We start from the raw sequence: 127,197 nt of genomic DNA, 5'->3' as shown, positions 1-127,197 counted from the left end.
GTGGTTCCCAAACTTTTTCTTTCGCGGACCACTTGAAAATTGCTGAGGGTCTCAGCGGACCACTTAGTGATCTTTCAAAATGTTGTTTGTACCATTAGCTAACTATTGTAAAGTGTGTTGGATAAAAGCACGATATTAAAAAAACTTAATTAATTTTTCTTGTTCTACAAATAGAAGAACACAACTCATATTTTAATATCAGTAGTCTTGCCTTTCTAATGTGACGGATGTAAACAATTTGTGTATTAATTTGAAAAGCTTCCACAGTCATGTTATCCAGGGAGGATGGCCAGGAAGCCTGTAACTTTAACTGTTTTCACATTCACTTTAGTGTTTGTTTTGGGGAGATAATGAATTAGCAGCTGTGTGTCTTTGCATTGTTTTAGAACTAGAATTAGACCAGCTGGGTGCACTTGTCCTATTGAGGGTGGAAAACAGGCTACTTATTTGGGGTGTGACTCTGGGTGTCCTCATCATCTAGAACTCTGGTTGATTGAAGTTTTGAGAGCATCAGCCCCTCACTATCACCACTGCAGTGCTTAAAAGCAATGTTATGGGGTAAGTTTCTAAACTCTTTGGAGTTTCCTACTGTCTGAGGGTAAATAGAAAAGTGCCTGTTAACTGTATCTGAGAGGAAACTAGAAAGATGGTCTTGTATAGGCCTTGACTGCATGAGACAGTAGCACCAGTTACAGATATTATTTTAAACCAGGCAAGCCCTTGTGTGGATCCTCTTATTCTGATTTAAAAGTGGCTTATTTAGGTTTAGCTAAAATTGATTAGGAATTGGCTTTTGTTTTCCTCCAGGTGGAATGGAATTGTATTTTAACATGAGTTTGAATTGCATTTGGAGTTGGAAAAACACCAAATCTCAAAGTGAAGCTCAGTTGAGTATGTTGGATTTCACCTGGCATCATGACCAAACTTTGAGAAACTCCCTTGTGTATGATTTCAATGCAACACCAATAATCATACCCGGCTCACTTGAAAAAGGACCCTGCTTCACTCAGGTTTAAGACACTTACCTGCTCTCTTGATGAATCCAGGCCAAGTTCTGAGTCTCTGATGTAACATGCAAGTTGAGAAGCACAGTTTTAACATAGGAATCATATCACCTTTACAGTGAAATATGGCAGCTGCTTAACAGCCACAGCAATACTATGCAGTAGTTTAAGACATGAAATTATACAGATTATTGCATCTAGTAGGCACAGGAAGTACTCTGGAGAGGGAGAATGTGGCTGGGATATGGGGGTTAAACTTCTAAAGCATTTGGGGTCACTGGATGAAAGGGGCTGTGTATATGTGAGATACTCTTAGTAACATTCCCCCTTTGCGCACTCTCTGTTTTAAAAATTTATTTTCACAGACGAAATTTGGCATGGATTTTCTCACAGAGGTGGGAGAGTGGCTCCTTCTCAGGCCATGGACCATTATTGTTAGTTCCAGGGAACAATTCTTCTATTTGTGTTCAACTCTGTGAAGTTCTAGATAGCACCAGCTGCTGAAACACCCAATGTGCCATTGGTGATCCACTTGCATGAACTGACACATGGCAGCTTCTTTATATTGAAGTTTGGGAAGGGGACTCCACAGCACATTAAGGAAACAAGCAATCAGAAATAGTGAACGTGAAAGGATGCAGGCATGAGCTAGAGCCATTCGTCATCTGCTGGGTTTAACCAGCAAACTGCTTCAACTTGCTAATGACTCTCCTCGTGCTGCAGTGCTCTTTCTCTTCCCTCTCGCCATGGAAGTGGCGCTGCTGGCTTAGGAGACAACACTTAACGCAACCCCACAACAGCTATTTTTCCCATATGCTTGCTAGGCCTGAAATAAATGCCCAGGAGAAGTGAGGCAGCATCCCTGCCATTCACCTTTGCGCTTGCCCTGCCCTCATCTCCTGGCCCTCTTGCTGGTAGAATGCAAAGTGTGTAGCCCTGCCAGGATTGTCCGCCCCGATGTATGTTCTCTCCACAATGTGCAGCCAGTGTTGGCCCAGAGGGGCTGGCCTGGGGCTGCATAGCCAAGCAGCTGCAGGAGCCCCTCACCCTTCTTAGTCACATCAGACCCACTTCCATGTATGACAGGACAAGGAGTAATGGTCTCAAGTTGCAGTGGGGGAGGTTTACGTTGGATATTAGGAAAAACTTTTTCACTAGGAGGGTGGTGAAACAATGGAATGCGTTACCTAGGGAGGTGGTAAAATCTCCTTCCTTAGAAGTTTTTAAGGTCAGGCTTGACAAAGCCCTGGCTGGGATGATTTAATTGGGGATTGGCCCTGCTTTGAGCAGGGGGTTGGACTAGATGACCTCCCGAGGTCCCTTCCAACCCTGATATTCTATGAAAGGAGCTTTTGGATTAAAAAAAAAATGTGCATTTGTAGCTATTCGGAGGGCAAATGACAGGAATGGTAAATGAAATGCTATTTTCCCTGAGCTACTTAGCTGTTTGCTTGCTGAGTAGTCTACCTGATTTAAGACCAAATGTTCCTCCAGTGCACCTAATGCACACAATTTGGTATGTCTGCTTTGAAATGCTACGTTCCACTGTTGCACAGCCTGCAGCAGTGAAAGGGTTAATCTTAGAACTATGACTAAAGGGTCTATTTTGCTGCCAGTGCAGGGGTGGGGCAGAGGGTTTGCAAGAGTAATTCCTATTAGCATTAACAGGAGTTATGCACAGAAAATCCCCCATGTTTTGAGAGAGGCATGTAAATTTATTCTCATGTCAGTCTCACCCACCTGCCTTTAGATTGTGATCAGTGAAAACATACATTAATTAATACCTACCCCCTTGGTCCTTTTTCCCCTGATAAGTGGGAATATTGTGCCATGGATCTTATAAAATCCTGGGTACAGTGCTTGTATGAGCAAGTGCAGCATGATAATTTATTAGATCCAAGATAATGTTCTCTTGTATAAGAGATGGTAGCCCTTAAAGGTATATGAACCAGAAGAGTGACATTCCAGAGGTCAGAGACCAAAAAAACATTTGCCTAGTGTATTGCCATAGTTATTGCTTAACTATGGTATTCATGTTTTGCTAGCAGGTAGACTTCCCAGACAACAAAGCAGTCTCCTTCTAGCCAACAAGTTTCTCTCATGCATTGATGCTAATCTCGAAGGGAGATGATCTCACCACTTCATGAAATTATTAGATCTATGCTCCACTAACAAGAGAAAATGTATAACAGACTTGTGCCATCCAAACATATCAGATGTTAAAACAGAGCAATTTAAAGATACATTTCAGTGGCTCCAGGATCTGCTGACTGACTACACCTGTGGCATATTAAGTGTAAATAGTTTGTGGGACAAAAATGTAAGTGCATCTGTTCATCAGGGCAGTCATCATCAATTTGCTTTTGTTTGGCTTTTCATTGTGAAGCCAGATGTTTTCCTAGCTATAATCAACTCTTGTTTGACCTAAAAAAACACTCTCTTTTGCTGTAATTTAACTCTATTTAGTTATTAATATTAAAAGTCAGATTTATCGCAGAAAACTTTTTTCTGTTTTTTTTTTTTTTTGTTTTGTTTTTTATGGACGGGAAGGGGAATTTTCATATTTATAGCCCAGAATCATTGGACCTGATTCAGACCTCGCATTCACAGGCTTTGTGCTGGTATAATTCCTATACCTCAGTTCTTCCGTCTATAAACAGAAGTGATTATGCTAAACCCCCTTTGTAAAGCTGCTTTGAGATCCATACATGAAAAATACTAGGAATTAATCATAGAATATCAGGGTTGGAAGGGACCTCAGGAGGTCATCTAGTCAACCCCCTGCTCAAAGCAGGACCAATCCCCAATTTTTGCCCCAGATCCCAAATGGCCCCCTCAAGGATTGAGCTCACAACCCTGGGTTTAGCAGGCCCATGCTCAAACCACTAAGCTATCCCTTTCCCCAATATTTTTCTTCAGATTATTTAAGGGAGATGGGAAAAAACAAACTCTAGAATGGTTTTTGTACTAATCAACTGGCACTGAAGATTATCTTGACGCTATCTTTTCAACTTTTTCTAATCCTGTACATTTTAAAGTGAATTTTTAAAATAAGTTTAGAATATTAGCACTAAAGCTGATATTTTTCTCTTGCTTCCTGTTATGGAGAAAAATATCCCAGCCGATAGAGCAGAAGTGTCTGTCTCTCATCAAACTTGGATTTAATTTGTTTCCTCTTCTGTAATTGCACTTCTAATGTTAATTGACAGACTCTGTCCACCCTACCTCCTCTTTCCCCAGTCAGTGCCTCAGAGGCCTTAGAACAGTTGGCTGGATGCTTTCAGCCCACTACCCATTCCCTGTTGAGCTGTAGCAGCAAAGGTTTCGTGTGTTTTGTTTTGTTCTTCATCTTCACACCCAGCTTGCGAGTGGGGTCACTAGGATATGCTACTACCACTTTTTTTTCTTCTTCTTTACAGTCAGGACCATCAGCACTCACATTATGGTCTCACATTATGCAGACTCTGGGACCTATTCCTTAGCTTTGGGGATGAGGCAAGTATATTGTACCTAAAACTACAGCATCCCCCATCTAGCTTGAATTCCTCTATTCTAACCATTGAAAGCATGGATTAAAAACCCCTCTCAGAGCTACGGTTTGGCCTTTGTTGCCAGAGCAATGCTATGGCTGGCGCAGAGCTGCAGTAGGTGTCCTCAGCATTTGTGCCTGTGCAGCACTCTGAGCCGTTCTGCCTGTATGGTGGGCAACACATTCCATCGTACCTCTTATTGGTGATCTAACAAGCAGCAGTGTGCGCTACACCCAGTGCTTGCCCACAGACACACAGGTGGGAGCTGGGCTGGACATACGTCGGGCCACAAGATGTGTTAGCCAAGGCCCCTGACAGCACGGAGTTCAGCTCTGATTTCCTTTAGGCCTGGCACCCAAGTGGGAGAAGGCCGCAGAAGAGGCTCCCTCTGCACCTTCCTTTCCCACGTGTTGAACCCACACAGTCTGAGGCAGCAATGTGAGAATATTAGAGCAGCTACAGTAAAACACACACATATCCTGCGTCTCTTGAATGTGCTGGATTTCAGTTGCTTAACTACAGTACAGGCCTGAGAATTGTTATGAATGTCATAGGCATGCCAACCTATATAATGTAAAGGAAGTCTGAATGAATTTAACAGATGATGTTAAAACTTACCAAGCAGCAATAAATCCAATCATAATAAACGTACTTAGTTTATACTTTCCTGGGGAAGTGCTTTTGATACCAACATGGAACTGTGGATCCTTAGTATTATTTGCCAAGCAATATTTGCATCACTAAAAAGCTACGGGACTGTCAGTGACCTATTATTCTAACGTTAGAAATATTAAACAATTCCTTAATAGCAGAAATGGCAACTAAATTTAAAATTACCTTTCCCTGATCATTCGAATTCATAGCCAAGAATTTTCCTCTCACACATGCCCCATGTATAAATTCAGGTCTCAGTCCTGTGTGGTGCTCAACACCCTCAAATCCCATTGGCTTCTGAAGGAGTAGAGGATGATCAGCACCTTGCAGATGCAGCTCCTTCATGATTCAAAATTACTTCTAATTTCTCTTGAAAATCACTGGTAGGTGGAAGTACAGCTAATCTGTAACCCTAACCTTTGTTCCCTATACATCCTTAAATTGCTCCAAATTTAGAAGAACTGTAGACTTGCATCTAGATGTGGATAACTCCACTTTCCAGTCACGTTAGTAGCTCAGGTACCTAATGTCTCCACTAGAGCCCTTTATGCACCCAGATATTTGGCAAACAGCCTTCTAGGGCATGATGTTTTCAAATCAGAAACAGCCCCCTTGGGAAGGTTGGTTTTGGGCAGTTCCACAAGGGTCTCCCAAAGAGAACTAAAAAGGGTGGTGGTGGTCTGAATTTTAATATGATTTCTCATCCTGCTTCCCATATGTAATGACCTGATTCATGCTGACCCCAAACTACCTTTGCAATTATAAGAGCTTTTTTTGCTCAGATTGCAACGGCCAGATAGTGCGTCCCCAAAACTACTGGCAGTTCAGATACACAGTAGTTGGCTCTTCAGAGGCTGGGAGTTATGGCCTTACAAACAACTCTTGATGAACATACATAGTATCTTGGATGTCTACACTCAGGGCCATCTGCTAGGATGCCTACTCACGGGCTGGTAAGACACTTGCCTTAGGGTATGGGAGCCAGGCAATAAGGGGTTTAGGTGGGCAGCCCATAGTGCAGAATAATGCAAATGACAATTCTGCCACACAAGGTTCCTCCTCGACGCCAGCATGCTCCTGCCACACACAAAGGACCAGATAGATTTTTGCCATTACATACTATTAAAAGAACACGTAAATAGGGGTTTTTTAAAAAAGTAATCATAGGAACTTGGGACTTGATTCTTGAAAGGCCTTGAGCACCTTCAACTCTTATTGTGGTCGATGGGAGTTCTGGGTGCTCAGCACCTTTGTAGGAGAAACCCGACATCTCACAAGACTGGGTTGTTCTATGGCAGTTGTTCAAAGATTAGATTGTATTACAGACCACATGGGTATCAATATCTATAAGAATGCATGGCATCAGAGGCACCTGAGAGCAAAATAATCTACGCCAGGGAGGAAGGAGATAAAATGATGCTATTTGCCTCCGCCCAACTGAACACCAGCTCTTCTTTGAGGCTGTTCAGCTGAGACAGATGTTCATCAGCAGAGTGATTCACTTTTCATAGGTAACCTATGTAGAGGCATGACATGGCTTCTTGTTCACGGGAAGGCAAGGTGATGCAGCCAGTTCTGGGGTGTGTTCAGCAGGAGCAGTGCAGGAGAGGGTATGGCGTATGAATTGGTTAAAGCAGATTAAAAAATTAACTACTAAATTCTTTGAAATTATTCAATGACATTTTAGATTGTGACTAAAAAAAGGGATGGTGTTTAACAGCCATAAAACATCTTGGTTTTTCAATGGTCTATAGAGCTGATTTAAAACAAAAAAATCAAAATTTTGATTTTTAAAAAGGGACACATTTTGTGGAAAATTCACAAAAATTTTTTTGGCCAGCTCAATAATTGATTCTAAAAAGGCTCAGCCGAAACTAATTCTTCTTCCTCCCAATTACTGGTACTCTCATGTGGCAAAAATAGCTTGTATTTTCCCACATTTATATCCTTCTGTAAAGAAAATATAGAAAGCAGACGAATAAAGTCTCTGATCTTTCTTTTCCTGGCTTGATAAGCTTTACCTACTTGCACCAGGCTTCTGTGGGGCTTTAGTACAGCTTTGCATGAGGCTTTGTTATCAGCCTACAGAGATTTCTCCTATACTGTAACTGTGTGTCTGAGTCATTCTCTAAAAATAGCAAGGGAAGTGTCTGCTTAGCTAAAGTCACAGGCTGATTAGTAATGAAGTTTCATGATTCCAAACGGCACTACACATTTATGACATTAACTGAGTAATTCATTTGCAAAAAAACCTTGAATGATAATGGGTAGTAACTCTGTTTTTAAAAGAGGTTATGTTAAAGACAATAGCAGTAGCTTCCTATCCATCATGAAGTAATATTAATCATCACTAACACTTCTGACTCCTTCCATTGGAGGATTTTATGGACTTTGTGAACAAATTAATGAAGCCTCACACCACCTGTGTGAGGCAGGTATTACTATCTCCATGTTACAGATAGGGAAACGGAGGCACAGAGGCTAAGTAACTTGCGCAAGTCACAGAATGTGTCAGAGGTAGATATTTCAGGTAAACTGTACCTGTATTCCTCCTCTGTAGTCCACCACAGGGTCCCCCCTCAGGCTTCTGGCGCCACAGTAGTCACCTGTCTAGGGTGGAGACTCAAGTCCCTCTCCCCCCTGACTAGGGTTTTTCCAGGGTGCACAGTTCCCTGCCTACAGTAAGTTCCCCAACAAGTCAGGCTGCTTAAGCAGGCCTGCTTTGCCTTTTTCTCAGTCTATAAACAGTGTAACTGACCACAAGTAGAAATTACCACATAGCTCTTTCTAAGCAGGCATATTTATTCTTAAAATGAAAGCATTATAGAGAAAACATACACGCATATTAATAAACTTACTGGAGATCACCCCAACTCCAACCAGGGCTCTGGTCAGTGAACAGTTGTTCAAACTCCACCATGGGGTTTTTCCTGTAGTCACAAGTTGACAGCAGCTGTTAGCTCAGAACAAGCATGCCCATGAATCTGTGAGTCACTCCTTTAGACAGTCTGGGCTGTTGATCTGCAGAGACCATGAACAGGTAGTCAGCCAGATAATGATGCCCCCTCTTCAGAATGAAGCCTCAAAAGTTTGTGTCTCTGCACAAGGAGAGGTGGTAATTTGCATTCACTTCCCCCAGGTATTTCCCAGGAACCCTTCTTAATTTTGTCTAGCACATTGTTTAAAATAGCTTGTGACACTTCCCAATGTTTACATTGGCCCCCTCTTACACCTGGAGAGGTTACATACAATCCCACAATAATGCATAATTTCATTTTTAATACAATGAACTCCTAAAATATGTCCCCTTAATTTGATAAGGTTTGTCCAGGATATTGCAGGAAATTGCCATATCTGTCACAGCAGCTTTGCAGACTCCTAGTGCCACGAGCTAAATGGTAGGCTATGCTATCAATAATATAGTTGCGTCCCTCCGATGCCACTGGAATTAATGCTTCCAGGGTGGTTATCCTGCAACATCTGACTTGGCATGTAAAATTGTGCACAATTGTGCTGTTCAGGAATAATACTGTATGACTTCTGTATGGCACAAAATTAACTGGGATTATTTCTTGTTCCCAGCCTCAAAGATGCACCATTAAGTCAACAGCTAGGTGGAAAATTGTGAAAGGAACTCTCAAGCAATGAGTATGGTAACTTGCCTTTTAGAAGAGTTTAGTTTGTGAGGCTGGATTTCAAACTAGACAAGGATTAGAAACCCTCCAAAAGATGGACATAAGAGATTTCTCTGTGGTAGCTTCACTGAGGCAACACAGTAGAGTGTTCCTAGGAACACTCGACACCCCAATGAGGACATGAAGTATAACAAGGGAAACCCCAGGAATTACTCAGTGGGAAGTTTGAATTTGAGGGATGGCTCTAGAAAGTTGTAGGCAGGAGTGCAAGCATCTCTGAGAGGGTGGGCTGGAGGTGGCCTTCAATTCAGGAAGGCTGGCACTGGAACAGGGGCTTCAACCAACTTGCAGCCATATATGGCTCAGCCAAAGAAGTCCTGTGTAGAGAGGAGAGTCTGTCAAACAACTGTTTGACAACTATGATGATGATGAACTTAGCACCCCTCTCAAACAAATCTGTGCATTACAATATATAACTTCAGAAATTATGCACTGAGTAATGTGAAATTTACTGGGCATCCCAGACAAATAACTGGAGGGACAAACTAAATATCTAGAGGAGGATGAAACTAAATTCCAAGCTGATGGGAAATGCAAGAAAGGGCTACTGCACTGGTAAAGTATATGAGAGCTCCTCTTTTAAGGGCCTTAATGGTTTTACAAAAATTTAAATCCATACAAAAGTTAATGTGGAGCTAGTGAAAGGTTTGCAAAATTGGTGTAGTATGTTGTGACCTTCATGTCTCTAGAATATGTGCTGCTGCATTCAGAATGACTTGACGCCTAAATATGATACCGGCTGAGGCTCCGGGGAGCAAGAGATTAAGATATCCAATCTGGATAAGAGACCATTAATCAATAGCCACAGATTGTGCATACAGAGCACGATTGCAGCCGATTTGTCAAATAATAAAATGTTCAGTGACCTGGTTACTAATCTTCCTGCTATCTACATTTGTTCTGAAAAGATCTTCACTGTTAGTTCCTATCCTCACTGCTAAGAAACTGTGTTTTCTGGGCAGTGCTTCAGTGCAGTCACTATCCATGCTGACAGGAGGGGCTCTCCTGTCGATGTAGGTGGTAGCTAGATCAATGGAAGAATTCTTCCATCTACATAGTGCCATCTACATCGGGGGTTTGGTTGGCTTGTCTGTGTTGCTCAGGGATGTGGATTTTTTTTTTCTATGCCCCTGAGCAGTGTAGCTGGATTGATCTAACTATTTCGTTTAAACCATGCCCATGTCATTTCTTTTCACATTTGGCACTTATGTCATGCTGCTATGTAAACAGACTTCATTGCAGTTTGAATGTGTGTGTTGCTTTACATTTAAAGTAACAATAAGAGTGGTGTTACCAGAGTTTGAATTTGGGGGACAGAGGAGATTTTATGGTATTTCTCCAAGGTCCATACATGCGCTTGAGTCATCAAAATGAATAGATGATGTAGCTGTTCAAAATATGATCACTCATGTGCTCCACCGGGTATCTTGAGTTAGTGCGCTCTCAGGCTGTCTGCACTGCACTGTTAGCCCAGGTGATTTGCACCTGGGTCTGAGCACCCAGGTTAACCTATCCTGGGTGTGAACATCCACACTACAAACCCATAGCCTTATTACTGAGTCCTCACTGTTTCTGCACTCTCCTGTGTGTTTGGGGGGATGGGGAGTAGAGGGCACATATCCCATGGCTCTTTGTCTGAGATGTTCTAGGCAATTATAGGTGAACTTGTCTGCCCTGTGTGGGTGGGAGGAGAGGAATTGTAGGACGAGCATTAGAGAACAATCAGCATCTAAGTGATATTTTTGCCTAGTGACCTCAATGCAAAGTGGGTGGGTTCCAGTCCCACATTTAAAGCAGAACCTAGATTCTAAGCCTGAGCTAGCCCTGGTTTAAAGCACCTCAAAACCCAGGTCACAGGTTTTTCTGTGTAGAAGGCAAAGTGGGATTGACCTAAAATCCAGAGATGAGCCTACATTAGCTGTGCAGAGTAGACATACCCTGAGTGAGATATGAATACACCATTGACTCTGCTGGCCTCAGCTTCCCCTCAATCTGACTTAGATGCCCTACAGGGTTCCTTGGGCTTAAGTCCCACTGGATTGAGGGAATCTCCCAAGTCCATCCACTCATGGCACAAAAATGAGATCTCACTTGGAGCAGATTGTGAAGCTCTTTTTTTCTCCTTTCTTCCAGGCTTTGATAAATAGTGAAATACTTAACTATTTTGACATTTAAATATCATCACTGGCATCTGAGTTAGCACCCCATTGAGATGAATGGGCTGCTTATCCTTCTGAGGCACTGTTATAGGCTTTCTGCAGTTTCAGACTTATCATTCTGCTTGACTACAAAGTAAGATAATGTGCTCTACAGAGGTGTGACTTATAAAGCACATTAGTATGTTGCACATTAATTGGTCTGTGTAGACTCCGTTAATGTGCACTGAAGGTTCCATAGTAATGTGGTACTGTTTCAGATACCATGGTAGAGTGCATTACCCCACTATACAGACAAGGCTTCAGTTTACATTTCAAAGCTTTTCTTTGCAACTGTGGGTTAGGGCTTTCTTTGTTTAATGGAAGCTGAGATTCTGGAACACTGCTTAGGAGAGGTGCCAGTATGCCCCGCCACCATGCCCAAGTCCAGTTTGAATCCTATATGTTATAAGTGGCTATCACTGCTGTGTATCCTACTTAGTCATTAAACCAAATTGGCACTGATGGTAATAGAACAAAGAGACAAGCTTTTCTTAATTTAAAAGGTACTTTTAACCAAAACATTATAAGGTCTCATGCCAGAATTCAGTGATGCACATTCTGTTGACTCAACTTTCCAAGTCTCAAAGTTGCATTGCAGTGCAATATGTTCTTCAGATAACTGAAGTGACTATTTTGGTTTTATAGTGATGTTTAAGTTTCTGTTAGGGCCTAACAGTCGTTAAGACGAGGAGACGCAACCAGCTACATGGCATAAAGTGGCTATGGGGGGAAAGCCCCTCTTGTGGAAAGAATAGGATTAGAAAGCCTATACTGCACCAGAGCATGTAGGAACACACCAGCATATTGGTACCTGGCCTGTATTGTTACAAGGCTTAAACTTTAACGCATTGTGAAAAATCACATAGTTGTATTTTCCAATGCTTACCATTTGAATATGATGTGAGAAGTAAAATATTTCTGGTCAGAGAGTAGAAAAGTAAATATTCTTCAGTGGTCTTAGGGTCATGGTTATTCCATTTATAAAATGGATCTAATACAAATAATAATGAATGGCTGCCAGACAAGGCAAACATTTCTCATGGAGGGCAACAAAGGTGTAGCAAATAACTAAAAGTACATATGTATGCCAGGAGAGGCCTGTTCCTCTCAGCAATCAAATAATTTAGCATGTTGTCTTGGTGTGGCAATATTCTTTCATCTTCTATCAGTTTTCCTCTCAACAGCAAACCATCCAGAGGCCCCTTGTAAATAATTTTGAACATTAAGATGTGATTGGTTAAGCAGCCACTATTGTATTACCAAATGACAGCTTTCAGAACCTCAGATAACAAAAAGGGGGGGAAGGGTATAAAGGGAAGAGGGGTGGGGGGAACCACAACTTAGGCCTTAGTATTCTGTATGCAGTGTTGCTGTAGCCCAAGCATATTCGAGAGACAAGGTGAGTGACATAATATGAGGGTGGGTGAGCTCTTCTTCAGGCCTAAAGAAGAGCTCAGTGTGCTCAGAAGCTTCTCTCTCTCTCACCAACAGAAGTTGGTCCAGTAAAAGATCTTACTTCACCCGCCTTGTCTCGCCTTAGAATTCTGACAGTTCCCAGATTGCCTGCTCACTTAACACTTAGATGAACGTGCAGTAAAAATGAGCCAAATTTTCAAACTCTGGAGGCTGACTTGTACCCTCAAAAAATGTATGCATTGATTTGCTGATATACCAGCTGAGGACCTAATTTGGTATGTTGTGGGGAACCGAATAAACGATTCATTGCTCCAGTTTTACTCCATTTACTTCAATGGGCAACTCCATTGAAACTAATAACTACTTGAAATTAATGGAGTTGTACGAGTATAAAATTAAAGTATTGCATTGGTGAATCAGAGTCTCCAAAGAATTAGTCCTACAAAGGCATACCGTAAGAGATAGCAACTATCGTATCATTAAAAAGTGACAGTAATTTTCATGTGGTCCATGCTGCTGAAGTGATTTAACATGTCATTTCATACATGTATAATATTAGGCCAGATTTCGGTCTCAGGAGCAGATTTCACACGTCCCTGTGACAAGGTTTGATTATACCATACACCCCTGGGCCCCCAATTTTTGTGTATTAACCCAAGAGCTAAGGAGCTCCCAAGAAAAGCAAATGAGTGAGTGACTGACTGACTAAAATATGCCAATCAGTTTACCAGAAGCTGATCAGCTGTAAGCAATTCTTCCTCAGAACTTTATTTTTGTTGATCTTGTCCTGAAGCACCTATTAGTACCGCACAAAGCAAGAGATACAGAGATTCATGACTAAAGCTGGGCAAATAACTGATTTTTTTTTTTTGTTTGGTCCCTAGAAATTCTGAAACACAAGGAAAAAAATTCTGTTCAGTTCGAACTGAATCAGAAAATTCAGCAAACCAAAACGTCTGTTTTGGGTTGAACAAAATGTGGTAGGACCTCAACCATTTTGTTTATTAAGTAACTATTCATTACAGCAGACACTTTTATGTGGGTTGTGGAAGACCCTAGTTTGAGTGGCCTAACCACAGGGCTAAAACTAATAAGGGGGCACCATCATCACCTCTTCCTCCTCCTCCACCCATTTTGTTAATCTAGCTTGAATATTTTTTTCTGACCAAAAGTAGAGTATTTGGCAAATTTGTGTCAAACTCAAATAGTTTCAGGCTGACTGAACCTGCATTTTTTTGGTGACTAAGCCATTTGTCCAAAAAAATTTGCCCAGCTCTATTTGTGACACCCGGAACGTCCAGCTGATGAAGCAGATAACCGGAGGGGGTTGTCTTGTTTTATTTTGGTTTGGTTGGTTTTTGTTTTTTTGTAAACTGCCTCTAATTGGAATAGTCAGAAAGAAAACTGGTTGGATTTTGTTTTTTTTATAACCAGAGGGATAGACATTTATAAGCATAATGAGACAGCACAGGTAGTGCTCTCTTCTGTATTTCTGTGCTGGAATCAAAATTTGATTATCATTTTAAAGGATTAGCATGTCTTCAGAAAACAGGTTTATTTTGTTTACACTGACTATTATGTAAACAAATTATAAATGCATCAACATCTTTATTTTAGCTACTTCAATTTTGAATGGGCAGTACTTTGAATGGGCAGCAGGGGGATCTTCAGTTACTCAAAACTGTTGTCCTTTTATTCTTGTACAGCTATTTGCTTCACTGTCCAGGGCTTCTCCCTCATTTTCCACCCCTCCCCACCCCCAATTCATTCTTTTAAAGGAAGTAAAAATGACTGAACAAAATCCAACAGATTGCAGTTCAACCTCCTCTCTTGTCTCAAGAAGAACTGTATTTCATTCCCTCAGAGCCACGAATGGAATCCAGTAACAAGGCCTGGTTCTCAAAGACAATGAACAATGAAGCCATAAGGAGAGTGCAGAGTATTGGCTGCATCCCCATTCTTGCATTTTAAACAGTGATTTCTGCTTTACTCCTTGAAACACATACATTTAAAAAAATAAATCAGACCAATCTACCCATTTCAATGAACATTTTAGCTGTACTGAAAGTTCTTCTTTAGTGAGACTTGTTTTTCAAAGTGGCCTCTACATTTAGGAGTCCAAACTGTATGATCAACTCTTTGGAATTAAAATATTATGCCCACAAAAGTCTCACTTTTGTGCACACAAACTGCCAATCTGTATGCAAATCTGAGTTTGAGTATGAAAACGTGATTCCCCAAAACTTGGGGGGGTGATTTTTTTGGAGGGCATGCAAACATGAGGGGCTCAGTTCAGGAATTCTGATTGTTTGTTTTTTGTTTTGTTTTGAAGTCGTCCTGAGAAGCCTAAACTGTTCTATGTGAACTAAAAGATGTGCAATGCTTAATTATGATATGAAATACATATTTCAATTTTTTTTGTAATAGATCTACACAATCTACTCAGGTTTGCTCCTGCAATAGAGCTCTGTTCATCACAGCACCGAGCTGCAGAAGGGGCATCAGGTAACTTCTGATTCTTTGTCAAGTTCCAATCACAGACATGTAGGGGTGGAAGGGATCTCGATAGGTCATTTAGTGACCTGAGGCAGGATTAAGTATTATCTAGACAATCCCTGACAGGCACTTGTCTAACCTGTTTATTAAAAGCATCCAGTGACAGAGATTCCACAACCTCCTAAGGTGACTTGTTCCAGTGCTTAACTACCCTTACAGTTAAAGTTTTCCACTAATGTCTAACCTAAATCTCCCTTGCTGCCATTTAAGCCCATTACTATTTGTCCTGTCCTCAGTGGATAAGGAGAACAATTTTTCACCCTCTTTATAACAACCTTTTACGTACTTGAAGACTTATGTCTCTCCACAGTCTTCTCTTCTCCAAACAAAACAAATCCATTTTTTTTTCATACTTTCCTCATAGGTTATGGTTTCTAGACCTTTAATCACTTTTATTGCTCTCCTCTGGACTTTCTCCAATTTGTCAAGAGCTTTCCCAAAGTGTGGTACCTGGAACTGGACACAGTTTTCCAGCTGAGGCCTTATCAGTCCTGAGTAAAGTGGAAGAATTCTTGTTTTGCTCACAACCCTCCTGCTAATACATCTGTAACAGCAGGAGGGTTGTGAGCAAAACAAGAATTCTTTCACTCCCCATAAGGGCATGGCATGGCACCATTCTTCCTGTATGGAGCTCCCTGCCAAAGGTCTGTCATTCTCCCCGTAATTCACCATGCTCCCTCTTTGCGGCTTGGCCTTCCTGCCAAATCACTAGGATTTTCCCCCTTCCAGGGTACCAGAGTCCCACTGGATAAACGGTCTCCAGTAGTCTTCCAATCCACTTCCCCAGTGGCTGGTAGGGGAGCCTGGAATAGTGAATGGGCCCGGGTTCTAGTGTAGGGACCCTATGACTGGTACCCTTGGCCTAAGCATTCCCAGAACCTACTGCTATTTCCTTGGGCTCTTTCCTTCCTTTCTCTGTCTTTTGACTTGCTCCTGGGTTATCACTGGAACCTTGTCTGTTCCCTGTGGCTACTTAATCCTCTGTCAGGTTCTTGCAGGAATCTATATTCCCAGGCAGGTCCCAGGATTTATTTCCCCCAGGACTCCTCCTCATCCCATATCCAGAAAGGGGAGTGACTGTAGTGTTGTTTCTTGCATGCTATGAGCCAGCTGAGCTGTATCAGCAGTTAAAGCTTATCAGCCTGAACTCTCCTCTAGGTTCAACACGTCACAGGGTAAATTGACCCTGTCTACCTATTCAGGCCTTGTGTGGGGTGAACACCTCATCACAGAATGATGGTTGCATGTTTGTTGGCAGCAATATTACATTGTTGACTCTCATTTAATTTCTGATCCACTATACCCCCAGATTCTTTTGTGCAGTACTCCTTCCTAGGCAGTCCTTTCCTATTTTTGTATGTGTGCAAATTGATTGTTCCTTCCTAAGTGGAGTACTTTGCATGTGTCCTTATTGAATTTCATCCTATTATTTGAGTATGTCAAGATCATTTTGAATTCTAATCCCACCCCAAAACACTTGCAACCCCTCCCAGTTTGGTATTGTCTGTCTGCAAACTTTTATAAGTATACTCTCCATGCTATTATCCAAATCCTTTTATGAAGATATTGAGAATAGAACTGTATGTTAGAGTAACCTGCTGTAATCTGTGCCAGCTGGCAACAGCCTTCATGAGACTGTCTACCCCTTGGGCATAGCTGGAGTCCAGCATTCTCCAACCATGCCTCCTCCCAGTCCCATCCCCCTGTCCTAAGTTCTGTGAAGGAGGGTGGCATGGGAACTAGCTTTTCCCTCTTGGAACCTTCTGCGTGCCCAGGGAATCCTCAGTAGGGGAGATTGGACTGGATCCCATCCCTTTTATGCCTCTAGTGAGGCGCAAAGGGTATGGAGCAGGGGCAAGAATCTGACTTTCGGGGTATTGTAATCATTCAAGTGACTAGAGGACACATGCACAGAAAACTGCACAGACCTACAAAAAAATCTGATTTCTCTGCCATCTGTTTTCTCAAAATATCCATACACAGAAGCCCGTTTTAGGTAGCAGTGACTCTCTGATCAGGGAATGTGGCTGGTGCAGCTGGTGAGGAGGCAAAGCTTTCAGTTTACCTTCCCACCATTCTAGGGTTTTTAAATGAAAATAGAAGCTTTGGCAGATTCTGCAAGCTGCTCGTGCCCTCAGCACCTTGCAGAACAGGACCCCACTGGCTAAAGAAAAAGAACTTTGGGTTCCCTCCAGAGAGTGCTCAGGGTGGCAGCCAGTCAAAACTGTTCTAAACATTAGGTTCTCTCTCCCTTAGAAACACCCTGGTATGGAATAAGAAAAGAGCCTTGGGAGCTCTGGGAATTCGGTATCTAGGCCCTAGTCCGCAAAGGCCGAGAAACTGAGTTTCCCTAATCTGCTTTTAAACTCATTCATTACTGTTATATGTTGGCTAACTCAATCCAATCCTGGTTTGGTCAGCCTGCAAGGATGGAGCTAAAGCATGTTTACACTGAGCTGGGCAATTATGTTCCCTTCCAGGCCCAACTTGCCCTAAAACAGCCCTTTGTTTTAGTTCATGTGGGGGACAGTGGATTTCAGAAGGCAGGACCATCTGACTTAGCATTGTTAATTGGCCTAAACTCTAAGATATAGGATCTGAGCAAAACTGGGGGGAGGGCAGGCATAATACAGGGAGTAAGGAAGGAGATGTGTTCTTTGTGAGAAGCCAGAACTATTGGAAATTATTTTGCATTGCCAAGTCCCTGGTTTTGTCTCTCTCTCTTTCTCTCAATTTGTTGACCTACACATGCTAGTGCTGACAGAAGCCCTTCAGATTCATTTTTAAGTGCTCAAGAGAGGTTGTCATGAAGCAGGGCACTGACTCACAACTAAGTCAATACTTAATTTTAGCAGTACTCAAGCATTGCTGGAGTGGACTGCCAGTTTTTCAGTCCTTGACTCCCTCCCTCCACTAGGAGGCTCTTGGTGATCATTACTCTGCTGCTGCTTCTTGAGCTATCCAAAAAAGCACTGTTTCTTACCTGCAAGATCAGATAGTGCAGATGCTCTGCTGTTAACAGTGTAACTGAATGGATAATGTAGCCCACTAAAAACTAGTCTCTTTTCATAGTGCTATGCACAAGTGGATTTCTCTTCTTTTGATTTGTGTAGGCATCATTCCTACACTGAATACAGGATGTGTGCTGTGACCCAGTTTGTTTGATCTTTATGTGAAAGTCATTTGTGTATCCATAAAAATAAACTACTGTGAAAATATTTTATAAATATTTTCAACCATAATTTACTATTTAACGCTGTCAGTGTTCTCACTGACTTTTTTTTTTTTTTTAATAAACTGTAAGCTGCTGAATTTTGAGACATTCACTGTGTATGTATGGTATAAAGTCTTGAACAGAGGTTTGACTTATGCTCAGAAACCACACCAAGTCCTGGGTGGAAGGAGGACAGGCTGAGGTGGTTACACAAACACAACTAAGCAGTCCCACCTACACCTTAGGAAAAACTATGTTAAAACCAATTGGCAGCCTGACAAGCTACAGCCCTTCTTATAAAGTTGAATGCTGTGATAATGTGTTAACCACACTTAAGATTTTTTGTGTGGTACCCGACACCAGAGTCTCTGAGCACGCAGCTCAGTTCAGCATGGCTTCAACAGAACAGGTGTTAACCAGCCTTGTCAATTCTTAATACTGGAAGGCACACATGCAAGAATCTCATTCTTGCAGGCCAAATTGTGACATTAGTGTGCAAAAAGCAGGGGGAGTCAGCAAGCTGTTTAATCTTCCATGCAGGAAGGTGATGGAGTCACAATTACAGTCCCTGCTTCTTCTTTGTGGTGCTGTCTGACCCTTCACACTAGCACAAGAATGGTGCAGCCGGCACACTAGAAAGTGTGGCAGGGATTGTTCCCTGATAGCACAATGTATCCCTGAATGGTTATGTCATGAAGCTTACAGATTTCAAAGGGGCACTCCCTGAAGGAACAAATATGGACATCATGTAGAATCAAGCACGTGGGTTTATTACGTACAGTGCTGACGGAGTGTCACCTTGCTTATTAGGCTCAGAAACACTGCCAAACAATAGATTGCAATGGATTATATGGATTTTCCATGGGCGGAGGGAAATGATGGGGTAGGCAGTCCCAAACCCCTGGATAGGTCTAGCAGCAAGACAAGATAAGCACAGTAGCCAATGGTCAAAAGGTTACATAATGTCTCCGCCTGTGGTTTCAGGTTAACACATGACACTTAATTAGTACACAGGTGTTTTTCCATTAAACAATATATAAAGTGTGTTAGTATAATATATGTTGAATTCTGATTTGGGATCCATAGATAATGAAGTAGCTCCCTTGATTGTCCAACAGGTACACACCTAGGAGTTAAAGCAAAAGGACAAATGAAAAGTATATAGCAATAAAGGGTTGTCTTTTAATTATTCGTTTGTGTTTCTAAGACAGGTACTGGCAATCGCTTGGAGAAGAGGTGCACATCTGTGAGAGGGAGGATATCATATCTCATACTGATATGTTTGAACCTCTTCCATAAACTCAAGGCTGGTGTGTAGGAGGGCATCTCTTCTACAGAAGAAACAGGGCCCCTTTCATTCCCATGGTCTGTTCTCAACCTTGAGATAAAGCCCCCAATTATAATTTCCACCTGGCTTCTTGCTGACCACGCTTATCTTAGCAAAAAGCAAGGCTGTCCTTTTTTTGTTCTGCTTCTTAGCAAACATTGTTCACTATTTGCTAGGCCTCTGTCTTCTTGACCAAACTCCAAATTTTGGGCCTGTAAAAAGAGCGGACACAGTCTATATATCAGGTTGTAACATAAACAGCATATGGATTTTAGCCCTTCATCCACTAGCTAAGCATTTCTGCAAAACCTAGTTTTACATACACACCCCTCTTTACGTTGTAAAGGAATGGCCACTTATGCCAAGAGAACAAATTAAACTGTCTCTCCACAGGGTCATTTAAATGATTGGTATACGAGCTCTAGTAACATCCGATAAAACAGTATGGCCCATCAGTGGAAGAGTGTTAGCATTAGGAGGACAAACAAAATTATAACTGTGACCAAAAACCACATGCAGTCAGATTTGTTACTAAATTATTACAAAAGTGGGAAAAATCTACAAGGTAGGTAGGCTCTAAACTCCTGGTGGAAGAGAATCTCAGTATCTTGCATCTAAACTGGTAACTTAGCTGCTCTATCAGAGTTAAATTATTAATCCTTTGAAATAGGGGCTTTCTTTTTATGTTTGCACACTTATGGGACTCTGCATATAACAAATAACAATAGATGGGTTTTACGTACCTAATTTTTCTAAAAATATGCTATACTTTCATAAACAAGTTTAACCACTCACTCTAATTAATACAGAACAAACTCAGAAGTACAGTCCCTGCTGTGTTTATATATGGCATATAACTCTATTATAAAACTACTACTTCTGTGGTAGATTATTGGAAGGAGTAAGTGCCCCTTCCCTTGTTTTTACACGGCAAGGTGGTAGAGAGTAAGGAGAACTTGTCTTTCAGGAGCAAATCTCTGGTCTGCACATTGACACATTTATTGGCTCTGACAAAGCCATTTAACTTACTGCGAATCTCTTAAAGATAAATGTTTCCTTCACTACCAGAATCCTAGGGCTTGGCATGTTCTGGTTTTAGTTTTGTTTTATTATTATTAAGTTACAGAACACTTTCTACCACACTTGTTTTTTCTTTTTCCTCCTCCATCCCACTTTCTTTCTACTATGCCTTAGTTTACTTTTCTCTCTCTTATGTGATGATTCTCCTTCACAGTACTTTTCTGTACCTGAAATAATTGTTCCCTTTTCTTTTTCTACCTTGAACCCCATTTTTCCTAGTTTGTGTTCTTTCCTTTCAACACCATCTTCCTCTGTGCTATTAATCTTTTCTTTTTTCTCTCTCTCATTCCTTCCCCATCTGTGTTCTGTTCTTTCTCCTTTATAGGTTTAAACTCTACCCCACCTACCCTTCCACTCTCATTCCCTTAGTTCTCTGTACTCCTGATGCTGCTTCTGCTCACTCTGCCATAATTTTACACACACTCTTCCATGCTTAAACACACTGCCACACTTTCGTTCTCCCTCTCAGAAGTGGGTCTTCTCCATTTTCCCTCTCCCATCTTAACTAAAAGATTTCCATCCCCCCAAGTCAAAGCAGAGTTGTTGGTTGGTTTTTTTTTCTCTCCTTCAGTCTCATGTCTCTTCTTTCACCTTCAGGGGATGGAGGTGGACAGCCCCACGGAAAGTGTGGGGGTGGGGCAGGGACAGGACCTTTTTGTGATCCCAAGAGGAGAGAGGCCAATTTTGACACGGGGAAAGTAACTTTACTCCCCCAGAGGAAGTTATTTTGCCCTAGATAAGGCAATTTTCTCCCTATCCACAACCCCAAAGTCAGGTACAGAAGAGGAGGCCCGCATAAATTGGAGAGGAGCTAGGGCTGGCCAACCAGAGTATGTCTACACTGCAGCTGGGAATGAGCCTCACAGCCCAGGTAGATATGCTTGTGCTAGTAGGGCTTGAACTGCCATATTGAAAATCGCAGTATGGCCGCTGTGGCTTGGGCTCTCAAGCCGAGAGGCCCAGCTGGGCTTCAGAGCCCAAGCTGCCATGTCCACACTGCTATTTTCAGTGCACTAGCTGAAGCCCCACTACCTGAGTCTGTCTACCCAGCTTACAGCTGCTGTGCAGACGTAGCCTGTCTGCTCCTGAGGGCTTGTTCACCTACTCCTAAGACAGAGGGAGGGACTTTGTTTACACGAAGCAGAGAGGAGCTGTCCTAGCAGGATTTAAGGGAGGTGAGGAGCACCGCTGATGAACAGCCAGCTTTGAAGGGATCCCAGTGCTCCCTGCTTGGTACACAGCTTTGTTTGCATTAGGTGGCAGAAGTTCAGTTAATGACCCAGCTACAAGTTAAGATCTAATGGAAGTTCGCTAGGTGTGCACTCACAAAGTCAGTTGACATATGGTTGACCATGTCTGCTGTGACTAGATGAGTGTTATAAATGGTCAGTTGTGGAGTGGAGCTGCCCATATGCTATTAGTACTACAAAGCCAGTATAGGGGTGGCTGTGCTAGGTTCTTCTGCCTTATACCTTGTCAGCTAAGCTTGGTTTGCACTGGTGATGATGTAACAGGCAGAAAAGAACTTGACATAATTTTGAAATCCCAGGCTTCGTTTGTAGAGCCAGCAGCTCGAAAAGTCATCTTTTGATTTGTAAATTGAACAGATAACACATGAAGGTCACCGGCAGTGAATAATATGGAAGCCAATGATACTACTTGTAGTCACTTTCCTGACTGCATCTATTCATGTTCACATGCAGTTTGGAAAGTCCCAGGGAAAATCCAGAGGAGCGTATCTCACAAACACACTCTCACAGAGGCTTTTTTTTAAAATGGATTGTCTTAGCTTACACAACAACAAATCATAAGAAGAAATATCTTGTCCTATGTGGGTTTTTTGTGGTGAGTTTCCATTTTCCTTGTCAATGAGCACTCATCTCTGCATTGCCCCAACTCCCTGTTGACATGGTATTACCAATATATGAAAGGGTGGCACAGAACTATAGTTTGTGACTCTCAGGTGTGTCTACACTGAGATGAAAAACCTGTGGCACCAAGTCTGAGCCCCGGGTCAGCTGTTTCGGGCTCAAAGGGCTCGGACTGCAGGGCTAAAAATAGCAGTGTAGACACCTGGGCTCAAGCTGGATCCACAGCTCTGCAACTCTGTGAGGGAGGAGGGTCTCAGAGCTGAGGCTCCAGCTTGAGCCCAGGTGTCTACACTGCATTTTTGTAGGTCCTCAGCCTGAGTCCCACAAGCACGAGCCAGCTGACCCAGATCAGCTGTGGGTCTTTAACTGCAATGTAGACATACCTCAAACATTTCCATGAAGGAAATCTTAGAATATTCATTCTTATGCTAAAATAACCACCACACTTTTTTAGTTGGCACTAAAGTTTTTAACACTGTCTAGTCTATTTTGTGCAGATGCCAGATAAATTGCTGCTGAATTAATATCACAGTAAAATGTAAAATCTATTTGTCTGGTGCCCAAACCTGTGAGGTGCTGAGAGCCCTGAACTCCCATTGATCACAAATCAATAGGAGTCCAGGACACTCACCACCCTGCAGGTGCAGTTCAGAATCAGGTGCACAAAAGAAAATGGAAAACATAGGCCCTGATTGTGCAGTCAGCTCTGTGTAGGCCCTTAAGGTCCACCTGCCCTGAGCTCATTGCAGGACTGGGGCCTTATTTTTACCTCCTGTCCCTCTCCTCTGCTGGAAGACTTTCACCGCTGTCAACAGTGTTCACAAATTTTGCTTGAGTGAATTGAAGATTGTGGTTAATCAGAACCTATGAATAATTCACACAGACCTTTATTTTTCCTTCATCAAAATACGATGCTCTTTAGGTAAGGTTAAAGCTAGCCTTGCCCCCATCAAAAGTCCCGTTTGTTTGTTTGTTATAATCACTGCACTGCTCCCATCACCACCACTAACTTCCCCCAAAATAAACTAATCTTGCTGAACACTTTTTGCAGGACACTAAAAATGAGCAGATGAAAGTGACTCCAGGAGCAGAGAGAATGATAGAGAGGGGACATGGGATGGAATCAGGGAAAAGAGGGCATGGAATGTTGGTTCAGGGAAATGTAAATTATTGGAGGATCCCTTGAATTGGAAACAGGATTTTATCCTCTAAATGTTATTAGAAGGCAGAGCTAAAGCAGGCTGGCTGGGTGGTGCATGTTTGGGGTGGGGTTAGAGTGAGAGATGAAGGATTCTGTGGCAGTGGGGAGCTGGCTGGATCCTTTAATTGTTCATGTCCAGACATTCTGATATTTGGGGTGTTGGTTTTGGGGTGTCACTGGACTCTGGTGATTCACTTTCAAACTCAATTCTTTTTTAATGAAGATATTTGTTTACAAATTTATTCAAGGTGTTTATTAATCTGTAAAGCCCTAAATGGTTTGAGTCCTAGCTACCTTTTCCCTGTGTACATGAGGCCCTCTGATGTGCTTTCGCTAACAGTCCAGATGTACATGTCTAGGGATTGGAGGTGGGTGTTCTTACTGGAAGATCATTGTCTCTGAGTTGCTAACCTTCAAGGGTTGGTGAAAACCTACCCGCTTATTCAGGCTTTTGCTTGAGATGGATATAGTTGTACTTCTGTCTCTTATGAGGGAAATCTCATTTTCAGTTGTCATTTGATATAGTAACGTCATATTGTTTATATTTATACCTGTGCCCAGAGACAAATGATGCACTTAGTATTAAAAATAGAAAAACAAATGAATTCATTAGTAAAATAGAGTTTCCATGCCTTGTCACATAAACACCCCTCCCCCCTTCCCATTCACATTAATGCACCCACCCACCCATAAAATAACAGAGAGAGAGTGGAGAAGCAGTAGCACTATTTGGCCCCAGTAATAGGTTCTCACAGCAGTGGTCCAATATAGCAACTGCTGGAAGTAACAGGAAGGAGTCCTGCAACTGAGGGCTTGTCTACAGAGTGAGTTAGTGTGTGGCAAGCCAGGGGTGTGAATCTATAGCAGACTAGCTTGCCATGCGCTTGCTGAAAGCCTAAACCAGAATAAAACCACCCTAGAAAAAGACGGTTCCTTGGAGGAAGTGGTAGGAGAGAGAAAAGCTTGTGGCTACAAGCAAACAGAAAGTCAGCTCTGCAAAGAGAAGTAATACACAACCTTGACAGCAGCACGGGCATTGTGCCTAGAGCCCGAGGGCAGAAACTGCTTTGCATGTACATTACAAACTGATGCAAAATTTATGTCAATCCCCCAATGAGAGAGAGACACTAGTATGAACAGAAGATTTAACCAACCTTAAATTTGCTGGATATATTGTCTTGCTGCTTCCTTCTGTCCATTTTTGTTTTCATTTTTCTCTTCTCCACACACACACTTCCATTAAGTTCTATCCTCTTCCTCATCACTTTTTCTCTCTGCTTCCCCATCTCTTCCCTTTATTCCTAGACTCCTCCACATTCTTCTCTCTTCTATTCCACTCTTCCCCCTTCTCCAGTCCTTCCCATTCCTTCTCTTTAATTTCTATTCTCATGAGCCCTGGTTGAAGGAAGAATAGTACCTCCCTCTATCCTAAAGGAAATGGCTGATCCAGCCCCTGAAGGGAAACTAGTATGATGGGTCAAAGACAAAGCTATGATCTGTGCCCTGATGTCAGGAGGCAATGATGAGTGGTTCACTTATCCTACTTCTACACTAGCAAGCATGGTCAGGTAATTGACCATGTACATGCTCACGCACGTTCCACATACCCATGCCAAGTGTCCACATATGCTGCACTGGACACAGGTATTTGCTGTGTCCATATGCATACCTGTGTCCACACTACCTCTTTTTGATATACAACATTAGCACTATCATTTCAGGGGCAGTATCCCAGGATTCTGTGTGTCACAGGAGACAATTTAGGAACCCCCTTGCTCTGTGTTGGTACTATCTGCCATCTTCACACATTTGACAGCAGTTCCTGTTCATCTCTTCCCTCCTGCCATACTGAGTGGAAGACAATGAGCAAGCAAATAGTGATGTGGTTCTGCTTCTGCTCCTTCTCCTTCTTGCATGATAAACATTTCTTGCAATGGAGTATTCGATCCTTGAGATTCAGTACAGAACTTGTTGACATGCTGAAGACTGGTGACCTAGAAGGTGACTGACAATCTACTCCAGTTCCATGGAACAGATATGGTGACTGCCGATATGTATGCCCATGGGTAGACCACTGCTTCTGGTCCAGGAGAGCCAGCACAGTGTGGTGGGATCACATCATTTTGAAAACCTGGGATGATGAGCAGTGGCTTCAGAACTTCCAAATGAGAGAACAGACTTTTTTCACAGAGCTCTGTGAAGAGTTTGCCCCCAACCTTCCTGCGTCAGAGCACTGGGTTTCAGAAAGCCATACCGGTGTAGAAGCAAGTGGCTATTGCCCGGTAGAAGCTAGCAACACCTGAAAGCTACCAGTCAGCTGCAAACCAGTTCAGGGTTGGGAAGTCCACTGTTGTGATTGTACGGGTTGGTGAGGCAATCAATATTGTCATCTACCTAAGGTAATTGCCATAACCTGAGTACCAGAAATTGTAGCTGGATTTCAAAGGACGGGTTTTCTGAATTAAGCAGGGACCAGCAATAGCACCCACATGCCAATATTTTGGCCACTAAAAAGGGCAAGTGAGTATGTGAACCAAAAAGGTTACTATTCAGTCATTCTGCAAGGCTTGGTAGGCCACAGAGACAGGTTCATGATCACATACATTGGAAACATATGAAAGCTTCATGATGCCAGGGTGCTAATGAGATCAGGATTGTACTTCGGGGGAAGGGGGGAAGAAGGAACTTTATTCCACAGACACTACATGGTTCTCTCTGGTATGCCTGCCAACAGTTATTTGGGGGACGCCTGTGACAGATTTGGTCACAGAGACCACCTTGGGACTGTCACCTGATGTGCTGAAGCTACCTCTGAGCCCGTTTCCCCTGTCAGCTTGGGCCTCCAGCACCCTGTCTTCTTGAGCCAGACACATTAGCCTGCTGCAACACAGACCCAGATCTGGTGCACGTCCCCAAAGCTGCAGGCTTTAACTGAAAACCACTCCCCTGACCAACATAAGTTTCGTTGGCAGAAGCACTGGTGAGGACAGCAATATGTCGGCAGGAGAGCATCTCCCGCCAACATAGCTACAGCCGCTCGTTGGGGGTGGTTTAATTTATGCCGATGAGGGGAGCTCTCGCCTGTTGGCCTAGAGCGGCTACACGGGAGACCTTACGTCAGTGCAGCGGTACAGCTGTGCTGCTATAAGGTCTGTGTGTAGATATGACCTCACTCACTGTTCAACGTCTAATGTCTTTAATTGTGCTTCCTTGTTCTGTACATGAACCAAGCCAAAAATAAGCTCCTTTTTCTGTTCTGTGACTTCTGTGGCTGTTAAAACTACCAGTGTGTTCTGCGCGCATTTCACTTTCCCCATCCCTCGGGTGTATGCTTTGGAATCTGGATATTTATGAACCTGGGAGGACGGGGTCAAATGGGCATGGGAGGGACAGAGAATTCTTTGCAGTCTTACAGCACCAGAGAGTTACACAAATCAAAGTCATGTGCTCTGAATCATAGGGCCTTATGCCGCACCTGACAAAAATGTCCTGGAAGTCAGGAAGGGTCACACACAAGTCCAGGAAATGTAATATTTATGAAAAGTGATACATGTAACTTAAAGTGAAGGTTCTTTTATTTTTATTTTTATTTTATTTATTTATTATAAAGGGACTGCAAATGAAAACACAGTGGGTCTGACTCCCTGAGCAACGTGCAAACAATGTCTCTGAGCCCATCTTCTTGCCCTTCCTCTCCCACTCACCCTGACAGGGGACTGCCCAATGGGACAAACGGGGACATCTCCAGTGAAGCATTTGGGGGCCAAACACAGGCTGGGCTTCAGAAACTGCATGGGGCTCATCATTCCCCACCTGCTCAGGAGGGTTCCCGTTGAAGGGGTTTTGAGTCCTAACAGAGGGTGGGTGTTGTCCCAGGAATCCTGCAGGTTCCTCCCAGTCACTTGGGGGTTAGATCCTCTGCCTCAGCAGCACCCATGGTGGCAGCTGGAGGAGAAGTAGCAGGAAAAGGGGGTGGTGCCAGTTCGAGAGGAGCAATGGCCACAGAAGCAGGTCAGACCCAAAATTATTTGGGCAGTCACTCATACTACTGGTGGCCAAAGGGAAGGGGAAGATCCCTTGATGCCATATTTTCTGGCATATGTCCTGCTTCAGGAACTGATTCAGCAGTGCATGCTCCTGCTGAGGAGCCCAATCCTTCTGAGCCCTGAGGGATTCAAACTGCTGCTGGTTTCTCCTATCCATAACAATGGCCAGGACCTCCAGAGTCATCCTCCATCTGTTTCTGCTTTGGTGCTGCTCCTGCCTTCCCATTGGAATGGTTTCCCTCTAGGCAGCCAAAGGTCCTACCACTTCAAAGACAAGGCGAGTTGTATTTTTCCTTTCAAAGAAGCTAAGAAATCCCCCTACATAACATGACTGTGCTGCAGAGGGCCACAATAGTGATACTTTTTAGCATTTCAGGACTGACTACTATACTATCCCTGGTTCTCAGACCACTTTTGCAGCCCTTGAGGAAGGAGCAGAGGCTAATAATGGTAAGACACCTATAGTGATGTTTTATAAAAATATATAATGTTTACAGTGTCTTAAGAGGGCACTTGGTGGGGGGCTCAGTTCCTTCCAGGGGTTACGTTGCCAGTTATCAATTTCTTCTTTAAAAGCTGGCCATCATCTAGAGAACACACAGGTTTTCAACTTACCAGAATGGAAAAGGGAGGCACATCTCCCGTCCTGTGGAGATGAACCAGCAATCTATGCCAGAGAGATGTTTCTGCTAATGGTCACCCCTCTCCATATCCCTGAACCACCTAACCCCTCCCCTTGCATCTCCAGAAAATCCAGACCCTGTGTCCAGCAAACAGTGGTGAAAGGGAAAGAAAGAGAGACAGCAACTTTATTTTGTTCCCCAAACTGTCCGATCAATACCACAAGCTGCTTGCCTCTCCACTGCAAGGGGACACTGCATTTACTCGGGCAACTGCCAGAGTGGATCCTTCAGCCGTTGTGCTTCTCCCAGCTTCTGCATGCAGCATGGCTGAGAGTGGGGAGATGTCAGACACCAGGGACTGGGAATGGTTTAAAAAATAATCTCCAAAGGGCAAAAGGACAATCAAAGGACTCCCTTTCCCTTTGTTCACTCTGCTTCTACCTGCCTTTCTACTTCTACAGCAATGCCACATCTTGAGGTCCCACCACTTAACCCAGCTCTCAGTGATTTCAGCAGTCGGTGGGGTTCTCTCACTAGTTGTGCAGGCTCTGAGGGCTCTTTCAAATGTATATCTTTTATTTCAAAGTGGTTTTGTTTATCCCAAATCAAATTGAATAGACTCTTCTTTCTAATTATAAATTCATCATTCTGTTAGTTCTTTGCCCCCAATTTCTTCCTATATTTTCATATAAAGGTAAATCCACTTCTGTTTGGTGCGTGTTGGACTACATTGTATGGATTAGATTGTGGCTGCCTCTTGCATTGGTGCAACTTTGTTCATGCAAATACACCTCTCTGCACAAGGGCCAGTGACAATCACAGTTTGTATGTGAGTGAAGCAGGGCAGTTACCCTGCTCCTAGAAAAAAGCCTGGGTTGATTGGGGAAGCAGCCACAGCTGGGGCCATGCCCCAATCAGGCCACACCTGGCCCTGTTATAAGGGCCCAGGGAGGAGCTGGGTCAGTCTCTGTTTTGACCTAGCTGCCTGAAGGAACACAGGGTACCTGAGACTGACCACTGCTAGGGAAAGGCCAGACTGGAGCTCCCCAGACTGAGGCCTTGGTTAAGGCCCAAGGCAGGTACTGGGACTAAAGAGGTAGCCTGGGAATAGGCAGAGGTAGCTGGTCCAACCCACTTGCCAGTGATGAGTGGCCATTATGCTGCAGTCTGCCCCAGAGAACAGGGGCTAGATGATGACTGGCAGTAGCCACTGTGGCAAGGTGGGCTTAGAGGGTTGGGGGTTCCCCTGGAAGGGGAGACCCAGACCATGGTGGGGTAGTGTGGCGGCAGAACCCTGAGGAAAAGGGCACCAGGGTCCAGGAGGGACATGAGGCCAGTGACAGGCGAGACACTGGCTAGTAGAAGGTGCTCTGTATGCTGGAGAGCTAATTCCTGAGATGACCAGCAGGAGGCGCTGCAGTGGTGAGTCTTCACTGCACTACAGGGAGTACGGGAGCTGTTCCCTCTTAGTGCCTTACTGTAAAGGATACAAGGAGGAGTTAGGCTACTGGGATTGCAGCTCTGAACAACCCCCTACTCAGGGTCAAGACTCTATGGCACACTTGGACATTGAGCAAACAATTTATTGTTAGCCTTTCAAACAGGACTTTCTTTAAAATCACAGGGTTAAATGTACCCTGGTTGTAACTCTCTTAGCTTCAATGGATTTACATCAAGGATGACTATGATTCAGATTCTCAAATCTCTTTGCTGCTTAGCCCTGACCTTTGACCTTCCTGTTTGCAAAATGATTGGTTCCTAGGAATGTAAAGATTCTTGATTATTTTTTTAAATAAATACAACGGCAAGATATGAGTTTCCCTGAACTGTGTCACAACTTAGTATTGTGCAGCATTTCTTTCATGTGAAAGTATATGCAGTACATTTCTTGCCAACTTCCCTTCAAATCTAAACTGTGAATTGTTCCTCTTTTTATACTGACTGCTGTTAAGTATATTCTTTAGAAACAAATGCTACATTTATTTTTAATTAATGTTTATACTAATTGTTAAATGTTTCTCTCTCTCTCTTCCCCCTACCCCCCTCCATTGGGCCTACACAGACTTACACCAGCTGAGGATTTGGTCCATAATTCTTCAAATAACTGTTCCCAAATTGGAAATTGTGCGCCTAAAATTAAGCATCTAAACCCATATGTAGGGTCCAACATAAATGGCTTGATTTCCAGAGGTTCTGAGGACCCATGGCTCCAGTTGAAGACAATTGCAGCTGTGGGCGCTCAGCGTCTCTGAAAATCAGTCTCTTTGGGGCCTACATATAAATTTAGGTATTTCACTTTAGGTGCTCAAGTTAAAAAGGTTGGCCATAATTCCTAGCATGATAAGATAAAGAATACTTGTATATTAACATTGTGGGGAAAAGGGCCTGTTGTCTCTGTAAAACATAAACCCTATTAAATCCCCCAGGATGCTTCCAGAAGAATCAACTCCAACACAGATTTCCTGTTCAGAATCCACCCAGTTAGGAAGCAGGCACTCCACCCAGACTAGTTCCTCACTGATTCTGCCCTTACTATACTCTCTCCTGGATTGTGATGGTAAAAAGAGATGTCTCTAGAAGGGCTTTGAGGCAAATGTCAGAGAAATCCTGTTCCTTAGAGCGGCTGAAAAATTTTCCAGCAGAACTTCTGTGGGAACATGTTGATTTTTTTGACATAATTTTGTTTCAAAAATGGAACAAAGCCTTTTAATGACGTTTTGATGATGTTCTGTTTCAACATCTTGAGAAGGGGATATTCCAATTTTTTGTCTTGAAATGTGTTCTTTTTGAATTTTTTTAAATTGTATTTATTTTAAAAAGTCAAAATTAAAACAAAACATGCTGATTTGAGCCAAAACAAAAATTCCAGTTACTGGAAAAATGTTTTTAAATTGTTTTCATCCTGATTAGGAACAAAAACAGATGATATCTTAAAATTTTTCAGAGGGGGGATTCTGGTTGCCACACAGCTTTACTGTTCCCCTTCCACAATTGCCACCTATGTTTGTTCTCTCTACTCACTTATCCTGGTGCAGCAGAAGCATATAGCTGGGAGAATTATTTTTTAGTAATTCAACAAATTCTAGAAATGTTGTTGTTGAGTCCAGCCTGAGTTTCCAAGCAAATCAGTCATGGTTCATAGTATAATTATAGAGATAGTGAAAACTGTAGTATAGATCAGGTTGAAAACCAGTTGGCATGGTAACTCCATGTTTTCAGATGTTTATAATGTTCCCAAAACATTTCCTTCTGAGCTGAAACTTATAAGTGGTCTCAACTCACAGAAGGCTTTTTTTCAGGTGGAAGGAAATGTCAAGAAATTCCACTTACCTATTTTTGAGGTCAGCAGGGATGGGAAAATCAAAAACTTCTCATTTGGGGAACAAAATTGTAATTATACTTCTCTAGACAAAGATGGGGGGGGGACTACCAATCAATCTGAAACTTTTTAGATATGGCAAATAGTTCTTAATGTGTAGAGTAGAGGTGCAGCTAGGCTGAGGGAGCGAGGGGGAAGATGGTTATAATGAACTAAGAAATCACTCTGAAGCCCTCTCGGGGGGCCATCTAAGATTTCTACCAGAGCCTTATAAAGTGGAGCTCCCTGTGACATCATTGCACCACCTTCTCCCTGCACAGCCCCACAAGTACAGAGGTTGTTGCTCTCATTAAGGAGGAAACTGGGGCCATCAGGAGCTGCTGGTCTCAAGTTGTTGCTGAGATAATTTACATGAGGCAGATCATCAGGTGTCCCTCTGACCTACCCAGAGCAATAGAATTCTATATCAACAGCGAGAGCAAGAGAAAACTATGGGCACAAAAATAATATTTTTGGTGCATTCTGGAATATTCTGCCAATTCCAGCCTTTCATTAACAAACATGCAATTTCTATATTTATCTGTTGCAAAGCTACATCTATCATAATGTAAACTGGGATGTTGGTAATGTGCTCCCTCTGTGACTTTCAGGCTTGATCTACACCCAGAAATTGCCATGATTTAACTAAATTGAGTTCCACACTGATTTAGTTAAATTGGCCCAACCCCCTTGTGTGGGCACTCTTATGTTGGTTTAAGAATGGCTGATATCAGTTTAGTTTAATTTGTTTTTTGTTACTGAATTAAGCGAATATCAATATCAACCACTCTTCCTGGTAGCTTGGGGACAGCTGAGAATCAGAGGTAAGGGAAAAACAAGTGTCCCAAACTACTAGGAGGCTTAAGGTGAGGTTGATGGTCATGTCTGGAAGGGGAAGAAATCAGAAACACCAACTCACTCTCCATTTTTAGTTAGTGTGGTGTATGGGCTTTTAGTCCTGTACAAAAATGAATGTTCATAAAAGATATCACAACATTCTTCAGTCAAACATTGATAACTTATTTATGGGGCTCATTTGGAAATGAGTACAAACCAATTAATTTATCTGATTTTGTAGATTCCAAGGCTAGAAAGGACCTCTGTGATCGTCGCATTCGATTTCCTATATATCAGAGGCCATAGAACTTCCCCAAAATAATTCTTTTTGAAATAGAATGTTGTAAAACATCCAATCTTGATTTAAAAATTGCCAATGATGGTGAATCCACCATGACCCTTGCTAAATAGTTCCAATGATTCATAAGTGGGGCCCTACCAAATTCAGGACCGTGAAAAATGCATCATGGACCATGAAATCTGGTCTTGTGTGCTTTTACCCTGTACTATACAAACTTCACGGTGGAGACTAGTGTTTCTCAAACTGGGGTTCCCAACCCAAAAGGGAGTCACAGAGGGGTTGCAAAGTTTGTTGGGGGGGGGGGGGGGGGGGGGGGGGGGGGGGGGGGGGGGGGGGGTGTTGTGTCACGGTATTGTCACCCTTACTTTTGTGCTGCCTTCAGCGCTGGATGACTGGAAAATGGCAGCTGCTGGCCAAGGGCCCAGCTCCGCAAGCAGCGGCACAGAATTAAGGGTAGCAATACCATATCGTGCCATCTTTACTTCTGCACTGGTGGTGGTGGTGGCGCTGTCTTCAGCGGCCAGTATGTCCCTCGGCCCACGCTGCTTCCAGCAGCTCCCATTGGCTTGGAGCAGCGAACCGCGGCCACTGGGAGCCGCGATCGGCCGAACCTGCTGACGCGGCAGGTAAACAAACCAGCCTGGCCCGCCAGAGGCTTTCCCTGCACAAGCGGCGGAACAAGTTTGGGAACCACTGATATAGGGGAAGTCGAAATACCCATTGTGATCTTTGGAGACCCCACTTACCCTTTAATGCCATGGCTCATGAAACCCTACACAGGGAGCCTTGACAGCAGCAAGGAGCAATTCAACAACAGGCTGAGCCAGTGCAGAATGACTGTGGAGTGTGCTTTTAGCCATTGAAAGGGCCGCTGGCGCTCTCAATACGGGAAGCTGGACCTGGCCAATAACCGCATCCCCGTGGTTATAGCCGCGTGCTGTACTCTCCATAACATTTGTGAAGTGAAGGGTGAAAGATTCACTCAGGCATGGAACTCAGAGGTTCAACACCTGAAGGCTGAATTTGAACAGCCAGAGGGCAGGGCTATTAAAGGGGCCCAGTGTGGGGCTGCAAGGATTAGGGATGCCTTGAGGGAGCAATTTGGGGCTGAAAGCCACCAGTAAAGACTGGTGCCCTGAACGGGAGTGAAGTGCAGTCGTTCCAATGTTAGTAGGAATCTGTGTTTGCTACGTATGGTACGCTGACTTGCAGTGCCTGTTTCTTTCCTGAACTAAGGTATCTTTTATGTTACGCAATAATAAAAAATGTTTTCAAAGCAAAAAATCCATTTAATGAAAAGAAAATGCATTTATTGAAAAGAAACACAACTGTTTGGGAAACACAAAGGACAAGGGGATGAGGTGGGGAATGGTTCAATCACAGATTTGAGTATGTCCTGTTCTCATACTCAGCCTTTCTGTCTGGAGTGCTGTGCAATGAGTGCTGCACTTCAAGCTGGCTAAAATGCCTGGTGATGGGGTTGAGTGCAGTGGGTAAGGGTCGTAGTTTTCAGGGCTGGGTGGTGAAGCTACAGGTGTTTGAGGCAGCTGGTGGCGATAAGAATCCGGATGTTGGGGAAAGTGGGTTGGAGGTGACATGGGGGCAAGGGAAAGAGTTTTGGGACAAGGCCTCCCCCCCCTCCCCCGCAGTAGTGTTCCACCTGCATGGCTATGAGTACCTGTGTTGAGTCCTCTTGGAGCTCCATAATGCTTAGCAGCCTCTCCGTGCTTTGGTGCAGGCGATCCACATTCTGCTGGCGGATCCTCCTTTCACTCTGCCACTCCTGTGCTTTTTGATTTTCATTAAGGGACTGCTGCATTACTTCATGCAGCATGTCTTCTTTCCTTCTACATGGCCTCTTCCTAATTCTTTGGAGTCTTTCGTCTGGTGATAACACGAATGGCTGAGATCTCAAGGTTGCATCTGTAAAGGCAAAATGCAACACTTAACAGAGGCAGCATTGTTCATACCAGACAGAGCAATGATTCACCCATACTTAAAGACAAGCACAGTCTACATAATAGCTTAATTTGCCTGTCCCAAAGTGAGTGCACATAACCCACAGGAGCCCCAAAATGGTGAGTAAGCACAGGGGCAAGGGGGACTGATTGTTTCATGGCTGTACTGTCCTCTGGGTTTCTGTGCCTAGGGGAGAGCTACAGGGGCAGCGGGCCCCTATACTGAACACTGTCCCCACATTTTCCATAGGAGTTCGTCCTGGAAGATATCTCGCTGCTGAGGATGACCTGGGAAGCAAGGGAGAGTCTTTTACTGTAATATGGCTTCTGCCCTGGCCCATATGCAGCCTGCATGTATGCAGCAATGGTCCCACCGCCCCTCACAGCACAGTGGCATGGACATGTTAGCCTCACTGGGACAAGGAGTACAGTAGCTCTCCCAAGGAACCTACATAAGCGCATTGCCCAGCTTCTGCATGAGACCTTTGAAGAGATTACTGAGGCCGATTACCGTGATGTGAGAGGGCACATCAACATCCTATTCTGCATCTATGCATGCATGCAGCCCTAACCCTCCTCGCCCCAAGAGCCTGCACCGAACAACTTCCTTCCCAAAATAAAAGCCGCTTTCCAGGCACCTTCTCTGGTGTTTGTCCTTCCCCAAGCATTGGCCGCTGTGACTGGCTACCTTTCTTCTGGCTTGAGAACAGCTACTGGCTGCGTGCATCTAGGATGCCGGGGTGTCTCCCTCCTCCTCAGCACCCTCGCTCCTTCTTTCCTCCTCCTGCCTTGTTGAATGGGGCTCTGAAGTGCCCATGGTGGTCCTCGGAGTGGAGGTGGGGTCTCCCCCAGTATTGCGTCCAGCTCTTTGTAGAAACGGCAGGTGGCGGGGGCATCACCGGAGTGGCAGTTTGCCTTGTGGGCTTTGTGGTAGGCATTCCGCAGCTCCTTCACTTTAACCCTGCACTGCTGCGCATCCCAGTCATGGCCCCTTTCCGTCATGGCCCCTTTCCGTCATGTCCTTTGATATCTGCCCGAAGGTATCGTAATTCCTATGGTTGGAGCGCAGCTGGGACTGGACAGCTTCCTCCCCCCAAACACTGATGAGGTCCAGCACCTTGCCATTGCTCCATATTGGGGATCGCCTGGCGTGTGGAGGCATGGTCACCTGGAAAGATTTGCTGAAAGCACTCCATGCCTGGCTAAGCAAACAGGAAGGAGATTTTCAAAATTCCAAGAGAATTTAAAGGGCGGGTCTGATGGTTGGTCACCTGAGGGCAGGGCAGTAGAGGTCAAAGTGATGACCAGAGTGACTGGAACTGGAATTGTGGGACACTTCTGGAGGCCGATGAGAGCGCGTTAACAGACCAGGGCGTCCACACTGGTGCTGCGGCGCTCCAGCCAGGGCACAGCAAGCGTTATGCCTCTCGTCAAGGTGAATTACCAGGAGCACTCCAGTTGCGGAGTCCAGGCACTCCACGTTCCTTGCCAGTGTGAATGCGTCATGAGTTAGGCGCCCGGGGCCGCTTTAATGCACTCTAACTTGCAAGTGTTGCCAAGCCCTATAGTTAAACCACATTAAACCCCAGTGTAGATACACTCATTCAGAATTCAAGTGATCTTAATTTGGTCTAGTTTATTTCACTTTGGAAGTGAATTGAATTAAATTAAATTAAACCAAATTAAGGCTGCTTTAATTCTGAATAAGAGTGTCTACACTTGCAGAGGTTTCAGAGTAGCAGCTGTGTTAGTCTGTATTCGCAAAAAGAAAAGGAGTACTTGTGGCACCTTAGAGACTAACCAATTTATTTGAGCACAAGCTTTCGTGAGCTACAGCTCACTTCATCGGATGCATAAAGTGGAAAATGCAGTGAGGATGTTTTATACACACAGACCATGAAAAAATGCGTGTTTATCACTTCAAAAGGTTTTCTCTCCCCCCACCCCACTCTTCTGCTGGTAATAGCTTATCTAAAGTGATCACTCTCCTTACAATGTGTATGACAATCAAGGTGGGCCATTTCCAGCACAAATCCAGGGTTTAACAAGAACGTCTGAGGAACAGGTAACCTATTTCCCCTTGTTTTTTCCTACCCCATCCCCACCACTGACCAGCCAGACACACAGGCCATTGGGCATATTTACTGCTAATAGTCAAAGATCAATTAATTGCCAAAATTAGGCTATTCCATCATACCAGCCCCTCCGTAAACTTAACAAGCTTAGTCTTGAAGCCAGATATGTCTTTTGCCCCCACTGCTCCCCTTGGAAGGCTGTTCCAGAACTTCACTCCTCTGATGGTTAGAAACCTTTGTCTAATTTCAAGTCTGAACTTCCTGATGGCCAGTTTATATCTATTTGATCTTGTGTCCACATTGGTACTGAGCTTAAATAATTCCTCTCCCTCCCTGTATTTATCCCTCTGATATACCTGTATTCCTCCTCACTAGTCCACCACTGGAACCTACTCTTAGGCTTCCAACTCCCCAGACATTAACTCTCTTGGGCAGAGACACGTGTCTCACTCTCTTCTGACCAAGGTTTTTCTAGGCTGCACAGTTCATACCTACCCTGTGTTATATGCAGCAAGGCAGACTGCATAAGAAGACCTGCATCTGTGGTTTGCTTTCTCTTCAGCAGTATAAACAATGTAATTGCCCACAGTTATAAGTTACCACACAGCCATTTCTAAAAAAGCATATTTTTTCTGAAAGTAAGGTAAGGTAAAAGCATTTGCATTCCCCTCATGCTAAGTATTTCCAAGGAAACCTACTCAATGTTCTTCTCTTAATCCATTGTTTAAAAGAATCCTGTGAAACTGATTACACTTTCTAAGCCCTGGTCTACACTACGGGGTTAGGTCAAATTTAGCCGCGTTAGGTCGATTTTTAAAATGAATGCGTCTACACAACCAACCGCGTTCTGTCGACCTAAAGGGCTCTTAAAATTGACTTCTATACCCCTCGCCGGCGAGGGGAGTAGCGCTAAAATTGACCTTGCTGGTTGATGGTATTGGCCTCTGGAAGCTATCCCAGAATGCTCCCATGTGACCGCTCTGGACAGCACTTTGGACTCTGAAGTACTAGCCAGGTACACAGGAAAAGCTCCAGGAAATTTTGAATTTCATTTCCTGTTTGGTCAGCATGGCGAGCTCAGCAGCACAGGTGACCAAGCAGTCTCCTCAGAATCGCATACGAGCTCCAGTATGGACCAAAAGGGAGACTCAGGATCTGATTGCTGTATGGGGAGAAGAATCTGTGCAGGCCGAACTCCGATCAAAAAGAAGAAATGCGGATATATATGCCAAAATCACACAGGGCATGGTGGAGAGAGGCTACAACAGGGATACACAGCAGTGCCGCGTGAAAGTTAAGGAGCTCAGGCAAGCCTACCAAAAGACAAAGGAGGCAAACGGTTGCTCCGGGTCAGAGCCCCATACATGCCGCTTCTATGATCAGCTGCCTGGCATTCTGGGGGGGGCCCTACTACTACCCCACCACTGTCCATGGACACCTGCAAGGGGGGAATCTCATGCAACAGGGAGGAGGATTTTTGTGCATGAGGAGGAGAATGCGCAGCAGGCAAGCGGTGAATCTGTTCTCCCCGGCAGCTAGGACTTTTTCATCACCCTGGAGTCAATACCCTCCCAAGGCAGGATTTTGGACTCTGAAGCCGGAGAAGGCACCTCCGGTGAGTGCACATTTGTAACTACAGTACAGGGTTTAAAAGCAATAGTGTTTAATGTTTGATTTGTCCTGAAAAATTGGGATGCATTCACGGCCAGTACAGCTACTGGAAAAGTATGTAGCAACACTATATGTAAAGTTGTGAATTCCCCCCCTGTATGATGTTGGTGACTCATGTTCAAAACCATGCAGGCATGTCTAGGCTGGAGTAGTTAACAGAGAAGTGTGTTTACATTTACATATAAGTAGTAAAAAGGGTCCTTGAGACATCAAGAGGGAGACAAGGTAAATCTGCTTTTCAGCACACACAGGAGAAGGCGGAGCCAGTAGCATAGCCGAGGGGGGAGCAGGAGGAGCAGCTGCTCCCCCTCTGAGCACAAGTGGCACTTTTTAAATTTTTACTCACCCGGCAGCGCCCCGGGTCATTGGTGGCGGAGGCCTTCACACGCTCCGGCTCCTCGGGGGTGGGGGCCTTCAGTGCCGCTGAGGACCCAGCGTGCCGCCCAGTGAGTACAAGCGGGTGGCACCTTTTTTTAGGTCTGCTACCCCTGTTTGCTCCACCTACCTACACCACTGGGCGGAGCATGGTGCCACCTTCACCCCCAGACTCCACATCGCCTCCTTTACTGTTTGGATAAACTTTGCTTTGAGGGGTAATCCGCAGAAGAAACCATTTCAAAGGGTGACTGGACTGTAAAAGTGAGGGGCAAAACACCTCAGGTCGGTCAGTCATGCATTAATTCATCTCTCTTTTTCATCCTCATCTAAGAAAACAAAGGAACCAGCCATTTGACTTTGGACAGAGAGATCCTGACCTAAATTTTTTAGTAATATTGCTGGTAATGTGGGGTAAGGATTTTACATTGAACCAAGTCTAGTTTGTTTTTTTTAGTACTAGGAAGTGTTTTATCTTTATTTCTCTGGTAACCATTTCTGACTTTTATGCCTAATATTTGTATTCACTTAAACTCTACCTGTTTGTAGTTAATTGAACTTATTGTATTCTTTAATCAAAATTAATCCGGTGTTGTGTTTAAACTGAATTGTTTGGTAACTTCAATTAAATTAGCAAGCTGTTGTACATTGAGCCCTTGTAAAGCAGCATATCTGAACTGTCCAGGAGAGGGCTGGACAGTGCAGAACACATGTTTTTGGGAAATTTGAGAGTGGGCGTGTGTTGGGGTCACCATGCAAGTAGTAACCATGGCTAGCTGAATCCAGAGTGTAACTGGAGTATGGCTAGCAGGCTACAGCTATACACAGATCATGCTCAGGATGTTACTTGCATATTGGAAGACTGTTTGTGAGAGGCCCTGGTGGGGACTACAGCAGCAAAGCATTGTGAAAAGAAAAGGAGTACTTGTGGCACCTTAGAGACTAACCAATTTATTTGAGCATAAGCTTTCGTGAGCTACAGCTCACTTCATCGGATGCATACTGTGGAAAGTATTGAAGATCTTTTTATACACACAAAGCATGAAAAAATGGGCGTTTACCACTACAAAAGGTTTTCTCTCCCCCCACCCCACTCTCCTGCTGGTAATAGCTTATCTAAAGTGATCACTCTCCTTACAATGTGTATGATAATCAAGTTGGGCCATTTCCAGCACAAATCCAGGGTTTAACAAGAACGTCTGGGGGTGGGGGGGGGGGTCAGCATAGTCTGTGTGGTATGTAGATTGTAATGGATTTGTGCCACACGCTCTCAAAGAAACTGCGGAACCACCTGATCAACATCCTCTCCAGCAAACAGGGAAAGATAAAGAATGAGCTCTCAAAAATGGATACTCTCATAAAAAAACAAACTTCCACACAAACTTCCTCGTGGCTGGACTTTACTAAAACTAGACAAGCCATTTACAACACACACTTTGCTTCTCTACAAAAGAAAAAGGACACTAAACTTTCTAAACTACTACACGCCACAAGGGGCCACAGCAATGGTTCCCTCAACCCACCCAGCAATATTGTTAACCTATCCAACTATACTCTTAGGACAGCTGCTTCTGCTGGGCTATCTTGGGGCCTCTCCTTCTGCCCCTCCACCCCCACGAACATGATACAGTTCTGTGGTGACCTAGAATCCTATTTTCGACGTCTCCGACTCAAGGAATATTTCCAACACACCTCTGAACAACATACTAATCTACAGAGACCTCCCTACCAACACTACAAAAAGAGGGATTCTAAGTGGACTCCTCCTGAAGGTCGAGACAGCAGACTGGACTTCTACATAGAGTGCTTCCGCCGACGTGCACGGGCTGAAATTGTGGAAAAGCAGCATCACTTGCCCCATAACCTCAGCCGTGCAGAACACAATGCCATCCACAGCCTCAGAAACAACTCTGACATCGTAATCAAAAAGGCTGACAAAGGAGGTGCTGTTGTCATGAATAGTCGGAATATGAACAAGAGGCTGCTCGGCAGCTCTCCAACACCACTTTCTACAAGCCATTACCCTCTGATCCCACTGAGGGTTACCAAAAGAAACTACAGCATTTGCTCAAGAAACTCCCTGAAAAAGCACAAGATCAAATCCGCACAGACACACCCCTGGAACCCCGACCTGGGATATTCTATCTACTACCCAAGATCTATAAACCTGGAAATCCTGGGCGCCCCATCATCTCAGGCATTGGCACCCTGACAGCAGGATTGTCTGGCTATGTAGACTCCCTCCTCAAGCCCTACGCTAACAGCAATCCCAGCTACCTTCGAGACACCACTGACTTCCTGAGGAAACTACAATCCATCGGTGATCTTCCTGATAACACCATCCTGGCCACTATGGATGTAGAAGTAGTACACCAACATTCCACACAAAGATGGACTACAAGCCGTCAAGAACACTATCCCCGATAATGTCACGGCTAACCTGGTGGCTGAACTTTGTGACTTTGTCCTTACCCATAACTATTTTACATTTGGGGACAATGTATACCTTCAAATCAGTGGCACTGCTATGGGTACCCGCATGGCCCCACAGTATGCCAACATTTTTATGGCTGACTTAGAACAATGCTTCCTCAGCTCTCGTCCCCTAACGCCCCTACTCTACTTGCGCTATATTGATGACATCTTCATCATCTGGACCCATGGAAAAGAAGCCCTTGAGGAATTCCACCATGATTTCAACAATTTCCATCCCACCATCAACCTCAGCCTGGTCCAGTCCACACAAGAGATCCACTTCCTGGACTCTACAGTGCTAATAAACGATGGTCACATAAACACCAGAATATACCGGAAACCTACTGACCGTTATTCCTACCTATATGCCTCCAGCTTTCACCCTGACCACACCACACGATCCATTGTCTACAGCCAAGCTCTGCGATACAACCGCATTTGCTCCAACCCCTCAGACAGAGACAAACACCTACAAGATCTCTCTCAAGCATTCTTGCAACTACAATACCCACCTGTGGAAGTGAAGAAACAGATTGATAGAGCCAGAAGAGTTCCCAGAAGTCACCTACTACAGGACAGGCCTAACAAAGAAAATAACAGAACGCCACTAGCCGTCACCTTCAGCCTCCAACTAAAACCCCTCCAACGCATTATTAAGGATCTACAACCTATCCTGAAGGATGACCCAACACTCTCACAAATCTTGGGAGACAGGCCAGTCCTTGCCTACAGACAGCCCCCCAACCTGAAGCAAATACTCACCAGCAACCACATACCACACAACAGAGCCACTAACCCAGGAACCTATCCTTGCAACAAAGCCCGTTGCCAACTGTGCCCACATATCTATTCAGGGGACACCATCACAGGGCCTAATAACATCAGCCACATTATCAGAGGCTCGTTCACCTGCACATCTACCAATGTGATATATGCCATCATGTGCCAGCAATGCCCCCTGCCATGTACATTGGTCAAACTGGACAGTCTCTACATAAAAGAATAAATGGACACAAATCAGATGTCAAGAATTATAACATTCATAAATCAGTCGGAGAACACTTCAGTCTCTCTGGTCATGCGATTACAGACATGAAAGTTGCGATATTACAACAAAAAAACTTTAAGACCAGACTCTAGCGAGAGACTGTTGAATTGGAATTCATTTGCAAATTGGAAACAATTAACTTAGGCTTGAATAGAGACGGGGAGTGGCTAAGTCATTATGCAAGGTAACCTATTTCCCCTTGTTTTTTCCTACCCCCCCTCCAGACGTTCTTGTTAAACCCTGGATTTGTGCTGGAAATGGCCCACCTTGATTATCATACACATTGTAAGGAGAGTGATCACTTTAGATAAGCTATTACCAGCAGGAGAGTGGGGTGGGGGGAGAGAAAACCTTTTGTAGTGGTAAACACCCATTTTTTCATGCTTTGTGTGTATAAAAAGATCTTCAATACTTTCCACAGTATGCATCCGATGAAGTGAGCTGTAGCTCATGAAAGCTTATGGTCAAATAAATTGGTTAGTCTCTAAGGTGCCACAAGTACTCCTTTTCTTTTTGCGAATACAGACTAACACGGCTGTTACTCTGAAACCTAACAAAGCATTGTGAGGCACTCAAGGTTGCAGGGCAAGTAATGACACATTAGTCTGGATTGCACCCAGGAATGTGAGCTACAGCAATAGGGAGAATACCTGGGGCTCTTTTTGCTCCTCATCTTTATAGTCCAGTTCCCATTTGAAGTGAATTCTTCTGAGGATTGCCTCTCATAGCAAAGTTCATTCAAACAGTAAAAGTGGTGATGTGGAGTCTGGGGGTGAAGACGCCTCCGTGTTCTTTCTTATCCCCTGTGTATAGTGAAATGCAGATTTGCCTTGGCTTCCTCTTGCTCTCTCAAGGATCTTGTTTACTACTTATATGTAAATTGGTGCTAACCACACATTCTTTTGTTTAAGATAGACCTGCTTAACCACTCCTGCCTACTTGGGGCTATGTGGGTTTGAACATATGAATTCCCCCTGTAGGATGGTAGCGTAACTTTACATATAATGTTGCTACATACATTTCACTCTGGTATTATTGACCAGTGAGTAAGAAGCAAAGTGAAGGTTTGAACAGAACTGTTTTACTGGGGGGTTTTAGCCTTAATTTCATTTTCCCAATAATATTCTTTATCAATAAATGAGGCTAGGAGTTAAGTGTCTCTGTGTAAATACTAACATTGCTCTCTCCCAATAAGAATGAAACTTTACAGCCTGGAAGACTGGATAGTATAATTATTTATAGTGTGCTGTAAGTATACATAGCCTAATATTTGGGAGGTATTCTATTGGCTTTAAGGTCAAGCATGTAGGGACTTCTCAGTCCCTCAAAATTGTATCCAAAATCTCTGCAATGCGTTATGACTAGTGCAGCTGACAGCCATGAAAATGGCATTGGCTACAATAGAGCACAATAGAGAGAATAGGCATATCAAGAGAGATTGAAGTAGGAAGACAGTTTAAACCCCCTCATTGATGAGGTTCATTTAAACTTGAGGATAGATTATTTTCTTGATCTAAAACCAAGATACACCTTAATTCCAGTGTGAATTTGTCTAAGTTTTTAATTGAGAGTAATTATCCATTGGCACCAAAGGTCATGCTGGATTCTCCATCACTGACCACTTTTAACTGGCTGTTTTTCTTAAAGATATGATCTAGGAAGTGGGGGAGGAGGGCGCTTTATGGTGTGTGTTATATAATCATAGAAATGTAGGGCTATAAGGGACCTTGAGACATCAAATCTAGCCCCTGGTGCTGAGGCAGGATCAAGTAAACCTAGATCATCCGTGACAGGTGTTTTTTCAACCTGTCCTTGAAAACCTTGAATAAGGGCAATTCCATAACCTCTCTGGGAAACTTATTCCAGAGCTTAACTATCTTTATATAGATTTTCCTATGTGTCACTGTGTCAAAAGCCTTATTTAAAAACAAGCTATATCACATCTATTGCTTCCCCCCATCCACCAGGCCAGTAATTCTATCATATGGGGGGGTCAGTTTAGATGAACACAATGGGCCCTTGGGGCAGTTGAATATTGTAGCCAATAGAGCTAGTTTATCCTTTTATTTTACTCATCCGTAATGCAAAAACTTTATTTCATGCCATTTCTCATACCCCTCCTCCCCCCCACCCACACACAAGTGGCAGAAAGGGGAAAGCTTGAGTCTTCACCAAGAGGGAAAATCTCAGTTTTTTCAATTTCTCTTTGCAGCAGCTGAAGGAAAACGTAAAGTCTTCATCCTCACAATCTTGTAGCCTAACACAAACAGATCAGTGCTACATGGGGTCCTGGCTCCAATGCAAAATACAGATCAAGTGCGTTCAATCTGCCATACAACCAGTGGTGGCTGCTGTAGGCACGGTTGTGTTGAGTTCCCTGGGTGTTGTGGAGCCAGTTCCACACTCAGCACAGCGGAAGGTGGAGCAAGGGTGGGATGGGAACGTGAGGTACATTTGGGCGGGGCTTTTGTCCGCCAGCAGGAGCTGGATGGAGCGAGCGGAGCCTCCCCGGCTGCGAGGCGCGATGACAGGTGCGGCGCGTGACTGTCACTTGGGATTGCAGGAAGCAAGAAACGCCCATAATAGAATTTTAGGCTGGTCGCTGCTACGTCCGCTCCGCCCACTTAGAACCTTGATGCACCTCCCGGGGCCAGAGACGCCGCTGCGCCAGGGCAGAGAGGGGGCACGCGCGCGCACACAGGTGCAGTGGGAGGTGCCGTGCCCGTCCTTCTCGCGGCCGGGCCGGTAGGGGCTGGAAGCCCGCAGCGCGCGCGCGCCTCGGAGGCCTTTCTGGTGCATTTAACACTGGGAGTAGCTCGTCGCGCGCGTCTGTGCCTGGCGCCTGCTCCGAAGCATTAGCGCAGCCTTTAAGGCCGGCAGTGCTGTTCTGCGGAGCTCTGCCCAGGGCACCTCTGGGTGCGTGCCTGGGATTGGGGAGGAAGCTGCGCTGCTCGGGTGGGGCGCTCGCCCCGTCACCTGCCTACTTGCGCAGCAGCGAATACGCCGCTTGTTGGTGGCCGCGAAGTTAATGCATGAGCTGTGTGGGATGGAGAGGGCGCTGCGTGTCCCCTAAGGCATCCGCGTAGCTCCGAGTGCTCCTCCCAGCTAGCTGAACGTGCTGAGGGCTGTCGCCGCCGCCCGACATCTGAGGGTCTCTCTCTTGGGATTCTTGTGCAGCTCGTCACGCCAGTCCAGGCTTATTGGCTGGCGGGCCCCGTGTATGTTTGGAGAGGGGTGTGCCCCAGGGGATTAGAGTAGCAGCTGCGGTGCTGTGCCCACCTTGTACGTGGCGAGCAGAGTCGCCTCTGAGCCTGTGCTTGTATTGCGGGTGGGGAGGGACGCCCGCCACTTCTGCAATCGGAGCCTTCCTGTGGCGCTGCTGCCCGCGAGGGTGCTTGGTGCATGGCGCAGGCAGGGCTGGGCGAGGGGAGGCAGCGCGGCTGGTCTCCGCGGCCGCTGGTGCTGATGTCACCGCTGTTCTCTTCGCTGCGTTGCTGATCCCGCCGCCGCCTCTCGCTGCTGCTGCCTTTGCTTTAGGAGTGTAACCGCGCCGATCGGGAGCGGCCGGCCGGGCTCGGTCGGGTGGGTGGGTGAGTGAGTGAGTAGGCGGTGGGGCGGTCACAGAGGGGCCGCTGCTTCCTTTCCATCCCCTGGCTGGCTCGCTCGCTCTGTCTGGGGCTTTGTTGTCTCTCAGCTGGGTCGGACGGCGCGTTGAATGTGACCTGCGTCTCGCCAGCATCCTCCTGGCCCCGCGGCTCCGTGAATGAGTTAAACCTTCAAAACCAGCCCCATCAAGCTGCCTTTTGTCTCTGCCGGGAACATGTGGGTGAACCCCGGGGAGGTGCTGCTGGCAAACGCCCTGTGGGTCACGGAGAGGGCCAACCCTTACTTCATCCTGCAGAGGAGGAAGGGGCATGGAGGAGATGGAGGCGGCGGAGGACTGGCTGGTAAGGGAGAAGAGGGCGCCTCTCTATGTAGCCATACTGTGCATTTCAAGCTTACTTTGCCTTTAGGTGATTTGGCCCAGTCTTAATTTTGTTTGAGCTCAGCATCTAGCACTTGGTGAAATGACTGTATTTAGAACAGGAGTGTGCCCCATCTAGGCAGTGCATGTGCCTGACACAGGTAAGCGGGAAAATCGTCTTTTCTCTCATACAGTGCTTTTGCCTCTACAGCTACACCAGATCCCCTCCTGCTTCTCTTCTTTTTGGCTTTATCATCGCTTATTTAATCACAGGAGTCATATATCCAGTGCTGCAGCTGTTCAGTTATTGTTTTTTGAATGATTTGTCAGAGGAGTATCATTTCCCACATCAGTAACAATAAGACAGTAGAGGTGTCAAGGGAGAGAGGGTGAATTCAGGTGAGGGGAACTGTGTGAATTAAAGTAATGGTATTGAGGGAAAATGTAATCATAAAGTTTTGTGATTAGGGAGCTCTAACTATTTTTCACCACATTCGCAAGAGTTCTTATCTCTCTGCCAGGGAAAATATTATTCCAGTGGAGGGTTACTACTTGACAGTTAGCAGAGTGCAGTAGTATTAGGGTAGCATTAAAATAATTTGTCTTTATTTGTAAATATTGTAAAGGTTTCCCAGGTACTTTACAATTTCTGTGATATCTGTAATTGCATAATATTATCTAGAAAATAAAATAGTGGTATTTGGTCTCTTGATACAGTCAAGTGCAATTTGCAGACGTATTTTGATGAGCTTGCTTTTCTATTAGTACATATTGATTTTAGAAAAAAACCATAATCATGTATACATATCTGGCAGTAAGGGAACAGTTTTGCTTTTGAATCTCTACTGTATGTCCCTTTTGGGATGTCCTAGATGATGTATGTGTTCTCAGAAGAGTAACTTTTTTCATTCATATTATGATTGTATGAGTTCTCTAAATATTTAGTATATTTTGACCAGTATAAATTATTACCACCAGCATTGAAAGCTTTACATTACTGGGATCATTTCACCCTGATAGTATTTTTATTTAAATATTATGTAACGTACACGTTTGATATTTTGATTCAACAGTGCCCTCCCTACCTATGGGTGTGTGTATAACACAAAAAGGGTCTTGAAAATTATGAATTTTTCTAGATTAAAAAAATACATGAATTGGGAATGTAGAACTCAGCTCAGTTTTATTACCAGCTGTTCTTCCTGAATCAATACAAATCTCTGAATAAGTGAAACTTATTCTTTTAAGATTTTTGTTTTTTAATCTGTGTATGCTGAAATGAAATTCCTCTAAACTAGTCAAAATGAACATTGTGGAGTGCTTGCGTTTTTGGTGCTAGGCTCTGCGTAGCTTTATTAGAGAATTTCATTTTTCTTTGGGCCTGGTGTGTTGTCCTTGCTTGAAAATAATTTACAATCTAATAAGTGCCTTTGCAGGGTGATTTTCCAATTATAGTGACACACTCAGGGATATTTGTTCATTCTTCAGCCATCAGCATTGTATGTTGATGAACCTACTCAGAGGTGCTGGAACTAGGGTGCTGGAGGTGCAATGAGGGGGTGCTACCCCACTCCCTGGCTTGAAGTGTTTTCTATCATATACAGAGTTTTACAGTTTGGTGGCTCTCAGCACTCCCACTATATAAATTGTTCCAGCACCCCTGAACCTACCTATTTTCTTCATAAAGAATGGCTGAAATACTGCTTCTCCTTGGCCATGGTAAGTTATCGGCAATCACTCCATATTGGCTGCTGGCATTTCCTTTCATGGAAATTATGGACACGAGTGACAAATCCATCTTAAATGACTCTCTACCCTCAGTAGTCTGCTACTCATAAATTTGGCAAAGAATTCATCACGTATTCTAATCCCCTGGATTGCATGATTGCTTCTTATGATTCTTTCCATTATCCTAATAATGTAGTATCTTTCCAGTCAGCGGAACAGTTATTGTGAACATTTGGGGCCTTATTCTCAACTGGCCTACAAAAAAAAAATGCAGCATACATACATATCCAATTGTGTATGTGGGTGATGATATAACTGTACAGATTTAGTGGCCACTTCTGAAAATGTATTCTTTTGAGTCTATACTTACATTGTTGAGTAGGGGTAGGACTGCTCCATTCTTTTGGAGTAAACCAGGCCACTGCATCCTCTTCTCTCAGTGTCTGATAGACCCACATTATCGGATGGGAAACTGAAGTTCAGAAAAAAAACGAGGAGTACTTGGGGCACCTTAGAGACTAACAAATTTATTTGGGCATAAGCTTTCGTGGGCTAAAACCCACTTCATCGGATGCGTGCAGTGAAAATACAGTAGGAAGATAGATACACACACAGCGAACATGAAAAAATGGGTATTGAAGTTAGATGTTCTGTTCTGGAGTTTTGATTCTTGAGATATATTGTATACCAGTAAGTGAACCATGTGAACACCAGTGTATATAATATACAATATATAGTGCATATTGTCCTATGACAAACTCTTCTATAAAGTCCTATATATTTGTTTGTATATGCGCCTTGCCTTGAATTGCACTTCACCTGGGAATGTGGGAATGATAATAAGTAACCAAATCTTTCCTTTACTGCTAGCAGTTCTTCACACTTGAAATATTATCTTTAGGCTTTTGATTTTTTTGTTTTTGTTTAGCAAGAAATATTTTTGTAGCCTTTTCCATGAGGTGATATGGATACTGCTTGCTGATAGGATCATACCTAAACAAATATGCATAGTATATAAAAATAGCCTTCATAAAATCATTAGTATTAGTGGTAATGCCCAACAATTCTCAATCAGGAACAGGATCCCAGTGTTACAGGTGCTGTAGATCCACTCAGGAAGATGACAGTCTTTTTACTCCAAAGAATTTATAGTATAATTTAGTGTTTGCAATCTAGAACCAATCAAGGGGGAAATGAAACTTTTCTAGTGTATATATCTTGAGAGAACTCTTGGCACCACTTAACTTTGTCATATACTTAGGTAACCTGACTAAAATACTCTTAAAATTTTTTTGGTTTTAGAAACCTAAGTGTCCCCCTACCTAGAGTATTAAACTATTGAAACTTTACCTGAAGAAAAGCTCTGTGTAAGCTCAAAAGCTTGTGTTTCTCTCCAACAGAAGTCCAATAAAAATGATCACCTCACCCACCTAGTCTCCACTGAAACTTTACACAGTCAATAGGGGATGTATCTTGAAAAATTGATCACGTTTGGGATGGTCCTTTAGAAATCCTGGAAATTGTGACTGTAGTACTGTACTCACAGAGCAGTTATCTGACCCTGTTTAAAGAAACATGCAAGTGTAATTAGCAGGATTGTACTGCTTAAAGAAATGTTTTCTTTCATTCATAATTCTGTTTGCAGTGACACAGTTCTGAAATTAGGTTGGTTAGATTATCCATTTACATGCCCGAAAATATAGTCCATCAGTGGATATGGTATCAAATAACAGTCTGTAAAATTTGAGGTGGTCACTGTGGGAAAACAAATCATTCATACTTAAAGACAACTGAAAATATCGTGTATATAAGGTTTTCACCATGGTAGAGTTATCTGCATTCTTTGTGCTAAAAAGGAGACACAGTTTATCTCAGAAATGTGTCCTGAAGATGCAAACATTTTTGTTTTTCCTTCTTGTGATGACTTCTGATGACCTGTTTTCCCCAGTACTGGCACACAAGGAAGTTTTGCCTTAGGTTTTAAAATGGCAATTGACTTGCAAACTAGTTAGAAGAAGAACTTGTTAACACAAGAAAGTTGTACCACTATAACTAAAGGTGTGAATGTTAACTATCTGCAAAACCCCTGTTTGGTACTCCTATTTTGGTATGAGTGGCTTATTTTGGTTTAGCTTGGTACTTGTACTGTAAGTTCTTTGGGACAGGGACCACTTTTTTTGTTATGTTAGCAAAGAGTATGTTTACACTGTGGTTAGACACCCAAGGCTGCCTGGGTCAGCTGACTCGGGCTCATGGGGCTTGGCCTAAGGGGCTGTGTAATTGCGGTGTAGACTTTGCGCTCCGGTTCCAGCTCGAGTCCAAATGTCTACGCTGCAATTAAGCAGCCCCTTAGGCCAAGCCCGCAAGCCTAAGTCAGCTGACCTGGGTCAGTTGTGGGTTTTTAACTGCAGTGTAGACATACCCTTAGAGCCTGGGCTCCAGCCCATGTCCAAGTGTCTACACTGCAGTTTTATAGTTCCACAGCCCAAACCCCACAAGCCTAAGTCAGCTGACCCAGGCCAGCTGCAGGTGTGCTGCAGTCTAGGCATACCCACAGTGACTGGAACAGTGGGCCATGGTCAAGGACTGGGACTCCTGTGAGCTACCACAATACAAATAATAAATTATAATAACTTAATAGCTTAAACTGATTATTTTGGTTTAGTAAAAATTGCTCTTCTGAACTCATATACTAACCCACATAGCTTTTTGTAGCAGTGTAACTATATTGGTTTAAAAATCAGTTTAGTTTATACCACCGCAACTTTCTTTTGCAGGAAAGCCCTAATAGAAGATATGAGTTATTGAAGTTTTTTTCTTTCAATAAGGGGGGGGAGGGGGAATGGAAATGGCTTTTGGTAAATTGGGTTTTAATAGCCGCTCTGTAAACTCACCCTTTATCTTGAATCACTTCATTAATATTTCAGGATAAAACTAAAAGCTTATTTTCGTGGTTTAAAAAAAATCAGTGTTTGATTAACATTGTTCGTAATGAAATCACATGTCACTTTTTATACTAGGCTTGCAAGCTTTTTCGGTATATCTTATGAAGTGTCTGACCCTCAGACATGGAGTTTGATATTCTCTCTGTTTATCAATATGGCAAAGACCTTTATTGTATTATCTTCCTCGATGGTGGTAGGGATCCCCCATATCCCTATGACATCTTCTGTTTTTCCACACTGCAGATTTCCATTCCTCTCCCAATTTGACAGCAACCAGTTCTCTTGACCTAAGAGATCTTTGGCCAGACCTAGTTGGATACAAAGTGGTTGTGGTTGGCCAACACAAAGTGCTCCTTCCCTGTGAGGGTCACATGTCTAAATGGGATTTTCACCCTTGGGCAGTTGGGCAGTGAGAGATTGAGAGATGAAGTAGAACTTGGATCTTCCCCATGGTGGCACAGAGCTCAATCCTTGATATAAAATTCCTGTGCATGCCTTAGGCATTTATAAATGAAATAACCAGATTTTTTTCCTTCAGATGTAGTGCTTAATTTTAACACAACAAATAGATTAAAGAGAAGTCTCTGGATATCAAACACATTCATATAAAGTGCACAGGTAGAAAGTCCAGGGTTGTGGTTTCTCTGACTGATTTGTATAAACAAAAAAGAGGAGAAGCATATTCCTTTTGCTAAAAATGTGGTTGCTTGATATGAAATGTGGTTGCTTTTTGTTTTTGTTTTTTTAAAGGGACCACTTGTTAAAGTATGTTTGGATCTCTAGGGAAGTAGCAGATTTTGTGTTTGTTTTCAAGAGTCATGTCTGTGGTATGAATTGTTTTGTAAATCAAGTATTTTTGTTAGCAGCTGGATCACCCCATGTATGAAAGCGCTCGTTGCAAGCTGCGAAGTAGTACTGTAAGTCCAGAAAATGTTGCCAAAGATCTTTCTAGTACTTAATTGGTAGATGGCTGATTTTGCTGGTGTAACAGTGTCTGTCTGTTCTCACCAAATATGTCTTTGTTGTGGGGAATGAGGATTGTCGCTGTTCCATTGGAAAGTAGGAATGGAAAGAGACTGACTGGTTCTTGTTGGTGAATGCCAAGTTTAAGTGACATGAAATGAAAGTGTCATTGTTACCGTGCACAGTACCATTATGTGGTACTGTTGAGCTTATGCCAAGATGATGATGATACCCCAAGTTTGGAAAAGGAATATGGTTTCCTCCCAAGTACAACTAAAGGATTTCTTGTGGTTGAGGAAAGCATTGTTTATAAACCTTTATTTGTAGATACTGAAAACTTTTTTGAAAAATCACCCTTTAGTCCAACTTGTCACCTGACTCTATGAAAGATGTTTCATGCTTTTGCAAATTTTGCACCTGTTTTTTTCATTCCTGTTTAGCACAGACTGCTAGGATTTTATATTTCAAACTCAGTAGGTACATAGTTTTTGATGAGGAACATGTGCTTTACGCAACTTGAAATGAAATAATACAGTTTGTGCAAATAACATATTGCACATACGTAGGCCACCATTTATTTCCTTGAGGCATATGAGTGTGTTTGTTTAAGTATCGGAACCTTGATGTTAATCAGCTGTCAACTTTCACACACCCAGACTAATATTCCCTCTTCTGCCATATTCTTTCTTCACTCCTTCCACCCAATCCCTCCCCACTTCTTATTTAAAAGGGGGAAAAAAAAAAAACTTAGCAGGTCTGTTGGGTTTTCGTCTGGAACCCATATACTTCTAATATATCACTCATGACTTAATGTCTGCATCAGAGTCTATTAAACTGGAGATACCTGGGGGCTCAGTGGAAAGACCACCAGACCTTCTTACACCCCTTTTGATGTAATTTTAAAGGCATCTACAGTTATTGTGCCTATACATATTCTGGGTTTGTCTACACTGGGGAAACAAGTGATAGCATTTTAAAATGCTGTGTAGCACCTAGCATTGACAAAGACAATCATGGACGTAAATTCAGTTTTGTCTTTCTCAGTTTGCAGCCAGACTGCTCCAGTGCTGCTAGTAGCTTTGCCAAACAGCAGCAGAGTGAAAATAATTAGACTTAGGTCAGTTTCATTTTGGATATTCAGAAGCCTGTGGTCATCAAGTAAACTGTTGAGCCATGTCAATTTCATATTAAGACTGCTTGGGGAAAAAGGTGTGAACAGCAGCAGAGGCAGGCACTGAAGGCATTCACATGGGTAGAAGACTTTAAAACAGAAGGTTGAGAGGGAATTAGATCTTGTCTACATTAGAAAATATGTTGTGTGGGGGAGGCGGGTGTTTGTTTTGGTTTTGTATAATCTAAGGTATGAATTTAAATGGATATAGTTAGATCTGTATAACCCCCATGTGAACTCTCTTATTCTTGTGTTGGTGGGGTTTATTTTTTTGGGCTTAGTTGATGTTGCCTGGGAAGGAATTCAAGCTAAATGTATAATTACTGGTAAAACATTCCCTTTTAGGCAAGCCCTTAGGCCTCGTCTATACTGCCACTTAACAGGGCTGCAACTTTCTTGCTCAGGGTGTGAAAAAACACACCCCTCAGTGCTGCAAGTTTCAGCGCTGTAAAGTGTCAGTGTAGACAGTGCACCAGCAGTGGTCGCTACTCCCCTCGTGGAGGTGGTTTTTTTTACAGCCGCAACTACATAGCCACGGTAGCGCTTTAATGTTGCTAGTGAAGACATAGGCTTTGCTAATCTAAGGGTTTCTTCTTCTCTAAGGGGTTGTCTACACTGCCCCAGGGTTTGGACTGTGGGGTGTAAGCCCATGCACCAAAGTGCTCCGTGGATGCTGTAGGTGTGGAACTGAAAGATTCCTAGTTCCCATTAACATAGTCCTCTTCAAACAGAATCTTCATATCTATCAGTCACCTAGCCAGTTGCTGCGACACTTCCTCTCCAAGCAGAATGTGGGAATGGCACTCTGGTAGAAATCCCAGCACCTTCCTTGCTTCTCAAAAGTTAAACCCAGCCCTTGCCACCTTCATCAACAGGATGTTGCTTCTAGACCACACTGTCGGCACTATTGTCAGACTAGAATGTTCAGTTTTCCAACTAGTAGAAGTTTGTTTAACTTTTTGAGAATGGCATCAATGTATTAATCTAGTGCAGTGGCTCTCAACTTTTCCATACTACTGTACCCCTTTCAGGAGTTTGATTTGTCTTGCGTACCCCCAAGTATCACCTCACTTTAAAAGTACTTGTTTACAAAATCAGACATAAACATACAAAACAGCACACTGTTACTGAAAAATTGTTTACTTTCTCATTTTTACCATATAATTATAAAATAAATCAATTGGAATATAAATATTGTACTTACCTTTCAGTATATGTGTACAGAGTATATGTATACAATAACAAGTCATTGTATGATATTTTAGTTTGTATTGACTTTGCTAGTGCTTTTGATGTAGCCTGTTGTAAAAGTAGGCAAATATCTAGATGAGTTGATGTGCCCTCCTGGAAGACTCCCCTGCATACACCCAGGGGTACGTGTACCCTTGGTTGAGAACCACTGATCTAGTGTCATTAATGAAGTCCATAGAACTACTCACACGAGTAAGGCAAATTGGATTTGTATCATAATATTAACTATGGAGCTTTGAGTGTTGTTTACGCTGGCCTTTGACAGGTATGTCATTGGACCTCTTCCTGTAATAAAAATAAATGAGTGAGCTGATTACCTAATCAACCACGAGGACTGCCTTGCAAAAGTAGGGGAAAATAATGATTCATTGTTGTGACTAAGGAAAATTAAAATGATCTTCTCATACTGAATATCTTGGCTATTTTGTTTTTGTTGTTGTTGTGAGTCACTATTTTTATAACCTAGTTAATGACATCCAAGCTTTAGGACAACTCTTCACAGCCTATTAAATCTGTACAAAATTTAATTCTTAGGGCCAGGTCATGGTGTAAATCAGCATAGCTTCATCAAAGATTGCCTCTAGGGGTGACAAAGTAGTTAGTTCTACAGACCTACATAATCCTTGGTGGAGCTTCCTACATCTTTAGCAACTGTACTGGGAGTGTGACAGGGCAATTTCCTGCAATAGCCTTGAAAAACCTTACTGAATTAAGTTTAAGTATCTCTGGAGTTCACTGTATTGAATAAAAAGGTAATATATTATTTTGAGCACTTTGAAGTGTGAACTTCAAAGGACTATCTTGAATAATGGGTCAGACAAGAATGGACTTGAAAAAACAGTGTCAAGTGGTTTGCCTGGAAAATCTCTAGGGGGAGGTGAATGCAAATTCCCACCTCCAGTTATGCAGGCACAAAACCTTTTGAAGCTGTGACCTGAGGAGGGGCCCCTTTTCTGCTGATTATCTGTTCCTGGAATCTGAAGATCAAAGGCCAAAGCTGTATAAAGGAAAGACATAGGGCTTGTGTACACTGGCAATTTACAGCGGTGCAAATTTCTCGCTCAGGGGTGTGAAAAAACGCCGCCCTGAGCACAGCAAGTTTCAGTGCTGTAAAGCGCCAGTGTAGACAGTGCACCAGCGCTGGGAGCTACGCCCCTCGTGGAGGTGGGTTTTTTAGAGTGCTGGGAGAGCTCTCTCTCAGCGCTGCGCCACGACCACACAAGCCACGTTAAAGCGCTGCCAGTGTAGACTAGCCTTAACCCATTCCTGAGGGATCACTGTCCTGAGATAAAGCTGTTATGAACTTATGACCACAGAATAACCCCTTTGTTGGAGTTGGATGGGTGATCTCTGGTAGTCTTATTAACATGCATGTAGGTTCTTTTACTGTTTTTAATGTTTTCTCTCGAATGCTTTCAGCTTAATAAATGTGTTTGCTTAGAGCTCTGTGGTAACTTGTAACTTTGGGCAATTACACTGCTTATAGTCTCTGAAGAGAAAGCAAAACACTGAAGTTGGCCTGTCTAAGCATTCTGGCTCGCTGCTACAGTGAAGGCATGGAATTGTGTAGCCTGAAAAAAACCAATCATCGGGAGCGAGATGCAAATCTCTGCCCAAGAGAGGTGATGGCTGGGGGGAGCCAGAAGACTAAAAGTGGGTGCCCTTGCTGGCCATGGAGGGGGAAATACAGGTGCAGTCGTCCTCAGTTCTGACAGGGTCTTTAACAATTACTAATTACAGAAGTATCCATTATGGGCTCACAATGTATAGTGGAAGGGGACCATCAACACACTTCATGTATTGGGAGGCCATTGATTGTACATCTTTTATTTAGTGTTTAAAACGTCACACTGAAAAGTAATATGAATGTTTTGAAAAATTACTAAGGAGTGATATGATTTTGCATGCTCTCCTAGGGTCAGTTTGGGACACTTCCCCTTCCTCCCCAGTCATAGAAGCGAGTGGTTCTGTGAGTAGGCCTGATGAGGTCAATGGGACTGTTTGTTTGAGTAGCTGCTCACCAATGTGATGGGAGGGGGGAGCATTGCAATCTGGCTAAATCTTTGTTCTGTTTGAGTTTAGTTGATACAACATGTAGTGCTGGACTTGCTCTTATGTCTTAAAAATTTACATGCTAAACTGCAATAGAAAAAAAATAAATATTTGACTGAAGATGACCTGAAAATTGTCCATTTGATTGTACACTATGGTTATTCTTAGTAGAGTGATTCTGACTTTTTTTAATAATGGATGGAAATTTTTAAAATAAATATTAAGAAGGAAAAATGTGAGTTATCTTTATTTTGGTAGGCCACATGTAAAATTATGCAAATTAAGAAGAGCTCTGCATAGTCCTGAAACGAATCCTCTGCAGAGAGTTACTATGGCAGTTTACGATCATGGCTCCACAAAGGCCCTAGTGACCATACTCAGTGAGAAATCAGTCATGGCAGCTCAGTATGTCTTCAGTAAGAGTCAGTTTTTCTTTGTGCAGGTTGCCTATTATACTGAATGTTGTGGGAGTAATGGATCATTGGGATTGAATGGAAAAGTCCAAAAAATCACTGAGTTAAAACTTCCAAGTTGAACTGGAAGTTTCACAGTCTGCTGTTGTCCTCAGCTTTTTGACAAATAGCTTGTGTAATAGACAGCTGTTGCTGTATCGCGCAATGACTTTAAGGTTTGAAGGGCTACTGTGCTTCATCATCCAGGTGACCGTGTCCAACCTGGTTTTGGACTCTCTGGCAACATTTTTTGGTTATCTAAGTCCCTGATCTTGCAGTCACCTTTGTTCTACCCCACATGAAACCCTCTTTGTCTAAGGGCTCTGTGCAAGTACAAGTGACCGTTCATGTGGATGTGGTTTCTCTCAGACGGGGAGGGGGCCAGAGGACTGTGTGCGCCCATGTATGCATCTTCAAATATAAAGTTTTCATAAAACCAAACAAACGGAGGATTACTCTATAGGACTGTATTTAAAAACTTGCCTAGATGGAATATAATATGCTTTCAGTCAAAACACCAATTGCTGCACCAAAATCTGCAGAAGCTATTTTTATTGAAAAATGTAATTATTGAATATACTTAAAGAGAGGCAAAAAATGGGGCTTAGAAACATTGTCCATGGCAAACATTTAAAGAAGACTGTGGTTTGATCTCTGTCCTCTTAATAACATGCAAATAATTTTTATTTCTGTAAATTTCTCAACTGCTTTATTTCTCAACTGCTGTAATAGGTGTTAGCATATTTGAGTATCCAAACATCAGAAGATCTATCAAGCTTTAGTCTTAATGGTATTATTTTTATACATATAGCAGTAGTATAAGACGTGCATGTCCTGTCCCCTCCTCTCTCTTCTTCTCCCAACCAGGGTACTGAGCACTTGCATCTCCAGTTGTTTTTATGGGATAGGTAGGTGATCAGCACTTCTGAAAACCAAGCCAGCAGTGTCTACAGATCCACGAAAGAGGGGGTCACAATGAAATCAGGATTGTCTCTGTTAAATCTCTTGCTGTGTTCAGATCGAGAGCGGATGTCTTTTTCTGGAAGATATGCTTTAATGAAATAAAAGTTACTGGACTCAGTACAGCAGTAACTGGGTGAAATTTAATGGTCTATGGTATACACAAGGTCAGATAATCTAATCTGGCTTTAAAATCTATGAAAATGAATTATTTTATTTGGCTGTAAAGGACACAAGTGCAATAAAATAAGCCAGTACAGACTAGTCTCTTATCTCTGTATCTTGTCAGTCTCCCATGATAGTATTAGCATGCCTCTCAACCTGCCAGGTCCAAATGTGAGACACATTGTGCAGTGGGCACACACATTGTTCATGCAGGAAATGTAAAATGCTCTAGAATTCCTTCCTTTAGTGTCAGTAACTCTTTCTATAACCTCAATTTCATGATTCTTTATTTCTGATGTAGTAATTTTCAGCAATAAAAGTAAAAGGGACACCAAATTTGTGAAGAATGTAGGGAACTTGGGAGTCTAAAATTACCGACATCCCTCAAACTAAGGGACATTTTGAGAGATTTGGGTACAAGAATAGTTTAAAAGGACAATGTCAGATCTCTTCCTTGATATTTTTTTTTATAAGTTAAAAGTAGTTTCGGATTGAAATTTTTTATTAAAGTTAATGTTTAAAATCAAATGTACACAAGTTAGGAAGGAAGATACTGTACATTTGGGGTCAGGCTTAAATTATGAAAAGATATACAAGTTTCGGTTACAAGGTTCATAAGATGCATACGTCGTACATAACCAGCATAGACCCAGATTGGGATGCGGGAGTTTTTAAAACATCAGTGGATAGGTGGGCTCGGGTACGCCACGCATAGAATGTATTTAGAGTCCAAGTCTGTATTGGTGTAGCACATAAGTACATGGGTGGGGTGCATCCCTTGGTTCATCAGGGAAGGAAGTGGGTTATTTTTCTGGCTGGCGGTCTCAAGTACTTGACCTGGTAGTGACTGTGTCCTGTGATGTGCTCCATGTAGATGTCTCTGGACCACCTGATGGTGTCGGACACCATGAGCTGTCTCATGAGCCAGATGTAGCGCTGACCAACTCCGCACACTCTCAGCACTGGCTCATTGTGGGTGTCCCACGTGCCCAAGGCTCCCACGATCAGGGCGTGGATCTGGACCTTGTAGCCCTGGGCTCTCAGGGTGTCAGCCAGCGGGGTGTATTTTGACACTTTACAACCCCGGGCCTCACCTGACTCCCCCTGCCAATTTTTCTGGTTTTACAAAAAGCAGAAAAATATAGTTGTAAGTGCTTTTCCTCTCCTCCTGCTTTGTGAGAGAGCTACACAAATAGAGGAAACTGACGCCACTGTAGTGTAGTGTAGACACTTGCTACAATGATTAAAGGGCTTTTTCTGTCCCTGTAGTGAATCCACCCCCATCAAGAGGTGATGGTGACTATAGTTGACTCTACTGGGGCTTAAGTTGTCTTAAATACATTTCTCAGGTGTCTTTGAGTATTTCAGCCTAGGTGTAGACAAGGCCTTAAGCTGCAGCGTGTTGTCAAGAGCATAAAGTAAACTGAAAAAAGAGAAACATGTTTTTCCTCTAGTATCTTTCATGTGTAGTTATTTTAGAAGTTACTTTGAACAATAGTAGATCAAAATATTCAGGAGAGAGAGTGTGTGGTTTTATATGTTTATTTGGAAGTTAATAATGTCCTGTAATGCTAATTAGGGCTCTGACCCACAACTGGCTCCAGGCAGACTGACAACTACAATTAATGAGGTTTCATGCAAGTACAGTCTGCCCACACAGAGTAACTTGCAGAATCAGTGTAGTATTTCAGGCTCTGATCCTGTAAACATCTGTGTCTAATGGGATTATTTCTGTGCATTAAACTACTCACCTGTGTGAGTGCTTGCAGGATCAAGGCCCTCATTTTAATTACTATGGGGCTGAGCCTGTAAACCCTTACTCGAATAATTCTTGCTCACAACAAAAACTAGTCATATGAATAAGGGTTAATATTTTTTTAGTACTCTGAAATTGAAATCTCTTTATTTTGTTGTAAGGTTTCTGTTAACAGACAACATTCTGAAATACTATACAAAAGTCCAAACAGTAGTCATGTTTGTCCATAACTTTTCATGGATATAAAAATGGCTGTGTAATTCAAGGATTAACTCATGCAAGAGGATGTAACCATGATTAGGGTAATACATTATTTTGGGTAAATGAGGGTTTTAATGTGAATTAAGAAGTATATTTTTAGATTTTTTTTTTTCAATTTCATCTTTTCGTTTGAACTCTCAAATCTATTCATTGCTATTATGTAGCAGAATATACTTGCTCTGTCATGAGTTGTTAAACTGGGAGATGGTTAAAATAGACTTTTTTTTTTTAATAAACAATTAATACAATCACTTCCGTTCCAAGGCTCTTCAGAGAGAGAGAATCAATTTAAACAGTTATTTCATTCTGCTTGCATCACCTTCCTGCATTAAAGAAACTGACCTATGGCGTAAAATGGAGCAGTTCCTTAATGACAGCCTTCAAGGGTAATTGTAAGATTTGAACAGGCAGTATTAATTGGCTTCATAACATCTGAATAACCACATTATTTTAAAAAAAACCAAATTTCTAAGCAATGTTTCTTGCTATCAAAATACTGTGTTCAGTTTTATAAATAAACCATAAAATACCTGTTAAGAGTGAAGATCTGGAAAAGAAGAGATTCGTTGAAATCCTCTGTTTTTTTTGTGGAGTGTTAGGAATATTCCTTCCCCTAGCCTCACCAGCAGTAGCATCTCTGCAGTCTGTTTCTCCAGTTAAAAAGGATTCAGCACCCCTACGCCATAATTTTTATTCTCTTTCCCCCGTCTCCAACAGCTCAGTGAAAATGAGTTAGAGAGGAGGATATTTTCCTGACTTGACACCGCTGAGCAGGTCAATGGGTTTGTGCTGCCTCCAGTGTCCTCAGATTTCAGCTGTGACATATTTGTAGAGGTGGTAGCAGACTTCTCAGGACCACACTCACACCATATAAGCTTTGGAAGTGCAGCAGCAGGAAAGAAATTGAGAAATTTTTAATTGCACGAAGTTGGGAATTTGCAGCCCAAATCAGGAGATTTAACGGTGCTGCTTATCACAATGAGAGCACACATGGCCTACAGATAATTTATTTGGCTATTGCCTCATGACTTGCATTTTTAATACTGTCTGCAAATTCATGGAGTTACACTCAAGCTTCTTCATGCTTTACAACTCTTTCAACACATTTAATGCAAATACAGAGCAGAAGCCCCTTTGCAGTTCACTTTTGCTTGTAGAAAATGTTACCCTATACCCCAGTCCAATAAAGCACTTGCATGCTTACCTTTTAAGGTTGTAAGGGACCACGCATATGCCTAAAACTATGCATGTGCTTAAGGGCTTTATTAGATCGGGGCCTTGTTGTAATGGCAAAATTGTTTAATGTAGATGAGTTGCAAGATAATGCACATTTTAAAGGAACAATTTAAATTATTCTTGCCCATTGATTTTTGAATGGAGTCGAAACTTATCTAGGAGTATTTTGTAGAATGTTTGGGGAAGCCATCTGGTCAACAAACAGTAGTCGTCAAAAAGTCAAATAAGAAGTTCGACTTTGTGGAGCAAAGGTGTGTCAAATGAGGCCAACTTGTCCAGTTAATATGGAGTATCTCTTGTTTAATAGAGAGTATCTCTTTCTTTTTTTTTTCTATTCAGCTTCTATTATAGGCATGCATCCTTTGAGCACTGCCTGCCAAAGTTCTGGTAACATATCCAGGTCTGTTTTCAGCATGATAATTGAGACTCTTTAAACAAAAAGGGTGGCTGATGGACATTAATGCAGTGGGAGGAGAAGATTACTTCCCAGCCCATCTGGCCCAGGAAGAACTATAAATGAGTTTGTTTGAAATACATCAAATGAAAGTCTCCTAATCACTGTACATTGACTGTGGGTGGGATAATTCCAAATGTTAATTGACATTTGGACTTAAAAGCAACTCTTGTGCTCTTTGTATCTTTCTGATGTTTAAAGAGAGCCTGAAAGGATACTTTGTCCCAGAAAAGAGGAAGGGTGAGGAAAGGGTTCTTTTCTTTTTTTCACATTAGAAATTCAAGTTTTGTCTACCAGGAAAGAAAGCACAATGGAGAAGTCGTACAATGATGACATCACAAAACTGAAAATGAGCACTTGAAAAGGGGAAGTGAATGTTAATGTTCATATTTTGGGGCTTTTTGTTGTTTTGACTGATGTTTAAGTAGAGTATCTAATGAATACCTGGAGAAGGGATGCCATCGGTAATGGTACATTACCCTTCTTTTGCTACGATGCAAGAGCACTCACAGTACTGCTCTTTGAGACACCCTCTCCTCCTTCCTCAAAACATCTAGCAAAAACCGATGAAATCCAACTTGTGGAGGGTGGGGAAATCTTCCATGTCTTCTTTATATGTAATCAAGAATATAAAAACAATTCCTCCATTTCTTGTTTGTTTGCTTTTGTTTTTGTCTTTCCTTTGCAGAATATCTTCTAAAACCCCTGGATTAGAAGACCTTTAGCTACCCTAAGGGCAGGGAGACATCCAGTAGAACTTGATACACAACTGTTGATGTCGCTTACTTGATATGTTCATAAGTTATTCTCCTCTTTGCTGTTGAAAAGAGTTTGACTGTATGAGTGTGTCTAATACTGCAGTTAGACACTGGCCTGTGCTGGCTGATGGGGGCTCATGGGGCTTGGGCTAAGGGATTGTTTAATTGCGGGGTAAACATTCAGACTTGGGCTGCTGCGTGAGTTCTGGGACCCTCCCACTTTGTAAGGTCCTAGGCCTGAGCCCACGCCTGAACATCTACACCACAATTAAATAGCCCTTAAGTATAGTCCTGGCCAGGCTTGTTTTCAACAGCCATTCCAGAGAATGTAGTAGATGACTTGTGCTGGAAATTTTTGGATTATTCTTTTCCTACCTGCAATTCCAAATTTTAACTCTTGTGGGGTCTTAAGGAAATGCCTAAAGAATTTGGAACTGAGAAGCTACAGCTAAATAACAGTTTTAAAATGTGCTTTTTCTTAAAAAGGAAACAAAAGACTTTTATTCTTCTTTAGTATATTTTCTTTTTTAAACTAACATCAACTCCTATGTAAAAGCTGAAATCTGTTTTGATTATAGATATTTTACCTGTTGGCAAAAATGATCTGTCATGTAGTAATTTTAATATGCAACAGATAATCTAGCAGGCAACATTCACCAACAGAATTTCCTGTTCCACAGGTCTCCTAGTGGGTACTCTGGATGTTGTGCTGGACTCCAGTGCTAGGGTAGCACCATACCGAATCCTCTACCAGGCGCCAGACTCCTTGGTTTACTGGACTGTTGCCTGTGGTAAGAACAAATACACTGAAACAGAATTATATTGGTGATAGTGGGGCATGTGCTATGTAACAAATGGAATGTTACTGTCATCTAAGTGCAGTCATTTTGTGGTACCTTATCAATCAACTGGAACTGAAAGTCTGTTGATGGGGGAAGTACTTATGAAATCGGCAAGCCACATAATGTATGTGCATGAAACACTGTTAAATAGATATGATTACTTTGAAGCATTTTTGATGTTGGATTTTCAAAATTTAGGACCTACTGCAAAACATTTCTTCTATCATTAGAGTTTTTGTTTAAATTGCTATTTTACTATATAACTAGGATTTTCAGCAGGAATAACATTTTGTAAACATGTAATTCTAAGGCCTGCAGTGTGAAATATGAAGCACCAAATAAGTTGTGAATCTGTTTGACCACACCTGACCATAACAGTAGCATCTGAATATAGAGCACATTGCTATAATTCAGCAATGCTATTACTAATCCGATTATACTGCATACTGATTGTGCAAATTTTCAATGGTTACTAGATCACAATTTGAGAGGGAAGTTTGCCATCTAGTGACATGTTTGGGGCTTGTCTACACTTGAAATGCTACAGTGGCACAGCTGCGCTGCTGTAACGCTTCAGTGTAGACACTAAGTATGCCGACAGGAGGGTTTCTATCATTGGCATAGGTAATCCACATCCGGGAGAGGCAGTAGGTAGGTTGATGAAAGAATTCTTCAGTTAACCTAGTGCTGTCTGCACTGGGGGTTAGGTCGGTTTAGCTACTTCACTCAGGACGTGGGTTTTTCACATGTCTGACTGATGTTGTTAAGCTGACTTAATTTTCTAGTGTAGACCAGGCCTTAATGTGGTAAAAAATATCCTTAACCTTTGCTGCTGATGTTTTATAAAGTCAGTCCTTGTTTAATGACCACACCTAGACTTTCCTGGCTGCCTCTGAATATTCTCTATCAAAAATTGAGAGAGACTTGGGGAAGTCTTATTCTCCTTACACCTCCTTCCTAAACCAGTTGGTATACTTCTGTGTTGCTGGGATCATTTTTGGCCACCTTGTAATCCAGTACCAAATCTCAATAGCACATAGCTATTAAAGAACATTGGACTGAAAACCGAACTCTTGGGGAGCAGGATCCATACACAGTTCCTGGAGAGGTCAATGAGTATTCATCCACCATCACTGACTCAGATCTCTCCATTGGATCTGACCTAAACTACTTCACTGTTGTATGAGTGGCAGTCACACCTGGTGTAGAGAACCACTATATTATATGTTGCCAGTAGATCTAATAAAAGGCGCTCCCTGTGTATCCTTAGAAATAGTTGATTCATGAGTCTGACCAGGGTAATCTCAGTGCTGTGTCCTGCTCTGAATCCACTCTGGAATTTTTTGTATAGCTTTTATTCAGATATTCTTGCACTTTTGATGGTAATTGTAACTGAAAGAGGGTTTCAGCTAATCAACTGTTGATTTCCCACCAACACACACACACCTGTTAGTACAAACTTCCAGTGGATTTTAATTTAAAATCGGTGTAGTATAACTTGCCTTTTATAAAAATGGCTGCATTTATTACTAAAGACTTTTTGGAATTCTCATTTAACCTGCTGTTTTACTGTCCCCTCCTCCATCGTGGTGCAGCAGACGGCAGGGCCATGCAGGTTGGTTTCCAATGGGAGGAGAAACCAGTGATGTGGAGGAAGGGAATTTTCTTAGTGTAACATGTTTGTTTACTCTGTCTACTGCTCCTTGAACATAAGTGGTCACAAACACCGTACAAATAAGCCCCTCTTTTCTCAGCTTGAACACTAATGCCTGGTTCCCAGGAACCAAAGTTGTCCCCAACATTCTCCCTAAAAGGAGAGATTGAGGCGGAGAGCATGCTCTCCTGCTGCTTATGTGTTCCCCCTCCCCACAAGAACCTATATCACAAAACTAACAAGAGTACAGCACTTCTTCAAAGACCATAACACTGCTCACACATTAAGAAAAAGAACTGGTTTTCCAGTTGCTTCTATAGATGTTACTTAATTCACATTTTTAATTGGATTAAGAAATACTCTTACTTTATTTTGAATCCTTAGAATTTGTATTCCTAGTTAGAAAAATTTAACAAGTTTTAACAATGAAGATATTATCATATGTACCCACTGGCCTTAGTTTCTTTTGTTGATTGCTTCTTGAGTTTCAGCTAGTTTTAGGTTTTGTATGTCTAACTGATTATAAGTTGTTTTTGTTAAATGACTGTAGTAGCTCAAGTCTGACCCCTTAAAGAGAATAGTATGGCCTATAAAGAGAAGTAAAATCTATCTTCCTGAGTGCAGATTATTCATCTGTGCTCCATTGAAATTGGCCATCTGTGTATCCTCTGAGAACACTGCACTATGATTATTTTGTGTCTTTCTGTGACCATTTGAGAAGAAAGTGATTCTTTTTTAACCTCTTCAAAGTTTTCACTGTTCTACATGGTGTGACAAGTTCGGTCACAGAGACCCCCTTGGAACTCTCACCCGATATGCTCAGAGGTAGTCTCAGCACATTTTCTCTGCCAGTTTGGGCTTCAGAACCCTGCCTTTTTGAGCCAGACACACAAGCCTGCTGCAACACAGACCCAGAGTCCGAACCACGCCCCCAAATCTAAAGACTTAATTGAAAACAGTTTAAGAAATGCTCCTGTCTCTAGCACCCCAGACACCCAGCTCCCAGTGGGATCCAAACCCCAAATGAATCTGTTTTACTGTATATAAAGCTTATACAGGGTAAACTCATAAATTGTCCGCCCTCTATAACACTGATAGAGAGATATGCACAGCTGTTTGCTTCCCCAGTTATTAATTATTTACTCTGGGTTAATTAATAAAATCACTTTTGCTTATTAAGTATAAAAAGAAGGATGTAAGTGGTTCCAAGTAATAACAGACAGAACAAAGTAAGTTTCCAAGCAAAATAAAACAAAACACGCAAGTCTAAGCCTAATAGAGTAGGAAACTGAATAAGGGTAAATCTCACCCTCGGAGATGTCCCAATAAGCTTCTTTCACAGACAAAACTTCTTTCTAGTCTGGACCCAGCAGCAGGCTTGCGTGTCTGGCTTGACAGGCAGGGTTCTGAAGGCCCAAACTGGCAGAGAAAACTGACTCAGAGGTAGTCTCAGCACATTGGGTGACCGTTCCAAGAGGGTCTCTGTGACTGAATCCGTCACAGTGGCGTAGTTGAGCAGGATCTGTGCACAGCTGATTGCTTTGAGACACTAGTAGTGATTTTAAGTGAGTTTTGAGTGTGGTGGCTAGAGAACAGACAAAGTGGTTACTGGTTTGTTATTTTCTTTATTTCGGGTGTGAAATAAGCACAAGAAAGCAGGAAAATGACTACCAGTGAGGCAGCTACAAAACTAGAGTGCGCGAGACTGGAAGTAGAGGAGAAGGCAAAGGGCTGCAAGTTTCAAATGAGGCTCAAAGAAGCCAGGCAGCCAGGGAGGAGACTGCACACACAAGGGCTATGGAGGCAGAGGCAGCCAGGGAGGAAACTGATCACAAAAGAGCCTTGGAGTTAAAAGACAGAGAAATACAGGCCCAGATTGAGACCCAGAAGCATGAACTGACTGTAATGGAGTGGAAGAGACAAAACCCTTCAACAGCTGGCTCCACTTCCGAAAAATCCACAAATGGGAGCAGTTATGTCCGCAGTATACTGAATCCAGTGATATTGCTGATTATTTCATCATCTTTGAGAAACTGTGCACTCTCCATGTGATTCCTGAAGATCAAAAAATGACCACTTTAGTTGCAAATTGATGGGGAGAGCTCTGGACATATTCAATAAGATGCCTATTGATGATGCTTCAAACTCTGGTAAATTTAAGGAACTGGTTTCGAAACAGTTTCAGATTACACCTGAAACCTACAGGGTTAAATTCAGGAGTGTTAAGAGGGGATCTGGATTGAGTAATGTGGCTTATGTAAATGAAATGAAAGATTTGTTAGACAAGTGGGTGAGGGGAAAAGGCGTTACAAGCTTGGAAGAAATGTGTAATTTAATTACTCAGGAACAATTCCTGAATATTGCAGTGATGATGTAAAATAGTATTTGTGGGACAAAAAGGTGGATGCAGTGGGGGAATTAGCTGAGTTTGCAGACTCTTATGAGCAGTCACAAGCTGCAATTAAATACAAACCACTGGCAGAGGGGTACCAGGTTGGTGGAAAGCAGAATCACCATTTTACCCCTGGGTAAAGGAGGCTGGGCGTTCATCTCCCCATTCCCCTGTTACTCGTCCCAAGTCTCCTGTACAAGCAGAGGAGCCCAGAAGGTGCTATCATTGTAAGTCCACTGAGCACCTGAGGAATAAATGTCCTTGGCTGAGTGGGAACAGAGAGCAGGTAACACATGAAGCTGCTGCTTCTCAGAGCACAGGGGGTATCCCAGGCTGCTGCCTCTTTCCACACAGGATTTGTAAAGGTTGCTTCTACACAACCAAGCAGTGAGCATATGCATGCTGTTAAACTTAATGGCAAACTGCTCCAAGGACGGAGAGACACTGGTGCAGAAATTTCTGTAGTCAGGAGGGACCTAATCCACGAGAAGGATTTGTTACCAGGGAAAATGGCAGAATTAGAATTGGTGGGAGGTTACGAAGTCCTTGCGCCTTTAGCTGAGGTACACATGGAAACTGGTGATTTGCAGGCTGAGCTGACTGTTGCAGAGTGGCACACAATTTTGTACTGTTTCTACTAGGGAATGATTTCCTTGATGTGGCAGAATCTGTCCCAGGGTTTGTTAGCAGCAAGAAGGAATCTTGTGCTAAAAGCCCCAGTGGGGAGGCTGAAGTCGCATGGGCTGCAGGGGGGAATAGGGGAGTGTCTCTTTAATTCCTCTGGAGCGGTGAAAAATGCAGCTTTGGGAGCAGGGATGGTCGTAACCAGTTCCTGTAGCCCAGAGGCTCAAGGCAGATCCCTGCGGGAAGGGCTGGATAAAGCCAGCTCCTGTCCTATAATCATCTCCCTGGGGGAGGGGAAAGTTCCACCTTGTAACAGGGAGGCTGTCCCAGTTGCTGACTGCCAGGAAGTTGCAGGTCGCCATATTTGGGGTCGGGAAGGAATTTTCCTCCAGGGTAGATTGGAAGAGGCCTTCCTATGTAGCATGGGGCACGGGTCACTTGCTGGAGGATTCTCTGCTCGTTGAAGTCTTTAAACCACGATTTGAGGACTTCAGTAGCTCAGACATAGGTGAGAGGTTTATCGCAGGAGTGGGTGGGTGAGATTCTGTGGCCTGCGTTGTGCAGGAGGTCGGACTAGATGATCATAATGGTCCCTTCTGACCTTAGTATCTATGAATCTAGGTCAGCAGGGGACAGGTCTTGCCCTGAGGTGCACAGAGACATGTATCCTGGAGATGAAAGTTGGGGTCCCAGTGACTACAGTGGGAACAGTCCCCCCAAGGACTCTGTAGCTGGAAGCAAGCTCAACCTGAGTGAAGTGGTGGGGGGGGGATTTTGCTGACCAGTGAAGGGTTTGTCATAGCTGGTAGCTGTGAGCCCACAGCTGGACCAGGGTCACCTTCCCTTTTGGGGGACACAGGAGTGTATGCCTCAGAGGGGAGCCCAGAGAGGGAAGTCCAGATGGAAGGTGAGGGGGGGACAGGAGGGTCTGCCCACCTTTTGTAGGGAGGCTTTTCCCCAGGAGGAGGATGAAGAATCTGCATCTGAAATGCCAGACCCCTCACCTGTGGATCAGGTTTTAAGGGAAGATTGGGGGTCAAGTCTCCTGGAAGGAAGGAGTCCAGTCTGTGAAAGAAGTTTATTTGAACATCTCTGAGGGTGAGATTTTATCTGTAGTCAGTTTCTTAATGTATTAGGCTTAGACTTTGTTTTGTTTTATTTTACCTGGTAACTTACTTCATTCTATCTGTTGTTACTTGGAACCACTTACATCCTTCTTTTTATACTTAATAAAATCACTTCTGCTTATTAATTAACCCAGAGTAAGTAATTAATACCTGGGGGAGCAAACAGCTGTGCATATCTCTCTATCAGTATTATAGAGGATGGACAATTTGAGTTTACCCTGTATAAGCTTTATACAGAGTAAAACGGATTTATTTAGGGTTTGAATCCCATTGGGTGTCTGGGTGCTAAGCCGTTTTCAGTTAAGTCTGCAGCTTTGGGGGCGTGGTTCAGACCCTGGGTCTGTGTTGCAGCAGATTAGCATATCTGGCTCAACAAGGCAGGGTTCTGAAGGCCCAAACTGGCAGAGAAAATGGGGTCAGAGGTAGTCTTAGCACATCAGGTGAGAGTCCCAAGAGGGTCTCTGTGACTGACCCCGTCACACGTGGTACAAAGGATTTTGCAGTGTTCAGCTGTGTAACTCCATCTCTCATTTCACAGTTGTTCTTTACTGTTCTCTTACAAGTGTGCCACTCATTATTTGGCACTTGCACTCTCCCATTTTTACTGAAACTCATTACAGCCTCATTTGCCTTCCATAATGCATTAATCCTTGGCTCCCATGAATAGTTTTACAGAGCTGTGGAAATCACATGTTTGGTTCCTGGCTTACTTATTCAGCAGCATAACATTTTCACAGGTGAAAAGAAACCCAATGATCTTGTCTACAGTCGCATGCTAGTTGGTTATGTTTGAAGCTGTTTAGCTCTGTAATGGGGGCTTGTTAACATGGATTTATGTAATGCAACTTTATGTAAAATCACTGTTTCTAATCTGACTGTGAGGGTCAGAGTCCTCTCTGTTGAACAGGCTCAGAACAGATGTTATTGGTAATTTTGCTAGAGAAGCTTAAAGTGTGTTAATTCCAGAATGGGAGTGCTCACATGGGGAGTTATGTCCGTGTAATGGTAGTGGTATAATTATGCTGGTATAGTTCTCCTAGTAAATTTCCTCATGCATGAAAACTCTCAAACTGTTACAGAGTATGTCTGCACTTCAAAAACAAAACAAAAAAGCCATGGCACCAAGTCTCAGAGCCCTGGTATAGAGACTCAGGCTTACTCTCCGGTGCTAAAAATAATAGCGTAAATGTTCCCTGCCCAAGCTCCAGCCTGGGCAGGAACGGCTACATTGATGATATTAGCGCCATAGCATGAGCCCGAATCCGTAGACCTGGGTTCTGAGACTCACTGCTGCAGACAGCTGCTTTTTTTCCCCCCTTTTTTTCTTTTTGCAGTATGTACAGACCCATGGAAATATCCCTTTTTGTTTTCAAGTGTACAGTTCTTCCGTCTGTCCTCACCCTTCCTCTTATATCCCAGTCCATACTTCACAAACAGTTCTGATGTTGAAGATATGACAGAATTCATTAGCATATCAAGCATACTGGCTGAGATTATATCCGCATTTCAGCCATGTAATGTGTGATCAAGTGTACCACCTTGGGGAGGGGAAGTGTGATTGATAGTCTCTGCTCTATGCACAGTAGCTATTGTCCCCTTTATCTTCTAACATCCTCTCTCTTCCCTGTTGCCTTATTCTATATAAAAAGTTGACCTGATTTAATTTTAAGTGTTAGTCTTGACTAGAATTTAAAGGTGTGTTGGAATGTGTTACCTTTTAAGTCTAGTGTATATAAGACAGTGCATACTTTAAAATGTGCTGAGCTGGTCCAAAGCTTGTCCATGGCACGAAAAGTCATGGTTTTAATATGTGGTAGCTAATATGTTTTAAAACCAAGTGTAGACAGGGTAGAATAAGTTTTTCTAGACCAGTGATCACCAACCTGTAGATCATGATCGACTGGTCGATCCTGGAGCCTCTGCCAGTCCATCGTGATCTCCAGCCACTAAAAGTTCGGCAGCGCAGCAGGACTAAGGCAGGCTCCCTGCCTGTCCCAGCCCCACGCCGTCCCGGAAGCAGTCAGCATGCCCCCATGGCCCTTGACAGAGAGGCAGGGGTCTCTGCATGCTGCTTCTGCCTGCAAGCACCGCCCCTGCAGCTCCCACTGGCCAGGAACAGGGAACTGCAGCCAATGGGAGCTGTGGGGGCAGTGCTTGCAGGCAGGAGCAGCATGCAGAGCCACGTGCTGCCCCCACCCCGCCAGGTGCCGCAGGGGCGCGTTGGCCGCTCCTGGGAGTGGCGTGGGGCCGGGGCACGCAGGGAGCCTGCCTTAGCTCCGCTGTGCCGCTGACCAGGAGCCGCCTGAGGGAAGTGCCATCTGGCAGGAGCCTGCACCCCAACCCCCATCCTGAGCCCCCTCCCAGAGCCAGTACCCCATACCCTCTCCTGCACCCCAAGCCCCCTGCCCTGACCCCCCCCCCCGAGCCAGAACCCCTATACTCTACGCCAGTCTGGAGCCCCCTCCTGCACCCAAACTCCCTCCCAGAGCTTGCACCCCTGCCCCAGGCTCAGTCTGGCTCCCCCTCCCACACTCCAAACCCCTCGGCCCCTGCCCAGCACCCGCACACCCTCACAACCCCCAACCCTCTGCCCCAGCCTGGTGAAAGTGAGTGAGGGTGGGGGAGAGCAAGCGACGGAGGGAGGGGGGATGGAGTGAGTGGGGCGGGGCTTCGGGAAGGGGGCGGGGTTGGTCCTGGGTTGCACTTAAATTCAAAAAGTGATCTTGTAAGTAAAACGGTTGGAGAGCTCTGTTCTAGACCAGTGGTTTTCAAACTTTTTTTTCCGGTGACCCAGCTGAAGAAAATTGTTGATGCCTGTAATCCAACAGAGCTGAGGATGAGGGGTTTGGGGTGCGGGAGGGGCTCAGGTTTGGGGCAGAGGTTTGGGGTGAGGGCTGTGGGGTGGGGCTGGGGATGATGAGTTTGGGGTGCAGGAGGGGGCTTTGGGTTGGGGGGGAAGCTCAGGACTGTGGCAGGGGGCTGGGGTACTGGAGGGGGTCCGGGCTTTGGGTGCAGGCTCTGGGGTGGAGCAGGGATGAGGGGTTTAGGGTGCAGGAAGGGGCTCCGGGCTGGGGCAGGGGATTGGGGCGCAGGGTTGGGACTTACCTCTGGCGGCTCCCAATCAGCGGCGCAGTGGGGTTGCTAAGGCAGGCTTCCTGCCTCTCCTGTCCCCACGGACTACGCTGCTCCCTGGAAGCAGCCAGCAGCAGGTCTGGCTCCTAGCCAGAGGTGCGCAAGTGGCTCCATGTGGCTCTTGCCCAGAGGCACCGCTCCTCCCCCCGCAGCTCCCGCTGGCCAGCCCCGTGGCCTCCCTGCCTAGGAGCCAAACCTGCTGCTGGCTGCTTCCGGGGAGCAGCGCAGTGTCAGAACAGGTAGGGACTAGCCTGCCTTAGCCAGGCAGCACCACCAACAGGACTTTTAATGATCCGGTTGGCGGTGCTGACTAGAGCCACCGCAACCCAGTGCCTTACATTGCGTGACCCAGTACTGGGTCACGACCCGCAGTTTGAAAATCACTGATCTAGACTATGATAAAAGGTGTGTTGTTAGCACATCCTGCTCATTAATTCTGCCCAACATCAAATATTCTATTCAACATTAAATGTGAATTGTGGGTGGATTAACTGATCCATCTCACTAGGTAAACAATTTGGGCTACGAGATTAGGATAGTGTCTCTTTTATGACCTCGTCTGCCCGTGTTTGAGTTTACTGCCAGGTGGCACTTTCATGAGAGTGTTTTTCATTTGTTTCTCTTACACTACTTGCAGAGACCTATCTGAGAACTCTCAATTGACTCACATTTTTCTAATGCCCATAATTATATTGAAATGGTTATTGAGGGTGGTGGAGTTGCTGTTTATTTTGCTTTCATTTCTCATACAGAGTTGTGGCAGACCAGTTAATGTTTTGAGGAGTAAAGCACGAGATATTGGCAACAAAGTAAAGTAAAAATGAGATGGAGGGGTGTGTGAGGTGAGGACTTGATAGGAAACTCTCTACAGAAGCGATGAAAATAACCTGAAATTTGATGAGCCACAAATGAGAAATAGATGACTTCGGACCAGTCTGCACAATACACACCAAAGGCATGTGCTAACTGGCTCAAGCAGACCCTGCTGGCATGCACTAAAAGTTCCCTAGTGCATGTTAACGCACGCTAGGGAACTTTTAGTTCTTCCCAGCAGGGTCTACATGGGTCAGTTAGTGCGTAACACAGTGTGCATTAGAATTCACACCGTTGTGGTGCGTATTGCCATGCCATGTAGACAAGCCCTTAGAAAAGAAGTGCAGAGCCCTTATGATGGTGTGGCCAAACTGTACCTCACTGCAGTGTAGGAGAAGAGCAGTCATGCTGCTGGTGGTCTAGTTTTTTGTCCATAACTTACACATTTTGTCACTGCTTTTTGCTGACCTTAATCTCTCTCCATCCTAAGCAGGAGTTTTCAAGGCTCCACAGTCCCCTGCTTTATACAGTTATATTCCCAGCAAGCCAGACTGTAAATAGACTAGTGTCTGCACTTTGCTTCCTCTCCAGAGGCTATGAACAGCATAATTATCCACAGTTAAAATTTACTATACAATTCTTTATAAGCAGGCACCTTTATTCTTGAAGTGAAAGCATTACAGGGAAAACTTTTAAAAAACAATAAAAGAACCTAGGTGCACGCTAAAGAGCTTACCAGACTGGGTCATAATGATTCCAGCCTCGAACTCTCATAAGTGTCAGTTCCTCAAAACCCACAACTGGGTTTCCCATGGTTGCAAGTTCATAACTGTGTCTCAGTTTCAGAACCAGAACCCAGGCTGGGCAGAGCAGCTGTTTCTTTATACAACTTAGGCCTTTGATCTTGGCCTTCAGTAACAGATAGTTAGCAGACCAAGACCCTCTCTTCAGAGGATAGTTTCAAAAGGGTAGGGTTTTGCGTAACAAGAGTTGGGTAATTTGCATTACCCTCTCCCTTGGGAATCCCCAGGAAATCCACTTAACGCTCATTGTCCCAAAAGTCCGTACTTGTCTGGTACGTTTTCAGTGTAGTCTTTTGAACTCCCAAATGTTACATTGGTCACATCTCCCTGCTACATACAATCCTGGCCTACAATAATAAATAAGGTTTTTAAGGTTTTTCAAGGATATTGCAGGAAATTACCATATCTGTCATACTCCCTAGGAATTGCATAGATGATCTCATTCCATTGCTTTCACTAAAACTGTGTCAGTGAGGTCTGGGTTAGTATTCACATCACATTTATAACTGACGGGTTAGGAAATAATTGGTTTGTGCATGGTTGCATCAAGATCACCTACAAAAGCTTTTATATTGTAACACAGCTATAATATATTGTTATAACCTTAATCTATGTTCATATTAAAACCGAAATAATTGGTAGCAAATAATTACTTTTGGTTAGTCTCTTTCTAATTGTCAGTTCATGAGCAGCTTGACTTTCTTGAATTCTGTAGCTACATTCAATTAGCTGCTCATGAACTATTTGCTAGTTATAATTTGAGCTGTTGATTAGCTGTGATTGGAAACACAGGTCATGTGGGTATTGATTCTGTTCCCTCCTGGTTGGATGAACATAATCTTAGAAGGAGGTTTTGGGTATAGATATTAATGTTCACACATTCAAAACCTGTGTTCTGCAAATATCTGCTTAAGATTCATCTTGGTCTTGTCTTCATTGCGGACCTAACTGGGGTTCAACCATAGTTTTCCCCTTAACACATCTGACATTCACACATCCACGCACCTCTATCTGTGCTACGTGGCAAGGCAGCCACTGTACCCCGATATATAGGGCAAACCCCCAAGTTAATTTATGCTGTGTATTGCTAACCTAAGATAATGGCCAGTCCAAAGAATCAATACATGATCATTCTCCAGTCTCCTCCCCCAAGCCCTCTGGGAATGTATTCCTGTATGCAATCTTGCCATCTGTCTGTGCTCTGATCCCTGACCATAAGGGATCTACCTTCATATATCTCTGCTTGGTGTCCTTGGTCCGACCCTCCTTGTGCTATCTCTGTCTTTACCCATATCCATTGTTAGATAAAGCAGAAAAATGCTCAGTAAGAAGCCTGTGTATCAGCATGCATTCACCTGGCTCTTTTGCAGTAGCCAGCCTGGGCGAAATGTAACTTGCTGTAATACACTCCTTAAAGGCACTACCATCCAAATAACTCTCCGTGGTAAGGCACGCTCCCACTAGTGCAGAAACCAGTTCATTATTGTTATTTTTAGAAAGTATTAAAATATTCCCAGTGGCCATTGAGATTCCTGGGTATAGCATTAAACAGACTACCATGAGCCCGTAAGCACTGCCAGCAAGCCAGTGGCACATCGCACTACCATCCTGAACTTGCTCAGTGAGTTGTTGAACTGCCTTTTGTCCAGTTGGCACACATCAGGATAAGGTTTTTGTCAACCACGGCAGTGAAAGGTGCGCTGTGTCACCTAATATGACAGGTGGCATTGACCTCCCATCAGTGACTGTGCTATTGGGGGCAGGGGAACCACATACCAGCTCGCCACATTGAAACAAAACAGACCTTTATAACGCCATGGCATCATGCCCATCCATTCAAAACCCACACTTATTTTAGGAATATTTCCTATTTTTATCAACCTGGAAGATAGCACAGCATTAATTGCCTTGCAGTCCTCTATGACCACTGCGGCAGCTGTGGATTTGCCTACCTCTAACTGATTAACAACAAATCTAGTACAGTCTGGGGTTGCCAGCTTCCACAGGGCAATAGCAGCGTGCTTCTGGAGCATGATTGGCTCACTCATCTGGGTGCTCTGCTTCAGGAGTGGGGCTTGCCTCATATGAAAGTTCTGGACCCACTGCTGGTCATCCAATGTTGCCGTCTCATTGTGGTCACACCATAGTGTACTTGTGGTTCAGATCCAGAAGCAGAAAACCGTGATCTTCCGTGAGAGACAACATGTGCTTGGTCCCTGCCTCCGCCACCCTCCCCATTGTCCCTTTCTTTTGTTGTGCTTCTGCTGGTAAACCATTGGCTTCACCTTGCACGGGCCAAAAGCAGCCTCTAAGGTTATGTAGACTGCAATGTAAGCCCAGGATTCAAACTCTGGCTCAAAATGAACCCCACTTCCATCTACAAACAAATCACAGTAACCCAGGGATTGGTCACAGGACCCCACGGGGTGGAGAGTCTGAGCCCGAGTAAACCAGGATGCAGGATTCAAGCTCTAAAGCTATGCAGTGTAGATGCAGCCACAGTGGACTCATGCTCTGGGAGTTTGCCAAAAGTATTCCATAATCCCATGGGCTGATATCCTTTGTCCTCTGGACAGTCAAGCTTTCCCACACTGCACCACAAACAATGAGCTAGAGCATAGGTGGGCAAACTATGGCCCGTGGACCACATCCGGCCCGCAGGACCGTCCTGCCCAGCCCCTGAGCTCCTGGTCTGGGAGGCTAGCCCCCGGCCCCCTCCCTTGCTGTCTCCCCTTCCCTGCAGCCACACTGCTGCACGGGCAATGCTCTGGGCTGTGGGGCTGCCTGCTCATGCAGGGCAGCGTGGCAGCGTGTCTGGCTCCAGCCAGGCACTGCGGAGGCCAGACATGCTGCTCTGAGCAGCAAGGTAAGGGGGCCAGGGCTGGGGGGGGGCAGACAGGGAGAAGGGGGCGGTTGGATGGGGCAGAGGTTCGGGGGAGGCGGTCGGGGGACGGGGAGCAGGGGGCAGTTGGATGGGGCAGAGGTGGGGGCAGTCGGGATGGGGGAGGAGTTACATAGGGGGTGGGGTCCCGGGGGGTGTTAGGGGCGGGGGTCCCAGGAGGGAGCAGTCAGGGGACAAGGAGCAGGGTGGGGATAGATGGGATGAGGATTTTGAGGGGGGCAGGAAGTGCGAGGGGACAGATAGGGGGCAGGGGCCAGGCTGTTTGGGGAGGCACAGCCTTCCCTACCTAGCCCTCCATACAGTTTCGTACCCCGATGTGGCCCTCGGGCCAAAAAGTATGCCCACCCCTGAGCTAGAGCAGCAACATTTTGGGAGGGTGCTAGGAAGTCTGGGATACGGGTAGTTGGACTCAGACCCACATAATGCAGTGTAGACACTGGAGCCCTAGGGTGGGACCAGGGTTCAACAATTCCTAACCTGGAGTTACAAATGAGTGTGGATACTCAAATCCTATGTTAACAAACCCAGGATCTAAGAACTCATGGTCTGCTAACCCTGGGTTTACATTGCAGTGTAGGCCTACCCGAAGATACCCACCACTGTCCCTCGGCAGCAGCTTCTTCAGAGGCACAAAAAAGAAACATTGCCTCCATAAAAAATAGCATCTGTCTGTTATTAGACTGAGCAGGATTGATGCCTTTGGCGTATAACAGCACACCACCATAGCATCTTGGGTCCTGTCAGGATGAGAATTTCCAGGGTTTAGGCCGTTTTCACTCATCATCCGTAGAGCAGGGAGACAAGTTGCCCTACAACACCTGTGAATAAGAGCTTAGAGTGGTGCAGTGAGTTGTGGTGCTGTGAATCTCTGTATTTATGCCCAGATAGCTGTATTGCTTATCACAGCCAGACAAAGCTCCAGTGTGGATGGAGGGCATGACAACAGCATGCTTATGTCAGAGTGTTATCATGGTGTAGCAGGTTAGGCTACCCATGATGTTTAAGCCGTTGTCTGTACAAAAATCCTGCCATTCCTGTGCAGGTGTCTTGGTGCCTAAAACTAGTACTTATGGATTTATTCCTGCCTTCCATATCAGGACAGAGAGATCTCTGACAGCACAAGCATCTCTATTTCTGAAAATATTGTATAACAGTCAAAACCAGTGCTAGATAGAGAAAGGAAAAGTGGTGTTTAGTGGAAGCTTACAGCAGAGGAAACCGTAGTAAAATGTTGCCTATTGAATGCCTGATCCATGAAAAGTTCCTTCATTCTAGCCCTATATTCATTTACAGAATGTACGTGTATGTGTTTCTCCATGGCAGAAATCTTGTTTGACTCCCTTCCGGCTCCCTAGAAACCAAGCCCAATATTGTCTGTCTCAGCTTTCACTGTGACATCCTTACAAAAGATGTGCCTCTCTTTAGAGTGCTGTCAAAATTCACATTCTTTTGATGAAGATATTCTTCCATCTGAAGTTTTGAAAATTTCTTTCTTTTGTGGTCTGAGATACCTATTGACAAATTCCACTGATTGCCTGTTTCAAACATGATTTTGATCTTGAAGTTTGGTAAGTGTATCCTATATTAGGATTTACCTCCATCAAGAACTATTTGTATAATGTACAGTTATCTTTTGGTTTTGCTCCTAACAAATGCAGCCACCACCTTCAGTAATTAGACCTCATTAGCATGTCATTTACAATTCCACAAATATACTAGGGTCCTTATGTTTAGGATTTTTAATGTAGTATTCTTCACTGATATTTAAACTAAGTACTGATACAGAAAAGTTTTAAAATAACCCATGTGGGTTCATGTTGGGAGTTACCACCAACCATTAGTAGTGAAATTGGGGGTTAGGGGAGAATTTTTCAATTTACTGAGGTTATGACATTTGTTTCATTGTGTGAAACATTTTACCTCTTTCATTTTGCTTTAAATCTTGTTTGCTTTGGGGAATCATGAACAAATTTTAGACATCAGTGAATTATTTACTTTGTTCTTTTGTGCAGGTTGTTCAAGGAAGGAAATCACTGAACACTGGGAATGGCTTGAACAGAATCTGTTGCAAACTCTTTCAATCTTTGAAAATGAAAATGACATAAACACATTTGTCAGAGGAAAAATACAGGTAGCATATATATGTACATAGAAATTGTTGTTGATTATAGATGTGACTATAGAACTGTAATGTCTCATCGCATCTGACGCAGTGATCTATACACCACTGTGTTCTTTGAAAGGAAAGCAGCATTCCAAATGATATTGTGTGCATATCTAGATTAGGGAAATTTGCTGGAGCATAAATATCTATATCAGTGTAATCAAAATAATTTATATGTGGGAGTCCCCACTTCATCTATCCTCTCCTTTGGTTTTAATTCAACATCTAAAGTAGATTAAAGGAAACAAATGTTTTGGCTGGTTTTAGATCCAAAAAATTTCTGTGATTCACTCATGCTTTGAAATTTTAAAAATGTGTTATGAATATTTGAAAATAAATGCACTTGTTTATTAACGCTACTGACCAATAGAACATTAAGCACTTAAAACAACTGATAATTCTGTCTCTGTCTAGAATGAATAATGTTTTCCTCTATTACATACAGAAACTTAGAAGAATAACATAGGTTTTGTCTATGCACAAATATTGGACCACTTTAATTACACCAGTATATTTAGCGTGGATGCAGTCATATTGAAATAAAGGTGCTGGTTACCAGTGTAGTTAGTTCTGCACAGAATGTCACTTCTAAGCAAAATATTTATACTGGTACATAAACTGTGTGTCGATGAAGCCTGTTGGCTCCATCTGATTCCATTCTAACCTCTCATGTAATAATTATACCTCTTAAAAACCCAGCTGTGCTTCAGTAAATTTCAGTAGCAGATCAGGAATAAATAAAATAGACCCCTTTTATAAATGGTTTAAACCTGTAGCATTAAAATACCTATTTCCATGAGACCGCTATTGTGTCAAACACAGCTTTGTTAAGAAGAGTGTTACTACTTAAACTCCTGTATAACTGCATGTTTGCACAACAAAGAAGGCTTCACCACCCCCACTAGGCTCCCCAAAGTAGTTTATGCTAACCTGAAGGGATGAAATCACTTTCCCTTTTAACCTTAAGTTAAAGAAGGGATATGTTCTATTAGTTTTTTTTCCATGTTGTAATAGTTCAATTAGTAAACAAGAAATTTTCTATCCTTTCAGTTACCAAGTACTAGCCTTTCATTTAACACCTATTAAGAAGGGTCATAAGTTACTTTTTGTCACTAAGAAAGTAGCAATGGTGGAGTTTCTACCTGATCTGTTTTTATTTAGAATAAAACTCCTCTGCTCTAGTGAAAGTCCATTCCTATTTACTCAAACAATATTTGTTCCTGGGATGGGATGGGGAAGAGGACATGGGTGCCCTATCAAGTTGGGGGTATTTGAGGTAGATTCAGTGGCTTAAAACGGGACAGTTGGAAAGAACTTTCAGGGCTGCCATTAGCCTGTTCTCAACCAGTGGACAGCTCTACCAGCATCTGAATTGTGCTCTTCATTATGTTTTTGATCCCCTCACCACACTGTGAATGAAATAGCATGTGGTGTTTCCCATATTCTGTTGGGATAATCAAAAGAAGACCAGGTGCTTTCTTGGAGATAACCATACCTCTCTCCTTGCTCCTTGTTCTGAAAGTAACAACATTTTGTTTTCCTATAGTGTTCTGTTTGTATTACCGTAGCATCTAGGAGCCTTAGTCATGGACATGAGCCTCATTGTACTAGGTGCTGTACAAACAAGAACAAAAAGACAATCCCTGCCCCAAAGAGCTTACAATCAAAGTCACATTTGTCTCTTTTACCTAGTCTCTCTGCACTCACCAGAATTGGTTGACATTTTTTCAAAATTCAGTTTTTCTACAATTTTTCACCAAAATGTGATGGAAAAAATGAAGATGCAATATTTGTGAACTTTTTTTGACAAGTTGCAGTGACTCCTCCTAACCTCTTTACTAGTGTAATAGTCGGGGTAGTGCTACTGAGATATGCAGGAGTGTGATTGATTAGTTATCTGGGACATAAGCAAGGTAAGAGGTCAAGACATCAGAAAATCTGGCTTGTAGGATGGAAGATAACTGATGAACAGAAGGTGGGTAGTCCATTCTGAAAAGGTAAGGGTGAGGGAAACTGACTTCTCTGACAACAGAGTAAGGGTCATGGCATTTAAACTCAAAGTTTAATGTCTGATAAATATGTCAAATATCTTTTGGTGGCGAACATCCTTGATGTTTTCTTCCTCTTCAGGGCATCATCGCAGAGTACAACAAAATCAATGGTATCAAAGAGGATGATGACACAGAGAAGTTTAAAGAAGCCATAGTGAAGTTCCACAAGCTGTTTGGGATGCCAGAGGAAGAGAAACTGGTGAACTACTACTCCTGTAGTTATTGGAAGGGGAAGGTCCCCCGTCAGGGCTGGATGCACCTCAGCATTAACCACCTTTGCTTTTATTCCTTTCTCATGGGAAGAGAAGGTATGTTTTGAACAATGGCAGGTCAGTCTGGCCATCTGAGGATGGATAGGAAATCTGCTGCAGTTTATTATTTTTAGTTTATTGGATGCTGACAGAGGGCTTGGTCCTGTGCAAAAATTTAAATAAACATAATCCCTACCCCAGGGAGCTAACTTTCTGAACCACACCAATCGTGTAGTTCAGGTACACAGAGAATTCAACATTGTTTTGATACTTCTATGAATATATAAATATAAAAATCATATACATGGTAGAATCTGTGGAATCCGTTGAAGAGCCTCATGATAAATTGCATGTACCCTGCACCTTTGACTGCTTCACTGTCGCTCAGCCCCCAAATACATCTCCATCAGGATGACTACTAATACTCCAGACCTCTGAGCAGATTCAAATATCCTGTGGACAATACAGAGTACCATATATGTGTCTTACTATAAAGCAAAACTTAATGGTTCTCTCTGACAAATTGAATGATACCCGATACTATTGACCGAAGCACAGTGAAGATACCATGTAAAGTTATAATAAAGCTCAGAATAACTTATTACAATTAATGTCATTTTGCCTCATGTGTAATCCTAAAATAAAGCAGTCTGACAATTGAAATTGAATGATTGACAAACAATTGCTTCCATGGCAAGAGATGCTGTCTACATACAGATTTATATGAATATCCCTACGGTCTTTTTATAAATTCAGTTTATTTTTGTCACAGCTGTTGGTACGCTGAATCATTGTTAAAGTAAGGCCTTTCACATACTTTTTGAAAAACATGATTCTATTAGTTGACCTGTATGCACGTTAGAGGCAGTGTAGTAAGCAGCCGATTTGGTGTGCCCAGATTTCATTTGCTGACCTCATAGTGGGGCAGAGGGAGATCAGAGTCTGGGCAGACATCTTGGCAAAGAAAAGAGGTAAATATGGCCTTCGTGATCCCTCACTATGATGGTGCACGTGTCTGTATGTAATATTTCATATATAAATAAATCACACTGAAACATTAGGTAACAAGGAGGCCAAATTTTATCTTTTTTGCTTTGCCAAGTTGGCTGCTCTGCTTCTGCTGTTCTTCCACTTTGCCAAGATAGAAGAAAATCCAATCTGAATTCATTCTGTGACACACACAATATCAGATTGGTGAACTAATGCCCTCCCTCTCACACGGAAGAGGAAAAATGCTTTGGGGTGCCAACCTTTTTTCATGATTCATTCTTGTGCTGAATCTTTTCTGTTTTTTTTTGTTCAGCAAAGTTAGTGATCCGCTGGGTTGATATCACTCAGCTTGAGAAGAATGCTACGCTGCTTTTTCCTGACATGATCAAAGTGAGCACAAGGTCAAGTGAACACTACTTCTCGGTATTCCTCAATATCAGTGAGACATTCAAATTAATGGAACAGCTTGCCAACATAGCTATGAGACAGCTCTTGGATAATGAAGGATTTGAACAAGACAAGTCATTACCAAAACTGAAAAAGAAATCTCCCAAAAAAGTATCTGCACTGAAACGGTTGGTAACACTGACTTCTAATCATTAGGACCTCATATACCCTTTTACTTCCAAATTTTGTCTAGTAGTTTTTAATTCAAGATGCATTATTGTTGTTTTATAGTGGTAGTGAGAGATGGAGAGTAACTTAAACACCATTGTTTGGTCTGCCATCGAAGGTGGGTATGGAAAAATCTGCCTAGGCCTTATAGGCATGTTACCAAAATAAGAATAGAACATTTGAGCCAGATTCTCATACACACTGAGTAACATTTAAAAGGCTATGACCATTTAAAGGGGCCTTACAATGCATACGCATACCCACTTTAAGGCCCTTTTACCCTGCCAGAGCCATGTAAAGGGGTCTTAACATAAATGAGAATCAAGCCCATTTGTGCGTATTTAGTCCTATAACTGGCAAACAGATGTGGGTATAGTTAGTTTGTTCTGTCCAGAACTTATTGCTTGTAACTCTTACATCTGGCAGTAAAACAGAGCCAAAAAGAAAAGTCAAAAGTGCCAAATACAATACAGAAAGTATTTCTATTTCTCTCTCTCTCTCTTTCTCTCTCTCTCATGGTATTATTACAGTGTAGCTGAATTGCTCCTTGTTAATTATTTTTACATTTTAAATATATTAATGAAACGTATTGTAGTCTAGCTTATATTTTAGTTGCATTTCTTTTGTTACATAGTGACAATTGAGGTGCATTGTCTCACTCTAATTTTTTTTTAACACTACTCCCTCATGTTAAACAGTGGTAGAATATATGTAGCACATTAGAAAGACCTACAATGGATCTATAGACGATTAAGAAATTCCAACGCTGTACCTGTACCAAGATATTAATAAAGCTGTCTCATAGAAATAACTTTCCTAATGATTTTTTTCACATTTGTGTACAGCTACATAAATAAATGGGTTCCAAGTATATATTTACTATGTGACCTGCAAAGACATGTCTGAAATGTATTTTTATGTAAATATTGTATATCTTAAAACACTGTCTTTAGGGATCTTGATGCTAGAGCAAAGAGTGAGAGATACCGTGCACTATTCCGACTTCCCAAAGATGAGAAATTAGATGGACACACAGATTGCACCTTGTGGACTCCATTTAATAAAATGCACATTTTGGGTCAGATGTTTGTTTCTACAAATTACATCTGCTTTACGAGTAAGGAGGAGAACTTATGTAGCCTCATTATCCCCCTTCGAGAGGTGAGTGTCAATTCTGAATATCTACAGTAAATTGTTTTACTTGTCTACTTTTAAGATGGATCTGAGCATTCATTTTCATTATGCTGGGAAGCTGTTTAATCCCTTTGTCCTGTTGTCACATCACGGTAGTGTGGTAAACAAAGTAGCACCAGTTTAGTAGCAACTTTAGTTTTATGCTCACACTACTATGATTCACAGGGACTCTTTCCTATTCCTCCTTCCAGCCCTCAGGATTCCTCTATCTTCCCTGGTTTATATTCTTTATACTTAAGGGCAACAGCATGGATTTTGTCCTTCCAGCCAAGTGGGGCATTAAACTTCTTTAGAGGTGACCAACAGCACATATTTCAATAAAAATACTGTCAAATGGTAAGATTTGAATGTCCGTTTTAAACAGAAATGCTTAATAGCATCCTGGGCCAGCCTGGCCAGTTTTAAAGAAATGGTAACACACTGAATTGCTTCTTATGAAGAATGGCTTCGGTTGGTATTTTAGGGGTGGGGAAGAGTTTTCATATAGGCGATATTAGTCAATTTTTTGTTAGTTTCCTATTTGCATATTTGCACAGTGGTCTTTTACTTTTAAATATGGTTGCCTGCAATTTAAAATCTACATTGAAGCATTTGTGTTTAAAATAAACTGCTACAGAATACTCCTGATTGATAGACGCAACCTTTGTATTTTAATATGAACTTAAAATTATCCTAATAATAAAAGTAATTTAAGCATATTGTAATTAAAAATTCTGTGTAATTGTGTTGTGATGGGGAGAAAATTGTATGGCTTGCATGCCTTTTGGGATGTGGAAGTTTGTTTAAAATGGTGACTTAACTGGGAAGTAAGAGTGTAACTTGCTGTATAGCCAGGGCAGGCTGGCCCAGGATGCTTGGAATGCTAAACGCATCCCAGCCCAAATGAGAAATGGCCTATATTTTTGCCTAATCTGAAAAACTACTGATTATTTTGAGGTACTATTTTTCACAAATCACTAAGAAAAAATCAAATGCTATTCCACTGGAAACTTCAAAATCCAGCTTCTCAGTGGTATGTATCAGTGTTTTTAAATCCTGGTGGTTCACAATCAGACCTTAAATTCACAGTGCTCTGTTTACAGAGAATTCAAGAGGAGCAATGAACTGTGCCAATGAAGTTTAGTGGAGAAAATATCTTGGGGTGTGGGTATAAAATCCACATGCCTTTGTGAAGCACTGTAGTTTCTTTTGGATGTGGAACTGGCAGCTGTTTCTGATAGCAGCAGCTATAGCTATCAGCATTGGATTCAGGTGGCCTCTCAGAGGAAATACATATTAACTATTTAAAGTTTTGTGTAAACTGTTGAGGTTTATTGTTCAGTAATTATGACATTGAAAACGATAATAAACTTGGTGTTTCCAGCACTGTAAGAGCCTGATCTAAAGCCCTTTGACGTTAGTGGGAGGCTTTCTATTGACTTCATGTGGCTTTGGATCAGGCCCTAAGTTCCAGCCTTTTGTGACTTACTAGAGCAAAGAAACACCTTTGCAGATAGGCACAAAGGCATTCAGGCCCAATAACCTTTAGAAGCACCTGTCCTGTAGCAGTGGTCAGAAAGTAAATTTTCATTTTCTGAGTGCACCACTCGCTCCCGTCAGCAGCCACAGCATCAAGGACCAATGCTTTAGGTGGGCATGTGTCTGCACTTGGAGAGGGGAGTAGGTGATTGTCTGCTGTGGCTTCTGCTGATGCTACAGCATCCTGGCTATAACCCATCCAGTCTGGCGCTGTGTTTATCTGTGCTTCCTCTGTGTTGAATGCCCTCAGACAGCTCTTTAAGTGGAACGGAAAAGTAATATAGTAATACTTGTGGCAGCTTAGAGACTAACAAATTTATTAGAGCGTAAGCTTTCGTGGGCTACAGCCCACTTCATCGGATGCATAGAATGAAACATATAGTAAGATATGCACACATACAGATAAGTTGGAAGTTACCATACAAAACTGTGAGAGGCTAATTAGTTAAGATGAGCTATTATCAGCAGGAGAAAAAAACTTTTGTAGTGATAATCACAGTATTGTGTGGTAACTTCCATCTTATCTGTATGTGTGTGTTTTTTATATATATATATATATATATATATATATATATATATATATATATATATATATATATATATAATCTTACTATATGTTCCATTCTATGCATCTGATGAAGTGGGCTATAGCCCACGAAAGCTTATGCTCTAATAAATTTGTTAGTCTCTAAGGTGCCACAATTACTCCTGTTCTTTTTGCGGATACAGACTAACACGGCTGCTACTCTGAAACCTAATATAGGAATATTTCTCTTTAGTTAACTTAAATATATTGTTAATGAGGCTCTTTTGCATTAATAAAGAGCTGATTTATAGTTCATTGAAAAACAGAAGGAAGTTGGTTGGGGAGGAGAATGGGAAATATTTTGAGACTGAGCTATGTATTGCAGTCTTTGAATACAACTTCAGAAGGGATGTTAAATGAAAAAAATTATCTCGTCCTTTTAACTAATGAAACATTAAGGTATTGTGCTAATGTCTGATCATGGATTGCTACTTAAAAAAAAAAAAGAAAAAGCTTGGTAAACCGAAATGTGCTCTCTCTTATCTTGAAATGCCTAATGCAGTTTTTATTACCTAGAAGATTCTGATCCATGTATAAAAGTGATGGTTAAAAGCACTTACAGCTGTGCTGTATGCTCTGGAGAAGCGGTCTTTCTGTGAACTTGATTGATTTTGTTTTTTTAACTGCATAATCAGTCGAGCATAGAACATACATCACACATTTATAGTTCGTGTATAATTGATCAGTGGGAGTTCTATGTTGCGATTTACCTTTCCGGAAGCTTGATGGAAATATTGAGCTGTGCTCTGTAGGTTTTGCTCTGAATACTGCATACAGGGTGGAGTTTGATTAGTGAATATATAATTAACAACAGAAAGCCAGACAAAATCCTTACAAGAAAAAGCATCTTGCCCTTCTCCAGATTTTGAAGAGATTCCTGGGGGGAGAGGACGAGATGGGGAAAGTTCCCTACTTAATGCAGGTTCCTTGATCTTGTGGAAAGAAGTCCTTGGAATAGATGTCTGTATTCATAGTGGGTTGGAATATCTGGTCCAGTGATTTAGTGTTTAAAAATTGTAAATAGTTCTTTGCATTTATTGTCAGCAGTAAATTAGAGGTAGATTCTAAGACATATTTATTCACCATTAAAGCCAAAAAAAGTTTACATTTTTTAGTTTAATATAACAAAATCCACCAAATGCACTTCTGCACAGAGCCAGCATAATAAAGCAGCATCAGCTGAGGCCCTGGCTGAAATATCAAAGGTACAGCTTACCTTATGAGGCTGTGATCCTCTGAAATCTTGCTGAGTCTAGTAGTAAGGAAAAAAATAGCACTTGAGGGGCACACTCTGTACTTCGCTTTGTAACTCTGAGTAGGAGAGCACTGTGTGGCCTCTAGGGAGCTTATAGGACACATACTGTGGAAATGTGGCGGTTGTACTGAAAACCTATTAAAGATAAAGTATATATAACAAACTAAGTAACGTGTGACGATCTAGAGCCCACAAAGTTGTTTCATGAAAGCAAGGGGCTTGTGTTGGAAAAGACTGTTGTTCACCTACGCCAGGGCTTCTCATCAATTTCTGTTTTCAGTGCAGAGATCTTTGTTTCACTACAGATGCTGTTTTTTCCAGTAGGAGTAGTGAAGCATGATGATGCCAATTTTGTCTATAAAAAATGCAAAAAAAAGAAAAGAAAGAAAGAAAAGTGTCCTAGAAACTGCTGCATTGGTTGCAAAGATGATCCCTAAGATTCAACTTTGAAAATGGTGCTTATCAAGGTAACTGTTGAAAAGCCATGACCAGTGGTTATTGTTTTTCCCTAGGTGTCAGTAGTGGAAAAGGCAGACAGCTCTAGTGTGTTGCCCAGCCCATTATCCATCAGCACTAAAAACAAAATGACATTTCTCTTTGCCAACTTGAAGGATAGAGACTTTCTTGTGCAAAGGATCTCTGACTTCCTTCTACAAACTACTCCAAAAACATATTCTGAAAAAGAGATTGGTGGAAGTTACAACAGTTCGGATGATGAGGTGTGTGGAAAAAATGTAATTCATTTCACTGACAGAAGAGAATTTAACTGTAGTTTCTTTGTCCATGTGTGAGACATTTTCTTGAGATTTCTGTGTAAAGACTAACGCTTATAAAAACTTAAGTCATTTCTGCTAAGACCCTCATATCTTCATCTTACAGATTGAAATATTATGACTCTGGAATCTATTTTTAGGGTTAAACCTGGAAAAAAAATTCCCAACTTGCCAACTCTCCTTGACAATGGCGTTAGCTGCTGTGTGATGGGGGAGGGATAGTTCAGTGATTTGAGCATTGGCCTACTAAACCCAGGGTTGTGAGTTCAATCCTTGAGGGGGCCATTTAGGGATCTGGGGCAAAAATTGGGGATTGGTCCTGCTTTGAGCAGGGGGTTGGACTAGATGATCTCCTGAGGTCCCTTCCAACCCTGATATTCTATGATTAGAGGCTCCAATTTTTAATGCTGGGTGTTTTGCAAGCTTGTAAATAAGAGAGACAAGGTGGATGAAGTAATATCTTTTACTGGATCAACTTCTGTTAGTAAGAGAGACAAGCCTTCAAGCCACAGAGAGCTCTTTTCCAGTCCAGTAAGTGTGTGGCTTGAAGACTTATCTCTCTCTCTCTCACCAACAGAGGTTGGTCCCATAGAAGATATTTCCTCACCCGCCTTGTCTCTCTAATATCCTGGGACCGACACAGCTACAACTATACTGAATACAGCTTGTAAATAAGACCTTTAACTGGCCACTGAGTATCTACCATCATCTGTCCAGAAGAGCAGCTCAAATTCCTCCTTCTGTGTTTTAAAATTACTGTGGTGGAACATTCAGTAAAAATACGACAACTGTCAACTTATGTGAGTTCCAAATGAATTCTAACTGTTGTAGCCCCTGGAAGAAATGAACAGGTGTTGCCTTAAACTGTCACCTTCTATATAACTCCTCACTTGCCCAAGATTAAATTTTAATTCTGAAAATAAAGATTTTTAACCTGAGCAATCTTAAATTGCTGCTCCATTGCCACTAGACTTTTAAACATTTTAACAGAAAATAAAGCTCTAAAATCATATGGTCCAATTATGAACTGTCTCCCTTTTTTACTGGTGTAAAGGTAGTCATTGTTTATTTAAAAAAAAATAAAAAAAAAAAGATATGTAAGCCACTTTAAGCATACAGATTTTAGTTTTTATCAAAGGTGAAATGAGGCAGAAACTAAGCACGCAGATTATTAGCGTCATGTGAAATGAGTCTGCCATACTGCCTCAGATTGATTGGTTTGACAGATCTGATGAGATCACAATGTTCCGAAACAAAAACAGGGCTTTGCAGGAAGTGATATTGGTAATTATGTAGAGCTCTTGCTCTGAATCCATACTAAACCCTTGGCACAACATGATGCTAAGTGGCTCTGTGCTGCTTATTGTCTAGGTCTTAAAACCAAAGTCATTTGTTAAAAATCCCATTTAACTTTTTTTTTTTGGTAAGAGGAGATTTGTTAACTTTAGTGTCCTGGCCAAGTCCCCACTGGATAATTATTTTCTATCTAAAATTTCTCCTGCACAGGTAGTATCAAATGACCAATATATTCTTTGTTTTCTTTGTTTTGTTGTATAAAATATTTGGTTGATTAAAGACTGCTTTTCAGTAGTATATAGTAATCGATATGAAGTAATTTAAGTGCATATGTAATTGTAATACACCTATAAATATATTTTGTGTGTGTGTATATATATTAGTGTGTGTAAGTGTATATGTGTGTGTATATATTAGTGTATATGTATATATGAAATCAGCTTTGTAAAGTTTGTAGAATGCTGACAGTTATGGAGTCCCTTTCATCACAAATGATTCCACTTATTCTAACCAAAACATTAATTGGAACCTATTTGTGCACCTTTCATAGTGGGATGCCAATCCTGGCTGGGGCATGCAAGGGCCACTGTAATATAAATAATAATAATTTTAAGGTCTTTGTATGTTTCTTGTTGGCTTTTGAGTTTAATATTAAACTGTTTCAGTGTAAAAGCTAGATAAGTACTATGTGTATTATGGGCATTTCAAATTTTTCATATTTTTATCAAATTACCTTCTAAGTTTTAATTAAATGATTGAGAATTTCAATGGCATGATTGCAGGAATTCATTCTAAACCACATTTGTTTTCTGTAAACATTTTCATTGAGTCAAATACTGTGGAGAAGATACCATTGTTATTAGCCAAGATTTTAAAAGGTGACCAGTGATCATGGATACCTCCGTTTTGAGGTGTTCAGCATGAGGCCCCTTAAAGCGGGCTGATTTTAAGAGTAAAGGTTTTCAGCAGAGCTGTGCCAGAACTGGAATTTATATTCTGCAGAAATTTTTCATTTAAAAAAAAATTTCATTCCAGATCAGATCAAAGAGTCGGAAATGCAAAATTTTCCATGGAATGGAATATTGAAAAATTCTATTTTGAGAGAACTGAAACAGAATTTTTTGAAAAATTCTGGGCAGGGAGATGGCCATCTGGGAAGTCAAGCTGCATGCCCGCTAGTGGGCTGGCAGGAAACCGCCAAACATCTTTATTCTGTCAAATTACTATTTTGTGTTGGAAAACTTCCTTTAAGGTGCCTCAGGTTGGTCATTCAAAGTTACTAATAACATTTTAAAATCTTGGCCATTGTGAAATTCCTCTGCTTTTTTAATAAAAACAAGAAAGAAAAAGAGAGAGAAAGAGAGAAAAATTCTGTTGTAATTTGGTATTTCTGTACAGTGGTGCAAAACATCCTGTTAGATGAGTCATTTTATTGTCTGTAGAAATTAAAGTAGAATGTCTTTGGGTGCATAATTTTTAACAACCTTGCCTCTGCAATTTCAAATATATAATCTTAGTCACTGAAAAATTAAAACCAGCTCAAGAGTATGGTTAGATTTTTGGTGTGGTGAAGTAAATGCTTAGAACTGATTTGATTGGAAAACTAAAAATTCATTTCATTGTTTGAAATTAGTTTAATTGCTGCTGCCAGATGCTTACCCTTTAGCTGCACCTTGGAGGTTTGATTTGCTCAAACTGAGTTGGCTCTTAGGATTCCATAATTTCGGTGCAGTATAAGCAAAATTCTCTATCTCTCACCCATGAACAGCTTGTGGCTGTTGGTTTTTACAGGTGTATTCAAGACCAAGTAGTATAGTTTCCTCCAGCCCTCAAAGAAGTCTCAGCTCTGAAGCAGATGGAGAGCGACAGTTCAATCTCAATGGTAACACTATTCCAACAGCAACGCAGGCCTTAATGACGATGTATCGACGGAAGTCGCCTGAGGAGTTCAACCCAAAATTGGTAGATCTCGCTGCTGTTTTTGTAAACTGTGCCAGATTAGAAAAGTGTTTTTGATTTTTAAATGAAGTTTTTTAAAAGTTAACATTCCAGAATGAGTTGTTTAACTTTTCCCTGTTGCTGGCCAAAAAGAGTTTGCACTGCTAACCACCTGCAGAGATGGTATCTTTCAGAAAATAAACTCCTAGTACTTTAGTAGCAGAATTTCCCCATATTGCATGCCAAAACTCAAAAGCATTTCATGCAACGTGATAATGTAGTTAAGATTTGGGGACAACTTCAGGGCATCCTTTCCATAACTGTTAAAGAACTAATAGTATGTTGTGTAGTGTGTTATACAGTATTTTTCCTATGGCTTTCGTACCTATTTTCAAGATTCATTATAGCAAGATGTGCTGGGGAGAAATAAGAAATGGGAGAGAGCAACATGAAATTAGAGAATCAGGTTATAGCTAGACTACTTCCTCCCTCCTATCCCTAATAATTAAAGTTAGTTATGGGGCTTGGGCACTTTTCTTTTTTCTTCTAACAGTTAATGCATCCAAAATGCTACTACACCTTCTCAGAACTTATTTATCTTTAGGCAAAAGAGTTTTTGAAAGAACAAGCCTGGAAGATTCACTTTGCTGAGTATGGTCAGGGTCTCTGCATGTATCGGACAGAGAAAACAAGAGACCTTGTGCTGAAAGGCATTCCAGAAATCATGAGAGGGGAACTTTGGCTGCTGCTTTCAGGTAGGTTCCAGTTTAGAACCTTGTCATAGGTCATGAGCTATAGTATGAGAGATGGCACTGGGCTGAATTTTCAAATGTATTTAGGCTCCGAAAGGTGCAGGGAGGCACCTAGTAGGATTTTCAAAACCACCTAAAGCAGGTTAGGTGGCTAACTCTCATTGAAGTCAGTGGGAGTTACGTTCCTAATCTGATTTAGGTGCTTTTGAAAATCCCAGAAGTGCCTACCTGCATCTATAGGCACCTAAATACCTTTGAAAATCTGGCCCAGTGTACCCAGTGCTACACAAAATGATACCAGTCCATGCCTTGAAGAATTTACAGTGGTTTGAGGCCTCAGAAGTGAAAACTAAAAATCTCTCGGCAAGTAGAGGAGCAGGTCAAAACAATGAAGTTACAGGTCTCTTCAGAGCAATGTTATAAACAAGGTATTCACTGAGCGTGGACCCAATGAAACTGCCAAGTTGTTTGTACGTTTTGACCAGGTTAACTTGTGAGGGTGTCTTGTTTCTGTCACTCATATATAATGAGTGTGGTTAAGATTTTGTCATGGTTATTTTTGATAAAAGTAATGGACAGGTTGCAGGCAATAAACAAAAATTCACAGAAGCCTGTGACCTGTCTGTGACTTTTACTAAAAATAGGTGGGGGGAGGGAGAGACTAAAAGCTCCAGCCCCCGCCACCCGTGGTGGCAGCTGACAGTTCTGCAGTCCCATCGCACCCAGCAGCTGACAACTCCAGGGCAGGTAGCTTGGAGCTCCAGGGCTCCCACTGGCTGTGGTGGCTGAGAGCTGCAAGACCTCCACTACCCACAGCAGCTCAAACTCCAGGGCCCCTGTCACCTAGGAAGGTTCAGAGGTCCCGGGATCACAGCAGCTAACAGCTTCAGCTTCACTGCCCCAGGGCCCGGGGCTGAGGCAAAAAATGTCTGAGGTCTCTGAAAGTCATGGAATCCATGACTTCTGTGATCTCCGTGACAAAAGTATATCCTTAATAATGAGTAGTAATATTTTGTGCTTTGCAGCTGGAACATGCTATATAATAACTCTGTTCCTTAGCACCTTTGTGTGGCTGGCAAGTATTGTTCCCACTTTACAGATAGGGAAACCAATATGAAGAGGTTAAATAATTTGCTCAAGGTCTCTCGATGAATCGTTGGCAGAGCAAAGATTGGAACTCAGGAATTCCAAGCTCCAGACCCTTTGTTCTGTCTTATAAGCCAAACTATCTTTATGCACTTAGAAAATGGATGATCCTTTAAATTATTAAACCACTGTATGTCAACGGCTTGATTCTCCATTCTGTCTGAGCTGCAATTAGATGGAAGGGATGGGAGAGGGTGCTGCAGTGAGCCAGTTGCAGCTCCTTAACTCAAGGCTGTATGGTCAAGTGAAGCTAGGGCTGCACAGGGGCATCTCTGACTTACACCACTGGCATAAGGTCCCTCAGAAGGAACCTTACTCCTGCAGGTGGAGGATCAAACGTAGCAGAGCCATTGGTGCTGCTGTCGCACCCTTGGCTTGAAGTGGTTTCCATTATATACAGGGTTTGCAGTTTGGTTCAATGGCTCTCAGCCCAAGATGGGCAGGGATGGTGTCCCTAGTCTACGGATCACTTGATGATTACCTGTTCTGTTCATTCCCTCTGGAATACCTGGCATTAGCCACTGTCAGAAGACAGGATATTGGGCTAGCTGGACCTTTGGTCTGACCCAATATGGCTGTTCTTATGTTCAGCTATCTTAGCTTCTAGATGGCTATTCCAATTTGCATAGACAGTTAAAGCAGACTTCCCTATTCAGACTTCGACATGTAGTTTGAACATCAGTCAGCCACTTGACCTTTTATCCTTTGGTAATTGCTTGTTATCTGTCAGTTATTCAAGTTTATACTTTGCTTGTGTAAAATGAATTAATGGTTTAAAATATAGAACCCCCTCAAACATATATTAAACAGCTATTACAGTGTAAGAGGGGATGATCATTTGCATCATAACTAAAGTGAGGTCAGAAAGAGCTGGTTGATACAATCTGTACAGATTTGACCTCTGTAGATAGGATAGCTACAATTTGCTCAATGTTATATAAATGTGATGCATCCCTCTGTGTCTTGACGGATTGACAGCATAGCCCGTGGATGAGCAAAGATGTCCATTAGTGTCTGGGGAACAAATCAACTGGAGGAAGATAGTTAGCCTAACATGCACTAGTTACCAGAGTTAAAACAGTTTAAATGGGTTAAAATGAAAAGGGGAAATAATTCACATTAAGGGAAAAACTCTGGACAATAAGTCCCTGTATATGCTACAGATACATCTATACCTGGTCTCCTGGTACCAACACAGTTGTCCTCTAAACTCATTTCAGATATGGTTCTAGTTTTTGAAGTAGGTCAAACCTTAACCATGTTTCATAACTAAATTAAAACTGACTATAGGTGGAGATATTTGTCATGGATAGGGAGCAGGTATACTGGACAGAAAAAAGGTTGGTGTTATTTTAAATAGAGACTTTTTGGTTGAGGAAGGTGTGGTCTAATGGTTTGAACACAGGGCTGCAAATCTGGATCTCCGGAGTTCTAATCCTGGCTCCAGCACTGACTCTTTCTGTAGCTGTGGGAAAGTCAGTTAACTTCCCTGCTTCTTTTTTTCTCTTCAAAATAAGGATAATACTATGTGCTCACAGGGATGCTGTGAGAATTGACTGAACAATGTTTTAAAAATTGCTCTGAAGATGAAAAGCTCTATAGAACCAGCAGCTATTTTGTAAATGACTTAGAGATAGATGTGGGTGGTGGTCTCGTGGTAGTCTGCATGTGAACAGGGTGCCAGCCAATAGGCTAGGAGTGCTACCAGTAGCATACAGATCGTTCCAGTCTGGGGAAGGACACTGTGGTGGTGGCAGCTGTTAAAGCTCCACTGATGTTCAGCATGCTCAGCATTTCTGCCCTACGGAAGGAAAGGGTTTATTTCTGTCTTTTATCATGATGTGAAACTGCTTTTTAAAATGTACCCAAAGGAAAAGGCAACCAGCTGGTGTTTTTATGAGTGCCAGGCCAAATTTATCCTCTTTAAAATTATAACATTTTAAATGTATTTTCAAACTTTGTTTCTATTTTAAAATTTCCATTCAAGATGTCTGAACTAAGGGAACAAAAGAAAATAATGTGACTATACTATGTCTGTTAGCCCTTACTTAATTATCCTACTTCATTGTTGTTGCTCTCTCCTGCTCCTAGGAGCCATTAATGAGATGGCCACCCACCCTGGCTATTATGAGGACCTCGTGGAGAAATCTATGGGGAAGTATAACCTTGCCACAGAAGAGATTGAGAGAGATTTGCACCGCTCTCTCCCAGAGCACCCTGCATTCCAGAATGAGATGGGTATTGCTGCCCTGAGGAGAGTATTAACAGCTTATGCTTTCAGAAATCCAAACATAGGATATTGTCAGGTAATTGAAATGTATTGCCATCTTTTCAAGATCTAGAATTCCCATTCCTGTCTATTTATTTTGTTGGTTTTTCAGTGGCTGCATGCTAATGTACACAGTTGATATATATGATCATGCACATGAACATTTATGTTCCCGATTTGTTTGCACAAAGCCCTGATCCTGCAAAGAGTTGCATTAGTACAGACTCCTGCATCTATAAGTGCAAACTATATCCAAACATCTATAAGTTCTCAAACTTTTGCAGTGGTGACCCCTTTCACACAGCAAGTCTCTGAGTGTGACCCCCCTGCTTATAAATTAAAACACATTTTTATATTTAACTCTATTATAAATGCTGGAGGAGAAGCAGGGTTTAGGAGTGGAGGCTGACAGGTTGTAACTCCCCCATATAATAACCTTGCGACCCCCTGAGGGGTCACGACCCCCAGTTTGAGAACCCTGGATCTACACAGAGTCCTCTTCGCTTCAGTTGGACTCTGCACAGGAGTCTATGCTAGCATAACTGTTTGCAAGCTCAGGTTCCAGAGGCACTAACTGGTTGTGCATACTGGTTTGTATATGCAGATTTGTGTGCCCATAAATATAGTGGCCAGTGTAAGGATGACTAAGGATCTGTCCCCAAGTGCATCTAATTAAAATAATAATCAACAAGTGTCAGAATGAACGCTTAATAAGGGATGTTCTGTGAATGACCCTGAAAGTCCTTTTAGTAACATTTTTGCCTGTTGCACAGCTTCTCTCCTCGTTCATTACTCATGGGCTATTGCTCCCACCTGTGGAATTCAGCGGCAGCCCAGTGTTGTTGCTGGAGGCTCCAGGATTAAACTCTGCCCTTCAGCTCAGGACAAGCAACCGATTTTCTCCTTTCAAAAGTGGAACAAATTGGTGGTTCAGTTTCTCCAGACCATTTCGTTTTAAAACCTTTCCTTTGTTTTGTTTTCAGGCAGTTGTGACTTATAAGCTTCCTCCTCCTCTTCCCCCAGATTAGATAAATAGCAGCATGGTGGTTCCTACCACCTGGATCTGCCGTTGCAGCACCTCCCTGCTGGACTCCTCTGCTCCCACTCAAGCATGGCAAAGCTGTCTTGCAAACACCTGCCTTAAATCTAATCCGTGTTCCCTTTGTGAGGCAGCACTTACAGGTTCTACAGAGGGTGAATGATGCCCTGCCTGTGACCAGCCAGCCTACCTTTGCACTGCTAGGGCATGGGGCTCAGAATCAGACTGGCATGTCAGGTTCCCACCTTGTCCTGAGAAGCCATGACTCCAGTGCAGAAAAGACCAAACATTTGCTTCTGAATTTTTGGGGAGAGCATCTGAGGACAAGGAGGAAGCTATCTGGCCAGCTCAGGGGGTTGGTCGCAGAACAGATCTGCGCTGGAAGGGGTAAAAACCCTGAAAGGATCCAGAGTTTCCCACACCCCGCAGCTCCCTGGGGAAAGAAGCAGAGGCTCTTCCTCCCACTGTGAATCGGGATTAACTCTGGGGTAAGTCTTGCAAACACCAGAAACTTCCAAGAAGCAAAAGCAAGTGTGTCTTTGCAAGTATTGTTAATGAACAAATGAGGTGAAAATCAGGGGTAAGACATCTCCTCCTTGGCCTTGTCCCCTGAGGGAGTGTTTGCTAGGGCTTGTTTTCTAGGATCACAGTGCTCTGTATCATTCCCATTGCCTCTCCCACATGCTTCAGCATGTCAAGGCTTGCAGAGGAGCCTGTTCCTCCTGTGCAGCTCTGCCTCCGGCTGCAGACGAATGGAAAGTGTGCCTGGGGCTTTCTGACTTTCAGCCCAAGAACCCGCACTGTGCCAGGGGATGAGCTCAGATTTCAGACAGCAGCAGAATGGAAGTTGTGCCTTCTGATCATCAGCAATAACTCCTTGCTCTGCCAGGGAAAGGGGTGGGGGTGTGTGTGTGTGTCTCTCTCTCTCTCCCCTGCTCCCCGAGCTGGCTCCACATTAAAGCCTTAGGAGGTCACTCAGTCTGTGACCAGAACAGAGGCACATGAGGATTCCACATCCCTCTGCGCCACAAGGGGATTACAGAGGGGTAAGTGAGAAATCCCTTCCCATGTTCAAAGGGAGTCTGTTTTCCTGTGTAAAGTCCTGAGTTTGTACTAAGTTGCACCTACTGCACTTGGACGTTTTGCAGCCTGGAGGAGCAGGCAAGGCAGCCTTTCATGTTCCCTGGAGACGTCTAGCAAGCTACCTCCACAATTGAGGTATCAGTATCAACAGTATCCCTTCCTCTATTGCAGAGGTGGGCAAACTACGGCCCGCGGGCCACATCTGGCCGGCGGGACGCTGCAGCCCGGCCCCTGAGCTCCTGGCCCGGGAGGCTCACTGCCGGCCCCTCCCCCGCTGTTCCCCCTGCCATGTGGATATGTTGCCGCGCAGGCAGCGGGGCTGCGAGCTCCTGCCACTCTGAGGGGCATGGTAAGGGGGTGGCGGTGGCATGCGCAGTGGTGGGGGGGTTAGGTAAGGGGTCCTGGGGGGCAGTCAGGGGTCAGGGAGCAGTGGGTGGTTGGATGGGGCGGAGGTTCTGTGGGGGGCAGTCAGGGAACGGGGAACAGGGGGTGTTGGATATGCGTGGGAATCCTGGGTGGGGGGGGGTTGTCAGGGGGTGGGGGTGTGGATAGGTCAGGGGACAGGGAGCAGGGGGGTTAGATAGGGGGTGGGGTCCCGGGGGGCAGTTTGGGGCGGGGGGTTCCCAGGAGGGAGCAGTCAGGTGACAAGGAGTGGAGGGGGGTTGGATGAGTCGGGGGTTCTGAGGGGGGCGGGAAGTGGGAGGGGCGAATAGGGGGCAGGGACCAGGCTGTTTGGGGGGCACAGCCTTCCCTACCTGGCCCTTCATACAGTTTTGCACCTCAATGTGGCCCTCGGGCCAAAAAGTTTGCCCACCCCTGCTCTATTGTGTGGTCACCGTGCCAGGATAAATAGTGTACTACCTCCTCCCTATAAACAGCCAGGGAAGAAGTACCACACATGCATTGGACACAAAAGAACCCAACCAAAACAAAACACAAAAACCTACAAGGATGTCTGGCAGTAGCTTGCAAGGAACTCATTAATGTTATTAAAATATCTTCCTCTTCAAGCATTATTAGACACATTTCCTGTTGATAAGATTGAAATGAGGGTATCTGATTAAACTAAAATGTTTTATATAAAACAAAGAAATTTCATAAATTTGGGGAGTCTAAGGTTGTTGCAGCAGTAGGTCCACCAGTCAAAGACATAGTCACACTTGCATAAGGGGACTTCCTTCCGAAAGACTCCATGGACCATAGTACTGATGATACATTGCACAGCAGTTTCAAAGCCTCAACTGTAGTCTTTCAGAACACAGATTTTTCATATGTTTAATAAAGAATGCCTACTTTGTGGAAAACAAGAGGCTAACTGTCTAGAGGTATGAGCCTTGCTTGGAGTAAAACGTCTCAGGTTCTGTCCTGTGATTTGTGCCAAGCAGTGGATTTTCACTTGGTGGCTACAAGAAAGCCTTGTTACATCCCTGGATTGCCGTTGCTTGTCCTAAATGGATATGTTGTGCAGAGGAGCTATTGGGGGAAACGGTAGAGAAATTTCTGTCTGAGATTGCGGACAGGCCTCAGCCCACACTGTTGAAAGCAGCATTAGCAACTATTGGTTGCTTCTAACACCAAGGGTATCCAAGAAAGGATTGTTACCCTGGGAGAGGGAAGAATCTGGAGAGGATGCTTTCGAAGAAACCTAGATCAATTTTCCTTCAGTATGACACAGAGCATTTGTGTGCGAGAGTTCAGAATTCCTGTGGAGGACTCTTCCTTCTGATCCACCTTCTGCACCCAGAATCATAAGTGGCTGGTGGTAGGCACAGGTTGTATGTAATGCATCTATACCCAGGCATAGGCAACATACCAATCACTATCACATCCAGAGAAACAGACCTGTTCCTAAAGGAAGAATTGCCATTAGCTCTTGAAAATCCAGAGGAACTTTTGATCCCAATGCAGAGAACTGCTCTCCAAGAGGTCCTGGTCCTGGTTGTAATTTTATCATAATGGTAAAGATTTGCAAAGATCCAAAACTTCATTGCATCCATCATTTCCTGAGGGGTCATCAGTAGCCAATTGTTTCCAAATGTTAGGGTGCTATGTATCAGCTTCATCCCCTGAGCAGGATTTCTCAAAATGCACCTAGTTAAATTCCTTCTGAGGACTTACTTAACTTCGCATTGCCTCAAGTGCATGGTTCTGTCATTCTCAGATAACATCCAGTGCCTCTTTGTGGGCAGGTAATTTCAAACAACGTGCTGAAAGCCAACCCAACTCTAGACCCTTGTGTACTCATATGGAAGCAAGCATACTTGGAAGACAGATTTCCAAAATCTTATCAGATGTATCCTTTCAGTTCATTTTGACATCTCTATCAGGGTGTGTCTTTTTAAATTAAAAAGACAAGGCAAAACCCACAAACATGGCCATGTGGACATATGGGGTCAGACCAGTAGTCCATCAAATCCAGTATCCTGTCTGTGACAGTGACCAGTAAGGTGCAAGAAACCACATAGCAGGCAATTATAGTATTCACAGAGAAAGTCTCCTCTTACTTCCCATCAGGGGTTGGCTTAGAATTGAGTCATAAGTGTTTATATCCTTTCAGAAACCACGGAACAAAGCTGCTCCTTGGCAATGGAAATAAAGGCCTAGGAAGAGAAGAATCTGCTGCCTTTCCACACCGCGTACATAACACATACAGAAAAGAGGAAAAGGGAGAGTTTAAGTCCTCCTCATAAGAAGGCACTTTGGACTTGCTAGATAGCCAAGACCCCCACATTGTACCTATAGAAAATACCAGACCTCGTGAGGCTGGGACTCCTTCATTCAGACTGGGAATATCTACAGCTAATAGCCTGAGCATCAGAAGAGAAGTGTAGTTCAGCATGGATTCTCCTTTAACCTCTGATACAGTTTGGTATTCAGAGAGAACTCAACCAGGATATTTCATTCATTGATCTGGTCAAATTTACATTTCAGGTGTGAGGGGAAACAGGAAGCTCTTTGGGGCAGGGACTGCCTCTTTGTAGCTCTACTGCCCAGCACAATAGACCCTGACCTCTAGAGGCTTCTGTAATACCAATATGATCATAATCCCAAAGGTCTGGTGATCTCAGCTACACTAGAGTTTTTTCCAGGAGATTTGTTTGGAGTCCCGCAACCAAATACCATAGAGATGTGGATACCAGCCTTGTAGCCAACCACATTGGATCCTCCATTCGAATATCAGTTGCCAAGTTTAATTACACTGACCAGTTTAGACAAGCCTGTGGCTGGCCTTTCTAGTCACCATTACCTGAAAAAGGCAAGTTTTGGAATTAATTCCCATATCCATACAAGATATGCCTTTGTCATAAGGAAAAAAATATTCTTACAGCTCCAGAAACCTTTCTGCTCAAGGTAAACTCCTCTTTCCACAATTCCTGAGAAATAGGTCTCCCGTCATTTGGTTCTACCCTTCGGAAGATTGTGACATAAATGGGCATTCCTAGAGCTCTGAAGATTCATCTCTGGTGTATAGATTATATATGCCAGTTGTACCCTGTTCATCTTACTCTGTCCAAAATGCCAAGGCCTTAGGGACTCAGGTTGCTGCAGCCAACATGTAAAAATCCTGCATCCGTTAGTATGCTACGCATCTAGGAAACTATTAACAGAAATTCCTAGAGGCCCTCGGGGGGGAAGTGTATGAGCCTGGGGAAGATTTGCAAAGGTGCTACTGGATTGGTTTCCACATAACTTCTTAGTTTAACTCTTGCTTTTTGTGGGCAGGGTACTGGAATCCCTGGCTATTATGCTACTATAATAATTAAACTCTGTCCCTACTTCTGGGATTCACTGTTCACTACTTCCTATGGGTAATGAATGAGGAGAGAAGCTGCGTGTGCAACAAAATGAAAAAATTTTTACATTATAATTTTCCTTGTTAGCAGCTTCTCTCTGAATTCAACCCACCCTGGTGGTCTTGTAAATAAAAATATAAACTGAACATTTTCTCCAAAGGGAGATTCATACATATATTGTCTTAAGGTTAAATTAATATAGTGTATCAAGTTATCTTACATTCCAGCAACCAATTGTTAGTGTTATCTGCAGCTGTGGAGGAGCTCTTTTGGTAGCTTGAGCAGAAGGGCAGAGCTTAGTCTTGGAGCCTCCAGCACAACATTGGACTGCCTCCAAATGCCACATTTAGGGGGCATTGGCCCATGAGTAATGAATTCAGAGAGAAGCTGCTAACAGAAAATGATCAGGTAAGAAACTTTGTGTTCCATTTCAAGAAAAAGCTCCTTGTATTTCAAATGGTCCTTCATATCTTAGTTGCTTCAAAACCTTCCAAAACCTTTTTGCCATAGTTGCAAGCAGTGTTAAGGGAAAACATAAGCTATTATAGCAGAGTGCCAGCTCTGCTGTAGCTAAGATTGAGCAGCAGTTTCTCTTCAAAGTCTGGAAGCATCATCTGGTCACAACTGTTAGAGTACAAGACTGCAGTCTCCTTTTGTATATCTCTGTGCCTTAGCTTCCCTGATTGCAAAATGGGAATAATACTTGTTGATTTTTTAAGAGTGTTGTGAGGCCTAATTTAATCACTAACTGTAAAGCACTTCAGTATCCCTGAATGAAAAATACAGAGGGAGATGCAAAGTATTCTAACCATCATCATCATTAATTCATAAAGAATAAATCACTCAACATTACTTGAAGTATCTTTTGTTAATAATAATAATAAAAAAAAGGAATGGTAGGACAATGAACACCGGAATAGTAGCAACAGGAGCACACTTGTAACCCTGGCCCTCACAGTCAGGAGTGAAATTATAAGTAATCCTGGGTCATGGATTTTATTTGTTTTATTCTTTCACAGACCTAGTGACAGTTATAGCAAGTATACAAACTCTAAAGAATTATATAAATAGTAAACAAGACTAAAGAGAAAAGGATAGTGTGACCGCATCATAATGAAGTATTGGGTGTTGGGAATGGATCAGTATATATGAATTGACAGACCTTGAAAAGGGGTCTGAATCAGAATTTCTTAGTTTTTAACTGAGAACTAAATTAGTGTTTTTAAAAATATTTAACTTTCATTTTGGGGGAGTTAAAATATAATGAAATAACTTTAAAAATGTGTTCTTCTGGGACAGTCACAGAAAACAAGCTGGTACTATACCTGCCCACCATCTGTCATCTCTCCTATTGAGTTAGGGTTTAAAATAACCAATCTGTTCCTAAAGATTCAAACTCTCACATGGAAATATTATCAAAGTAGGTCATTTTTTCAGGCCTTCTGGCCTTGACAAAGGAGTTAGACAAACACTTAAAATGACTGAGAGCAAACAAACACAGAGCAACATTGTGCCAGACATTTGTGTAAGATGAAGGAAATGGGTCACAAGGAACCGTGCCCCCATCTCCCTCCTTACACACACACACACACACACACACACACACACACACACACACACACAGAGACTGGGCAGACTTACAGTCCTTCTGCTCCATTGTGCTCAAGACTGCTCAAGATTGGCACCACTACTACAAACATTTGCCCATCAGTGGAGGGCATGACCTCCATTGGGTTTTTTGGTTTTGTTTTGCACTGGCAGAAAGCCTGGGGTGTGTAGACTGCATCCTTGCAAAAAATGGTATAGAATCTGCACTCCCCAGGGCTCCAAGAGGCATTGTGGTTGAATGAGGCACAGTTCCTTCAGCTGCAGCCCTGGAGGGAATGCACCTCCCTCAGTACAACTCAACAGTTGAACTCGTGAAGAATGAACAATAAATTGATTGTGCAAAGAAGCAATAACATGCAAAGTCTTGATTTTCAGATGTTTTAAAGAAACTTCTCATTAGGAACATTAGGAAAACATTGTTTGCTGTACTTCCAAAAGAATTTGGACTGCTGAATTTAGCAGAATATATAGTAATTTTTAAGTGAAATTTCTTCAGAGTAGATCCATGGCTAATTTCTGACCTTGCATAAATTCTTATCTGTTCAGACTTTGTAGCACTAGATATGGCAAGAGAATTTAGAAATTACATCTAGTGATTTATTTTTTCATTCTTGTAGGCCATGAATATTGTCACTTCAGTACTTCTTTTGTATGCAAAAGAGGAGGAAGCTTTCTGGCTGCTTGTGGCTTTGTGTGAACGCATGCTGCCAGACTACTACAATACAAGAGTTGTTGGTATGTTAAGGGGATTGTTTTTTCCAAAAAGTCCTTACATATCCAGAAGCCTGTTCTGTTAATTTTTTTTATTTTGAAATAATCAGATGGTCAGCACTGATGATATATGAACTGTTGCAAACAGATGAGAGAATGAAATAGCTAGTTCAGAAGTTTGGAAGCAGCTACCTAAGTAGATATTCTGCTTGTGTTAGTTCTTCACCTGCTTGAGGTAAAACAGAATTCTACAATGGACTCGACTTGACTTGATTTAGGTTAAAGAGATCAGAAGGAGGTTGGAGGCTAGAATTTTAAGTGTAGAGAACAGAGGATATAATATAATTACCAAATGAATGTTGGTGAGGGGCAGGGTTGGGTAGTTTACAGGAGAAGGTTGTATTACCACTCACCTCTAAGTTGTTGGTTTGAAAGGACATTAATAACTGAAAGCCTTTACTGTCTTATGACTGGCTTTTGGCTTGCATGAAATGAGTTGATGCTTTCAATCCACTTCCATCACAAAAATCATTGTTACTTACCTAGCAAAGGCACCAATGACTGAGCTTACCCACTCAATCCCAGAGGTAGTGGTGTGGAGATACTTGTGTTTGCTGTTGCCTGTGTGGTGTGCATGTTCTGTAGAAGCTCTTCAGCTTTGTGCCACCACAGGGAACTTCTTACAACCACTAAATTTTCCTTAAAAATGAAAAAAACTAACAAACTCTTCTCCTTCCTCCCCCTATCTTGCCTCTCCCACCACCACTCCTGCGATGCTGAGAAGTAGAATTCATCCATTAATGGTGGGTGCCTTATCTACAGGTGCCCAAGAATGGGTTTCAGAACAAGAAAAAACCCTGTTTCCTTTTTCTAGGCTCTGTGTTTATTACATTTGTTTTCTGTATAATAGTGTTTTGGGTTTTTTTGGTGCGTATCACAATTTAATAACAGAGAAGGATCTGTCCTTTCTCTGGTGGTAAGGAAATGTATATAAGCATCTTGGAGAATGTTCTTCTAATATTTTTCCCAGATGGGTATAAATGTGTATTCATTTGATCCTAAATTCGTGCGTGCCCAATGTTACTTATTTCCAACAGGAGCTCTGGTGGATCAAGGTGTTTTTGAAGAGCTGGCCCGGGACTGTGTTCCACAGCTTTATGACTGCATGCAGGACTTGGGTGTTATCTCCACAATTTCACTATCCTGGTTCCTCACGCTTTTCCTCAGTGTAATGCCATTTGAAAGTGCTGTGGTGGTTGTGGATTGTTTCTTCTACGAAGGAATAAAGGTGATATTCCAGTTAGCTCTTGCTGTGCTGGATGCTAATGTGGACAAGCTGCTGAACTGTAAAGATGATGGAGAAGCAATGACAGTCCTGGGAAGGTATTTATTGAACAAAACCAAAGCTCTGCTTCCGGTTTTAGTGCATTTAACTTATTTACCAAGAAGCTGATGATGTCTTTTAGATGCTTGAAATCCTTTTTGTCTGTAACAGGAGCTATGTGTTCCTTTGTCAAAAAAGACTTTTCATATATTTCTGAGTGACCATATCTCCTTATCTAGGCCTGGTATTCACCTAAGAAGTAGATCAACCTAGCTACATCACTCAGGGCTATGAAAAATTGTGCGCCTTGTGTGATGTATTTAGGTTGACCTAATTCCCCACTGTAGACTCGGCTAGATCAATGGAAGCTCTACCACCTCATCGAGATGTGGATTAACTACATTGATGGAAAAACCCCTTCCATTGATGTAGGAAGCATCTATATGATGACACCACAGATGCAGCTGCAGCATTGTACCTGTGCCGCTGTAGTGTAGACATACCCCTAGGGCAGTGGTCCCCAAACTGGGGTTCATGAACCCTTGGGGGTTTGTGATATGTATCAGGGTTTTCTCAGAAAAAATTCTCTAATGGTGGACAGAGCTGTCCCTAGGCACCCAGGCTTGGGAGCCGGCAGCCTGAGCCCCGTGACCATGACTTCCTGGCAGAACAAGTTTAAGCTTCGTTGTAGTCTTGCGTTGTTTGTCTGGACTGCTCAAGACCCGAATGCTTGTGGGAGGAACTCTTTAATTGAGTTGTCATCTTAAATACTTTCATGCTGTTTCATGTCTGGTACTCCTTGATGAAACATGTAGGAGGCTTAATCGAAGTGATACGAGGTACAAAAGTGAAATCTTGGAAGAGTGTTGCTGTTTTCATAATGCAATAAAATTACTAATATAATGATAGATGATAATGTAATAATAAATAGTGTGTAATAAACGTGTCATAAAAAAACCAGATTATTTTCAAGATCACTGCTTCTATCATTTATGCTCAGGTAAAGGAGAAAATCCCTGGAAATATTAATTTTTAGGAGAGGGTTTGCAAGATTAGATATTTTCGTGAAAGGGGTTCGCAGGTGGTTAACGTTTGGGAACCACCGCCCTAGGGGGACAAAGTTTCAGAAAATTACAGCCACCTTAAAAGCCTACAAAGGAATTATGCACAACTGCTCCTATTAGCCGGGCTCAACAAAACCATTTTTTTTCCTTTGTGGTTTCTAGAATATTCTTCTGAACCTGTCTTGTAGGGATCTTCAGCAGGTCTTGGTTAGATATCTGGAATCTGTTACTTCATCCTTCTGACTGTTAACTTTTAAGTGCAAGTAGGAAAAATACCTGAATTCAGGGGTAACTATTGTTGGAAATAGACTTGCCAGAGAATGCAGTAGATCTAGAAAGGCTCATGAAGGGATAAAAACATGAGGCAGGTTAGTAAACCTGGATGAGTCATTCATTCTGAACTAAGACCACTTTATGTAACCTTGAATGACACATTTGATTTCCTGACGTTTTGTGTCAATGTTTAGATTTCAAGATGCTGCTGAATCAGGTTCTTTAATTTTTTTAAAGTGAGGCTCAGGGTAATTTATAGCCAAGCATAAGTGCTGATGTGATGTGTGTTGGTTTTTTATAATTTACTTAGTATTATTTAAAAAAAAAACGAAAACCCTGGTCATCTCATCGCTCCTCTCAGAACTAAGCCCCAACCATAGCTGAGATGTTATGAAAGGAAGTTTTTTGTAGCTGTAAGGTGGTTTACAGCAGCTACACTGGCAAGAAGGATAAGCACTTGATACTCTTTACAGCTAGGTTTTAGGGGATGAGAGAGGCAGGGGGTATTGAGAATCAAGTACACCATCCCCTGTTCCAACAGGAATGAGGTGGATAGTGCCCCACACATCTTTATTTGTGTAAGACCACTCAAACAAAAATATTTCAAAATTCTATTGAGGGAATCACTGGCAAATTGTGGACATCTTATTGTGATCAGATGGATTTTATATATTTCTTGGTAAATGTGGTTTAGGTAAACAACTAATGCAGCTCTGGGGAGAAATGGAGTGTTACAAGTTGGCAAAATAGGTATCTTTGTCCAAATCACAGAATAATTGAGTGGTTTGATCGTACTTATGTAAAGTCAGTCTATATGTAATCCTGATGCTATTGATCCTCAGGAAAAATGTGTCCCAAGTTTTCTCAGTTAGGTTTTTTTCTTCTCTCCCAATCAGGTATTTGGACAGTGTGACTAATAAGGACAGTACTTTGCCACCAATCCCTCACCTTCACTCACTCCTCAGCGATGATGTAGAGCCTTATCCTGAGGTGGATATCTTCAGACTCATCAGAACTTCCTATGAGGTAATTTAGGATTTTGACTAGAACTGGCTTGAGGACAACAGTTCAGTTTCATGAAGGATTTTCAGATATTGAAATTTTGGTTTTATTTTGAATGAGAGCAAAACCTGAACATTTCAAAGTTCTCCAAAGGCGTATTCTGAACACTATTGTTTTGGATCAATCAAAATGTTTCATTTTGATGTAGACTTATTTTATATTATATTATAGCATGTAATATAATACAAAATTGCTTCAGAACAAATAATCAATGTTTATGTTCCCAAAATGTTGAAACAGAATTTTCCAACAGAAAATGGTTCTGTCTGTTTTTCCAACCAGTTCTAATTTTGACAAAGGCAGAAATAACTCAGAGTTGGAAAACTCCTGGCAAAAGCCACAATACCAGAATAACTAGTTAATGTTCATAAAGTGCACAGTAAAGTCCAAGGAAAAATGGACTAAAACTTTGAACATCAAAAGAGTAAGGATTTTTGTCTAATCCTTAAATTAAATTTTACACAATAAAACTTTCAGAAAATATCGCTGACACTTAATTTTTAAATGCCAATTTCTAACTCAGGACCAACAACAGGAGCGCAAATTCTCCTTTATGAGAAATTCATTGGTTCTTTTCTTTCCTGTGCCATGTAGAACTAATGAATATTTTAAATCAAAATGTAGAATGATCCTAGCCATCTAAAACCCTGACAAGTATTTCAGATACCTTCCCTATGTCCTCCATGTCTCAGAAAAAAGAATTATTTTTGAGCTGTGTAAAAGGCACCAGTAATCTGCTGCAGGCTTTAGCAATAGTGAATTCCACACTGAGGGTGAATTAAATCTGAGGGTGTGAGGATTTCCCCCCTCTCTAGTGATGTAAGAATACAAACTGGCAGTGGAGGGGCAGACATTTATATAAAGCTGCCATCCCATTTTGCCTTGTTTTGAATCCCACGCCATTTAAGAGAGCTTCTGTGGCCTTGACTATATTTAGATGAATAAACTGGCCTCATGCAGAGCCACAATCTGTCTTTTGTGGACATATGTAGTACAAAAGTTCATAGCTCTTTCTAGTTGAATAGAAACTTACAGAAAAAAGGCCAAATGTATCCCTAGTGTAATGGCACTGAAGTCAGTGGAATTATATCAGAGATAAACTTGCATCTTTTTTTACTTGTACTCTACTTGAATGTAGGCTGTTAAATCAGCTTGCAGTATATATGTATTGGTGGTGGCGTTTCCTGGTATTAAACTGCCAAAATTTTCAAGAGACAATGAGGGCCCTCTGTTGTTCAGTGACCCTTACGTACCTGGCGTTTAGTTTGTTGTACCCAATTGGGATTGGGGACCCATTGTGTTGGGCTTGGTATAAACATACAAGAGAGACAAATGTGTTGTAAATATCAGGAAATCTCCAGCTGCCATTGAGCTAACATTTATTTGTTGTATTTTTAGTATTTTAGCTTGTCAGAGGCACATGGATAACAATGTAACCCTTGTCACTTGCCCTTTTATTAAAAGCTGTATAAAAATAGCAAGATGTACAGTGAAAGGTGACTGTTTTTCCTTTGGAGTAAGGGATATAATATGCTTTTTGTTCCAGAAGGAAGGCAGACTCTATCTGACCAACTATCCCATGACACTTGCCTTGGGGGAAGGGAGGAAGGAAACGATGAATCTGAGAACTCAGTGAGGGAGTGCTATTAACTGAAGCATAATATTTAGCCATTTACCACACTGCTGTGATCCTGTCCAGTCTCATAAGCTAAGGAGGGTTGGACACTTGGATGAGAAACCTCTAGTGAAAACTCAGGTGCTTCAGAAAATAGTGCTGGCAATTCAGTGGGTAGAACTCTTCTCAGAGTCAGTATTGAACCAGTGCCCTAGCATGGTGTATGAGGCAGGAATAGAACATTGTAGCTGTAGGTCTGGGGGGAGGGGTTGGATTTTTTTTACAGAGGCAGAGGGACTTTCCACTTAACATATCAACAAATGCATTTTATTTTGCTAATGACTTTCTTTGCTATTATCGAAGATGCTGGATTTATTAAAATGCAAAACATCTCGTTTTATCTGATCCTGTAATAAAGTCACAATCCACAGTGATTGGTATTACTCTGTATTACTATAAAAGTAATTGCAATCCTGCAAACTTGTTGCACAATTAAAGAGCTGGGGTAGCATTTTCAAAATCGCTTAGTCCCATTTTCTAGGACTCATTGACTTAAACTGGGACTTTATCTCCTAAGTGCCTGTCATTTTTTAAAATGGGACCTAGGCTCCAAAGTCATTGGTTGCTTTTGAAAATTTCACTCTTTACTTTTTTTTTAAAAAGATTTTCCATACTTTCGCCTGCACTTTTGTGTTTAAAAATACTTGTAACTATTTAACCGGGCTCCTTAACTGTCTGTCTTTCAAAAGCTTTCCAATTTTAATTGGAAAATTAACAAATAAAGCAGGGAAAACATCCTGCTACTTCTCATGTGATTTGTAGACGTACAGATGATATAGGAATGTCACAGCTTGAACATTATTTGATTGCCTAAGAATATATTAACCGATCCTGATGTACTTAAGGTGATACCCCCCACTTCCTCACTCTGGAATGCATATCACAATCTGATGCACTAGCAGCAGCAGGCTTCTCCATAACTTTTATATGTGGCACCCTAGGTGGCTGGTGTTATTTCTTGTGCTAAAAGCTGTCCCTGGGTTTCTTCAAAGGCCATATTACAGAGATGTTCGTGTTGGGGGAAATCTCTATTGATAGTGCATAGAAACAAATCTATGGGACAGAGTTTCATGGATGTGAGAGCATGAGCCAGTGCTGTAGGTCCATTGAACGATGAGTACTGTTCTCAGTATTATATTTTTGCCCTCACTCTCTTTCACCTGGCATGCAGGTGTAGCATATTAATGTTCTTTGGAAGTTGTGCATACGTTGAGGAGAGAACTTTGGTCTAGTGGATAGAGCCCTGGACTAGGAGACCTTGGTTCTATCCTTTCTCTGCCACTGACCAGCTGAGTGACCTTGGGCAAGTCACTTCACCGGTCTGTGCCTCAGTTTCCCTACCTGTCAAATGGGAATATAATGAAACTGACCTCCTTTGTGAAGCACGTTGATCTCTTCAGATGAAAAGTCCTATAAAAAAGGTAAGTAGGTAACTTTTGAAAATGACACTTAAGCTTTTAAGTCATTTAAGCACTCTTGAAATTTTTACCCATAATTTGAATTTCATTCCTCATATTTGGATTTGGACAGTTGTTTGGTAATATAGGAACTGCTATATCGGATCAACCCAATGATCCATGTAGCCCTATATCCTGTCTCCAACAGTGGCAAATAAGAAATGTTTTAGAGGAAATTGAAAGTAATTCTGCATTAATAGCTCTGGAGTAACTTGCCTATAGGGGAAGTTTCTTCCTAAGCGAACTTCTAACTGATGAGCATTATGCCCTAAAACATGAGGGTTTATATCCCTTCTGAAATGCTTGGGAGGCAAATGGAAATGAAATGGTGGAGGAAAAGAAAATCTAATGACAAATTCCTGAAAACTCAGTTGTTTATAAGTTGTATGTTTAGAAAAATGTCTTTAATGTCACACAATGTTTGTCCGAGATATTCATCTTACATAATTTCTGAACGCTTACAGAATGAATTGTTTGGTTTTTTATTTTTTTATGCATAAAAGGAAATCAAAGTATTCCAGGTACTAGCACACAATTGAAAGGATCCATTTTGTCTTCCTTTTTAGAAATTTGGAAGTATACGAGCAGATCTCATTGAACAGATGAGATTTAAACAAAGACTGAAGGTGATCCAGACTCTTGAAGACACCACTAAGCGCAATGTGGTAGGTCCTTGGAAAAACATTCTTGCTAAGATTAAGGTCAATTGATTTCTGAAATAAAAATATCTTTCAAATGGCACATATATAGGAAGCTTTTAATTGTTAATGTTACATTTCCAAAGGTGCGAACCATTGTGACTGAGACGTCTTTTACTATTGATGAACTGGAGGAACTCTATGCTCTTTTCAAGGTAAAGCTGTAGTCAAGATAAGATCACGTGCATACAGGAAAAATAAACATTTAGATTTGACATGAAAACTCTGTCTGCTAATGAATTGATCTAAATTTGTGAGTTATTCGGTGTTGTCGTGTGCCCAGACACAAACTGGAATTTGCAACTAGATATAATTGAAACACAAAAGAGCCATTCTTTAAAACGAAAGAAATAATTATTTTTCAAACTAATTTGATTAGAAAAATGTATTATCCTGAGGACATCAGTTAGTAGAAAAGTAAGTGAAAGACCGACATCCTGGGTCATGGTTTCAGCCAGCCTCAAAAAACTTCTTTGTCTGTCTACCTGATTTGTGGGCATAGTTCTAAAAATCTGACCCCAAAATATCTTCTTTAAGCTAAATTGGACAGCCTGTAACTTTACGTTGCATGGTACTTGCTACATGCTACAATTGATGGTTTTAATTTATACTGAACCTTCTGCAGTTTAATTTCCTGTCCAGAGGCTCTCTTGAAGTAGTGTTCTAATAGTAAGTAAAAGCTGGGGAGGAGTAAAAATAGTCATAGATTTCAAAGCCAGAAGGGACCATTATGATCATCTAATCTGATCTCCTGCATACCACAGGCCATAAAATTTCACCCAGTAATTCCTGCCTCAAGTCCATAAAGTTTGGTTAAATTAGAGTATATCCTTTAGAAAGACATTCAGTCTTGATCTACAGACTTCAAGGGAATCCTCCATATCTCGATGTATGTTTCAATTGTTAATTATCCTCACAGTTAATCCTTACCCTTTCTCAGTCCGTGAGTGACACACACTGCAGTAGGTTGGCCAAGATTGAGTTTCTTGAATATTCTGGTAAAGAGAACATATTTTCTCGTGAATCTCCTATAACTAGTCTCCATACTTACTACAGTCCCGGTCCTGCAATATGAATCTCTAGACTGGATCCCTGCACCCAAGTATACTCAGGACTGTGAAATTGGTGAGACTGTGAAAGAGTGAAGGAATCCAGGATCACACTGCATGATCAGGGCCTATTTCCCTGCTTCTGCCTCCATTGAAATCAATTTTAAAGCCCTTATTGACTTCAATAGGAGCAGGATTAGGCGCTAAGACAAAGCAAGTATTTCTGCAAATGCCAAGGAAATCTTTAAACTAAAGACAGCAAAATTCTGTTTTACAAGTATCTTGTAATCAGCTACTTTCCTAACTTGAAACAATATGTAGCTGTGAAAAAAACAAGATTGAGCGTATCACATCTCTGTGTGTGTGTGTGTGTGTGTGTGTGTATATATGTATATGTATATGTATGTATGTGTGTGTATATATAGTCACATCTCGCTTCTTTGACCAAAAAATCTTTACTACTGTTTTTCTGGGGAGCAGAGCTGGATTCTTTTCTGCTTCATAAAGGAATTTGACATTGCACTGTGTAAGGGGAAGTCTTTTCTTTTTTTTTTTTAAGAAATGTCAATGCTGGTGAGAAATGAATCTGCTAAACTCAAATGCTAATGTTATTTTAAATGTATTTATTTTTAGTGTTGGTGATATTGTTGAGCTGTTTACAGAAACAGTGGTAATCTTACAGCATTTGCCTTCTGTTCAGGCAGAACATCTGACTAGCTGCTACTGGGGAGGGAACAGCAATGCTTTTGACCGTCATGACCCCAGCCTGCCATATCTGGAACAGTACCGTATTGATTTTGAGCAGTTCAAGGGGATGTTTGCTCTCCTCTTTCCTTGGGCATGTGGGACTCACTCCGATGTGCTAGCTGCACGCTTATTCAGACTGCTGGATGACAATGGAGATTCTCTAATCAACTTCCGTGAATTTGTCTCTGGGCTAAGTAAGGAGAATTTATACAATAGTAGTGAATTAACCTGAGCAATACAGTCCATTACTCAGGGTGAACCAGTCTGTCAGAAACCCTGATATTATTCTGACTGTGACTGGCGCTAGTTTAATATAAACAGACGGAATTTAGAGAGTTACAAACATTAAAATTATAGTTAGAATAACATTATGATGTCACTAACATTGGTTTCCAAAGAGGAAACCTACCTCACAGGATAATTGAGGATTAATTCATAAATGTTTGTAAATCTCTAAGAACTCTTCTGATAGAAGCTGCTAATAACACTAATATGTTCAATGGGATATTGTTTAGGTACAGCATGTCATGGAGATCTTACAGAGAAACTGAAGCTGCTCTATAAAATGCATGTATTGCCTGGTGAGTAAAAGACATTTAAAATAGCTGATTTCTCAGTCAAAATAGAAAATTGGAATATAGTTCCTTAATCTCTCTTTTCCTAATTAAAAAACCCTAGTTTCCCAGCTAAAAAATGGGAGAGTGAAATTTCCTTTCGATAGTAAGTTCATGAAGCAGTCAAACAGAAGAGCTGCTGTCCTCACCTCACCATGAGTCCAAGGGATCTTCATGCATACTTCAGTCTTCTGCTCTGCTCATAATAAATGGGCCATTTTTATAGACATTTGCTTGTTTTCCTGGGTGTTAGTAGCTGCTGTTGTGCCCATCAAATTGGGTAGTATAATTCCACTGACTCACTGTGGGTATCACATCGAAGAAACTAGTCCTGTCTGAAGCCAGGTCAGCAAGGTACCTAAGCCTGTGCATAAGTTTAAGCGTGTGAGTAGTCCCACTGGCTGCATGTGGTTAAAGTTACACACCTGCTTAAGTACCTTGCTGAAGATGCCTGAGTGCTGGAAGATACGTAAGGAGCCCCTCGTCTCTAATATGTACTGCCTCTGGGGCAAGCTTGAATGAAGATACTCTTAGTTGCTCAAATTATTTAGGACACAATTTTATTGAATTACAAGTCAAATAAAACTAACCACAGAGCTGAAAGTCCTGGTAGCTGTGAAAATGAGAGCACTTGGTTTGCCCTTCCAGCCTGTGATAGGCTATGGAGGGCCTACTTTGTTTCCAGCAAGCAAGGAATAAACTCTTTGCTTAGAATTCACACAGATGTACAGAATCTGAGTCAACAGTGTAACGCTGTTCAAAAAAAGCAAACATCCTTCTGGGATGTATTAGCAGGAGTGTTGTAAGCAAGACACAAAAAGTAATTCTTCCACTCTACTCCGCGCTGATTAGGCCTCAACTGGAGTATTGTATCCAGTTCTGTGGGCCACATTTCAGGAAGGATGTGAAGAAATTGGAGAGAGCCCAGAGAAGAGGGACAAAAATGATTAAAGGTCTAGAAGACATGATCTATGAGGGAAGATTGAAAAAATTGGGTTTGTTTAGTCTGGAAAAGAGAAGACTGAGAGGCGACATGATAACTGTTTTCAAGTATGTAAAAGGTTGTACAAGAAGGAGGAAGAAAAATTGCTTTTCTTAAGTTCTGAGGATAGGACAAGAAGCAATGGGCTTAAATTGCAGCAAGGGAGGTTTAGGTTGGACATTAGGAAAAAATTCCTAACTGTCAGGGTGGTTAAGCACTGGAATAAATTGCCTAGGGAGGTTGGGGAATCTCCACCATCGGAGATTAAGAGCAGGTTAGACAAACACCTGCCAGGAATGGACTAGATAATACTTAGTCCTGCCACAGAGTGCAGGAGCCTGGACTAGATGACCTCTCAAGGTTCCTTCCAGTTCTGATTCTATGAATAGAGTAAGAAAAGTTTAGGGATGAAAGGCCAAGTAAGGCTCTAAGAGAATACAGGAAAGTCTAAATAAACAGCTGTTTACTAGTCAGGAGCACAGTTGCCAACTTTCACGGGGTAAATAAGCACCCCGACGTTCACAATAAGCCAAAAATCAAGCTAATCCCATTTCAAAACAACGCCAAAACAAGCCAATCCCTAAGAACCCCAACACTCTGTGACTAGATCCCCCCCTGGCTTGCAGTCTGGGACTGTGGTGGGCCCACTGTGCACCCCTGACTCTCTTCCCCCCTCCTTGCCCCCCCTTTACCCCTGCTTGCTGGGAGCAGATCAAAAAAAAGAAGCCAAAAACTAGCCAACAAGCAACTCACAAGCCAATTAAGCCAAAAACAAGCCCAATTTCTGTGGGTTTTTTTGTTTGTTTGTTTGTTTTGCGGGTTTGGCATGTCTGGTCAGGAGGGGTGGGAGGAGAGATGAGTCCTTTAAGAAGATAGAGCACTATACCCAATTGAGCCATCTCTTGGAGTTGTAAGCGACACCAGTTTAGATGCATCAGTAGTGTGAGTGTAAGTCTAAAAGAGTTTGTGGGTGTGGGAGTCAAACTTACATATCTCTCAATTTTCCTAATACACATGCCAGGCCCAAACTAAGCGCAGGCAGTCTGGCTTGGTGCGAGTAACATGTATCCACTGAAGAGAGGGGACTGCCCTCTATCCAAGTGATGAACTGATAGGTGTCTTATCCCTCATTAAGGTACCTAGCTCATATCCCAACTGCTCTAGAGTTGAGAAGCTCAATTACACAGGCACACAAGCCAAACCTTTGATGCAGAAATAGTTTCAGGTGCACAACACAAGTTAGGATATTCAGTGCCTCTCTATTAATGAGCAAAGCATTCAGTTTTTCTCCCAGGAAGAACTTATTAGAACGAAAGATGGAATCCTTTAAACACAACAGAACTGCCACAGTTCTATTCTGCAGTGGTGACTAGAGAGGTGGGGAGGTGGGGTTGGGTGCAAGGAATCCATACCACTGAGAGTCACAGAGTAGTGTTTTGGAATAGCTCTCTCATGACAGCTATGTAGTGCAGGAAGGGGAGGGGCAAAGACCCAATACTCTGGATCAATGGGCCAATTCCCCCATAGGGGCAGGGAGCCACAGCAGCCACTCATACCACCTATGGGCTGAAGTACCTGTCAGAGAAACTGCTTTGCACCCTAAAGAAGCAGACAGTTCCTTTCCCTAAGACTACAGGGATCTCCTGTGTAAGACCGATTTACTTGCACTTTGCACAGCAGACCAGTGCTTTGACTTTGAGGGTACATAGGTCAGAAAGGTCCTAGTGACTCAGGCCAGTGATGCATTTAGTGCATGTCTCTCCCAGTGAGTGACCAGTACCAGAATCTTCAGAAGAAGGTACAAGAAATCCATTTAGTGGACAATTATGAAATAATCTGCCCACAGAAGTAGCTTCTTCCTAACTACATCAGGTAGTGGTTGGCTTCTCTCTGAAACATGAGGGGTTATTTGCCTTTTTTACTATCCTGTCTAAGTGGGGTTAGCCTCATTATGTGTTACTATGCTTCTAAAATGTGAAACTCTACACTGACACAAATCTACTTTGTTTTTCTAATTAAACAGTGCAGTAATTTCTCTCTCTCTCATCACACAGATTCATCTCCTGAGCAAGAAGAGCCAGACTCTGCTTTTGAAGCAACTCAGTACTTTTTTGAAGACATCACACCAGAGTATACACATGGTAGGTGACTTTTCTCTGCAAGAGCATTATCTTGTCTTTTCAGTGTTCAAGACCCTAAATACTTGTTAACTAATAACCTTACTTTTAAATGGCTACTTTCTCATTGGATTAAAATGAAGAAATAAAATATTCTATGCAAAAAGAAATGTATAAGACTAGTGTTTGTTCTCTGTGATATCTGAAGATGTCTGTGTTTTCAATAAGGCCTCCCTTCAATGCTGTAATGAAGAATTACTCTTGAGGATAATGCCATCAGTGGTGGTGGTGGTGGTAGTCACAGGTTCAGCATGTCTGACTTTGTGAAGGATCAAAATTAGTATGTTAGGCTGTGAAGGGAGTAGAATCTTGTTTAAATGTGTTGATGCATGTGGACAGTATCCTGAGAGAGTAGAGGCTGTATCTGGCTATAAGGTATAATCTCTCCATGGTGTGCAGAACCTTCACAAGGGCTGACTGGGGATAGACATGAGCATAGTGCCTGTGCGTCCCCTGTGTGTTGCGGAAGAGGTTTCACTGCCAGCCTGCAGATCTTATTTATTTGGTTCCAGTGGCTTCAGCACCCAATGCTATTGGAAGAGTGGGGCTGAAGATGGAACAGCAGCTGCAGAAATTAGGGTCTCTGAAATTTCATAACATAGAATGCATTCTTTAATCTGCATGTGTGTCATATTTTAAAGATAAACCATTTTGGCAGTGTTTTAATGGGTCTTTAGATGCTTTGAGTGGACATTTCAGTGAAGTCAATAGGAGCTGACTTAGGCCAATGCTGAGACCCTTTAAAAGTTCATCCTTTGTTGCTATTAAATTTTAGATCCTTCTGCCTAAAAAAACAGCTTATAAAATGGCTGGAAGTTGAAGCTAGACCATTTCAGATCAGAAATAAGGCGTACATTTTTATCAATGAGAGCAATTAACCACAGGAATAATTCACCAAGGGTTGTGGTGGATTCTAGATCACTGATCATTTTTAAATCAAGATTAGATGTTTGTTTCTAACAGATGTGCTCTAGGAATTATTTTGGGGAAGTCCTGTGTCTTGTGTTACACAAGAGGTCAGATTAGGAGATCACAATGGTCCCTTTTGGCCTTGGAATCTAGGAAATATCACGTGTATCCCTGTACAGAGCTTGGATGAAGAGAGAAGCTATAATAAGAAACCTCTAAAATCTACTTAAAATATATTTTTAATACATTATAATACAACAACTTCTGAAGTCTGAAGCTTGCTGTGTCCCCCATTAGGAAGCGGGGAAATCTCTCCTTTCCAGTGGTTTAAAGCTCCTGGTTCCAACCCTGAAGTGCCTGTCACTGTCTGAGGATTGAATATTGCCCCTCATGCACATTGGGCCTCTATAATTTTTGGGAAAAGAAGAAAACATTTTTTTCTGAAGGTTGTTTGAAACTATAGCTGATGATTGACTGGAATATTAGAAGTGGTCTCCTGGGAGATCGCTTAGTGGATAGAGTGTATGAGAAGCAATTAGATGTACATTATAAATTCAAGTTATCATATGGCTATCACTGTAAGCAGATGGTGGTGATATTTATTTGGTGGAATCTTTAATCATGGCCCTGGGCATTGTATTGTACACAAAGATGGTCCTTGTACATGTCTTTATTTTATTAATTACATGGAAGTTGTAAGCGGATGTAAAAATAAGCAAAAATGGTCATGGTTTAGTCCTATCGTTCTTGACTGTGTCCTTTCATAAATGTAAAACTTTGCTTATTCTACTTTGTTTTGCTCTGTAAACATGAATACAGTTCACATGCGTATCTGAATCTACAATAAATCTCTCATTTTGTAAATATTTTCCAATAGTTGTTGGCCTTGACAGCAGGAACAAACAAGGGGCAGACGATGGGTTTGTTACAGTGAGCCTGAAACCAGACAAAGGTACATATTTTCTCTGTATATTTTACTGCTTGAAAGATTAATTCTTTTGAAGAAAGAAAAAATGCTAATGCAGGACCTCATGATGGACTTTGTCTTCCTCTTTTCTGGCCAATTTCACTGACATTAGGTAAGAAAAACTCACAAGAAAATCGAAACTACCTGAGAATATGGAGTCAAGAGAATAAATCCAAAGCAAAGAATGCAAAGGATTTACCCAAACTGAATCAGGTAAATTCTGTCGACATTTAGTTATTTTTCATAAACACTAGAAGTTTGGTCACATGCCAAAATGAATATATAGGAGATTGAGCAAATGTTAGTATTCAAATTGCAGGTTCATATGACAACTTGATTTAAAAATATTGCAAATATTAGAATGGCTATTTGGAGATGAGGAATGGTGGGAACAAAGGGTGCAGGTTGGTAATATTCAATGTCAGGCCATCCAAACTTCTGTTACAAAATAAAAATAAATGGTATATCTTTCATGTATGTCTGTGGAATTTTTAAAAAAAGATGCTTTGGAAGGAGAATACCAATCCCAGAAATTCAAAAATAATGATCCCCTGTGTTCTATTGACAAATTCTTGTGAGGGGAAAAACTGATTGACTGTTTCATTCCTTAGACCCACTAAAGTTCGAGATTGTAAAGACTATGGCCTGGTCTGCACTAGAAAATTAAGTTATCTGTGTCGCTCAGGTGTATGAAAAATCTCCACCCTGAATGGTGCAGTTAAGGTGACCTAATCCCCAGTGTACACAGCACTAGGTCTACGAAAGAGGTGGATTACCTACACCAATGGGCGAAGCCCTCCCATCTCTGCAGGTAGTGTCCACACTGAAGCGCTACAGGGCATAGCTGTGCCGCTGTAGTGTTTTACATGTAGAGACATAACCTTGTTGGGCAGCTATTCCTTTCACTAGGGGGAAGTGAAGGATTATTCCCTACAGTAAATTGTCCTGTAGTTTGTCCAATCCATGTTTAATTTTTTAAAGAGATGAGACTTCTGCCATTTCCATTGGGAGAGGATTACACAGTCTAAAGGTATGTCTACAGTGCACCTGGAGGCGTGCTCCCCCGTGCGGACAGACAGACACGCGCTAGCTCTGATTGAGTTAGTGTGGCCTCAGCAGCACAGGCAGCGACTTGGGCTAGCTACCCAAGTACAAGCCTGCCCAATGCCTTGGGTACGGATTCACCGAGCCACCACCTGGGTGACTGCATTACCTGCTGCTGCTGCTGGCAGACTAGCTTAAGCAGAGCTAGCGCATGTCTGTTGACCCACAGTGGGAAGCATGCTCCCAGCTGCAGGGTACACACACTCATAGAGCCTAAACAATTCTTTTCATCCCATTAATTCTAATTATTCCCTCTTCGGACTTATGCAATATATTTCCTCCATATCTGATTACTTTGTTTTAAAGACTGAAACGCCACTGTTTATCTGGATTACCATTTTCAATCAATAGGGAAGATTGATTTAAATTTCAAATCAAAGTGATTAAAATCACCAATTTAAATCATGATTTAAACCAGCAAGCAGGAAACCTGATATTTTTTTTTAGTTATTTTCCTAAAGAAAAGATGATTCTCATTGGTTGGTAACTATTAAAATATGTTGATTTGCAATTAAATATGGTCTTTACACTAAATATGGTGCTTCCTTTAGCTAACCAGAAGAATATTCTATATCCATACTCATTTATTTAAGCTCTTATGTGGCCTAACACACTGTTACCCTGGATTTGAGGGGTGTGTGTACCCCAGAATGTGATCAAGCCAACTGCAACCATATTATGTGCATTCAGCCACCATGAATTAATAAAATAGAACACCACATAGTTAAGATTTAATTGGAAAGCAGGCTTTTAGAGGCAAGATCAAAACTAGCTTGCAATTTCTGCTAATCAAAATGGGAGGAGGGGAAAATCAAGTCAAAAAGTGAGACTGAAAACCTTGGTGGATGGAAGACCTTGAGTCAGAGCGCCTTTGATATAGAAGTTTATTAAAAGTTAGGAAAAGTGATGATTTAGTAGGGTTTATAATGACCCATGTGTTTTGTAGAAGTTATAAAAGACTAGCTAATATGGTGTATGTTGGAACAGTCCTCTGAAGTCATCTTGAGAGACATTTTTTGTAACACCTTTCCTCCCCAGCGGGTGAGCAACTGGCCACTGCATACCTATTGTTAATTACTCAATACTGTTTCAGATTTTAGGTAAATATCTGGGATGTTCTAAACCTCTTGCTTATGTTTGTGTGTGCTTAAATCTCAAACTGCAGTTTTAGATAAAGCACACTTACTTGCATTAATCATTTATCAGACAGAATTGCTGTGTTCCCCTTGATTTATTCCTGACACCACGTGGAGTGAAACAGTTAAGTTACCCCTGCTGTCGGTTCTGAAAACCCTGGAAACACATTTAAATCAGATTCTTAATTTTTACTTTTTTTATGTTACAAAATGGTGAATGATGCTTTTCTTATTTACTAGATGGTTAATTTTTTACTCATGAGTTATGTCAAGCTGCATTTGGATGGAAATTGGAATTGAATTAAAAATGCCCTAAAACAGCATTTTAAAATTGTTTAATAAACCAGTTAGTTTTAAATGCAAAAGCATGTTTTGATAAACTTACTTTTCCATCCTTATGTATCCACTATATTAAGATAGTTTTAATTAATTAATGAAAACAAAGTTTTATCTCTAGTTAGTGATTGAACTGAAGTTTCTGGTCACAATGTCCTTTAAGATTTTTAGAACTAGTAGATGTCGTCCTCTCACACCTTGTTTTTATTTATAGATTGGTAAAGGGAAAATAATCCTGCCTTACCAACTCAGAATCAATTTCTGAACTTCCAGTGGACTAGACATTGAATTGAACTACTTGAATAAATTAAAATGAAGAAAATACTCTCTCTGCATCTGCAGAAAAGGCTACTGCTGTCAAAACTGGTTTAGCACTTCAGCAAATTCTAGTTCCAGGTGGTTAGTCAAGGACTTCCACCAGCTCAGTGGTTTGACTATTTTTAAAAAGAAAAATGTATTTAATTTAAATTTAAAAAATCAGATTTTTTTTAAATTAATATTTATAATTATTGATTTTTAGCTACCCTGACACTCAATGGTGCCTGGTCCTCCTCTACACCTTCATGTTGTTGGGAGTCCTGTAGGACAAATGCTCCATTTTTAATTCTCTCCGTTATGGCTTGGTGAGAACTAAGATTGGTGCCACTATTCTTCTGGTCAGAAGGGTAATGCTGAATGAGCAACCAGAAGCACTGACTCTCCTCCACTGTTGCCTGAGGCTAAGGCAGGGGAAACTACTAGCTTAGGAGGTGGAGAATAATTAATTCAATCCAGCAATGATGGAAATGTCTTGGAGAAATACATAATTTTCTTGAATACTCGATAATATTCTAAAATACCTAGACTGCTTCTAACTTTTACTTCATCATATGAATTACTTGATCTCCAGTGTGTCGCATACATTTCTTTAAACTGATTTATACCCAAATCTCAAAGACTATATGTGCTGCCATTCCTTTAATTAAAATTAATTTTATCCTCTATACTTAGGGGCAATTTATTGAACTGTGCAAGACCATGTACAACATGTTCAGTGAAGATCCCAATGAACAAGATCTATACCATGCCACTGCTGCTGTGACAAGTTTGCTTTTGGAGATTGGTGAAGTTGGTAAGCTCTTCACTGTTCAGCCCACAAAAAATACAGACAGTAGCAGTAACAACTGCAGCAAAGCTATTCAGAGCATGTTGTTTCAGAAGAAGGAGGGGAGCCAGCAGTATGATTTTGACCAGCATGAATCCTTTGCTAATGAGGAGGAGACAGTTTGCACTGATAACGCGTTGAGTGCACAGATGGAAGACATTAAGCTTGAAGACTCTTCTCCCAGGGACAATGGAGCTTGTTCTTCCATGCTTATTTCTGATGATGATACTAAAGATGACAGCTCCATGTCCTCCTATTCAGTACTGAGTGCAGGCTCGCATGAGGAGGAAAAGCTTCACTGTGAGGACATAGGTGAAGATACGGTTTTGGTGCAAAGCAGCCACAACACTTCTCTGCGTAGAAGCACTAGCATTGACAGAGATTGGGCCATCACCTTTGAGCAATTTTTAGCCTCCCTCTTGACTGAACCAGCGCTGGTGAGGTACTTTGACAAGCCTGCATCCATGATGGCTAGAATTACTAATGCAAAGAACATACGGATGATGGGCAAGCCAATAACTTCCACAAGTGACTATGAGATCTCTACTATGTCGGGATGAAAGGGCAGTCGGGGTCTCTTGTTTTAAATTTTTTTTTACATATTTATTAGTACCTGACACAGGTCCTGGTATTTTAAAACATGATAGTTTTCACTAAAGTGAAAATGGTGGGGTGGAGATGTAACTCCCCTGAATTGTAATCACTTTTTGTGAGAAATGTTACAGGAATGCACCTTTTATTCAACATACGGAAAAAATACAGTTGTCAGTGAAATGTGTGAATTATTAACCCTGCTGTCAGTGTAAAAATGGTAAAGATTAGTTCTCAATTTGTAACTCTAAATGGAATGACAGATATTTGTGTACGTTTTTAAAACAGACCTGTCAAAAAGGCCTGATTCTTGACAAGAAACGAGAGCTCTCTAAAATGTAAAGGGGACACTCAATCTGTATAGGACCTGAAAGAAAAGTAAATGCCATGCAGCATCCCTGGGGGATGTCTGTCTTTTTTTCTTTTAAGAGGCTAATGGTTTTAATGAGTGCTTTGATTTTGTGGTTTTAAATATATAAAAGACATCCTCCAGAGAGATTTCCTGGGACCTGCCTTTCTTTGCTTAAGGAAGTTACAGACAGGTTTCTCAACAGATTGGGAGTATCCCTTTTTTAAAGTGGAAAAGATGTTTTTAAACATTAAGTATAAAAGTACTTCTATAGCTGGATCTGCAGCGTAGCTAATATTATTCAGCTCGCAAAACTAACCTTTACCACCAACCTAATCATATATCTTCAGTAGTGTAAGAAATGAAAAACCTGTATTGCCTATGTCTTCATTTACAGCACTGGAAAGTAGAGATAATGTAAACTGAAAAAAATCTGCAAAATAATGTAACTGAATGTTTTAAAGTCTTACTGAGAATACTGTCACTCTATATAATATATTATCCTGTATCAATTTACTGACTATGTTAAAATGAAAGCTGGAGCACCTGCACTTTGAATCCTTGCTTCTTTTATACAAATATTCAAGATTTTTTTTTTATGTTGTTTGATGTTTTCTAATTCGCAGTTATTTAGTTCAGGATCATTCCTACATGCCTACGTTTTATTTGCCGTCTTCAGAATATTTTCACCAGAAAACTGTTGGGTTTCTTTTATACCACTGTACGTTATGTCCATGTAACTGTTCCATATTTTGTTACCCAAAGCTGCTGTTTAATTTTTTTTTGTTTTAAAAGAATCATTTAAAAACTGTCAGATGTGATCTTTAACCACAGATAGGATATATGTGAACAAATTAAATACACTCAGCAAAGAATTTGGTTCCTTTTTAAACTATTAAACCCATGCTAAATGGGAAATTAGGTGATTGTATTTTAATACACAGTTCTGCAGTGGAAATTCTGTGGAGCAAATGACTTGGGATCTCCAACTATTGATTTCAGAACACAAAATGTCAATTGTTTCAGGACTTCATTTTTTTTTTTCAATATTTATGTGTTTGTAACAGGAATATGCTCAGATGTAACAATCTTTCAGCGGAAGTTTCTCACATTGCAGAATTTCATTAAACATTTTCCCTGTTGTGTTTAAATTTAGAAAGCTAGAATTATTGTGTCTTTTTAAAAAACCTGATTGATTTTACAGACGTGATTTTTTTGCTGTATATTTCTAAGGCACAAGTTGATATGTACTCTTCTTCTATTTAAATTACAAAAATGAAGTTTGTTTTTTTTTTTTAAAAAAGGTACAGCTAAACTGAGGTGCCTGTCTACAAAGTCAGACTGTTAGCAGAGCAGGTATGCATATGCATTGTGAAATAGGCATTAATGTATTGTGAAAAAGGCAGCCCTGACAGTTCTGGAAGGGTGGTCCTGTTGGGTTCCGGGAAGTGTGTGCAAGCCCACCCACAGCTGAACGACTCTCCCCCCAGCCTATGGAGAGGATCCACTGAGCCCAGGACACAAGTATGGCGGACAACAGACAAAACGACAAGGACAGATGTGAGGGTCAAAAATAAGGAACCTGAAAGGGACACTGAGCAGAGAACCCCAGACAGCGCCCACTGCTCTTCGAAGGTATCAAGGGAGCCAGCAGACACTGCACAGAGGAACTCTGCCCAGATAAGTGAGCGGAGAGTGGAATGGAAATAGGCCCCACAGTCGCAGAGGACCCCCACAGCCAACATCCTCTCCCTGGTGTTAGAAATGGCCACTTTGGCCATCGCTAAGAGGAAATTGAATAGGAGGTCCTGTGACTTTGTGGGGCTACGGATGGGGTGTCCATGTATAATGTAGGGGGAGGAGTGCAGCCGAAAACACAAAAGGAGGTCCGGGAGGAGCCAGCATAGGGTCTGCAACCTGACGCACTCAAGGTAGGCGTGTGCCAGGGTCTCCCTCATGACACAAAAGAGACAGGCATAGAGAACAGGATAAGCTGCACCAGATATATACCCGTACTCATGGCTCCATGGAGGAGCCCTGGAAGGGTGTTTCTACTGGGTGCTGGGAAGTGGGCAGGCATAAGCCCACTCACAGCCTGGGGAGGAGCTACTGAGCCCAGAACTCAACTAAAGTCAGGGGACAATGAAGGGTGGGGGAAAGGAGCAGGTGTGGGGGGTCAAAGGGCCAAAACTAGGGAACCAGAAGGGGACACTGAGCAGAGAACCCCAGACAGTGCCCCACTGCTCCTCAAAAGCATCCAAGGAGCCAGTGGACGCCGCCCAGAGGACCTCTGCCCGGATGAGTGAACAGATGAAAGAATGAAAACGGGTCCCACAGTCGCAGGCCCCCCCACCTCAGCCAACCTCTCCCTAGTGTTGTTAATGGCCACTTGGGCCATGGCTAAGAGGAGGTTGATGAGGTGGTCCCGTGACTTTGTGGGGCCACAGATTGGGTGTGCATATATAGAAAAGTGAAGCCAAAACCTTAATGAGGTTCTGGAGGAGCCAGAATAGGGGCTGCAACCTGGCACACTATAGAGAGACATGCGTCAGGGTCTCCCGCACACCACATCAGGAACGGGATAACCTGCACCAGGTACATGCCCATGCTTATGGCTCTGTGAAGGAGCCCTGGAAGGGTGGTTGAAGGCAGGTGTATCAGCCTTAGATGGTTAAAGCCCTTTTTCCTGTGACCTGAAAGAGGTTATCTCAGGTTAATTATGGACACCTGAGTCTAATTAAGGGAAGCCTGTGACCTTTAGAAACCTTTTCCAATGTGAGAGAAAAGAGAAGAGGGCAGAGAAGCAAGCTGCAGAAAGGTTGTATGCAGTGAGCAGGGGGAAAGGCTTCTCCTACCTAATGAGCTGTTTTTCCCTGTAAGAGGAAATTTTGTGTTTATTTTTGTTTGGGGAGGGGGGCCTTGGTTTCCTGTGTAATTGGGCCAAGAGTGGGTTAGAAAGGTTGGCTGGTAATTGGTAGTTGGCATAAGAAGATGTAGCTGACTCCAGTTCGGGTGGCCAGATGAAACAGACAAAATATTGGGTCACGTGGGGGAAGCAAAACAAAAAACCCAAAAGCGGCTGGAGCGGAGTTGCCGAAGCGCAAAAAAAAAAACCCACAATATCGGGACAAATGGCTTCCCCAACCGTGCATCGGTTGGGACATGGGACAAGGAACTAAAAATCGGGACAGTCCCAATTTTATCGGGACATCTGGTCACCCTAACTCCAGTTAACCACTCCTCCCAGAGGCTGCTGGAAGTGAGAGAAATCTGGGGTTTACATAAGCCCAGACCCACACTTCATTCCAGAGAGTAGACAGGCAGCACCTAAGAAGACAGATGTTGCAGGAGTGCTAAGGAGATAAAAATAGTTCCAGAAAGGGGCATGAGTGGATGCAATCACTTCATGGAAAAAGGCACTGAGTTTGGGGAGAGCTGGGCATGGACTGGGTTTGCCTTCCTTGGAAGCCACCAGGTGTGAAGTTTCTGTTGGTGAAGTCCCTCAGTAAGCAGGTAAGAGAGCTGCAGGCAGAGGTGGTTCATTTGCATAGCATCTGGGAGTGCAAGGACTTCATTGACAGGATGCAC

At 42.3% G+C, this 127,197-nt stretch overlaps 1 protein-coding gene and 1 long non-coding RNA gene across 4 annotated transcripts; one reads left to right on the top strand and one right to left on the bottom strand.

Annotated features, from left to right (window-relative positions):
• Positions 1-27,845: 27,845 nt before the first annotated feature.
• LOC122465624 lies at positions 27,846-31,871 on the bottom strand. Its single transcript, XR_006290604.1, has 3 exons — positions 31,746-31,871; positions 28,408-28,552; positions 27,846-28,056 (listed from the first exon to the last, which is right to left on the bottom strand). It is a non-coding gene; the product is annotated as an uncharacterized LOC122465624 (long non-coding RNA).
• Positions 31,872-44,982: 13,111 nt separating this feature from the next.
• Positions 44,983-124,764, top strand: TBC1D9 (TBC1 domain family member 9). 3 transcript variants are annotated; one of them, XM_007062820.4, is made up of 21 exons: positions 44,983-46,460; positions 63,310-63,420; positions 78,931-79,049; positions 81,213-81,441; positions 82,688-82,949; positions 83,943-84,150; positions 88,055-88,261; positions 91,403-91,573; positions 92,154-92,304; positions 95,539-95,753; positions 103,858-103,975; positions 105,049-105,334; positions 107,509-107,638; positions 111,373-111,471; positions 111,591-111,659; positions 113,254-113,494; positions 113,816-113,881; positions 116,951-117,037; positions 118,860-118,934; positions 119,062-119,162; positions 122,516-124,764. In XM_007062820.4, the coding sequence occupies exons 1-21, from the start codon at positions 46,334-46,336 to the stop codon at positions 123,227-123,229; spliced, it is 3,786 nt and encodes a 1,261-aa protein (XP_007062882.2). In that variant the 5' UTR covers positions 44,983-46,333; the 3' UTR covers positions 123,230-124,764. The 3 variants fall into 3 exon arrangements, with proteins under 3 accessions (XP_007062882.2, XP_037753186.1, XP_043401660.1); XM_037897258.2 differs by lacking the exon at positions 113,816-113,881 and having other exon boundaries at positions 45,020-46,460; XM_043545725.1 differs by lacking the exons at positions 113,816-113,881; positions 116,951-117,037; positions 118,860-118,934; positions 119,062-119,162; positions 122,516-124,764 and having other exon boundaries at positions 45,020-46,460; positions 113,258-113,401.
• The last annotated feature ends 2,433 nt before the right edge of the window (positions 124,765-127,197 follow it).

Source organism: Chelonia mydas, chromosome 4 (assembly GCF_015237465.2).
Source record: "Chelonia mydas isolate rCheMyd1 chromosome 4, rCheMyd1.pri.v2, whole genome shotgun sequence".
NCBI classification, from domain to species: Eukaryota; Metazoa; Chordata; order Testudines; family Cheloniidae; genus Chelonia; species Chelonia mydas.
The sequence above is the reverse complement of the archived record's forward strand: the minus strand, read 5'-3'. Positions and strand labels throughout refer to the sequence as shown.

Bases quoted from the DNA above. Each gene is read 5' to 3' on its own strand.
- TBC1D9 (XM_007062820.4), top strand. From the start codon at position 46,334: ATGTGGGTGAACCCCGGGGAGGTGCTGCTGGCAAACGCCCTGTGGGTC. The intron at 63,421-78,930 runs GTAAGAACAAAT...TCTTTTGTGCAG, and splicing joins TTACTGGACTGTTGCCTGTG to GTTGTTCAAGGAAGGAAATC. The intron at 119,163-122,515 runs GTAAATTCTGTC...CTCTATACTTAG, and splicing joins ATTTACCCAAACTGAATCAG to GGGCAATTTATTGAACTGTG.